The sequence below is a fragment of the Salvia splendens genome, chromosome 10 (assembly GCF_004379255.2).
Source record: "Salvia splendens isolate huo1 chromosome 10, SspV2, whole genome shotgun sequence".
Taxonomy (NCBI): Eukaryota; Viridiplantae; Streptophyta; class Magnoliopsida; order Lamiales; family Lamiaceae; genus Salvia; species Salvia splendens.
The window spans coordinates 23,677,907-23,818,338 of NC_056041.1; the positions used below are offsets into that span (position 1 = coordinate 23,677,907).

General features: G+C 38.3%; 10 protein-coding genes, 1 long non-coding RNA gene and 2 pseudogenes across 14 annotated transcripts; 5 read left to right on the top strand and 8 right to left on the bottom strand.

The window, feature by feature from the left end:
• Positions 1 to 8,619: 8,619 nt before the first annotated feature.
• On the top strand, positions 8,620 to 9,542 carry LOC121750720 (FCS-Like Zinc finger 13-like). Its single transcript, XM_042145314.1, has 2 exons — positions 8,620 to 9,200; positions 9,282 to 9,542. The coding sequence occupies exons 1-2, from the start codon at positions 8,737 to 8,739 to the stop codon at positions 9,427 to 9,429; spliced, it is 612 nt and encodes a 203-aa protein (XP_042001248.1). The 5' UTR covers positions 8,620 to 8,736; the 3' UTR covers positions 9,430 to 9,542.
• Positions 9,543 to 15,493: 5,951 nt separating this feature from the next.
• On the bottom strand, positions 15,494 to 22,798 carry LOC121753148 (oligouridylate-binding protein 1-like). Its single transcript, XM_042148342.1, has 12 exons — positions 22,583 to 22,798; positions 21,441 to 21,502; positions 20,400 to 20,502; positions 19,354 to 19,430; positions 19,224 to 19,285; positions 19,025 to 19,112; positions 18,838 to 18,913; positions 18,721 to 18,751; positions 17,821 to 17,940; positions 17,489 to 17,574; positions 16,962 to 17,135; positions 15,494 to 16,027 (listed from the first exon to the last, which is right to left on the bottom strand). The coding sequence occupies exons 1-12, from the start codon at positions 22,658 to 22,660 to the stop codon at positions 15,770 to 15,772; spliced, it is 1,215 nt and encodes a 404-aa protein (XP_042004276.1). The 5' UTR covers positions 22,661 to 22,798; the 3' UTR covers positions 15,494 to 15,769.
• Positions 22,799 to 28,754: 5,956 nt separating this feature from the next.
• LOC121752795 lies at positions 28,755 to 36,100 on the bottom strand (annotated as a pseudogene).
• Positions 36,101 to 45,077: 8,977 nt separating this feature from the next.
• LOC121753240 lies at positions 45,078 to 48,156 on the bottom strand. Its single transcript, XR_006040364.1, has 3 exons — positions 48,053 to 48,156; positions 46,930 to 47,023; positions 45,078 to 45,551 (listed from the first exon to the last, which is right to left on the bottom strand). It is a non-coding gene; the product is annotated as an uncharacterized LOC121753240 (long non-coding RNA).
• Positions 48,157 to 51,022: 2,866 nt separating this feature from the next.
• On the top strand, positions 51,023 to 53,036 carry LOC121753238 (photosystem I chlorophyll a/b-binding protein 6, chloroplastic-like). Its single transcript, XM_042148450.1, has 4 exons — positions 51,023 to 51,121; positions 51,197 to 51,355; positions 51,995 to 52,547; positions 52,769 to 53,036. Exons 1-4 carry the CDS (start codon positions 51,075 to 51,077, stop codon positions 52,787 to 52,789), a joined length of 780 nt encoding a protein of 259 aa, XP_042004384.1. The 5' UTR covers positions 51,023 to 51,074; the 3' UTR covers positions 52,790 to 53,036.
• Positions 53,037 to 55,228: 2,192 nt separating this feature from the next.
• LOC121753239 lies at positions 55,229 to 58,318 on the top strand (annotated as a pseudogene).
• A 608-nt stretch (positions 58,319 to 58,926) lies between these two features.
• Positions 58,927 to 65,719, bottom strand: LOC121750142 (inter alpha-trypsin inhibitor, heavy chain 4-like). Of its 2 annotated transcripts, none has more exons than XM_042144615.1 (13): positions 65,022 to 65,719; positions 64,465 to 64,617; positions 64,162 to 64,374; positions 63,968 to 64,057; positions 63,430 to 63,546; positions 62,821 to 62,916; positions 62,333 to 62,489; positions 61,263 to 61,340; positions 60,795 to 60,895; positions 60,228 to 60,398; positions 59,745 to 59,819; positions 59,564 to 59,662; positions 58,927 to 59,400 (listed from the first exon to the last, which is right to left on the bottom strand). In XM_042144615.1, the coding sequence occupies exons 1-13, from the start codon at positions 65,412 to 65,414 to the stop codon at positions 59,059 to 59,061; spliced, it is 2,085 nt and encodes a 694-aa protein (XP_042000549.1). In that variant the 5' UTR covers positions 65,415 to 65,719; the 3' UTR covers positions 58,927 to 59,058. The 2 variants fall into 2 exon arrangements, with proteins under 2 accessions (XP_042000549.1, XP_042000548.1); XM_042144614.1 differs by having other exon boundaries at positions 62,821 to 63,090; positions 65,022 to 65,718.
• A 5,786-nt stretch (positions 65,720 to 71,505) lies between these two features.
• Positions 71,506 to 76,967, bottom strand: LOC121751505 (ubiquinone biosynthesis protein COQ9, mitochondrial-like). Its single transcript, XM_042146252.1, has 6 exons — positions 76,643 to 76,967; positions 76,244 to 76,351; positions 75,550 to 75,711; positions 75,307 to 75,478; positions 74,321 to 74,394; positions 71,506 to 71,800 (listed from the first exon to the last, which is right to left on the bottom strand). The coding sequence occupies exons 1-6, from the start codon at positions 76,919 to 76,921 to the stop codon at positions 71,720 to 71,722; spliced, it is 876 nt and encodes a 291-aa protein (XP_042002186.1). The 5' UTR covers positions 76,922 to 76,967; the 3' UTR covers positions 71,506 to 71,719.
• A 1,436-nt stretch (positions 76,968 to 78,403) lies between these two features.
• Positions 78,404 to 80,232, bottom strand: LOC121750403 (RING-box protein 1a-like). The gene is made up of 5 exons (XM_042144934.1): positions 80,049 to 80,232; positions 79,921 to 79,971; positions 79,782 to 79,841; positions 78,825 to 78,896; positions 78,404 to 78,746 (listed from the first exon to the last, which is right to left on the bottom strand). Exons 1-5 carry the CDS (start codon positions 80,194 to 80,196, stop codon positions 78,709 to 78,711), a joined length of 369 nt encoding a protein of 122 aa, XP_042000868.1. The 5' UTR covers positions 80,197 to 80,232; the 3' UTR covers positions 78,404 to 78,708.
• A 24,754-nt stretch (positions 80,233 to 104,986) lies between these two features.
• LOC121752040 lies at positions 104,987 to 111,960 on the top strand. 3 transcript variants are annotated; one of them, XM_042146918.1, is made up of 4 exons: positions 104,987 to 105,392; positions 106,773 to 108,007; positions 110,815 to 111,017; positions 111,216 to 111,960. In XM_042146918.1, the coding sequence occupies exons 3-4, from the start codon at positions 110,846 to 110,848 to the stop codon at positions 111,731 to 111,733; spliced, it is 690 nt and encodes a 229-aa protein (XP_042002852.1). In that variant the 5' UTR covers positions 104,987 to 105,392; positions 106,773 to 108,007; positions 110,815 to 110,845; the 3' UTR covers positions 111,734 to 111,960. The 3 variants fall into 3 exon arrangements, with proteins under 3 accessions (XP_042002852.1, XP_042002851.1, XP_042002853.1); XM_042146917.1 differs by having other exon boundaries at positions 110,815 to 111,960; XM_042146919.1 differs by lacking the exons at positions 104,987 to 105,392; positions 106,773 to 108,007 and having other exon boundaries at positions 110,851 to 111,013.
• A 557-nt stretch (positions 111,961 to 112,517) lies between these two features.
• LOC121752796 lies at positions 112,518 to 113,090 on the top strand. The gene has a single exon (XM_042147887.1). The coding sequence runs from the start codon at positions 112,518 to 112,520 to the stop codon at positions 113,088 to 113,090; it is 573 nt and encodes a 190-aa protein (XP_042003821.1).
• A 3,466-nt stretch (positions 113,091 to 116,556) lies between these two features.
• On the bottom strand, positions 116,557 to 117,539 carry LOC121753343 (auxin-binding protein ABP19a-like). The gene has a single exon (XM_042148608.1). It carries the CDS (start codon positions 117,254 to 117,256, stop codon positions 116,624 to 116,626), a length of 633 nt encoding a protein of 210 aa, XP_042004542.1. The 5' UTR covers positions 117,257 to 117,539; the 3' UTR covers positions 116,557 to 116,623.
• A 10,787-nt stretch (positions 117,540 to 128,326) lies between these two features.
• On the bottom strand, positions 128,327 to 129,441 carry LOC121752797. The gene is made up of 2 exons (XM_042147888.1): positions 129,342 to 129,441; positions 128,327 to 129,276 (listed from the first exon to the last, which is right to left on the bottom strand). Exons 1-2 carry the CDS (start codon positions 129,439 to 129,441, stop codon positions 128,327 to 128,329), a joined length of 1,050 nt encoding a protein of 349 aa, XP_042003822.1.
• Between the last annotated feature and the right edge of the window lie 10,991 nt (positions 129,442 to 140,432).

Sequence of the window (140,432 nt, forward strand, 5' to 3'; positions counted from 1 at the left end):
TTTTTACCGTTTTTCTGGATTTTTTTTTATTTTTATTATCCCCAAAATCATCTATAAATACACGCATTCATCATTCATTTTTCACATCAAATCATCTCTCATTCATATTTTTTCATACAACTTATATCTACACCTTCCTCTCTCACTCAAACTCTCAAATGGATTTCACTCATCTCATTGCGGAAGCGGAGCGCGAAGAACAAGAATACTATGAACAACATCGTGCCACCTATGAAGCCTATGTCGTGAGGTCTCCCCCACGCCGAGGTGTGCATACGACGATGGGTGAGAGGATCGAAACAAGGCACACAATGCGCGATACCCGAACCCACGTTGAGCTACAAGAAGACCTAATCAAACACATTTGGGCGAAATTCGGCCACAAGTAGTGAGTTTTTTAAATTTTATGAATTTAATTATTTATTTTTAATTTTTAGGATTTAAATTATGTAATTTTAATTTTTAAGACTTTTATTATGAAAATTTTAATTTTTAGGATTTTTAATTATGTAATTTTTAATTTTTTTGTAATTTGTAATATTATTCCGGTTATTTTTAATGCATTTTAATTTTGTGAAAATGTTTTTATTTAAATTGAATAATAGGATGGTGAGACCCTTGAGCTTTTACTTACGGAAGAGCACGGATGTGAGTGTTGTACTTTTGCCTAAGAGCAGAGAGCACGTCCATGCTCGTTGGTAAGAGTGCGGATGTGGAGGCTCTGAAGAGCTAAAAAAAAAAGCGAAAGTGGCGTAACGCGTGGGATTCTGAAGCTGGCGTGTGGTGGGGCCCAAGATCGAGACAAGCAGCGGAGGACCGTTGATTCTAATTGCTGGTAAAGGAGAGAACAACGGGCGATAGCCTCTACTATATTCTCGTGGGGACCACCTCATTCTATCAAATCAAATAATGCCACTTATACCCACAAATAAATAAATTACCAATACACTTGTATGGAATCTTTTGGATTAAAAAAAATGAGAATATTAACCTCATTGTCTGTCCAGGGCAAATAGAAAAAACTTCCAGAGAGTTCAATTCTTTGCAACGTGGTTTTTACTCCATAATTCTCTGGCGCTTTAATTGCTGTGAATACTAGTAGTCTATATTGATGCTATCAGTAGATAGTCAACGTCAGCCATTTTGCAAAGCAACCACTTAGGCATGCACAAATTGAATCGAACCGTCGGTTCGTATCAGTAGATAGTCAATGTCGGCCATTTTGCAAAGCAACTACTTAGGCATGCACAAACCGAACCGTACCGCCGGTTAACAGGTGGTTCGGAACCGGCGCGGCGATTCCGAACCGGCAGACGGTTCGGCTGTTCATGCGGGCCGGTTCAGGTTCAAGAATTTCAAAAACCGGAATCGGCGGTTCGCCGGTTCAAATAACATTAAAAAAAAATATTTATTATTTATAAAAATCAATTTTTATATATAAAAATCAATTTTCACAAATAAATAAATACAATAATTTCATAATATCTCATATTTATTTGTTGGGCCTATGATTCTAAGAACCATTCTTTGTTGTTTCTTTTTTATAGAGACATCCTTGAATATTTTGTGTTTCACTTTCAATGTGGGACAAAATATGTTGAAGTATTTTCTCTTATAACTACATGTTTAGATCATTCATTCATCTTTTTCTAATGTGGGATACAAAACTTTCTTTTGTTTTCTACTTTTCTTTATTTTTTACTACATTTTATTATTCACTAACTTTATCTTTATTTTTGTTATGATTCTTTTTCTAAGACAAATTTATAGATAATAATAGCATCAACTAGAATAGTTTAATTAAATTTGAATGTTGCATGTTGCTAATAATTTGTATATTTATAGAATCTGGACGTGTTCAAATAATTGGATTTAAATGTAAGTATGTTGCTAATTTTTCTCAATATATTGATTAAAATGTGAAAAAAACAACAATTAATATAATTGGTATAATAATGATAAAAATAGATAACTAAAGAATGATTTGTTTAGTGGTATAATATAGTTTATATATTTATATTTTAGTAGTAGACTAATAGTATGATTTTGTATAATAGTTGTTATTCTAATAGATGTAGTATAATTTATATAAATAAAATTATTATTTGTGAATATATTCTTGATAGATAAGAATAAACAATTATTGAGTAATATGATTTGTATATAGATAAATAATTATTCATATTATAGTTATCGCTAGATTAATACAATTTGTATAATAATTATTCTCTTAATGTGTATAATGATATTTTTTATTAGTTAACATACACATAAACTTATACACAAACAAATCGATAATGATAAAGAATTATAGAATAATACTTTATGTAATTATATTTGTTGTTAAGTTATAATAATAGAAGATAGTCAAGATATAAACTAATATAAACAAAGATGATGGAGATGTATCATATAGTTATAAATAAGGAGTTTTATCCCACATTGAAAGAAAGAGCAACACATCCAAGAACATGTAGCTATAAAAGAGAATCATCCAATACACTCTCTTTCAACCCAAAGGCTCAAGTCCAACATTAAATGTAAATTGTAACTTATAAGTTGTGACTTGTGACTTGTAGTCTCGTTGAAATAAACACTAAAACGAGAAGAAGAAAAAAAAACTGAACCCCGAACCGGCCCGGAACTGGCGGTTTCGGCCAAAAACCGGCGGTTTTGAACCGCCCCATGAACCGCTGGTTTTTTGAACCGGAACCGCCGGAACCCTTGGCGGACCGGTTCAGGTTCATAAAATGTTGAACCGGAACTGGCGGTTTTTGAACCGTGTGCATGCCTACAACTACTTAGTCCATTTATAGGAAGATGACTCATTTTTTGGACGATATGAAAATTTATGCAACTTTGTTTTATGTGTAAAATAGAAAAGAATAAAGTAAAAGAGAGAATAATGTAGATTTTTTTATTTTTAATAATAAATCATTTTGATTGTGACAAACTAAAAAAGAAAATGAGTCAGTCGTAAGATAGATGAAGTACAATATTGCTCTAAATTAAGACTTTTAAGATAGATGAAGCACAATATTGCTCTAAATTAAGACTTTTAAGTGAACTTTTTTATACCATCACAGTTTTTTGCCTAACCCACTAGTTTTTATTTAATGCGGCCATACTGAATGTGCTTTATTGACATAAACTGAATGCAACTTAAACATAGAATTCAAAGATTAAGTTGTTTGGATCCTATTTTCTATTTTACTGCAAGACTATATCTTTAAAGTATTTCAAAAATATTTTAATGTGTCGTGAATCTAGTGTTTTACCTTTTAAAATATTGTAATATTTCCAAAAAAAACATAAAGATGAAATAAAAAAAAACATAGAGATTGAGATGTTCGTTGTTCACCCATTTCAAAAATAAAAATGATTGAGAGATTTTGAATCATAGAGTAGTACTTATTTTCTTGAGTTATCATCCTTTACTGTAAATTTCATTATCAAACACTGGACTATAACAAAATTGAGGTAGGAGTTGGTGCAATGAAGTTCAAGATTCCCAATGTTTTGAGTTGCAACTTCGTATGATCAACAATGAAATTATCATAAAGGGAGAACAATCAAGATAACTAAGGTTTAAATTTCCTTTATCACTTTTCAATTATTCCCTCCAACCACGATTTATAGTTCCACTTTAACTAGACACGAGTTTTATAAAATGTGAAGAAAAATAGTGAAAAATGTTAATGGAACGTGAGTCTCATTTTTATATCTTTATTATAATAGTGAGTGTAAACATTTAATAGAGTATGTAATCCACTACCTTAAACGAAAAAAAAGTAAATGGAATTTTAAATTTCAGACATTATGTAACAAATTGAAAAGTGTGAACAGAGGAAGTATGTAGTTACATAATTGTATGAATGTCACCATGTAAAATAAATTAAAGAGACTAAATTTGCAACAAAACAAAAGTTGAAACATTACTGTAACGTTTTAAGTGTAACTCATTTGCTGAAGGTCCGAAATTGGAATGTAATTTTAGAAACCTGAGCACAGCATTATACTAATAAAGTTTAAAAAGATCAATAAATGAATCAAATCCCTATGAAGAATAGCATAGTAAATATGCTAAAAGCTGAACGAAGAAATTAAACAATTATTTTTCAATTGTGTGATAAAAAAAACACACAATAGAAAAGATATATTTTCTGTGTGGAGAAATCATTGCGATTCTCGCAATAATTTTTTCGATACAATAAATAAATAAAGATCTCTCCCAACACCAATATTTTTTTAGGCAAAAGAATAATATCTTTAAAGAGTAGTTGGATTTGTTTGGTAAAAAGAAAAACCGGAGGGTAGAACCGTCATTCCATACGAAACAGCTCGAGACTCTGAGTATAATTTCAGCGGCACCAATACAAAATACATCACTCCGGCCCCACAGATGCAACCCAGGCCCCACCACAAACGGGCTTTATCAAAAAGCCCAACGGAAAAAATAAATAAATATGGAGATCGGGCCCCACTATGTAATAATAGCAACGCCTCTCAGAGAATGACGCGTGTTCTCCGGCGGCGATGACACATTGCCGGAATCTTAAGCTGTGTCAGATGAGCACGACGTGGGCCAGTCTCGTCGATTGGGACAGAGACGTCTCTCAAAATATTGTCCACTGACAAGTGACATGTTGGAAAAAAATACTCCCTTCCGTCTAAGCGTTTCTATTTAAGCACAAAAACTTCAAAAAATACTCCCTTCCGTCTAAGAGTTTCTATTTAAGCACAAAAACTAACGAAGGTCTTTTACTGAATTAAATTGTTAATAGTAAAATAAATGAGATATTAAAGTAAGAAATAGAAAGAGAAAGAGAAAGAGAAAGAGAAAGAGAAAGAAGGTAAGAGCATCTGTAACGGTGGACGAACGGCGTCCGTCCGTCCGTGCAGCTGGCAAGGATGAGCTCCACCGTCGCTGCTCGATGCATCGAGCACGTCCGTGCCAGCGAGCAGCTGACGTGGCGGCACGCGATTTGGCAACGGCATAGCCGTTGCCTTTGAATTATTATTTTTTAATTAAAAATCAGTTTTTAATTTAAAAACCGATTAAAAAAAATTCCACTTCCCTAAAAAAACTATATCCATTTTTTACCGTTTTCCATCATTATTTAATTTTTTTAATTTTTTCCCCCCAAAAAGACACATTTTCATCTATAAATACCTCACTTTCACACCCAAAAATTCACCCCACACTACACAATTCTCATCTATACTCTCTAATTTTCATTCTCATTCTCATCTTCATTCTCCCATATCCATTCTCAATCTTTCTTCCAATCCTACAACATAACAATGTCCGGCCAAGGCGATGACCCCCCGCCCTCCCACGGTTGGAACCCCGAATGGTTCGGTTCACAACCGTTTCCTAGTCCGGAAACGGAATATTCGGCCCCTCCTCAAACCCAAAGTTCGGGCGTTCCGAGTGGCTACCGGCCATACCCAATCGACGACCAAGGTGCCCCTGAAGGACGATACGGGTGGACACCGGAGCCTAGGCCGACCGTCCCCTCCCAAACTCCGACTCCTCCTACTCGCGGTGTCCGCACACCGTACACTCCGGCGGAGATGGATAAATTATTCACTGCGTACTTGGAAATCTCCGAAGATCCGGTGGTTGGTATGAACCAATCCGGCGATCACTTTTGGTGGCGCATCGCTCGCCGGTACAATGAAAATCGGCCGCCGGGAACAATCGAGCGCAACGAGAGTATGGTGCGCAACGCCATCTACCGAGCCAACGATGAAATTGTCAAGTTCAGTGGCTATTTCCTCCAGGAAGAGCGGAATGCGGGGAGTGGCCAGAGCGAGGTCGACATCATCACTGCCGCGTTGAGCACCTACCAATCCATGAACTACAAGTCGTTCAAGTACCTCAACGTTTGGCAGGAGACGCGGACGCACCCGAAGTATATGAGAGGCGTAACATCATCCTCTAGCGGCTCCTCCAAACGGTCAAGGTCGGTATCCCTATCCGACGCCGGCTCCGAAGAAGTGGCTAGCCAACTCGCCGGAGCTAACTTGGGTAGCCCCGACGCCGGCCATGCGGTTTCCAACGCCGACCGCAAGTAAGGAAGAAGGCTGCGACCAACCGCCGTCGAGCCGCGGCTGCAACCGCCGATGCTCCAGTTCCCGCTACCGTTCCCGTTCCATATGCGCTACCTCCACCCCCACCAACTCATTGTGGCAGCTTTTGGCCCAACTCAATATGGCCGATAGGTCCACTATGACCCCCTCGCAACTTCGATCGCACGAGACCATGATATTGGGCCTCCAAAGACAATTGGGGGTAATGCCGCCGGATGAGTAGTCGTCCAAGGGGGTATTTTTAGCTTTTAATTATGTAATTTTTAATTTTTAGGAGTTTAATTATGTAATTTTTTATTTTAGGTGTTTTAAGTATTTTAATTATGTAATTTTTAATTTTTAGGATTTTAATTATGTCTTTTTTATTTTATTTGTAATTTGTAATATTTATTGTGGTTTTTTAATGAATTTTAATTTTATGGAAATGTTTTTGTTTAATTGAATTTAAATTGAACTGTGCTCGTCCTTGCGGAAATAGCACAACTGTGGGTATTGTGCTCTTACCAGAGAGCAGGCAGAAAAAGTGGGGTCGGACCCACAACCGTGCTCGCTGGCAAGAGCACGGTTGTGGGTGCTCTAAGAGAGAGGATAAAGTAAGAAATAAAAAGAGAGAATAAAATAAAAAAAAATGATTAAGAAGGAGAGGCGAGTGACTTGATTGCTATCAAAAAAGGAAACTTATCACTTATGTTGGGACATACCAAAAAGGAAAACATCTAACTTAGGATGGGACGGAGGGAATACTAATTACATCCTAGTTAGTTGAGTTGTTCTCCTTCCATTTATTGAATTACTAGCCCCGTTTCACAATAATTGTCACTCTTTTCACAATAATTGTCACACTTCATTTTTACCATAAATGGTAAGTATAGGACTGGGTAAAAATACCGAAATACCGCCCTTATCGTATTGAAAAAATACCAAAAATATCGGATTTTCGGTATACCGCAATTTTCAGTAAGGTATCATACCTTACCGATTTATTTCGGTACGGTAACGGTATGAATTTTCATTTATCAAGGTATATCGGGGTATACCGAAAATATGGTATATACCGTAATTTTCAGTATATACCGATATCAATATATGCCAAATTATATCAAGTAAATTCATAGTTTTACCAAACAAAAAAAATATTTACATGTAGAAATCAAATCTTGCCTCATTATAGTTGTCGGCTAATCATGTAAATATAAAATCAAATAAACTCAATTAGGAAAACATGATATCGTTGAATCAATTAGTTTCAAACAAATAATATAAGATTTTAGTTAAATTATTTTCAAACAAATATCGTTGAACATTGTATGATTGCGTGAAGTTTAATTGTTGCAGTGTTTTTTTTAACATTGTTTGAATATGTCTGGGTTTGATTAAATTTCATGTTTTCTAAGTATTTTGAATTATTATTTTCATTGTTTTTGTATTTAGAGTTATTTACAAAATAATGAGATTTTGGTATCTCGTACCGTAGTCTGATATATCGTAAAACTCTGGTATACCGCAAAAGTATGGTATACCGAATTTAGGTATGACATACTGAAAACAAGGTATGGTATCGGTATTGAAATTTTTCATAACGAAAATAAGGTATACCGAAGTTCGGTATATCAAAAAAATTGGTAAGGTAAATGTATGATTTTTTCTCATATCGAATTTTGGGTAAGGTATACCGTACCTACACACCCTAGGTAAATAGGTCACACATTCCACTAACTCACTTCGCTCACATTTTATTATAAAACCAATATAAAAAGTGGGTTCCACATTCCACTAATTTTTCCAATAAACTTTTATTTACATTTCTTAAAACTCGTGCCCACAATAAAAGTGACAATTATTATGGGATATAGAGAGTATTTTTTTATTTTAAAAAGTTAATTAATAATTGAGTCATTTTAGTAAGTAATTATTAATTATTTTTTCATTTTTACGTTAACTATTTTACTTAATTTTTTCTATTATATTAATTTTCTGCTCTATTCTCTTTATTTTTTTTTCTCTTTCGTACTTTTTTATCTATCCACTAAAAACACTAAACATCTATTTCTTAAATTCCGTACGGAAAAGCTCTGGCACGACTATGGAGGAATAGAAAAGGTATTTCTTTTTGGGATGTTTCAAATTAATTGAGTCTTTCATTTTTTGATAAATTTTTTTTTCTCATATTTTACTCTTTTATCTCTCTTACTTTGTCTTTTCATTTTAACTTTTAATAAATCAATTTTTTTCAAATTTTGTGTTTAAAAGAAATGCTATAACTATATGCGGACGGATGGAGGAAGTACTACTTTAGAATCGAATTAAATATTAAATATAATAATAATAATAATAATAATAATAATAATAATAATAATAATAATAATAATAATAATAATAATAATAATAATAATAATAGAATAAAGCGGTTCAATAATTGAGGCTAAGTGATTATGTTCTAAAAAATTAAAAGAAAAAGAAAAAGAAAATGAAAATGAAAAAGAAAAAACAATCATGCAACTAGTATATAACTCCACATTCAAATCAAACCATGGGCATAGCTTAACAACTCCATCAATCAAACAAGAGAGCTCAAGAACAAGGGCTACAAAACTTTCACGCCATCAAATTAATCAGAAAAATTAGAAACTAATTCTAGTGATGTTAGGCAAAACCTCGAAGCCGGTGATCGAGATTCTCACCGGATCTCTGTGTTCCGGCAGCGGAAGCCCTAGGAGTCAGATTCAGTCGCCGAGGGGGCTGAAAAGCCTGGATCTCGGCACCGTGGGTTTAGGCATAGTGGCCGCTCTCGAGAATTCCAGCGGCGGAGGTAGGGACGGTATTCTCGGCCGCAATTCGACCCGATCGAGTCCGATTCCGGTGAATTTTCCCCAAAATTGCTGTAGAAGCAGGACAGAGGAGGTGGAGGTGGAGATGGAGATGGAGGAATACACGATAGTGACATGTCATAGCCCGAGCAATCGCAATCGCAACAGCAACAGCGTGTTCCACATATCTCCGGCTAGAGGCGTGGAGGATGGAGGCGCAGCTCCGGCGGCGGAATTTTTGAGCAGGTGCGATTTGTGTCGGAAGAAGCTCGACGGCAGAGACATATACATGTACAGGTAACGGAAACATTTGGGATCAATTCGACAGATTTTTGAGCGTTGTGAATTAGGAATACTAATTTAAGTGTAAAATTGCAGAGGAGAAAAAGCATTCTGTAGCGCGGATTGCCGGTATACGCAGATGGTGATGGACAAGTGCAGTGCGGAAGCGTCGAAGCCGGCGGAGGTTGCAGGGTCGCCGTGCGATTACGGGCAAATGTTTACCGCCGGGATTCTGGCTTCATAGATTTATTGTGATTCCGTCAATAACACTTTTTGTTTGAGTACTAATACTAGTCTATAAACACTGCGGAAATGTAACACAGCTCAGAAATTAAACGGAGCATCCTTTTCGACATCTTTCGTTCGTGCATTTACAACTTTCCAATTAACTCTCTCAAATTCACAAAATTATAGTGATAAGATAAATATATTGATGTAATTATAAAATGCCTGAGAAACAATATTTATGTATCACCAGCAGCTTCAGATCTTCAGGCTTTTATGCAGCACCAGCTATCAAATTGGCACCACTCCTGAAGGAGAAAAAATTCTCTAGGTAAGGAATACTAAGGTGGCAATAAATTTTTAACAAATAGAAATGCTATATAATCTTCAATTCCAACTAGATACATAGAGGAAACAATTTAAATATAACCACACACTATTAAATAATATGGAAGGTTATGCACATTCCATATACCATATGCACTATATATAAACATTTAATACTATATAATTGGGGATCACAATAATTTTATTTATACTAGTAGTTTTAGTTTTTAAAATTTGTTAATTTAATGCTTTATCATTAAACAATCATCTGTCGTATTTTAGTTTATAAAGTTTTTCATGCTTTATTGAAAATAATTAATACGTATAATAAAATTAATTTTTGATCGTCTTATTATGATTATTATTAATTCTTTTTATAATTTAATATGATGTATAATATTCATAAAATTACTATGCAATGATAAAATAAAACAAGAGCTACACTATATAAATATTAATATACATAGTTTAATTTATACATATATAATCCTTCATGTTATTTTAATTTATAGTTTCCGCTAACAAAACTGAAGTTATACTTACACTTTTATTTGTCTAGATTATTTTTGTATATATATTTATATATATTTGACAAAAATAATAATTTCCTAAAATCTTAAAATAACTAATCAATTTTTATATTTACGTGTGAGATGATCGAAAATAATTGCAAAAGATGATTAAAATTTAAAATATACAAGTATTAAATATTTTTCTACCACTATACATGGAATGTTCATAAACTTTTCATATAATTTAATTGCATGTGGTTATATAGAATGTTTCCATAGTTTATATATATAGTTGGAATTAGGGATATATATTTCTATTTGTCATAATTTTATTGATATGACATACCAAGTAGGATTGCGAAGTTGGTATTCCTTGACCATGGAATTATTTCTCCACCTGAAGGGAAATAGATGGGAAAAAAGGAAATGTATATAAATAAGCAAAGAACTCAAAATAGAATATATGAGGTTCCAATATTTGTATACTACATTTGATTATCTCCTCCGTTCCGGAGTAGTGAAGATGTTTTTTTCGGCATGCTATTTAGGAAATATTTTGTTAAGCGAGTTAAGTAAATGAAAAATACAATAAGAAATTAAAAGGTACATAGATGAATAGAGAATAAAATAAGATAGAAGAAATGTGTTGACTTTTTCTAGAAAATGAAATGACTTCACTATTATGGAACATACCAAAATGATAAAAAACTACTCCATTATTGCGGAACAGAGAGGGAGTACAAAGTACCACTACTAAGAGTGTCCACAATAGTTTGGCCAAGCCCAAGACACAACCACAAATTCTTGTCCATAGTCACAAAAACTTGTCCACAGCCACAAAAAAAACTTGTCCAGCCTAATAGTAGACACGCCACACGCCACAGCCACAATCACCAATGCCTATTCTCTTTTTTAGTTACTGATAATCTATATCATAATTTTTCCATTAATATACTCCCTCAGTCTCATGTTACATGAGGCAATTCTTTTTCACAATTATTTTGAAAAAATGATACTCCAACAAATAGTTAAAGTGGAGAAAAAGTAAGGTAAGGGAGAAAATAATGAGTGCAAAAAAAGAAGTGACTATTTATTACTATTATTTTTCTAAAATGAGTGCAAAAAAGAAGTGACTCAAGTAATATAGAAGGAGTGAATAACATTTTACTAGTTTTTTAATAATAAAAGATTTTAATTGGTTTGTAATTCATTTACATAGTTGGGGTGTGTTATATTGCTAACTCACCATAAAATTGCTAACTAAAATAACAGACATTATATCTTTAAATCAAGGCCCAAGATCATTCGGCCCTTAGTATTCATATAGTGAACAGAAATATCAATAAGGGTGTTAATGTCATTTAACAACAAATTACTTTTAACTAACTTTTAAAAAACATTGTACAAAATTTTAAAATCATATAACTATCTCAATTGAAATTATTTTTCACACAACATATATCAATTAAAGGTTTTTCCATAAGAATTCTAACAAGATGCCAATTGCATATGGTTCAATGTTAAAATTTGAAAAATAATTATGAATTTTGGAATTTTTTGACAAAAAGTTAAATATTAACATTACTTTCATAATATGTCAACATAATGTGTGTAAAATGTCAATATTAAATTGTGTTGACATACTCAAGGTATTATGTTGATATGTTTAGTATACTATAGTGACATCTGATTTACAACCCTAACTTTGGTAGTTATTCATCTTTTTAATATTAAAAAATAAAAAATAAAATTATACTTGAAAATTTATAAATAGTTACATCTCTAAAATCCTAAAATTTAAAATTAGTTATAATCACTCCCTCCGTCCCCCAAATTTTGTCACAATTTGACAAAATGTAATAGAAAGTGAGTTAAAAAAGTTGATAAGATATGTGTCCTACTTTTAAAGTATTTGTTTTATAATAAAATGTGAGTGAGAATACGTTAGTGGAATGTGAGGTCCACTACAAAAAATGGTAAAAGATGAAATGTGACAAATTTTACGGGATAGACGGAAATGGAAAAATATGGCAAAATTGAGAGAGTAACAATTGAGAAGTGAGCATTGATCACATCCCTTATCTCAACTTGTATTTAATTCAAGGCCAGTTAAAAGTAAAATTGAGAAGCTTTAAAACCATGAACTGCTGAATGCAAATCAATTCGAACAGGACCAAGTCGGTCAACACCTCTACGTGGGTCTTAATAAAGAAAAATACGCAAAAGGAGTTGGTTTTCTACTGATTTGGTTTATATGTTCCGTAGTATCATGATTGATCTCTATCGATAATTTCCTATCTAAAGAAATAGCCGTATTTTAATAGTCGGTCAACATCAATGAAAAGTAATTCTATGTGATTACACCTTGGATTGTAAACACACTTTTTTTTAAATTTAAATCTCGATCCTATCTTAAAATTTCAATTCATGTTAATAAAGATATACTTAAAATTCTAGTTATGGGATAAACTAGAAAAATTGAAATTTTATGATTTAATTAGCGGATTTCTACTTTGTGGGATAGACTAGATTTTGACCAAACTTGGTTATTTAAATGGCTATTTAACTTAAAATTAATATACAAAATGAGTCACACATCTCACTTTCTTTCTCCCTTTATTTTTCGTCACAAAGCAAACAATTTTTTAAAACCCAAGCTGAATCAAAATGACTCTTTAAATGATGGACGAAGGGAGTAGTATGTAGTACTACTACCTCCATCCCTGAATACGTGATTCAATTTTTCAGCATGAGATCCATGAAAGTGGTATTTTTTCTGTTAAATGGAGAAAGAATAAAATATTCCCTCCGTTCCACGGTAGTGATGACGTTCCTTTTTGTCACGTGATTTAAGAAAAATTGTGTTAAGTGAGTTAAGTAAATTAAGAATAAATTAGGAAATGAAAAAGGTAGAGAGATGAAGAGAGAATAAACCAAGAGAGAGTAAAGTAAGTGAGAAGAATTGTGTTGCATTTTACTAAAAAGGGAAATGACTCCACTATTATGGAACGTAACAAAATGGCAAAATGACTCCACTACTATGGAACGTAGGGAGTAGAAGTCAAATCTATTACTCCATCTGTCCCACACGAATAAGCATTCTTTCCTTTTTTTAGTCCGTTCGACAAGAATAGGCACTTTCTAAATTTAGAAACTCTTTTATCTCTAATTAGATAAGACTCATTCATCACTGACAATACTTTAATTTTTTTTTCATTATACTTCATTATTACTTTATCAATTGTGTATAAAACTCGTGTCTAACAGTGCATATTCTTATGGGACGGGGGGAGTTTTATGTTTCTTTATTTCATACTATGGTTTAAGACGCTAGTAAGGCCATCGGCAATAAGGCCGAAAATTCTGGCCGCCACATGCAGCTCTATTGTATGGATTTCTCTCGCTGAATCGGCCGGAAATCGCTACTTCAATTTTTTAATTTGTTAGTTTCTAAGTATTTTCTCTTACACTATTTTCTAATAAATACTCGCTTCGTCCGTCATTAAGAGTCCCATTCCTCAACGACACGGGTTAAGAAATGTTAAGAAAAGTGGGTGGAAAAGAGTTAGTGGAATACGGGTCTCACTTGTATATATATTAGTTTTAAATGAAATGTGAGTGTAATGTTGGACCCTATTACCATTTGTGGTAAAAGTGAACATGGACTCCTATTCACTAACGGACTAAAATGAAAAAATTGGACTCCTATTTATAGACGGAGAGAGTATTTCTTTATAAATATTCACATTTCCTTCTCATATTTCACACCTATCATTCTCTCTATCCACACTTCTATTTTTTGTCCATCTTCAAATTTGTCAGAAATGAATCTAAGAGCTCAAGTAGGTTCATGCAATATGCACATACAATAGAGTGGGATCTGTACAGTCCGGAAACTTGGATTATGTCGAGGAAAGATTCGACGACACCGGTTGCTACGGACACTTCCCAGTGGTCCATGGTTGAGCTCCTTCGCCTACTCACCAATATGATCGAAAAATTCGAGAAAAAAATCGAAGTTAAAATGTACTCCTTCCTTCCGTCCACAAAAAAATAGAAAAATTTGTAAATGACACATTCTAATGTGCAATTAGTAAAGTAAGAGAGATTAAAAAAGTAAGAAAGGGAAGAAAAAGTAGTGAAAGTAGTGTTAGTGGATTATGATGTCCACATTATTAGTGGTATATGATTGGTTATAAACTTTCCATATTTAGATTTGGTCTAATTTTAGAGAATGACAAAAAATGGTAAAATTAATCTATTTTTTGGGGATGGAGGGAATAATTGTTAGATTTAAATTAATATAATTTTCTATTTTGAAGTAATATGAAGTAGTTTTCCTTTTTTTTAAAAATGGCGATTGTGAAAAGAGTTATGGATGATTTTGGGTGTCTTATTGTAGGTGTTGAGGCTAAATTGAAAATGATGATATGACATAGAAAAATAAATTGGAGCAACTTTTTCCCCTTTAAACAATAAATTACAAATATTTAATATATTCCCTTTCCTCATAATAACTAAACAAAAATAATTAATCCCAACGATTATGACTTGAAGCCTTTTTCTCCCTTCAAATTTTTCATAAGTTTACTGTTAAGAGTTAAACACTTTTTTTCTTGTACCCTTTGCATAATCTCGTATTAATATTTTTATGGGAGAGTGTCAAAATAATACGTATTGATTATAATATTATTACACTTTTGGTTTCAGTAGCTAGGATTAATCGGCTCAAGACTCTTCTGTAATCATTGAAATTAAAGACATTCATTTTCAAAAGTGGTTGCTTTATAGTGTTCCACGCGACAGATAACAAAAATTAAAAATTTTCTGATTTATCATGACGTATTCGGCATTCAGCATTCTAATTCACAAAAAATATGGAGGCACAATTTTTTTTTTAAATGTTAGTATTCGTATGAAAAATTAACATATAATTAATCTCAGCTTAACAAATACAAAAAGTAGGAGGATACGAATTTCTCGTCTTCATTGGAACAAAACTGAAGTATTTCCTCCGTCCCAAGGAAAATTACGCCTTACTTGAACGGCACGATATTTTATGCAATTTTATTATGTTTTAAGTGGAAAAAATAAAGTAAGAGGGAGTAAATAAAGTAGAAGTAAATGGATTGGTCACCTTAGATGGAACAAACTAAAGAGAAAAGTGAGTCATCTTCGGTGGGATATGGAGAGTATAAAAATATCTGGCCTACAGTAACAAGGGCTGCACAAAAAAAGACCAAATAAAGAATAAAAATACAAATATTTTCTATAAGTGGGAAAAGAAAAACATGAAAACATAATAATGGGCAAAAAGTGTGATGGGGAAAAATATGTTTCCAAGAGTCTCTATAAGGGTGTCGGAAACAGAGGCTTAACCTAATTCGAAAACTAGCATACAACCTGCATTGCAGTTACGTGTAGAATTACAGAGACATAGACCGAGACCGAGACCGAGACCGAGACCGAGGCGAAAGAGAAAAAGGGTAAAAACATACAAAATCTTGAAGCTGCGCCTGTTTATTGCTGGTAATAGAGGGGTTGCCGGTTTGTAGCCACGTTCGAATACCCACCATCGTACATATGTTGGGAGGCAGCACCAAGACGGTGGGCCTGCGAATTCATCAGGGCTTGAGCAGCTCCTAGTTTATTCAGTGCAATCTGTCGTTCGTAGGCCACCAGGTCAGCAGCGTTGAAACCGGGCATGTGTGGTAATGCTGGTGGAGGCAGAGGGTTTGAGCTCGTCCCGGGAGGGGTGGGCTTGCTACCCCACGAGCACTAGAGATGATAACCATGTATCCATTATAAAACAACACAAGCAGCAGATATGCAGTGGCATAACAATCTTTAACACACACACACACAGCAAGTATGGAGAAGTGAAAAAAATATTTGTGAGATGTCTGGAAGTGAAAGTACCAAAATGATTTCCTCGTTCGATGTTAATACTGTTTTGACAGACTGAAAACAGCAATAGTCCTCGACCCGCAAATCCATTTGCTTTGTTAATCAGTGTCTGAGTGTCACTTATATCCGTGCAAAATTTGTCACATCCAAGGGCTATTTCGTCACTTCACTTAAATAAAGGTATTTACTGCTCCCTCCATCCCGAAATAGATGTCACACTTGGGTGATGTCACGTGATTTAGGAGATGATGTTAAGTGCAGAGAGAAATATTTTTTTAATGTGAGAATGTTTTTCTGAAAAGGGAAAAATGACATCTTTTGCGGGAAAAACTAAAAAGGAAAATGTGACATCTTCCTTGGGACGGAGAGAGTGCTAGTCTACTACATGTTTTTATCAAAGCAGGTAATTTCTACATATTGTTTTCTCAAAATAGAAACTCTTTCCATTTTGCTCCGTTCCATAAAAATAGAAATTTTCCATTTTAGGGAACTTCTTTCTCTCTATATGAGGTGGGACCCATTTTCCACTAACACACTTTTTCTATATATCTCTTTCTTACTTTACCAATTTTGTATTAAAATCACGCCGTTTCAAAAGTTTCTATGTTTAGGAAACGGAGGGATTATGTCGTATCAAAAGTGGGCACCCATATCAAAATATGCAAGCACCAAGCCTTAGTTGCAAAAATAAACACCATAAAGAAATCTAAGGGAGAGAATAGTGGACATCATGCAACAATCACAATAATCATCTTTTCTAAAAACAATCTTACGAGTATACAAACTGAAATAGAAGTGTGTATACCTTAACTGGCTTGCCGAAAAGAAGGCGAGCATTTCCCACCTGGATGGCACGAGCAGCTTCAGCGTGGCTGTGGTACCTTATGAACCCAAAACCTTTGTCTCTCTGAATGCGGACATCTTCAATCACTCCAACTCCAAGTGCATGGAAATGGCGGTGGAGATCGACTGATGTGACCTGCATATGTCAGGTGTCAGCATTCAGCAATATGAAGAAAAATCAACCCCATCACCAAACAGACAAGAGCAACTATGAAAGGTGAGAATGCAATTGAAAGATAACAGTGAATGATACGTCGACAAAATCATAGAATCTTTTATGAATTGGTTTTGGTCGACTCAGTCACAGTTTTGAAGGTTAGAAGGAGAGTACAATGAAAATCTAAACTATAGATGATCCGAACTACGAAAACAACACTGGCAAGAATGAGCTTAATAATTCCAAGTTTATGGTTTATCCGTAGTTGAGTTTGCCCACATAGGGGCATCATGGGACAAGATGGAGTGCAAATTTGCTGAACATTAACTTACTTCAGGAGCAAGATTTCCAACATAAACAGTTGTATACTGTGGATTATTTTCTGGAGCATCTTCATTCCGTTTTTCTAGGCTGTCATCTGCCCAAGTTATGACTTATGAGCAACTTAGAACAAACAAATATAAAGCAAAAACATGTCCCAAATCTGAAAATGCAATTAGTGTAGAAGAAATTATTGTCTTCCTAGCATGTCATCCATTCAATGTTCTTAGCACTTCAAAAATGAGATACCAGACTCTACATTAACATCAGTTTCATATTTATGATGCTTAAAACCTGCATCTGTGCGGCAGCAGTTAATTGGCCATATGTTTAAGGAGCTAACCAGATGCTCCATTGGTTAGTTCCACAACAATTTTTGAATCGGGATTCTGCTGCTCATCGCCTTGACCAGCACCTTTTGCCGCCCAATTGCAGCGAATTTGTCTGCTTCCAAGCCACTTCCCTGGAAATTTAATATGACAAAGACACATCAAAAACAGTTCCACATTTAAATCAGCATCAAGTTGCAGTTCTTAATGATGTGAACTCGTCCACAGTATGGGTTTTAGGTATTGCAATCTTGAGCATCACAAAAAAAACAACGGAGAGACTTCTATGTTACATGTACAAATTGTAAAAATTATGATAATACATATAAGCTTCTATGTAATTTCTTGAGAACCAACCAAAAACAGAAAATGATGTAGTGAAACAGTATTTTAACTCTACAAATGAAAATCAAAGAGGTTATAAAGTTCACTGCATTACCGCCCTAGCAACTAAACCTAGTCATTTAGTTCAAAAGTAGTTCAAAACTTAAAATATAGGAAGCTTTTACTTTGGGTAATATGATAGATTGATAAAATATAGGATTGCCTATTTGAACAATAAGATCGTCAAACAAGCTCAAAATTAATCAATCCAGAAAAGTAAACAAAAAATTAGCTTAGATGATTGTTATCAATCTATCCTATGACATATCACACAAAGTAAACACCTTGCATAATGTATAAAATATAAATGTATGGATGATATTAATATTCCATGAATTATTTATAGAGTGCAAACCGTAACTTTGTAGACCATTTGTTTATACAAAATGCTGAAAAAAGAGAACAAAAGTTGACATTGGCAATATAGTAGGAATAGAGGTCAGCCTTATTACTGGTTCACAGCCATACACACAACGAAGAGATATAAAAAATGCACACGGAATAAAATGGCATGAGAATGAAATTCTAACCATTCAAGTCATTTATTGAACTTTGAGCATCCTGGAAACCACACAGGTGCAAGATCAACTAACATATTAATGAATTAAATGGAGAAAAAGGAGGGAGAGATGAAAACATTTGTGGACCTGCTGACTGCGAAAAGAAACAAATCCAAAACCCCTTGAGCGGCCACTCTTCTGGTCCCACATTACCCTAGCATCTCTGCATCAACATAAAGGTCAGTGACATTCAATTCTTCACGATGTAAGTTATAATACCAGACAAAAAGCAATGGAAATAGCTCCGACCAAAAAGCAGTAGAATTGGACTTACGAGCAAGTAGGATATACAAAGAAGCATGCAAATAAGGTAGCATCAGTAACCTCCGGGCTAAGATCGCCAACAAATATGTTGAAGTGATCTGCAAAGCAAGTTCATAAACAGCGTAAAACATCTTTAGCTAAATCCACAAACTGTGAAGATGAGACTGAGAGGGACCAGAAGTGAACAATAGAGAAGAACTTGTACATACTTGATGTGTCCTCGCGCTGAGCACTAGCATATGCCCAGTTGACTTTAATTGGCTGACCAAACCTGTGTAAAACATATTAGACAAACCAGAAACTAATCAAATATAAATAATTAATCAGAGTTCTACTTACAAATGTCTGCCATTAAGAGTCACTATGGCTAGTGCAGCTGATCGACGATCAAAGTAATCCACAAAACCATAGGATGACTGCATCAAAGTGCATAAATAAAAAGGAAGGAAGATCAAAAACTTCAGCATGCTGCGGGAAAACATAGATTTTCCTAGAGATAAAAATAATCTATTCATATTAATTTCAAATTCAAAGGTAAATTTTAGCATTAGCAAAGAGTTCATTTATCAATTTAACATTACATAGGCACCTAAGGAAGGTTTAAAATGCAAGTATGTCATAGATAAAGCATAAATTAGTATTCATATCTAATTATAGTAAGCCTAAATGGGCTTAATCATTGATGTGAATTAGTAACAATATTATTATTCAAAAAATGGTAATTTAGCTAGATGAGAAAAAGTTCATAAGAAAATATAAGAAGATAAAAATTGAAGGTTAACATTTAATACTACTTCTTCCAAATTATATTAGATACAAAGTATTCTCTCTAGCAATCAGTGTTATCAATCTCATATGGCAGCTTATGGCGGTTCGCCCAAAAACCGCCACAGGGATATGTCGTATTAGTATGGCGGATATGGCAGTCAATAATTAAATAAATAAAATAATACTTATTATTTATACATAATTCAAAAATTGGAAAATAACAAAAATATAACATCTAAAACTCTTAAAACAATTAATAAAGCATAAAATACAGCTCTAACATCCATGTTTCTTGCATAATGCCCCATTCCTAAATGCAGTACACACACAATGTTGTCAAATGGCGGATATGACGGTGCTATGGCAGCGCCATGTTGCTATGGCATTTCCACCATAGAACGCCATGTCATAGCGCCGCCATATCCGCTATTTGATAGCATTGCTAGCAATACAGCCTAAGATTTTCAAAGGGTTACTTAAAAATCCATACCTAACAAAACTACCAAGCAAGCATATAAACAACATAAATATTAGTTATATAATTTAAGAATTTTAGGAGGGACTTAATGCCACGAGAAAAGTCAAAGAGATGTTAGCAAGTTATAACTGACGCCAACCTTTTCTTTCCGAATGAGCTTGCAACCTTCAAGAGGACCTGTGCCTGAGAAAACCTCCTGAAGAAGAGGTTCAGTAACTTGCGGGTGGATATTTCCAACATACCTACAACACATCAGGTCATATATATATATATATATATATAGACATTAGAAATGAAAATCTGATATTAACCATGAAACATGAAGGTAAAATGCAGATAACCACCCTAGAGAAGGACTTGAGCTTTCATATGTGGTTGAGCACCTTGTCTGCCAAGTGACCCACTGAGTAATAACTATAGTCTAGTATCATGTTTTGTGGTACATAACTTCTTAGCACCACCTTTTCAGTTGAAGTGAATATACGATGCACTTTCAGAAAAGATAGCGCTTCTTTAGTAATCTGTGGAGACCAAGTTATATTATAAGCTCATGTGAGCATGAGTTTGTCCAGTTAACACAGTTTTTATTTTCATAATATATAAATATGTTTTTAGTTGCTACTGCATAAAATATGATTAAAAGAAATATTGATACACAAAAAAAGAAGATACGGGAAATGTAACTAGATGTCTCTTGAGTCTCTATTTTGTAAGGCAATTGTGTAAGGCAATTATTAGATGTATTGTATATGTGCATAGACACAGAACATACAAATTAGGGTGTGTTTTATGGATTTCTAATAAGAAGCTGGAGACGTCTCCAGTCATTCTGATCAGGTTGATATGGGAATACAGTTAAGATGTGGACCATTGGTCACTGTCAGTCAACAAAATATTTGAGACTTAAGTAACGATTTTAATTTTATAAACTAGTTTCAGTAAATTATGGTGCTTTTTTGTACTGATGGCATGGAATGTGATAGTGCTGCTAGTAAAGTTATAACTTGAATTAAATAATAAATGAACCGCCTCAAACATAGCACCCACATATGATCTTTTATTTCTCTCCAGTAATCACAAAATTACGCCACTCTATAAATTACAATGTCCAGAACATTAAATGGAAATTTAAATCACGAATCGAGTTAATGGTAATAAGTAAATTGTCATAAAGACTCACACACTGCGGCATGTGCTTGAGTCGAATCCAGGAGGCAAATTCCCACTCAGGACAGGTTCTATCTGCATATTAATTGAAACTTTAGTAATAAATCAAATTAAACATAAGTGAATTCGCCTTTGTAAGGAAGTTAATTGAATCCAAAGGTTCTGTTTAGTTGAGGCATAGCTCCTTTCCTCATTAAATTATGTGCCCATCCCACTAACAAACTATTGCATCCATGCCCTGATGGGGACCAGAAGCAAGACAACAATGCAATGGTTTCCACAACAAGTAACATGCAAAGCGTTCTGTATTTGCCAAACATAAGAAATGCAGGTCCAGACTTAAGTGGTACCCCCACCACAGACAAGAGAGGGAGAGAGAGAGAGAAAGAGAGAATTTTTTTACATGAATTATTATGTATGTAGAAGACTTGAAGTTTGTGTATTTTTTCATTTAAGTTGTGATTTATAATCATAGTAAAGATTTGAGTATCCTTCCTCCTTACATACACATACAAACTTGATTTGTCAATTGTCATCATATTTTTTTCACATTCCAACCCTTCCACCCCAACCTAGATACTGAAAACCTTGCATCATGATTTGTTAAAACCCATTTCAAATTCTAAATCTTTTTAGTAGTATCGTGCCAAAAGGCATATGTCAATCCACACGAAGACAACACTTTCCTCAGGTTTTACACTAAGTTGTCCATAGCAGTCGGGCGAAGATAGCAAGAACACCTATATCATCACTGACACCCCAACTAACAAACGAGAAGAAAGTAGAAAGTAGAAGCTACTTCATCAGATATCAAAATTTAGAATGCAATATCAGCATAATAAGATAAATTTACTATCCATTGCATTTTCTGATTAGCAGCCAGTCAAACTATAGACATAAAACATTTCATCAAAGCATTCGATACCAAAATCAAAGCTCCCACAATAGATTAAGATATGAGAATTAGTCAAAAACATGTTATCTGAAGTCCGACACAGTCAGAGAAAAAACAATAAAAATCCCTGAACTTGATTATCAAAAAAACATAAATCAAAGTAAAAAGAAACTCTTTTCTAAACCGGAAACGAGAGAATCAGCAAAAAGTGTTCAAAATTCAGAGCCATGGAGGAGAAAAGGGTGAGAAGAAAAAAAAACCTGAGTAGGAGCGAGGAGACCGGGATGGTAAAGGGGCTGCTGCTGCTGCTTCAACCTTTGCTGCTGCAGCTGCTGCATCCTTTCTAGTTTTTCGCCGTACAAGCAGCAGAAATCGAGGTGTTCAGAAACGGAGGAAGAAAAAAAAAAGAATTAAAAAATGGAAGAAAAAAGTTAAGAAAAAAAAAAGGAACCCTCGCAGAGAGGGGGAAGAAGAAGAATGAGATGACGATGTGCGTGCAACTACCCTTTTCACTGCTGCTACTAGAGGTCAACATGGTTCGGGAACCGGCGGTTCACGGTCCGTGAACCAGGAACCGCCGGTTCCGGTTCAAAAAATAAGTGAACTTGAACCGGCCCGGCAGGTTCGGCGGTTCCGGTTCCTGAACCGTGAACCGCCGGAACCGCCGTTGCATGTCCGGTTCCGGGCCGGTTCGTCCTGTTCGGCGGTTCAATTTTTTTTTTATACATTGTGAATTTGTAATTCAAGTAAAAAATGTAAATATATTTGTGTAAATAAAATTAGAATAAAGCGATGTACAAATGCAATTTTATCGATACAAATTACAACTTTAAAATTGCAAATTACAACTTTAAAATTACAAATTACAACTAAAAATTTACAAATTTACAAATTACAACTTTAAAACTACAAATTACAACTTAAAATTTACAAATTACAACTTAAAAATTATAAATTACAAAAGACTTAAAGTCTTGATTACAATTTACAAATTATATATTCGAAACAAATTGGGGGAAAAATAAAGGAAAAGGACTTGAGCTCAACTTAAATTTAAAATTTAAGTTGAGATGCCTACGTATCCTCAATGCTCAATTGCATTTTGGAATCAAAGTCCACGTAGTTCTCTTACCTTGCTTACCTATTTGGCTTGATCGTAGGAATTGGCGGCGCGCCTACTCTTCTTCGTCGGGGAAGTAGTCTTGGTCGGGTTGTACTACTTGATTGTTCCAATCCGGTTCTTGGTCTCTAATTTCGGCGGAGCACCAATCATCAAGTAACATGGTGGCTTCCATGTTTTGCCCTGTGAGTCTACTTCTTCTGTCGTCCAAGACGTTGCCTCAAACACTAAAGGCGGACTCGACAGCGACAGTGGAAGCCGCAACCGAAAAGATCTCCTTGGCCATTGATGCAAGGATGGGAAAATCTTTCTCGTGTGATCCCCACCAATCTAGGACGTCGATTTGTTGGGGAACGAGACCTCCTTCTTCCTCATTGAATGAAAAGTGTGAGTCAAAATATAAGTCTAACTCACTTGTCGAATTTGCCGTCCTTCCTCCGCTGCTGAAGCCGTATAGGTCCGCCAATTGGGATTGGGCGTCGGGGTCATCAACTTGGAAGAAGTCAAAGTTATGTGTTTGACGGGGGGTCTAGGTCTCACTTGGTGGGTACGGTTGTACTTGGCTTCGTAATCGTGAAAGAGAGCCCGCAAGTCGAACTCAAAACTTCTTTGGAGGCTTGGGAGGTGGGGAGGTTTATTTGGAATGTTTGGGCTAGATTTATGTAGTTGTCGTCCTCGTCAGTTTGCAAAGCTCGGAGTGGTTCAAGATCAATAGAAGCCAAATTGTTGTAATAAAATTCTAAAATTTTGAAAGTACCAACTAGTTTCCACTTTGGATCCAAAACTTTGGCAAGCAAAAAAACCGTGAGGATCTCGTTGAAATACTTGAGCCATTTTTCAACCATGTAATATAAAACACACATTAACTCAAGATTGTTTGTGGAATTTTTCATTGCAGTTTTAAAACCAAGTGATATGATCATGCAATGTTCTAAAACACGAACGGATGTGCAATAATACACACCCGATAACTCAATAGTGACATTTCGAAAACCTTTGAATAACTTAAACAAGCCCATGCATTGATCCCAACAAGATGAGCCGGCGGGGAAGTTTATTTGGCTTTGGGACTTAGAATGCCCATATTCCACGGGGTGTTTTGCCTTCAAATGGCGATGGAGAGTACTATATCCCCCACCGATAACAAATGGATAGACTTTATCGCAATAGTTGCAATATGCTTTGAACTCACTTGTCTCAACGGTAGTGGTCGGATCATTAGGATTTGAAATTACCACCGGGACCTTCTTGAAATGTTTGGTGAAAATCTCGGATTTCAACTTGGGAGGCATCTTTTTCTTTTGTCGTCCTGCGGGAGGAGGAGCATCGGCCTCCTCCTCATCATTGTCGCCAACTTGGCCGGTGCTAGAAGGGGGAATTGATGCGATCCATCATCGCCTTCGTCCGATGATAGATTCACATCGTACTCGAAACGCGAAGCCGAATGTGAATGCCCCCCTTGTTGGTCATCGTCGGCGAGGGCAAGTAACAAGGCCGCATTTCGATCTTCTTCCTCCTACGAAAATTATACAACTAAGTAAAAATACTAACACAAAAATAAAACACATAGACACATAGATGTTGAAAAATGAAATTATGAATTTAATAAAAATGAATTAACAAAAAAATTAAAACATATTATAACTTACTTGAGCTCGAAGAGCGGCTAGCCTTCCCACCTCCTCCGCAACTTGCGCTCTAGAAGGGGCACGTCGACGACGAGTATCACTTTGATCTTGGGCAATTCCCTTGCCCCGATCACCACCACGATAAGATGAAGACATGATATAAATATTTATGGAAATTGAAAGTGGAGAATAGAGAGTAGTGTGATTGTGTGAAGATGATAACGTGAACAACGTGAGTAAATTATGAGCGCAAATAACGTAAACAACTTGAGAGAATGAGGATGGAGAATAGAGAAATTGAGATTGAGAGAGAAATTCTTATTAACACAAGAATGAGGTGAGTAGAAATGAAGAGGAGGGGGGTATTTATAGGGGAAAATTGTGATTAAAACAAATTTAATTTTTTAAAATAACGGCCGAACTGCCGGTTTACCGCCAGAACCGCCGGTTTTCGGTCGAAACCGGCGGTTTCCGTCAACGGTTTCTGCCCAAACCGGCGGCCGCGAGAGCGGTTTCTGAAAAGGCTAGGAAGTAGGCCTGAAAAGGTGTCGGGAGTTGTCGGGAACCGCCGAACCGGCGGTTCTGGCGAGACCGGCGGTTCCGAACCGCCGGTTACGGTTCTTCAAAATTCGCAAACCTGAACCGGCCCGTCGGAACCGGCGGTTCCGGTTCCGGTCCCGATTCGAACCGCCGCCGCCGGTTCCGGTTCCGGTTCCGGTTCCGGGCTGGTTCGTCCGGTTCGGTTCGGTTTGGAGACCTCTAGCTGCTACCCACCTTCTCCTAACATTTTTCATTCACTTTTTTATTAAAAAAAATTAGCTCCTGGGCTCAAACTCGGCACCTCATACAATAATGTCTAAACTCATTGCCGCTAGGACAAAGACTCTAGACTTTTTATATGACTTAGCTTACTCTTATTTTCATTGAATATTACTCCCTCCGTCCACGAAAAATAGACCATATTGTGAATGACACATGTTTTAATGTAGAATTGGAAAAAAGTAAGAATGAAGGGAATGTGGAGTTCATATTATTACTAGTGTTTAATTGTGTTAGGTAGCAAATGTGGAGTACTTTTTCAAACTTTGTCTATTTTTCATTGACAACAAAAAATGGCATATGTGATCTATTTTTCGAGGACACAGAGAGTACATTATTCAAACTTAATAATTAAAACTTTGTGACAGTTTTAGCTGAGTGAGTAATTTTCAAAAAAGAAAACACTAGTACCAAGATGGTATCACGACATAGTATGTTCAACTATTTTTTCTGTCCACGAAAAATAGTCTCATTTGATCATTTTGGGATGTCTACAAGTCCCATTTCTAGAAATGGAAAGTTTCTTTCTCATATTTTTTCTACTTTTTCGTCTTTCTCTTATACTTTACATACATTTTCTCTATATTTCTCTTACTTTACTTATTTTTTCTTTTTATTTTTCTTACTTTACCAATTTCACATTAAAGTCATTTTATTATTTTGGTCTAATAATGTACTCCTCCCTCCGTTTTATTTTATTAAAGTCATTTTATTATTTTTGGAATTTTCAAGTTAATTGAGTCATTTTTATTTTTGGCAAAAAGTAAATATCTCTCTTACTTTATTCATTATTACTTAACACACTATTTTTAAACACTTTACCGAAAAGAAGCGCATCCATTAATAAGAAACGGATGGAGTAGTTTTTTAGTCTGATTAGTCTAATAAAAGTAGAACTCATGTACCACTAACTTTTTCAATCTATTTTTTTTTATATATTTTAAATTTTCGTGTCAAGTCAAAGTGAGAAAATTCATGGCACTTTATATATTTTAAATTTCCGTGTCAAGTCAAAGTGAGAAAATTCATGGCAGATCAAAGTGAGACACGTATTAGGAAATAGGAGTATCATATATATTTCCATCTACCCTTTCATTATTTTTATCTCTATACGTATTAGAGCATCCACTACGCTGTCCCCCCACCGTCCCTTAACCGTCCCTTAAACTACTATTTGAGGATCCCACTGTACTTTATTCCTCCATCCCTTAACTAAGGGACGGAACCTGCAACGCTCCGTCCCTTAACCGTCCCTTATTCCGTCCCTTAAATTACTATTCATTCAATTTCATTTTTTATTTTTTTCCAACACAATTCAATTAAAACAAACACACTTCATTAAAATTAAAATAACATTACAGTATAAAATAAAAATACAAATTAAAATTAAAAAAAAACATAATTAAAATCTTAAAAAAATAAAAATGACATTATTTAAAATACAATTTTATATGGATATCCTTGAATGTTTTATGTTTTACTTTCGATGTGGGACAAAATCATTCTTGGATGTCTCTATAAAAGAGAAACAACCAAGAATAATTTTGTCCCACATCGAAAGTGAAACATAAAACATTCAAGGATGTCTCTATAAAAGAAGAACAACCAAGAATGATTTTATCCCACATCGAAAGTGAAACATAAAACATTCAAGGTTGTCTCTATAAAAGAGAAGCAACCAAGAATGACTTTGTCCCACATCGAAAGTGGAACATAAAACATTCAAGGTTGTCTCTATAAAAGAGAAGCAACCAAGAATGACTTTTTCCCACATCGAAAGTGAAACATAAAACATTCAAGGTTGTCTCTATAAAAGAGAAGCAACCAAGAATGACTTTGTCCCACAACGAAAGTGAAACGTAAAACATTCAAGGTTGTCTCTATAAAAGAGAAGAAACCAAGAATGACATTGTCCCACATCGAAAGTGGAACATAAAACATTCAAGGTTGTCTCTATAAAAGAGAAGCAACCATGAATGACTTTGTCCCACATCGAAAGTGGAACATAAAACATTCAAGGTTGTCTCTATAAAAGAGAAACAACCAAGAATGACTTTGTCCCACATCGAAAGTGGAACATAAAACATTCAAGGTTGTCTCTATAAAAGAGAAGCAACAAAGAATAAGTTTCATAAATTCGCAAGCCCATCAAATATATGTGGGCTATTACGAATTTCTTGTATTTATTTATTTGTAAAAATTGTTTTTAAATATAAAAAAAAATTTTATAAATAAAATGTATTTTTTTTAAATTCGATTTTTTTATAAAAAAATTGATTTATTGCGTCAGCGTGACGACGCCCACTCGCGGGCCGGCGAGTGGGCGTCACGCATGGCGCAGAGGCGCGCCACATCGCCACGGCGCGTGGCGTGACAGTCCGTCCCGTGTCTCGCAGGCACGGGCCGCGGGACGGGACGGCGTGTCGCAACGCGTCGCGCGAGCGTTCTGTCCCTCCGCGACGGAACGCGGGACGGTGGCGCGCCGCGTAGTGGATGACCTTAGGCTTACGGAACGCGGGACGGTGGCGCGCCGCGTAGTGGATGCCCTTAGGCTTTTGTAACTGCGGACACCTTTTTATGCACACAAAAATAAATCGTGCTAACCACTCCATTCAATTAATTAAATAGAGGGTTTAAATAAGGAAAAAATAATTGTCGGTGTGTAAATTGCAATCAGTTCTATTATAATGATATTAAGAAAGTTTACCACTACACTTCTAAATAACTCCAAAGTGCAATAAATTAAATAAAGATATAGTATAAGAAAAATGATCCAGTAGCATGTAAATAAACACAAAAAATTGGTAAAGCGATAAGAAAGAAAAAATTGATCCATGTGCCTCAAAATTCATGAATTGTAGTGTGCTAGTTGCGCGGCGCCAATCCAAGCCAGGCCTCCGGCTTGGGCGTTGCCTTCCTTGGTGGGTAAATCAAAGGCGCCTTTCCGGTGATCCTGTCTCGCCTCTTCTCCAAGAAGGTGGCCAAAGAGTTTTTTTCTAGCAATCGGTAAATCTGCAAACCAAAATTAATAGAAATCCATGGGTTCCATCTTAAAACCAATTGGTGATAAGAGGAGAGGCCCATGAGACTTATATAAGGGATTAAGCTCTTTGTGTACACCGATGTGGGATATTATTATATTCATTTTTATGTTTCAATTGCCAACACCCTCCCTCAAACCCTTCAAGGTGAATCTTGGAGGGGTTGGACTTTTTTATGATCGATTGGACAATCGACCCAATTTTTTTTCGATCAGTTGGACCACTGGCCCAAATTTTCAGCCCAGTTATATTGCTGGGTCAGTCATTTTTTTCGCTTTTAGCCAGATATACTGCTGGGTCGGTTAAATATGACCCACAGTCGGCGACCCGCTCTGATACCATGATAAAATAGGTTTTGAAGAAGTCTTTGGGGGATTGAATCATTCGATCTTATTCACTGTGGAGCAAATGTACATGCCTTTTTATAGGCTTTCAAGAATGATACAATTAAGGTAAGATTCATTTCCCTAAACCTAATTCATATACATGGTAAAAATCAATTGCTAATCTTCCCTATTAATTGTGATTGTAGGAAAATCCGCTTCTTGATTCTTCACGATCTTTTTTTTCCAACAAAAACATATAATTTTTATTAGACATATATTCCACCAGAAATATAATTGAGAGGATTTGGATATATAATTAATTATATGGCTTACCAGACTCAAGAGACGGCTGAGCAGTGGCGGTGCTAGCTACGACTAAGATCTCCTAAGCTTTCTCCGCCGGAAAGTCATTGTAGACCATGACCTTGCCGCCGTAGAATATTGTCATCGGTGCAGTCTCCACCTCCGCCGCTTTATTCTCAATCACCGACTGAAAATTCATCGTCTCTGTAGATCAAATCAGCTGTGATTAGCATCTCCGATCAATAAACAAGAAATCTAATCGACTCTCAACTATTATTTCACTTTTACTATAAATGATAAATAAACTCTTACATTTCATCAATTTTAGATAATATTACTATTCAACCTTTTTTTAAATCCGCGAAATCAAATAGGACTTTTATCATAGGACGAGTTAGTACCTTTTATTTCGGGGGTAGAGGTAGGGGTTATGTTACAAGTGAGAATGATCAAGCCGCTTCTAACAAAGTTGATCAAGCCGCTACAGGTCGAGTTGATCAAGCTACTGCTGACAAAGTTGATCAAGCCGTTGGATGCCATGTTGATCAAGCTGTTGATCAAGTCGCAGCATGCCGAGTTGGTCAGGCTGCTGCGCACAATGCTGAGGTTGCTGGGCATGGTTATCGGTGTATGGCGACAAAGCTAGAAGCACGTGATAAACAAACTAAGGCCGTTGCGCCAAAAGAACCAATCCGAGATCTCGCATGAGTTACAACTGTGATTGAGCATAGCACGCCAACTAAGGTGGAGGACCACCGTTGTACTTGGAGAGACTTGTTGCTCAATGAAATAAAGAAGACAAAGACTTTGCAGAGTTTGTTAAAGTAGTTGAGTTCAATGTTCTGGATGATTCGAATCAAGAATATATGTATTGTATCTGGTTACATTCAATCCAATTAAAAATATATATGAAGTGTTCTTGTTGAAAATACATCATGTTGTTATCATCTTTCTTCTTTATGCTCTGTTTGATTTCCTTTCATGGTATCAGAGCAGGATTCGTATGATCCTGACTCTTCACCTCAAATAGCTTAGCGTTAAATTTCAGATCTGAAATGTCCGAAACTAATGAGGCCATACCAGTGGCAACATTGCCACCTATTTTCTCCCAACTTCCTCCAATTTTAGTCAAGCTCACTGATGGAAATTTCCTCATGTGGCAGCAACAGGTCGATGTTGTAGTGTATGGCTATGGCCTAGAATCATTCATCACTGGAGAAGAGGATCCACCACCATAGCTGATAGCAGGTCATGATGAAGAGACCATGGTGCCTAATCCAGCATACATAAGCTGGCAGAGACAAGATAGAAGAGTGGTTGGATGGCTCCTTTCTTCCTTATCAGAGAGTGCTATTACTTTGGTGGTAGGACTGAGGTCGGCGAGAGACATATGGAGTGCTCTGGAAACTAACTATGCAAGCCGCTCCACAGCCAAAGTGATGCAATATAGACAACAAATGCAAAACTTGAAGAAAGAGGGAATGTTAATGACTGATTTTCTCAGTAAAATGAGAACTTATTTTGATCTTCTGGGTTCCGTTGGTTGCAGGATTTCTAAGGCAGAGCAGGTTCTTCACATTCTAGGTGGCCTTGGACAAGATTATGACACAGCTGATAGCAGGTCGTGATGAAGAGACCATGGTGCCTAATCCAGCATACATAAGCTGGCAGAGACAAGATACGAGAGTGGCTGGATGGCTTCTTTCTTCCTTATCAGAGAGTGATATTACCTTGGTGGTAGGACTGAGGTCAGCAAGAGACATATGGAGTGCTCTGGAAACTAACTATGCAAGCCGCTCCACAGCCAAAGTGATGCAATATAGACAACAAATGCAAAACTTGAAGAAAGAGGGAATGTCAATGACTGATTTTCTCAGTAAAATGAGAACTTATTTTGATCTGCTGGGTTCCGTTGGTTGCAGGATTTCTGAGGCAGAGCAGGTTCTTCACATTCTAGGTGGCCTTGGACAAGATTATGATCCAGCGGTTTGTGCAATCACCTCCAGAACAGATCCATGGAGTCTAGGTGACGTGAGTGCCTTCTTGCTCAGCTTTGAGTCAAGGATGGAGTCAACTAGAAGCAACTCCACCAACACAGATGGATCTCAGCCTGCCTTAAATCTGGTGCAACAACATTCTATCCAAAAGAGAGAGCCTCAGAACTTCAATAACAACAGATCTGAGCAAGGAAGTGGAAGGGGATTTGGAGGAAGATTTCATAGGGGAGGCAGAGGTGGAAGAGGCCTTGGCAGAGGAAGCAACAAGATCATTTGTCAATTGTGTGAAAAGCCTGAACATTCTGCAGCAAAATGTTGGCATCGATTTGAGCAGAATTTTACTCCACCGCAAGTGCAATTCAGAGGAAGCTCTACACACCAACAGAATCAAGGATTTTTCAATCCCTCAGCACATCTGGTTCAGTCAGTGCCCAGATCTCCATCAGGTTCATTCTCTGTTGGAATTCCCTCTGAATTTAGCTATGCCTCAATGCTTCTTCAAGCTGGTATCCAGACTCAGGAGCAACACATCAAGTTTCTAATGATTTGAGCAACCTCAACTTGAGCAATGAGTATACTGAAGGTAAGAATCTATTGCTTGGAAATGGATCTGTTGTTGATATTAAAAATATTGGTGAAAGTGTTATTAAATCTCACTTAGCTGAATCTTCCAGAAAACTACATCTTAAGAGCCTTTTACATGTGCCTAGCATTATTAGAAATCTTTTGAGTGTTTCTAAATTTGCTCAAGACAATTCTGTCTTTTTTGAGTTTCATCCAAATTTCTGTCTTGTTAAGGACCTGAGCACCAAGGAAGTTGTCCTTAGAGGAACACTTGAAAGATGCCTATATCATTTCCTAGTAGATCACTCTCCAATCAAGCGAGGAAAAGTCCCCAGTTCCTATTCTAGTCCAGACATTCCAGTTGTTCACTCCTTGAGCCTGTGCAACTCTTCTTCCAACAGCAGTTCTGATCATATTTCTAGCTTAGATTTGTCTCTATGGCATAATAGACTAGGACATCCTACTTTAGATATTGTCAAACTTGCTCTCAACAGCTGTAATATTCATTTTAATGCAATGCAAGCTTATGCACTTTGTTATCCTTGCTGTGTCTCTAAATCACATAAACTGCCATATCATCAATCACTTTCTCAACACAATGCACCTCTTGATCTTGTGCATAGTGACCTTTGGGGACCCTCTCCTGTCAGGTCTAGAAATGGTTTTTTCTACTATGTTTCATTCATTGATCACTACTCTAGGTTCACTTGGATTTATCTTCTTAGGAACAAGAGTGATCTTGCTGTAGTCTTCAGAGAGTTTAAAGCAATGAGTGAGAATCTTTTGGGATCAAAGATCAAAATTATTCAGTCTGATTGGGGAGGTGAGTTTCAAGGGCTTGTTCCTTACCTGAGAGAGAGTGGGATAATCCATCGAGTGTCTTGTCCATACACCCTGCAACAAAATGGCCTTGCAGAGAGGAAGCATATGCACATTGTAGAAACTGGCTTGGCCTTGTTAGCTCACTCTTTCCTTTCTCAACAATACTGGGATGACTCATTTGTAACTGCAGTACACTTGATCAATCTTATGCCATCCAGAGTGATCAACAATGTCTCACCATATGAAGCCCTTTTTCACACCAAGCCATACTACACATCCCTGAAAGTCTTTGGTTGTTTGTGCTTTCTCCATACTAGGCCTTATAACAACCATTAACTTCATTTTAGGTCTGTTAAGGGAACTTTTCTTGGATATAGTCTATCTCACAAAGGATATAAAGTACTGCTTCCAGATGGAAAAGTCATTGTGACTAGGGATGCCATATTCGATGAGTCTGTGTTTCCATATCAATCTTCTTCTTCCTCTTCTTCCCAGATCAATGCGGCTCCTTCTTCTTCATGTGATCATTGTCATTCATTTCCTGTTATCACTCCTGCCATTTCCACTCGCACTGAGAATGTTTCATCAGTTTCTCCACACTCTGTGTCACACTCGGACAATGATTCATCTCCACCAGGTCAGCTTAGTCTCATTTTTCAGCTGGATGACTCATCTGACTCTCACATATCTGAACCTCCTTCTGATCTAGCCCCATCATCCACTCAGCCTATCCACTCTATGACTACAAGGTCAAAATCTGGAATTTTTAGGCCTAAGATCTTCACTGTTTCTGCTTCACATTCTCTTCCAAAATCTGCTCTTGAAGCTCTTCTAATTCCTAACTGGAGGATTGCTATGCTGAGTGAATTTAATGCACTTCTTAACAATAAAACATGGATTTTGACAACACTTCCTCCGGGCAAGAACCTTATAGGCTGTACTTGGGTGTTCAAAATTAAATTGCATATTTCTGGAGCCATTGCCAGATATAAGGCTAGATTAGTTGCTCAGGGATTTTCTCAGCAACCTGGGTTTGATTTCAATGAAACATTCAGTCATGTTGTGAAGCCTACCACTATTAGAATCATACTCAGTCTGGCAGTGTCTCTTGGATGGGCTGTGACTCATCTTGATGTCAACAATGCATTTTTGAATGGTGAGTTGAAAGAAGATATTTACATGAAACAACCACTTGGTTTTGAACAAGGTGACCCTCATTTGGTGTGCAAGCTTAACAAGGCAATCTATGGCTTGAAGCAGACCTCAAGAGCCTGGTTTTTCACAGTACATGCTACTCTGCTCAAGCTGGGATTTTCTCAATCCAAATCTGATGCTTCTATGTTTATCAGATAGAGAGGGGATGACATAATCTATATGCTCATCTATGTAGATGACATGCTTATTACTGGATCCTCTCAGTCTTCAATCACTGCTGTCATTTCTCAGCTAAATTCCTCATTTTCTTTAAAAGATCTTGGGGAGGTAAGCTTGTTCCTTGGAGTTGAGGTTGTAAAGACTACTGATGGAGGTCTTCACTTGTGCCAATCTAACTACATCAAAGATCTTCTAAAGAAAGCTAACATGGTGGGTGCAAAAGGGTGTCCAACTCCAATGGTGTCTAGCTCAGAACTCAGCAAACATTCTGGAATTCCAGTCTCAGATCCTAAATTCTATAGAAGCATTGTAGGAGCCTTGCAATATGCTGCCATTACCAGACCAGACATCAGCTTTGCTGTGAACAAGGCCAGCCAATACATGGCAGAACCATTGGACACACACTGGAAGGCTGTGAAGAGGATTCTGAGGTATCTCTCAGCGACTCTGGACTATGGAATTCAAATAATGAGAAACACTGGAGATATTTCAGCTTTTTTCTGATTCAGATTAGGCTGCTGATTTGGATGATCGAAGATCCATAACAGGAGTATGTGCATATCATGGAAGAAATCTTGTTTCTTGGTGTGTTAAAAAGCAAACTGTTGTGGCTAGGTCCAGCACAGAGGCAGAATATAGGAGTTTGGCTCAAGCAGCTTCGGAGGTGACTTGGTTGTCTTCTATGCTGGGAGAATTGAAGATTAAGAAAAAAAAAGCAACCCAGTAATTTGGGTGGACAACATGAGTGCCATAGCACTAGCTTCAAATCCAGTCATGCATGCTAGAACCAAGCATATTGAGATTGATATGCATTTTGTTCGAGATAAGGTTTTGAGCAAGGAACTAGAACTCAGACATGTGCCAACCATTGATCATTTGTTCGAGATAAGGTTTTGAGCAAGGAACTGGAACTCAGACATGTGCCAACCATTGATCAGATTGCTGATATCTTTACCAAGCCTTTAAGCCATCAACCCTTCGTGAAGCTAAGGCAGAGATTAGGTGTTGTGTCCTTAGCCTCACTCAGTTTGAGGGGGCGTGTTAGAAGTGAGAATAATCAAGCCGCTGCTAACAAAGTTGATCAAGCCGCTACACGTCGAGTTGATCAAGCTACTGCTGACAAAGTTGATCAAGCTGTTGGATGCCATGTTGATCAAGCTGTTGATCAAGTCGCAGCATGCCGAGTTGGTCAGGCTGCTGCGCACAATGCTGAGGTTGCTGGGCATGGTTATCGGTGTATGGCGACAAAGCCAGAAGCACGTGATAAACAAACCAAGGTCGTTGCGCCAAAAGAACCAATCCGAGATCTCGCACGAGTTACAACTGTGATTGAGCAGAGCACGCCAGCTAAGGTGGAGGACCACCGTTGTACTTGGAGAGACGTGTTGCTCAATGGAATAAAGAAGACAGAGACTTTGCAGAGTTTGTTAAAGTAGTTGAGTGCAATGTTCTGGATGATTCGAATCAAGAATATATGTATTGTATCTGGTTACATTCAATCCAATGAAAAATATATATGAAGTGTTCTTGTTGAAAATACATCATGTTGTTATCATCTTTATTCTTTATGCTCCGTTTGATTTCCTTTCAAGTTAAGCCAAGCGTTAGCTCGCCAAATCTTCCCTTCTTCTCCTTCAAATACAGCCTCAAAAGGCTGCAGGTCTGCGAGAAATTCGACCTGCCGCCGGAAAATCTGCCGGAATCGACGGAAGCCATTTTTCTCTGTAGAAGGATGGGATTGAAATGAGGAAAAGAATCTTAAGATTTGATGAGATTGAAATGGGGAAAAGAATCTACAAATGTGATGAGATAGAAATGGGGTGCAAGGGAGGTGATTTATAGGACTCCAAATAATTAAATAATTTTTCAAGGGGAAAAGAGCACGAGGAATATGCATAAAATATGGTTAAGGGAGGCGTGAATTGAAAGGATTGACACACGTGTTATTTGCAATTCTCTCAAAAAGCCGTGAATGTTGCTTTGCAACTTGTACGTTAATTAACACGGCGTTTGCTTTTTGCTTTTGGCCTACCTGGGCTTTGCTTGCAAGTTGCAACTAAAGTAGCCTTGCTTTGCTATTAGAAATCACTGATGGAGTGAAGGTCCTAACTATTGAGAGCATTAGAGCATCCATATTCGTGCTCTTGTTTGCGAGTACAGATGTGAGTCCGGCCCCACTCTTTCTGCCTGATCTTAGGTAAGAGCACAACACCGACATCCGTGCTCTTCCGCAAAGACGAGCACAAAGGTCTCACCATTCTATTATTCAATTTAAATAAAAACATTTCCACAAAATTAAAATTCATTAAAAATACCCGGAACAATATTACAAATTACAATAAAATTAAAATTTACATAATTAAATTCCTAAAAAATAAAAATTACATAATTAAAATCCTAAAAAATAAAAATTACATAATTAAACTACTAAAAAATAAAAATTACACAATTTAAGTGTAAAAATGCCCCGGTGAAGACTAATCATCATCCGACAATACCTCCAACGTTTTTTGGAGACCCTGTATCATCGCCACATGCGATCGAAGTTGCTCGAGGGTCATATTTGACCTATCGGCCAAATTGAGTTGGGCCAAAACCCCCCACAATGAGTTGGTGGGGGGTTGAAGTGGCACATGGGGAGCGGGAGCGGGTTCGGGATTGGGGGCGGATGGAGTCGCGGCGCGACGGCGGTTGGCCGCCCCCTTCTTCCTTCCTTGCGGTCGGCGTTGGGAACTGCTCGGGCCGGCGTCGGGGCTACCCAAGTTAGCTCCGAAAAGTTGGCTAGCCACGTCTTCAGAGCCGTCGTCGGATAGGGATACCGATCTTGACCGTTTGGAGGAGCCGCTAGAGGAGGATGTTACGCCTCCCCTATACTTCGGATGTGACCGCGTCTCCTGCCAAATGTGGAGGTACTTGAACGGCTTGTATTTCATGGATTGGTAGGTCGACAAGGCGAAACTGATGATGTCGACCTCGCTCCGGCCGCTCCCCGCCGACCGCTCTTCCTGGAGGTAATATCCCTGGAACTTTTGGATTTCTTCGTTGGCTCTGTATATGATGTTGCGCACCATACTCTTGTTGCGCTCGATTGTTCCAGCTGGCCGCTTTTCATTGTACCGGCGACAGATGCGCCACCAATAATGATCGCCGGATTGGTTCGTGCCAATCTCCGGATCTTCGGAGATTGACAAGAATGCTTTGAACAACTGCTCCATCTCCGCCGGAGTGTACGGTGTGCGGACACCGCGAGTAGGAGGAGTCTGAGTTTGGGAGGGGCTGCTCGACCTCACTCTAGGCTCGGGTGTCCACCCGTATTTCCCTTCGGGGGCATCTTGGTCGTCGATCGGGTAAGGCTGCCGGAACTTCCGAACCTTGGGTTTGAGGAGGGGTCAAATATTCCTGTAATACCTCTACCCAACGTCTGCAGGCCGAATAGGCGATGTCACAATTCTGGTACCATAAAGTATGGCAATTTAAAATTTTCATTTTCTGAACCAGTCAAAACCAAATATTTAAATTATTTTTTTAGTATTTAAAATTACAACGGAAATAACTTAATATAAAATTTAGTGCTAACATGCCACAACTAACAATATAAAAGACCTATCTCTAATAGAGCTCAGTGACCCACCAAGGATGCAGCGCTGAGACAGACATGAACAACTTCGACGGGTACTCTCCAATGCCAACTAACCTGTAGCCCACTCAGCACTTTAGCCAAAATTCTCTTCAAGTAATAATCATACAACTTAAAATTCTAACAATTCCTATCATTGTTTTATTCCTATCATTGTTTTATTTACCAATTATTACCACCTTCATCATGTTATTATCATTTTATTAATTTCTAACATAATTTAGGTAGTATCTTCCCTATAACCATCACATGCCCAGAAATCAACAATGAGTCATATCAAAGTAAAATGCACATCACCAATTATTATTCACACATTAACACGTATATAAATCACCAACATTTTCTCATAATCAAACACATACATATAGACAAATATTTTGAATTATCTTTAACTCATTAGCATTTTACTTATCCATTACCTGATTGAACTGTCTGTTGTGTGCGTAAGAACTGTGTGCACTTTTGTGTTAGGTCAAGCTTCTCAAATCCAGAGAATCCGCTAGATCACAAGGTCTATAAACTCAGAGGATCCTGGAAGTCTCGGTCGTCGGACACACAAATTCCGCGTTCAAAACCCTCAACCCGCTATACTATAAATTAGTATAGGGAAGTAGGGATCGATCCCACGAAGATGGATGCGTATGAAGGCATTTAGGTGATTCTGGAAAAGTGATTGGCTGCTGCCACGCAAATTTTGGGTTGAGGAGAACTATTACTAGACTTAGGAATAAAATCTAACACTAGACCTAGGAAATAGAGAATAGCATGAAAACGTTGAACACATTCTTAAATTCAATACCTCGAACAAACTTCCTTGACCTACTAAACGACTACCTAATTTGGCTAAACAGAAAGTAAACATGCAGTGTGGACCATTTCCCAGAAACAGTAAAGTACGGATCAAAAGCTGCAGATAACAAACTATGAATTTAACTAACAACAACTTGCATCTCGTTACCTGATTCAAATACGAACATGGAGAAAACAGAGCAAATAACTAGATTCAAACAGAATATAATAATTCGGATGTCGGAAATTGGCGATTAACCGGAAACAGAAAAGATCTACGTATACTAGACGAAGGGAAACAAAAACACAGAAACGAGTCATCAAATTCATGCACAATCAAACAACTCTGCTTCAGACCCACACGTCGGACGCTCAATCCACTCCGGATCCAAGCAATCCGGACTCAACTACAACAAAAAACAACTCCATAAACACCAATTCAACAAATCTGCCCCGATCAATGACAAACCAACCACGATTCTACTCCAATTCAACAGATCAAGTGCGAAAAATAGAAATTGCATAGAAGGATCAATAGTACATCAACAGTCAGCAAAAGTCGAGCTTCGAACAGCGAAGACTCGGTGAAATTCACAGCAGAAACTTAAATGAAAATAGTAAATTGTTTCTTCGCCCTACGTGAGGACGGTGGTACGCAACATCAAACCGAAAGTGAAACCCGAACCCCTCTCAAATTCCAAAACCCAAGTGTGTAGAAGTGTGTGCGAATGAGCTGAGAGCCAAAAGAAAAATTTCTCCTTCTCCTCTTTTTCGTAAATTGCATGCTCTCTCTTATATAGATGCGGAGGTGATCTTCTAGAAGCCTTCACTTGAAATCTCTGTTCTATCCTTCAGCTTAGCGATCTCCTATGTCTGGCTATTTTTCCTTCATAATGCTCACTTTATTGCCAAATGTCCTTCGCCAGGCAATTGTCTTCCTTTCTTCCTTGGTCTGGCGATATCTTCCACACACCTGGCTTAAAAAATGCATTAGACCCCGTAAATGCATGAGTTTATCCTCCTAACCAATGCATGAAATTAGCCTTATCAAACTGCTCACACTTAAACAATACTTGTCCTCAAGTATAAAAACAAGAAATAGAAATAAGGCGAATTTCAATGCATGGTTATCCTATGATCGATCTTACAGACATAAACTCCTAGACCTAGACACACTAACAGACTCACAAAGAGAAAATAAACACTGAAAGAAAAACACAAAGGCATGAACTAGTTTCAACTTTTAGGCAGCTGTCCCCACAAGCTTAAGGTCTATCCGATCATCTACAGTCTCGAAATCCTCCCCTTTCCTTTTTCTACCTAATCGGCCTGTCAGTTCGTCAAGATAGCCTATTGACTTCCCAATTGTTGGATTCACTTGATCACTCATTCCTCACCAGGGATGTTATGATCGACTCACTCTTAAGTTATTGCCACACCATTGATGCTTCGGGTTATGAGAGTTTCTCCTACCTAAAGTCCCCCTCCTTTTTTTTATTCATGGGTCAGGTTACTAATGCTTCCTGCCCTTGGATTTTTTCTCCTTCTCTTCCCCTTTTTATATATTTTTTTCATATCCCTTGGACTTCGTCCAGCTTATACCTCCGAATATTTATTTTATTTCTCCCCTGGACTTCGTCCAGCTTATACCTCATTTTCTGGACTTCGTCCAACTTATACCTCCAGAACCCTCTTCCCAATTTTTTTCTTCAGACTCTTCTCCCTAAACATCCAGTGGCGGCCCCCTTTTTATTATACATGTTAGCTCAAAGTGGATAGGTTTATAACTTACTTTTATAGTGGGGCTTCACAACTAGGTTATCTAAGGCATCCTCGTTCTTACTTCATCCAAACCGAATTCAGCTTATTAAGGAAAAATGCATCAAAGTTGACATGCATCCTATCTTCAATCGCTCTTACTAAGAGAATATGGCCTTATTGTATTCACTAGCTCATGCGATAAACATAAAACCTAGACCTAAAGACTCCTATTCACATTAGACACAGACTGCCCTAACTCCCTCCCTTTCCCACTTCACTCAAGCTTGTCCCCAAGCTATCCTAGTGAAGGGGGGAAAAGGCAATTAATGCAAACAAAACATAAACATAAAAGAGAAATTAGAACAAAACAAACATAAACATGCCAGAAAAACACAAACTTCTCACACTTAGACCAAAGATTGGGCTAAGTGGGAGAAAACATATGCATATATACAAAATGAAGCATGCTGGAACAACAAACACAAAAGCACAAACTCAGGACGACAAACATATAAACATAAAAAAAGAAAGAAAACAAAAATAAAAACTGAAAAAGTAAAAGTTACTTGGTCATTGGGGGAGGTCTCAATTCGGGGTCTGGCCCCCGCGGGAGTTAAACTGGGGTGGAACGTAGGGGCGGGTCACCTTCACTTTCTTTCTAGCCGGCTCCTCTCCTTCCTTCTCACTTTGCTTTGACGTAAATTTCTTCACAGACAAGGGCTTCGATGCAGATGGGGCTAACATGGGCTTAAACGCTGGTGGGGGTTGCTGAAGTGAAGAGCTTCCCTGCCCTGGCTGCTGGGACACGCTGCTGGGTCCAGAGGGCAGCTTCTTCTGGGGCTGGGGAAACATCTTCTCCAGCCAACTGGTCATCATCATCATTAGCTTAACAGCTTCCGCCATGCTATCACTGTGCGCGGATGACCTCCCCACCAAGTCAGTGATGCTCCCTCTGAGGGCCTGCATCTCCTCTCGGACCCCGCCGAGCTCCTTCCGCATCGCGCCCATCTCCTTCTTCATTTCTTCATAATCTACGCTGGTCACTGTTTCGACACCATCCTGCTTCGACTTCACCTGGGGTTCCATCCTTCCCACCTCATAGAAACAGACGTCCTTCCCGTGCATGTAGAGTAACCCCTTGATGAAAAAGTAATCAACGCTGAATGACTCCGGGGGCTCGCACATGATTAACTCAGGTGCGAACTTGGCTATCTTCATGATTATGTTATGCTGGAGGTATGCACCGAGAAGATGACAAGTATACATGTGGCGAGAAGGATTGGCGGCCATCTGATGACAAGCTTGAGCCAACCAGTAGCCCAGGTGTACCTTAACACCTTTCTCCATGCACCAAGTAAAGTAGAGGTCTGTCGTGGTCAAGGCAGAGTTGGATGTCCCCATCAGGTTGTAACTTATAAACGTCTGGGCGAAGCAGATGATGCGGTTCTTAATATGGAAGCCCTTGGAATAGCTTGTTTTAAACGTTCCCACCTTGGGGTGGGTAACGAATTCTCATGCCGACTGTGCCTTGAAACCAGGGGTGCATTGCCTCACACCAACCAGCTACTTCTCTGTCAATGGAGTGACTTAACTCTGAATTATCAATCTGCTCCTGCATCAACTCGGTCAAGGTATTCCTGGACCAGGGGGTTAATAACATCGATAACATGCAAATTCTCTGCATATAATGGTTTCTCCATTGCTTCATCTATGCTAAATGTATATTTCTCCCCATTATAGTCTAGGCATATTGTTCCATCGAAGACATCGATAATAGTCTTAGCGGTACGCAGAAAAGGTCGTCCTAAAAGCACGCCGCTAGACTCAGCAGATTCATTATCACTCATTTTAATAACATGGAAATCTGCTGGATACAGAAAATCATGCACTTTGACTATAACATTTTCCAAAACTCCCTCTGGACAGATGCATGACCTATCCGCCAATTGGATCACCACTTTTGTATCTGCCATTCCTACTCCTACCAACTTTTTGTATATGGAAACCGGTAAAACATTTATCGATGCCCCTAAATCACACATAGCATGCTCAATTCTGACATCACCAATGGAAATGGGTAAGGTGAACATACCTGGGTTAGTGCATTTCGAAGGCCTCCTGCGTTTCTGAATCACTGCTGACACGTTCTCGCTAATCAAGATCATCCCACTGGGTCTTGTCTTTCCAGCTATGTACTCCTTGATGAATTTGCTGAAGACCGGCAATTTCAAAGCCTGTAAGAACGGTAAGTTGATCTCCAACTTTCCAAAAATATCCATAAAATCCACCGGTTCATCCTTCTTTTTCTTAGCCTCTCCCCGGTGAGGAAATGGTTTCAATTGTTTCCCAGCACTTGTAGATCCTCCAGCTAATTCATTCTCTGCTTCTGGCTCTGGGTCTAGGAAAAATGGTTCAGCTTCTCTAGGTAGCGGTTTCTCCCAATCACCTTCCCCGAAGGTCATCTCCTCTTACGGCGCTGCCCTCCTTCGAGTTTCCAAGTTCGTAAGCTGAATTCTTCCCTTCCTTGCCTTCCGTGGGGGTTGTCTCTTCATTCATCCTCATCACTGGACCGTCATAACCTCGCCCAGATCTTAAAGTAATCTGACTAATGTTAGCTCTATCTGGTGGCCTTACTGAGGCATGAATCGTTCCTTCATTTCCTCGCATCTCGCTCAAGGAGGTAGTGATCTGGGACTGTTGGTTTCTTGGATTACAAGAGATACAACCGGGCGTAATACAACCCAAAAGAAGGAATACAAAAGGGGAAACTGAAATGAAATTACAATTGAGAAATTCGAAACAGTAACCGTGAACAGTGGTTTAGCCGAGTCGAGGAGGCCTCTTTCCGCAAGACGAGATACGCCCTGGTAGTGCTCTCGGTTTGGCGTGTCGTCCCCAAAGATAAAATGACTACGTCTCTGGTGAAGCAGCACCGCAATCAACAGAGCTCCGGTGAACTGGATGGAGGAGAGGACAGAGCTTTCGACAGAAAAACAATGCAGAGAGAGGGAGAGAGCTTATGCTATTAAGCTTGTGAATGATGTGTAAAATGCAGTGGAATGGCTAGCCTATTTATAGGCCAAGCCACCATGCAGGGTCAACCAAGCCATAAAGTCTCATCATGGCTCATTCGTAACCGTCGGCGGTTACAAGCCTTCCGTGTGTGGAGCGTGTGGATTTCTCACGTGGCTGCCGTGTAGGCTTTGACTATGCCACGCTTGATGATGTGTCAAGCCACTTGGACTAACTCAGCGGTGGTCTAAAAAGATTACTACGGGTCCAGACCCGAGCCCAAAGACCACCCAAAGACCAATTGCCAAGATCCAAGTCTAAGATCGAGATCGAGATCGAGACCAAGCCCGAAGCCCGTTACCACGAGCACGAGCACGAGCACGAGCACGGGCACGGGCTCAGGCGGGCGGCGGCGGCGGCGCGCCCACGTGTGCGCGCGTGTGGGCTTTTTCACCCATCTTGGTCCACTATAATTATTAAGTAACATAAAGTCACTTAATTTAAGCACATTAAAAGATGTGTCACTTCTCCTATATGGGATAATTAACACTAGTTAATTATTCCCTAAGCTCAAACTTCAAGCTTTAATTAAAGCTAATCATGCCCAACTTTAATCCACTATTTCTCACTCACTGGAAATCGGATTTGAGAAAGTGAATATACTACATTTATCTGTGTAAAATGTAGATCGACGCTATATAATTTAATTTCACAAAATTAGATGTCTTGTCACATTTATTATTTGTTCAAAATCCATTGACCGGGCATATTTTATTCCATGATTTCTACAATCCCCCACATGAGTGGAAATAGCCAAATGCATATACATGCAGACACAAGCTCAACCCTCGAGAGGTATATAAGCATAAGGATAGGTAGTTGTTGGCTTTGAACCCTCCATAGTCGACACCATCGGATACATAGGCGGCTTAGTAGCGCGATTCTTTGAACTAATCCCCCACGGCGTGCACCGAGACAATGGTGTTAACGCTTAAACACCTCAACCTCATCCGTTCTCACGTTTTGTGTCCTTTGCGGCCTCGGATACCACTTTGGGTTCATAAGTGTGTTATTTGAAGCGGCCTCACTTCACACTTATATAGTTGATTCCTAATCGAGTATCTTGCCCTACTCGGTCTCCTTGAGAACTTAATCTCCTCGAGATCCTTTAGGAGTCATTAAAGTCATAGACTTAGCCTCACCACTAGGCAAGCTTTCCAACACTCTATTGCTCTCTAGGGAATAGATATAGTTGAGTGTTTCTCATGAACTCTCATAGCTTAGTTGTCCCTTTGAACCGAGTTCTTGGGATCTCCAATCATCATGGTTGGGTTACCACTATGATAATTCTTTAGTTTGTGGATTTCAAACCCATTCCCTCTAGCAACTTATTCATTTGATCACGGTTTAACCCTTTGGTTAGCGGATCCACTAGATTATCTATTGACTTCACATAGTCAATTGTAATCACCCCTGTTGTGATCAAATGTCTCACGGTGTCCATTCAAGTAAACAACTAAAAACTCAGAAACAAACATCATCCATACTCGAAATCAACATCATCATAACAGAAAATAGAAATTGCATAGAATGATCAATAGTACTTCAACAGTCAGCAAAAGCCGAGCTTCGAACAGCTAAGACTCGGTGAAATTCACAGCAGAAACTGAAATGAAAACAGTAAATTGTTTCTTCGCCCTACGTGAGGACGGTGGTACGCAACATCAAATCGAAAGTAAAACCCGAACCCCTCTCAAATTCCGAAACCCAAGTGTGTAGAAGTGTGTGCGAATGAGCTGAGAGCCAAAAGAAAATTTTCTCCTCCTCCTCTTTTTCGTAAATTGCATGCTCTCTCTTATATAGATGCGGAGGGGATCTTCTAGAAGCCTTCACTTGAAATCTCTGTTCTACCCTTCAGCTTAGCGATCTCTTCCGTCTGGCTATTTTTCCTTCATAATGCTCACTTTATTGCCAAATTTCCTTCGCTAGGCAATTGTTTTCCTTTCTTCCTTAGCCTGGCGATATCTTCCACACACCTGGCTTAAAAAATGCGTTAGACCCCGTAAATGCATGAGTTTATCCTCCTAACCAATGCATGAAGTTACCCTTATCACTGATCATATCAATATACTTGTACTAACAATCAAATCAATCATCCACGACGTCAAATTTCCAAACTATGTCCACAAAAGTGTATAGTAATACGATTCTTCGCATACGCCATAAACATTGTCTGCAAGTTCTTAGGTTTTCAATATTTATATCATATATCATCATAATCATGTAACAGAATCCATTTAATGTATAAAATATTAGCTTATCAAATTATAACATAAGTTTCATATAAATTCATATATTATCACACACGTATTGTCACATATATCATCACTTATATTTGATCAATCTAGTCGTTAAATCACAATAACAAAATCTTAAACTCTTAACACAAGTATATGAACTGAATAGAATCACATAACAAAATCCAATTACTTAGTCCAGATATCAACACATCATATCAAAGTTACTATATATATATATATATTCCAGATATTCACGCATTATTACACGTTTTGATCACATATGCTAGTTCGCACAATATCATGCATAGAACCACACATACCAATCATTGATATTCTCACATATCAAAACACATACTGCATTTTTTATCCACATGCCAACACACCTACACATCACATACATCATTGCATGCCATAACAAGCATAGCCCCTTTCATGTGCTTAGTGACAAACTAGGGTACGCGGATCAGATCAGAAACAAAATCAGATTCAGAGGTGGATTTTTGTTCTCAAGAGGACTCCGCACAGACCACCCATTTAGGGTGCAGACAGATAATCAGATCACCCGAGGGTGCATATAGAGACAGATCAGATTTCAAACAGATATCAGAAGATCTTCGCTTTGGTTATCCAGAAGACGAGAGATCACAGATAATGCAGCGCTGCTGTCCTATGGCATGCCAATTGTACCCACAGAACACACTCAAGCACGGGGCGCAAGCACAGTCAAGTACAATTTTCAAAATAACACATCAACACAGACAATCATATATCATCACAGATAGATCAGACATCGTCACAAGTAATCATATTTGTATACCTCTCATCAACATATATCACTTATCACATTCACCTTAACGCCCATCTCCACATTTATCTAACCATCTTTACAATCACCATCATACTCTTCCCTTTCCATATTTCATTATCAACCCATTCAACAACTCATTATCCCCTCATAGTTAACTTCATAAGTCTCTTATTCCATAATTAATCATAATTCATCGAGTTCGCAAGTTACATATTCGCATATAAAAACTTAAAACACATAAGAACATTTAATTATCACGTAAAAGTACACAAGGGAATTAGGCCTTTAAAGTGCTGAGTATGCTACCTGGATGGTGTTTACTTCCAAACCTTTCTTTTCGATGATTCTTTTTCTTCCAACCCCTTACTCTTTGACATGGCTAATAATTGGGCGTACCTACCTTGATAGCATTGTAATATACATTAATCCATATAGAATATAATTTTACATATAAGCCAAACTCTCTCATTTATTCTTAATTAATATTCTATATGTACAATGTAAAGTATTTCTATAATTCTTCATTTATCTTCAACATGACCACTGCACTGGACTGATTTATCATTAATGTTCGACCTTCATTCAGAAGAATTTAGAGACTATCTTTGACATTTAAAAATACCCAAAGAAGTCTAGTTTATAATCCAACAAGATTTATTCAAAACTTCCTAATGATTTAAGAGATATCACCATTTTCTCACAAACTACCAAAATCAGACAATTTCTAGCAGCATTTTCAAATCAATTGTTATAAATACTAAAAGTACTTGTAAATTCTTTATAAATTTCAAACACTATCTAGATACCTTATAGTCAATTTAGTAATTTCTTCATCAAATTTACCTCTACCTCAAGCACTCTGAATAATTCAGATAAAACACAAAAAAACTGACTGTGTTACGAAAATTATGACAGTTATAGATGTATTTTTATAACAATTGATTGATGTACTAAACGAACTCCAAAATTCTCCAAAATATTCATGGCATTACTAGACTCATCACAGGGTTTTAAAAATTGTTAAACCATAATTTTCATTGTTCTACACATGCCGAACAATTCGGAACAGATCATTGAAAAACAAGGGATTAAATATGATTCAAACATTTATATCAAATTCTATTTCCATTTATGTTTAATCATCTCACTAACCATATATTTTATCTAGCTAGATATTTAGTCATAAAAACCATAAAATTAAATGAGTATTTTCAATCCTCATGAAATCTTTATGCTAGAGTTCAATAGGTTCTAAATAATTTATCAAAACATGCTTAAACCTACACAACAACCACTTATTCATGAACTATTCAAGAATTAAAATCATTCCCCCCTACAACCCCCCAATTATTCCAAACCTGTCAGCCCTCCATCCTCTACTTTTCATTTATTTAAATGCTATAAATATAAGGTAGGCAGAGAGAGATACCTCGAGAAAGTCCCGATTACGCGATTACACGTTCGATTCGCCGATAAACTTAAGAAAAATGTGAGAGAAATAGCTATGGTGATTTGAGAGAGGTTGCTGCCGATTTTTGTAGAGAAGAAAAATGAGGAAGAAAGATGACATCTCATATTTTTAAGTTAGTCTCCCAACATTAGCATTTTTCATGGCTAAAATTGAGACACTTGGCAACATTCAAATAAACCATTTGTAAAGCCTTATTTCTATACTTCTCTAATAATAATTAAGATAAAAATTTGCAGCCATTTCATTCCTAGTTGATGAGTAAAAATCGGCATTTTCCAAATAAAGAGAAAGAATTGATTTAATTAGTGTAAAAAGACCGAAATGCCCTTCTATCGAATTTTCTACACGAACATCGTATAAATCATAATTTCTTTCTTAATCTTATTCAAATTATACTCATAATACTTAATTATAAAGCTACAATACCCCTCATTAATTATTTTAATTAATTTGGCCATTTTCGTCGTCGAAACAATCACCGAAAACCTGATATACAAGTTTTACACTTCTTAATATATATATATATATATATATATATATATATTCAAATCTCTCCATTTCCAACCTTATATTATTTTCTAACACTTAATTTTCATTTAATCACTTTCTAATCATACACTTTAATATTTCAATTTATTTCCTTCTCAATTATGAATTAACGTTTCCATAGCATCAAGAATTCCACATGGCATCTACCAAGCAATATCACATACCAACATACTTAGCACATATACAGACCAACCACATTTTCACATTTCCAACCACTATTTTCAATATCGAATTATTCGACAAGAGTCTCGATTCTCCGGTTTCCTAATCGGAAAATCAATTTCCGACTAAGGTCATTTATTTGGGGTGTTACAATTCCGTTTCCGGACTAGGAAACGGTTGTGAACCGAACCAATTGGGGTTCCAACCGGTGGAGCCCGGGGGGTGATCGTCGTGGCCGGACATTGTTTTGTTGTAAGAGTAAGAGTGAATGAAAGATTGGATGAGAATTGAGAATGAAAATGAGAGAATTTGGATGATAATTGTGTAGTGTGGCGTGAATTTTTGGTGTGAAAGTGGGGGTATTTATAGATGAAAATGTGTAGTTTTGGGGAAAAAAATTGAAAAAATTAAAAGTGGGTAGAAAATGGATATAATTTTTTGGGAAGTGGAAAAATAATTTTTTTTTATTTTTAATTCGATTTTTTAATTAAAATCTGATTTAAAAAAAAATTAAATTGCCAACGTCTATGCCGTTGGCCAATCACACGCTGCCACGTCACCTGCTCGCTTGCATGGACATGCTCGATGCATCGAGCAGCGCCGTGCCAGCGACGGACAGTGTATTCGTGCCGCTAGCACGGACGGACGTCGTCCTGCTCGCCGTTGTGGATGCTCTTACCAACACTTGCCTTGCGCAAGAACATGCTCGTGGCGGCAGCACAATATGATGGCTGGCTTATAACCGCCAGGGGCTACAAGTCGTTACGGGCGTCTAGGTTTGTTCATGACGTGGACTTCGCTACGTGCCAGCAACATTGGTTTCGTCGCGTCATGTTGACGACGTCGCTTGCTACTTGGCTCGCTGACTTGGAGTGCGTACATTGACGGGTGCATGATTTTGACTCTAGGGGATCCTAATTATTGCTAACAGTTGTAGTGTATTTTTTTTCGATATTTGATTCACATCAAGTAGTTGTGGCATGTGTTGTAGAAAGATATGAGATAGTAAATTTACAGCCCAACACAAAAGGAATGGTTCAAGTGTAACAGAACAAACAATGCCGAGCCAAGAACACCTCATTTCTCGAGAAGAGATGAGTCGTGGTGGTCCCCCCGGATCCCATGAGTGATCAAAAGTTGGATCTCACCCTAATTGTCGGATCTTCCGCTGCACAAATTTCTTGAGAAACGAAGTCATAGGCACTTAGGTTTAGGGCCAAACCGACTACTCCGAGAGCACTCGTCCATAAACCGGTTAGTGCTCTAAAGTTGAAAATATCATAAAAAAAGTTCCTTAATTATAAAATCGAAATCGGAAATTGAATTCATTATTATTCATTATAGGATTTAGTACATATATGGATAATGATTGAAAAATAATAAAAGGATGGTGATAATAACTCCCTATATTCCATTAAATGTGAAAAATATAGAGATGATGATGTTTTTATTTTAATGAGAGTAATAAATAAGGAGAATTTTTTATTGCAAAGTTTATGCGAAAAAAAAATAAAGTGTGTGTAATAACTTAGTCCAAAGATCAATTGTCAAGATCCAAGTCTAAGGCCAGCCTATCTTAGTCCACTGTGGGGGTGTTTGGTTTGCAAGATAGTATCCGTGATTAAATTTATAGTATGTTTGATTTATAAGATTCAATCCCAAAACTCAATCCTAGATGAATAATCATGACCCATGAGATAATTAGTCATAACTAACCTCCTATGAATAAAATAATCTCACAGCTCAATCTTAGATTATATCTTGATATTATTTTATCTTGAAAATCAAACAACACCTATAATTATTACATCTATAATTATTACATGTAATAACTCTTCTTATTAAATACTCATTAATGTTAAAAGATAAAGATCGAAATGGTTAGTTATATTCCGCGATTCATTGAATTTTTTTTATGCATATAAATAAAATAAATTTAAAAAGTTACATCACACTAAACTCGAATACGAGACTTTAAGTTTCGTGCATTGCCATATTTATCATTAAACCAACTCAAGAAACAAGTGGATAATATATTTTAGTTATGGGCTTATGGCACCCCTACTCGGATCTCTAATTGGATTATTTCATTTCATTGAAATACCAAACTAAGTAATCCATCAACCAATAGACAACCAAGCCCAGCCCAGTTAGGCCCAATTAATCCAAACATAAAAATACAGTATTATGAATATTATGGTATCCTATCGCCTATCACCCACACCTTTGTGTGGATAATAAGCCTAACCCATCTTCATCATCACCAACCATGGCTCTCTCCACCTCCGCCGCTGTATTTTCCGGCTTCTCCACCAGGTCACCTTTTTCATTATATTCTTCTTCTTATTATTGCACTTCACCCGAACATCAAATAATCCTATGATATCACAGACCAAAAGCCTCCCCATCTCTCCCCGGAAAGACAACTTCTACATTGCCGCCACAACGCCTCAATGCCACTAAAGGCCCGTCCAGCGTCTGCCAGCCGCTTCCCCCCGACCGCCCGCTCTGGTTCCCCGGCAGCTCTCCCCCTGAATGGCTCGACGGAAGGTATATATATATATATATGGTTTTGATCTATGCAAAACTATATTTAAATACAGAAACGCAGAACAATATCATACGTATGACACTTTTAGGTCATAGTTAGTTAATTTTTAGGTCATGCTAACAAAGCATGACCTAAAATGATCTTAGCATGACATTAAACCAAATATTATAATATAACCTAAAATTGCTTAATTATGACCTTCCGTGTTTTTGGTTAATTATTGACCATTAGATCATCTAATCCTAAGGCCCAGATTTGGGCTGCATTTCTGGATTTAAATGCATTTTTATTTTGATCATCTCCCTATATATATATATATATATATACACGTGGCATAAATCTAACTGTCAGATCACCAAATCCAATGGACTGACAAGTGTTTTGTGTTTTGCATATAAACTACGGTCTCCGTCCCAAAAGAATATGCACTTTGGGTTTAACACGAATTTTAATGCACAATTGATAAAACAAAAGAGTGATAAAATTAGAAAGTGCATATTCTTGTGGGACAGAGTTTCTAAAATTAGAAAGTGCATATTCGTGTGGAACATATTAAAGGAGGAAAGAGTGTATATTATCGTGGGATAGAGGGGAGTAGTTGTTATGGTTAAATCTGATCAAATTTTGCGCTTTTACAGTCTTCCTGGGGATTTCGGGTTCGACCCGCTCGGGTTAGGGTCCGACCCGGAGCTACTGAAGTGGTTCGCGCAGGCGGAGCTAATGCACGCGCGGTGGGCGATGCTGGCCGTGGCCGGGATCCTGATCCCGGAGTGGCTGGAAGGGCTGGGATTCATCGAAAACTTCTCGTGGTACGACGCCGGCGAGAGGGAGTACTTCGCCGACCCAACCACATTGCTGGTGATGCAGCTGGCGCTAATGGGTTGGGCAGAGGGCCGCCGCTGGGCCGACATGCTCAACCCGGGCTGCGTTGATATTGAGCCCACCTTCCTCCACAAGACTAAGCCCAAGCCTGATGTTGGGTACCCGGGCGGGCTGTGGTTCGACCCGATGATGTGGGGCCGGGGCTCGCCCGAGCCGGTGATGGTGCTCCGGACTAAGGAGATCAAGAATGGGAGGCTTGCGATGCTTGCTTTTGTTGGCTTCTGCTTCCAAGCGGTTTACACCGGCCAAGGCCCCATTGACAATTTGATGGCCCACCTCGCCGATCCCGGCCACTGCAACATTTTCTCGGTAACATTTACTCCATTTGTTTCATTAAAAATGAAACGTTTCCTAAAATAGAAACAACATTATCTGTAATTTTTTTTCCTCTCACTTCATTAATTTACAAAATAACATTGTATAAAATTCTATGCCGGAAACCAAATATTTCATATTTAATGGGACTCAGGGACTATTTTTTACTACGTGAACTTTTCAGTGATTTTTTTTGTTTTCTGTGTTTTTGGCAGGCTTTCACCACACACTCGTGAAAAGGGAAGATGATTTTGGATTCGGATGATTAAATGTACAAGTGGAATCATTTAGGCAATATTGAATTGATATAGCTTGAAATACATTATAGTGCATTTGGGTTTTCAAGTGTAGCTTGTCTCATTTTGTGGAGTTTGATCATAGAGGGTATTGATGAATTTTACCTGACATGAGAAAGAATCTCATCTCCAAATGTTAGGATCAATTGCCATGTTTCAAAGTTTATTTTAAGTTTGTTACACAAAAGGGAAATAGTGCTACTATATGTGTGTTGGTTCGTATCCTTTTAAATCAGCTGAAGAATTGGTATAACAAAAGTTACCACTGTTATTCTAGATTCTGTTTTGCACAACTCGCCGTTGAGCGGTTAACTGATTGCGTAGGCCAGCTCCTTCAAGATTGTTAACTCTTCTTGGTCCATATAAATAGATGTAGCTTCTTTTCTCACACTTTATGTTTGCTACCAGGGGCGAAGCCAGGAATTGATGTGAGAAGGGGCAAAAATATATTATCAACAAATTTTGAAATATTGAGAAGGGGCATTTAGAGAAAATCATAAGTAAATTGGTAGATTTTAAAAAATTAGCATTAATATATAATTTTTTAGGAGGGGAAATTGCCCCACTAATACACTACATAGATCCGCCCCTCTTTGCTACTAGCTTTAGCTTTTTCTCATTCAAGTATATTCAACAAAATCGCAAGTTTCATTTGGGGAATTCCGAGCATCCTTTCAATTCGGTTTCTTGCTAGGTTTATCTCGATTGCATCGACATATGAAGCGGAGAAGTTAGTGGTAAGAATGATTATGGGCATTAAAATTTATGTCATATCCAAAGTCTTTTTTTATGGGACGAGAGGGAATATAAAAGTAAGAGACACCTCTATTAACTTTTTCTTCTTACTTTTCTTAACAAAGTCTAATAATTTTTATAAAAATTTACACCGAATAAAATGGAACAATTAATGGGGACCGTACAATACTATATTCCTCCTCTTTCAACGCACGCCTTCTCTATTTTTTTATAGGTAAATGAAATTAAATTTAAAGACAGCTCCACGACTTTTAGCCTCAGACATTAGGTCATCCACGTCCTTGTCTAAATATAGTCTTATCCATTAACTATTCATGGGCCCCACTGCAATTTTTACCCCATCTCTTAACTAAGAGACATCACCTGCAACCCTCCATCTCTTAACCATCTCATCCCTTAACTATTCATCCCATTTGATTTTTATTTTTATTTTTCAACAAATTCAATTAATATTTCACTGAAATATTAAATTAATACTAATAACATAAATTCATTAAAAACCATGGAAATTGGGTTATTTATAGATGAATGTGGGAAAAAAGAAAATAAAAAAATCTGCAACAAAAGGGGCAAAGCAAATGGTAATTTTTTTTCCAGATTATTTTTTAAAAAAATTATTAAAAATCACCGAAAATTGACGCCCACTCGCAGAGCTTGTGAGTGGGCGTCATGACCCAACCGCCGGCCACGGCGGAGGGATACGGGACGAGACGGAGTGGCCGCATCCAGGGGCATAGCCAGAAAATCATGCCACAGGAGGCAAAATTATATCCAATGTAATTTTATGAATTTTAATAAGGGGCATTTAGTGAAGAAGTTGATATATATTTGGGAATTTGTACCAAAATATAGAAGGATGAGTGGGGGTGAGGAGGGACAATTGCCCCATCTAGACATAGGCTAGCTACGCCCCTGACCGCGTCGCTGGCTCGATGCTATCTCGTATCGCCGAGACGAGACCAAGACAACATCGAGCTGCCGCTGCGAATGCTCTTAATCTCTCTCCCGCTTGGCCAACTCTTACATACTCAATGCACGCTTTCTCATCTTTTTGTTTAGCATTCACTTCCTCTCTTTACGTGGAATGAGGGCGGAAGCACGGGCATCGTGGGGCCAGATGCCACTCAGGAGCGGTATCCCTCTTGACCCGACTCCGCCCTTGTTCAGTTGTTCTGCACAGTGGCCGTGTAATATGTGGCTAGGAATGCGATATACTCCCTCCGTCCCGCACTACTTGCACTTATTTCCTTTCTGGGCGTCCCAAGTTATCTGCACTCTTTCCATTTTTAGTAACAATTTATACCTACAGCCGTAATTGTTGACTTTGTTTATCACTCATTCCTTAATCTTCGTGCCCAAAAGGAAATGTGCGAGTAGTGCAGGACGGAGGGAGTATATGATAAGATAATCCTCAATCAACCTAAATAAGTGAGATTAACAAAAAATTTATTTAACATTTATTACTCTTTCCTTTTTGGCATATATATCAACAAACTTGATCTTATTTCACCTAGAAAGGACTGAATCAATAAATTGTAGTAAACTTAAGTAGCTACCTCGAAATAGATGAATTACTCGAATTAAAGCTACAGTGAAAAAGTCATATAAATACAAAGTAAAACGAATAGATTGTTAGATATGGCATTATCAAGAATTCTAGTAGTTTGTGCGGTGGCAATTGCTATCCAAGCAGTACTAATATTTTCTTCATCCTCATCTTATCCTGGCTTTCTTGAAAAACCAGCCTTCTTCATCCCGTTTACCAGCTCCATCAAACGCCAAATTACAGGTTCCTAAATAAGATTTTTACAATAGCAAAATTGTTGTTTGGCTTAATTACACGCACGTTGGTGTGTGAACACTAAACAGGATGTTGAGAAGCTAGGAGAAGGGGTGGTGGTGCAGCCGGAAGACGTGGCGGTGGACAAAAACGGAGTTTTATATACGGTGACGAGGGATGGGAGCGTGATGAAGATGCACAGAAACGGAACGTGGGAGAATTGATGGCATATCGATAGCACTGGTTTGTTAGGGATTACTACTACAACACAAACTGGCCATCTTATAGTTTGTGATTCTTTTCAGGTAATCTAATCCTTTTCTGGTTATAATACTCGCTTCGTCCACAAAAAATAGTCCTATTTGTGGATGGGACGAAATTTGATAAGAAATTAACAAGTAAGGGAGAAGATAAGAATTAGGTAAAATAAAAGAATTAGTGAGAAAGTAGGTTAAATATATCAGAACATTTAATAAATTAATTTTTTAAATCTTGTGTTCAAAAGAAATGCCTCAACTACCTTGGGACAAAGAGAGTACATCTTTTAAATGTTTTAATTTTTAATATATTTTTCAAAAATAATGAAAGTTGGAAATATGAATCACTTAATTTGAAACTGAGGGAACTATATTATTCTTTTTATTTTTACTTAAATGACATTGGGACCTTTCATATGTTGAGGTGAACTTTATTAAAACAATTTATATGATAAGCTACAAATTTGGGACATCGCCATAGTAATATTTATTTTATCTTATAAATGTTTTGGTTAATTGATGATAAATAGGGATTGCTTAAGGTTGGTGAAGAAGGTGTTAAGGTTCTTAGAGCATCCGCAATGGCGGACTTCCGCGCGGAATTCCCACGGACGTCCCAAATTCTGTCGGCGACGTCCGCCATTAGGCGTGCCCGCCACGGATACGGAATTGGGCTGAGGACGTCGCAGGTCCGCGGCGTTAAGCGGAATTCCGTGGGGACGTCCGCCATTGCGTCGACTCCCACAGAATTCCGCTTTATTTTGTTTTTTTTTTTAATTTGTGATTTTTGTGATTTTTTTTAATGTGGGAAATTGTTTACTTACGGAAATTGTTTACGTAAATTGTTTACTTCCGGAAATTGTTTAATTTGTGAATTTGTGATTTTTGTTTAATGTGGGAATTAAAGGGAATTCCGCCACTGTGCAGTGGGAAGTCCGTATGACGTGGCAGTGCAGTGGGAAGTCCGTATGACGTGGCAGGAGGTATTTTTGGGAATTCCGCGGGGAATTCCGTCGGGACATCCGCACCACTGCGAATGCCCTTACAACCCACATTCACATTGATGGTGCCAAAATAAGGTGAGACTATATATCATGGTAACCAATATTAGATATATAGTATGATTAAAAAAAAAAAAAACTAATGAAATCCTTGAGTTTCCACAAGATTTGCAGATGATGTGATCGGATCGTCGGACGATACGTTCTACTTCAGCGACGCGAGCACAAAATTTGACTTTAGTAATTGGCAACTCGATCTGTTGGAGACGGAGCCTCACGGCCGCGTACTCAAATACAACTCTTCATCAAACACGACGTCGCTTGTTCTTGATGGCCTTGCGTTTGCTTATGGCGTCGCGCTATCTTCCGACCAAGATTACTTGGTCGTGTGCGAAACGTGGAAGTAAGTCATCGAAACAAATTACTACTAGCTAGCTTATTTAGAGGGGTGCAAGTTGGCTTTTGTTCTTACAAATGTTTTACAAAATGTTTCAATGATGTGATTTCTATGTAACTAGAGCAGATATAGATGTCTGAAACATTGGCTTGAAGGAGACAAAAAGGGGCAAACAGAGATTTTCATTGATAAACTTCCAGGAAGGCCAGATAACATAAATCTTGCTCCAGATGGATCCTTTTGGATTGCTTTGCTAGAGGTTTAATTCTAACTACAATTGACTTATTTTTTCTTTCTTTTGACCTTATTATTTAGGTTTGTTAGGTTGATGACTTTCTTAAATTGATAACTGACAACTATGTCAACAATCTACATTATAGATGTCAACACGAAGACATTTATATGTCAACTACATTTAGTTGACATATGTATGACTTCTGTTGACATCTATATTTACATGTCAACATAAGTCATACTTATGTAAACTATATACATTTAGTTGACATACAAATGTCTTTGTGTTGACATAGTTATCAGTTATCAATTTAACAAGGTTATCACCAGATCATATCTTGTTATTTACTACTAATATCTTAGTATGAGATATGATCAGTTGATAACTATCTTAAATTGATAACTATGTCAACCTACGTTATGGATGTCAACACGAAGATATTTATATGTAAACTAAATACGTTTGACATGTAAATATAGATGTCAACACAAAGACATTTATACGTCAATTAGTTGACATAATATGTTGTTGACATAGTTGTCAATTATTAATTTAAGATAGTTTTTAACCTAACAATGACTCATTTTAGTATTACATTTGTGAATATCCTATTTTTGTATTGTAGAGTGATCCTATGTGGCCAAAATTGGTGTACAATTTACCCGGGTTGAAGTATATAACGGGGGCATTTCCCAAATTTTATAGCAAATACGTGACGAATGTAGTAGAGCAAGCAATGGTGGTGAATGTAGGAAGTGATGGGAAGATGCTGAGAGGTTTCAATGATCCGACAGGAAATGTGATGAAGTTTGTAACTTCTGCGGTGGAGTTTGAGGGGCATTTGTACATCTTATTGAAAATTATCCCTCGACTAGTTAGATTCTCTATTGAAAATTTACACTCTTATTTTACATTGTTCATAAATAAAAAGGATGTTGTTTGAAAGTATATATATTGATGATGTATTTGTATATTTATATGGTCGTTTTATGTTGTCAGAAATTAATAAATAAATTCATAATAGAATGTTGTTTGGAATTGTAGATTTTCCTACTTCCGCACTTCCAATTTAAGTGTTGATACTTGATAGAATGTTAGTTGTCATTGGATGGTAAAAAAAAACACTCCATCCGAGTCACTTTCTTTTTTTATTTGTTTCCATCAAAGCGACTCATTACTAAAAATTAAAACACATTTATCTCTACTTTATTCTCCTTCTTACTTTTACTCTATTCACTTAACGTACAAAAAAGTTGCATAAAATCCCGTGTCATCCAAGAAATGAGTCATCTTTCTTGAAGCAGAGGAATAGTTCAACATTCATACCTAATTATGAATGATATTGTATCAATATTTTGTTATAAATATGTGTGCTCGTATATGAATAAAATTATGTTAATAAAATTTGAGAAAGGACTCGCACTCTATTCATACCGGTCAGAGTCAGACTCATTGTTGTTAAACCTTGAATGAATAGCTTTGCTGTTTCACTTTGACATTTTCTTAGTTGATCAGAATTCGACTAAACTTCATATTTTTTAAATAATTTGCCCTAAAAAATTGCCTCCATTTAAATTTGAATACAGAATGGCTTCACTATGCTTTTTTTTACTTACAGACATTAAGTGTAAATCATACGTAGAGCCCAGAATAATCATCACCCAATATTTAACTTATAAAATTATAATATAATGTTTTGTAACAGCAGCTGAAACATCTATATAGAAGAGATATTAATAAATATACAAGTTTGTGGGTTATGTACTTCTGTTTCGAACTCTCATCATTCTTCCCCACCGCAGCACGCACTGCAGCAGCTGTAGCAGCCTAAGCATGCTACGGCACTGATGAGCTGAGTTAAGACGATGCCGCACTGATCGTTCATCCGCGAGCATACTTGGATGCAGCACATGCAGCAGCAGTGCCTCCAGCACCTCCCGCAACACCCACAACCAGACTTTGCTAATACTTCAGCAGCCTCGAGCTCGTCAGGGTCACCGTACCCTGACGGGATGTTCTCCCCTGTTGCGCTCAGACTGCCATACCCGAGCCCGATGTTGTGCATTGTGGAGATCACTTTTGGCTTTGGCTCTTCCTTGTGATGAGAGTCGCCTTTTCTGGATGACTGCAACCCATATTTGTATTGCGAGCAAGTAATTATCTTAGAAATGCGTAAGACTAGATAATTTACGATGAATTCGACAAAGGGCAAAGGTGAACAAGATTCAGTGAATGGTTTTTTTAACATGGACTGCTTTCCTGTCAAAATGAAGACTGAATGTATATACCTTTTTCGTATCTGCATTTGCTTTCCCTCTTTGTGTCTCAAGCAAAACCATGTTCGTGTACTCAGAGACGACACTATTCAGCTCACTCATTTTTGCTATCTGTCAAAGACGAAAAACAGCCATCAGTCTTTAGGCAACATATGTAGTGAATTGAGGTGAATGGAAGTTTAATTTAGACAACCTTCTTCTCAAGCTCCTGATTTTTTGAAAACCATGCCTGAGCTGTGAGTAATTCAATTTGATGCTTGGCTACCATCTGCCAGAAAAGTGCAGGTAAATATGCAATTAGAAAAATTTGGATCTGTCAGAGGGTCAATGGAGAAAACTAATAACACAAAACACTATATAAGAAAATTAACCAATTCATAAGATGTTGTCAATGACATGAGTTGAAACTAATTCCGTTTTAAGTAGTCTGAAGGTATACAGAATCACATTTAATTATCTCTAGAATGCACTGAAAGTAATAACATTACTCCCTTCGTCCCACTTTAGCAGTCCCAGTTAAGTTACGCGCGAGTTTTAAGAAATGTAAAGGAAAGTTGGTGCAAAAAAGATGGTGGTTAACAAGGATAAAGAATGTTAGATTAAAATTCTTTATATTATGGAACTGATGCACATTTTAGAAAACTATATGCATCGTAAATGCAGTAGTAACTATCACCTTTGATATAGGTATCTCCTTTGCCTCTTCCACATTCAGGTCTAGAGTAAAACCGGACATATCTCCAAGGCGACCATTGAGTTTTAGGGTATTAGGAAATGTTCCCCGGTATCGGCCTGACACAACAAAGGGGCTTTCAGAGGAAAGGTCCGGAATTTGGCAAGGAAACACCTAACATGAAAGTAGCGCTTCGTTAAAAATGTCTTTACTTGAAACTGCATAAGCAATACAAATAGGCCATAGTAGTCAAAAGTATAATGTAGTAGTTCAAAATATAATTGAATGCAAATAATAAACTAAAAGAAGAATAATAACACATTGTAATAAAAGAACATATAAGTAGGTTCGCATAAGCAGTACTGCAGATTTGGGTTCTACTAAAACGATCAGAAGTGAGATGTCGAAGACTGACATGAATCAATCATTCAAGAAGTAATAGTCGAATTCAAATCCATATGATGTGCTAACAGATCCATTACATTTCAATAGAAAATTGGAATAGGGAAGACAGTGTAGTAAAAGGAAATGCATAATAATGCATCTGGAAGTCAAAACAATAAACAATACCTCAAGATCATCAAGTCCATCTAAATTCTGGAAAGCAATATTTGCCAGAAAAATGGATAATGCTCTAGCAAAAAGACCTTCCAGTCGAGACTCAATAGATTCTGCCAAATCATAGAAATAATATGAAAAGTAATAACATGTGTTGCAAGTTAATAGAAACGATAAAAGAAGTAAGATCGGTTGCTTGTAAGATGTACTATCTTTACCAGCTATCACTTAGGTATTAATTATCATAAATCAAACATTTCACATAAAAAGGTTAAAATATCAAAAGGACGTTCATGCATTATCAACTAAGAATGACATAGGCTTAGTGAAACTTTAACTTAACAACATTACAAGAAAATTTTCTTACTAAATGGAAAATCAACTAAAGTAACTACTTGAAGAGCAAAGACAACTTGGGTGTTTCAAGCATAATATTTCCTTATAGCTGTTTATTATAAGAGGGAAACGAGGGAAACTTACCCACGTCAGTAGCAGCATCATGATGTCCATGACTAGTCATTGCAAGCTGCCGAAGAAAATAATGATTGCAAAATTTCCCTAGAAATCCAAAACAGTTGTCTAGGTATCAGCTAAAGAAGTTTGAGCAAAAACGAAAGGATTGCAAGCTGCCGAAGAAAATAATGATTGCAAAATTTCCCTAGAAATCCAAAACAGTTGTCTAGGTATCAGCTAAAGAAGTTTGAGCAAAAACGAAAGGTTATATGAGACCACTAGAAGCAAAGCAATTTCCAAATTATTCGATCTAGTATCTGAATACTAAAAAGGCTAGAACGAAACCATATTAAGGACCAAGTACAGAATAAACAAATTAGGTAATACTCCCTTCATCCCTTAAAAATATGAACTTTTGAAGGGGCACCGGTTTTAGTGCAAAATTGGTAAAGGAAAAAAGTGGTGTTAGTGGGGAATGGGTCCCACCTCATTAAAGAGAAAAAAAAGTGTCCTAAAATAGAAAGTTCATAATTTTAAGGGATGGAGGGAGTAGTTTATACATTCCCAAGAGCTAAGGTTTCGCGCCAAAGTACTTTCAATTGTCATGTTAAATTTTACTTATTGAAATTTATTAGTTTTATAGAACTAACGCCTTCTTTTTGAATCATAGGCAAACTGACAGGTTTCTTACATTGTGGAATAAAAAATAATGAAGCAACTACAGCATCTAATGTCCTCCAGAGAAGCTGGTCATATAGCTAACGAAGTAAGCCAAGGTGTGGAAAGCTCTTATATGTAAAACAAAAGTGTGGAACTACTGGCATGTAAAAGATCTGTAAATTCTTAGCAAACAACTGGCAAGTAACCTATTGCTTCCTTTTGAAGATCATATACATCAATAAATTGGTCCGAACAGAACTTTAGATTGTCCAACCATGGACTCGCATTCTACCTCCCTACAGACTGACTCCTTGTATCAGTACAAAATTTTAATAGGTTTTACTTTTAATAAGTCAGGTTGATTTTCCTCGATCACCATTCCCATTAAGATTTTAAAGATATATCTAATTTTAAATGTTAGTACATAAAATGCATACCTATGGCCAGTGTGTATATCCTTGGAGAAATATTTTTGTAGTTTGTTAGCTGATTTCTCACAGTGCCGCAAATATTTATCTCATCTTCAACAGCCCCATCAGTAATAAGAAAAATTATGGGAATTGAGTTGGAATTATCTAATAATATCTTGATGGCCTGAAAGTAAAAGGAGTTACCACATTAGAGGTGTCACATAACAACATAAAGAGAGCATTATAGAATGAAAGAAGGTAAAATAACATAAAAGTGTTTAGTAGTGAAGAATACTTCAATTTCACAGCATCAAGTTCTGTAAAACAGCCATTATCCACATGTAAATTATACCACAATTTAGCACTTATTCTTACTGAAGATTAACTTCCATATTGTAAATTTTGACCCCATAGTCCAACCAATAATAATGGCTCCATATCTGATTAGCAAGGCACATAGATACCATACAAATATTCACATTTCACATCAAGGTCTTAGAAGATTAAAAAAATACCTGATTTAGGGGAAGCAGAATGTTTGTGCCACCACTTGCTACAAAATTCGAATTAACCCATTTATTGGCATTTTCGATATTTTCAACAGTTGCTGGCTGCAAAGTCGAGGAGAACATGCAAGTTTCATCATTGAATGCTATCACATTAAACAAATCTTTGGGACCAAGTCTCGCAAGTCCAGAAAATAGTGCACTTTTTGTATCTTCAAGGGGTTGACCTCTCATGCTTCCACTGATGTCAACAATAAACACTACTTCCTTCCTAAAAACCTATAAAACTCAAATGGAGGTTGTCTAGAGTTATTCACAAAGCAGAAGATGAACTTTGAATGTTTACGTAATAGCATTAACAAAGAAGGTGATTACAAGTTACACTAGCCCCATAGCAAATTAAAAAAAAATGCTAAAAACTGGAAGTTGGCTAGTGTTAATCCCAAAGCAGAAGACGAACTTTGAATGTTATGCAGTGGAAATAAACTATGAGAATCTGAATAGTAAAATCATTCAATACAGAAAATTTAAAATGCTTTCTTTCTCAATAAAATTTACACAAGCAATATCTATAAAAAGGTATCTTTAGTAGGATATCAGGACTGGATAATAAATTACCTTTCCACTCTCCTTCTTTCCTGGGTAAAGGTAGCAATAAAACATATCTCTACGATCCACATCACCTACCAATGGTGGATTCAAGAGTACAGAACCAATAGTATGACTTGTAGATACCTGAAAAACATTAGTTAGAACACTATATGAATTTATTCGGGCGCATATCAAAGTGTCTTATCTTATAAAAACAGCTTGTGACAAGAAATTTGAGCTTTTTCTTTCATATTTTCCTTCAAGGATAATATAATACTCCCTCCGTCCCGCAAGAATATGCACCATTTCCTTTTTAGTCCATCCCACAAGAATATGCACTATCTAATTTTGAAAACTTTTTTCTCTCTAATGAGGTGGGACTCATTCTCCACTAACAATACTTTAATTACTTTTTCTCTCTACATCCTCTTACTTTACCAATTTTGCATTAAAACCCGTGCCGAATCCAAAGTGCATTTTTTTGAGGGACGAAGGGAGTAATTGCTAAATCACTGAGTAGTAGAGTTTCATACTTAATAGAAAAATCATGAGCTAGAATTCTTACTGTGTATGAAAATATAAAATCATTGCTTGACCATGAAAGAACTTCGGAGTCATAGAGGAAACTCAACTTTCCGTCTTGTCTTCGTCGCTCCTAAAATGTTACAATCGAAACGGTAAAAATAAAAGCCTGGTAAAATCAAATCTTAATGAACGATTTTTCCACGATCACCAAGAGAACCTGAAAAACCATGGTACCTTTAAAGGATGACTAGTTGTTTTGCACAGAATCTCTGTTTCAGGACCAGCATTAACATTCAATTCTATCTTCTCCCGTTTCGATATCTTCTTGGCAGCAGGAGTTACATAATCAGGGAAACTAAAAGGAATCCTCAAGGTGAATTGTCCATTGTGATACAGTAATTTCTGAGACCATCTCATTTTAACTGATATATTGGTTCCACCATCAACCTGAATAGATAAATGACATATATCTCACATAAATGACATATACGCACACATAAATAGCATACGAATCAAAGAAAGGAAGTGGACACTTGCCTGGGGGACTGTGAGAGTGAATATATGGGCTTTCAAGAAGCCCCCGCCTTCGGTTTTTCCAACATTTTCCGAAGCTTTGTCACTGTCCGCGGAAATGAATTCGGTGCCAAACGATTTCCTTGGTACCTCAACTTCCACACCTAGAATTGAACCCTGTTAGCCAAAAATAATATCCATCTTAAGAATCAACAAAAGATGAAACTCATCCAGACGTACGAATGAAGATGCATAAATACAATTCAATTCCATTTCCACAAGTCAAACATTAAACCGAAGCAAAATTATGAACGGCGACGCCAAATCATTGCTTCCACAACAAGGCAAAACAATCAAAAAATTAGTGAAGCGTTTTACACGCATCAACAAAGGGCAAATTGCATCAACATAGCATATTGAAAATGTGTAAAATCAACAAAGGGCAAATTGCATCAACATAGCGTATTGAAAATGTGTAAAATCAACAAAGGGAAAATTGCATCAACATAGCATATAGAAGATGAGTAACAAAGGGAAAATTGAAATTGAAATTGAAATTGAAAATGGAGAGTTGTAATGACCTGTTCGCCCATTGGAACCGCGATGCGGCAATCGCAGCTGCGGCTGCCCATGACGCAGTGGACGCGCCAGGTGGCGGAGAGCGTGACGAAGGCCGTGTGGAGGTAGCAATCGGCCTCGAGCAAAACCCCGTTGAGCTGGAGCGGTATGAGAGCGGGGGGATCGCACCGGCCGTGGACGTGCGGCTGGTAGCTGGGCATGTCGGGGTTGTCGACGACGGCAGGGTCGGAGATGACGGCGTAGAGCATTGGGGAGTTAGGGAGGTAGGAGCAGCCGGCGGCTCGCTCCATGGCCGTGTGGGGCTTGGGCGGCGCGACCGCCCTGTCCTTGCCGAAGTAGATCCTCTTGGAGAGGCGCAGCCCGTCCTCCACCGCGGCCTCGAAATCCGCCGCCATAAAAGCGGGAGTTTTGTCTGAGAGGGAAATTCCGACGATTGAAAGTTGCGATTCGACCGTTGAGCAGAATTATCCTTTCCTAGGAAGACTGTAGCCGGCTATCTAGGTCTCCACGTTTTTACTATACCAATACCAATGGCCGTGGGCCCCACCCCGCGATCTCATGCATCCATCCATCCCACACTACGCGTTTTCATACACCTGGACGCTTGGGGTCATTTTCGTCCGCTATGTACAACAGGCAATCCGTTGGGAAGCTAAAACCAGTCGAATTTGTTTATCCAATACGTACGGACGAACGCACAAAATGTTGTAGAATTCAAGGCATGCCGGCTTTTCCCCTATTTCAAGACAATTGTCCGAAATTTCCTACTACTATAAATTTTTTTTTTTATTAAACTACATAAATTCATTCGATAATATTCTTAAATGAACTCAACCAGTTTTATTTGAATTATATTTGAAAAAAATGAGTAGGATGTGATTGGTTTTCAAAGGCCATTAGTGTTGAGAGTGTCCACGGTGGGGGAGCTGCGGCCCGTGGCTCGGGTGCGCGGCCCCCACTGCAGAGAGCCGAGAATGGTGGCTGAGGGCCGAGAGCCACGAGGGAGCCGCGACCGCGGCCGCGGTCCACCACTGCAGCGGCCACGTTTCGCGGCTGGGCCGCGATTTAAAATTTTTTTTTGTTCCTTTTTGTAATTAAATACACCTCATTTTTCCTCCATTTTCTACCCCAATTCAAACACCACTCTCTCCAATCTTTCCAATCTATTTTACTTCAACTTCTGAAATATGGACTTCGACGATGAACGGTTTCAAGAAGCAGTAGATCTGGAGTTCCAAAACCTGGTTGCAGCGGTGCAATAGGAAGCTGACGAGCAGAGGCGGCGGCGGAGGCTAACTTTCGTTGTATAATTTTCCTATTTTATTAATATAATACAACGATGTTCTTGTTACTATTTTTTTTGGTTAGGTTGTGAAATTTTTTAGTTACAATCCAAATTATTTTATTTAAATTAAATTTATAAATATAATAAATTATAGGCTAATAAAATTTATTGTACTTAAATTAAAAAATATCATTAAAAAAAGTAAACAAAATTAATTTTAAATTTGGAGAGGGCCACATTTCGTGGCCCTTGTTATTTTTGTGTTTTACCATTGTAGATAGCCACATTTGGTGGCCGGGCCAACTTTGGTGGCCTTCAAGGGCCACCATTGTGGACACCCTGATAGTCATATCACTTGGTTTGTTTGATGTGACATGATAATCTTGAATCATTAATTGCTAAATTTTGTCTTACATACGAGGATTTTTTTTGTTGTGTATCCCTAGTCCTACTAAGAGTCAATTCTTTTATGAAGGCAATGTTAGGTATGGGATTGGTAGAGTAGATGGATTTGAGACCAAGACGTTTAAAGTGTTTGATGCATATGTCTTGGCGTTATAAGTTCTTTTATTGCATGAAAATCAAATCCTTCGATGGACTTGGTATGTTTTATGGATCCTTTATCAAAGGTCTTACCACAAATGAGTTTGTTTTGGATTACCTTATAAGAGGATTTTTACAGTTGTATGTCTCCACATCACGTGCCTATATTTTAGGCCCGTTAGAGTATGATCATGGAAAATATCTTGATGAGATGCACAAATGTGTTAGGAGAAAACTTGTTGATAGTACCATTCCTTGTGATATTGAGTTTACATGTGTAATTCTTATACTCCTTACTTGATATAAGCTTTATTGTTTAATCATAAGCTCATCATCTCTAGTGGAGAATTTTTCCAACATTGTTATTACTTTATGATCACGATGATGGTATAATTGATGAGGCCATATATGCATTAGATATACTCCACATGGTGATGTGCAATCTTAACTATATAGCCCTCTACACCCTTGGTAAGCCTATTTCATCTTCTAGAACTATGATATTTGATTTGGACTTGCTTGGTTTTGTAGGTATACTTGATCGGGATTTGAAGATGATAAGTCGTATTCTAAGCCTTGGTTACTGGTCAGTATGATGTGCATAATTGATTATATCTGCAAAACAGTTGCTCAAAGTGTGCAGGTTGAGTGTTCTAGCCAGTAGGCAAAGCTTCAGATACTTCAGGTGAAAAGGGCGTCAGAGCGATTACATACTGACCAGTATGCATGCAAAAATGGCTCGAGATGGAGAAGAAAGATAGCTGTGACTGATCAACCACAATTAAGGGCAAAGAAGTCATCTCGCCACGAGGTTTTACTCTAAAATCAAGGGTAAGCCTCCCTATAAAAGGAAGCCACTTGGAGAGAGAAAAAAAAGCAGAGGGGGGCACTCATTCATCATCATCACTCTTAGGTAGAATTCTCTCGGTAGTTCAGTCCTTCAGCCCAGTCCAGAGTCTTATTCCTCGCCGCAACCAATGATCACCTGAGTTCTAGAAGTTCCTGGAGTTCCAGACGTTCTCATCTCAGTCAGCAAGATCGTAGTTAGAAGTTCCATCGCCCGGAGTGGCAGAAACAATCTTTATTTCGCTTTCGTAGTTTAAATTGCTTGTTCTTTTCTTTACACTGGATGCTTTGTTGCTTTTGAATTCTGCCGCTTATAAGTACTTTCGTTTGAAGATCCGAACATGTTTGATGCTATGAAGCTATTTTCTGTTCAGTTTACTTCGCCGATTTCTTTTCCCTGCCTAGTTAGTGTAGATCTAGCGTTTTCGGTTATCACTAGTGTTGAATCGCAATTTTCAGTCTAGTAGTTAAATTCTCTGAGTTAGCGAGTTTGTTTTCTGTTTGATTGCGTTGAAGATAGTTTCATGCAAGGTTCAGTTGATTGTTTCATATCATCGTTCATGTTGACCAGTAGGCAGAGTTTCGATTTCGGTGTTTGATTTTTGAGTTGGAATCTTTGATTGTGGATCTGAGTTCATGAGTTATTAATCTGTGTTTTAATGGTGCTGAATCTGGTTTGTTTTTTATTTTAGTTTGTGTTCGTTGAAGAAGATGATGTCCATATCAAATGTTGGGGACCACTTGCTTTTTAAATGCTTTTTGCTTTTCGTCCTTCACTTTTAATTATACCCTGCAGACCTGTCAGCCTAGTCACCACAACTACCACTACCTTATGATATTCTGTTTAGCCCAAAATAGACACCCAGTACTTTTCGAATATTTCCGTTTCACCATGTCCACGTACACCGTTGCATATTAGAATCTTTTCACACCCCTAGCCAGTAGGATACCACTTTCAATTTCTTGTCTAGGTAGAGACTCAACCCAAGCGTGGTAGCTAACCAAACCCTACAGAATATCACCACAATCACTCCAACCGTCACCATCTCTGTGGGATTCGAGCCCTACCTTCAATGTACTACCCAGTAGAAGAGGGTTGAGGAATTATTGATACCAGGTTTTAGGCTTAGCAGGGGATTGTTTCATCCTGATCAGTAGGATACACCCTTGTTTAAACGACACCTACGCAAACCTGCTCTTTCAGAAGACAAATCCTTCAAAAGAAGGTGGGGATTATGTGAATCCGGGTGTCCTAAAGAAAAACTGAAGAACCGGATTTGAGGACAAATCCTTTAAAAAGAAGGAGAGGATGATGTGAATCCGGGAAACGCCAAACCAATAAAAGGAGTGAAGACATATAATGAGTCAAACCGAAGTTTGGGTCTGATTCAAATCGTTCTTTTCCTATCAAGAAGACATCCAAATTTCCTTATCTTACCCACATTATTTTCATCTTCGAAAGAGTTTCGCGTGCATACCGTGTACGACTCAATCGGAATCCGGATGAAGAAGTTATGGCTATTTGACGAAGGCTGCGCGAAGTTATAGCATTTGGGTTTCTTTCTTGAGCATAAATCTAAATCCTAACACTTATCATCTTCTTCCTTTTCCATCTCTTTCTTTGTTTCATTTTTTTAGTTTTTTGCAAGAACAAGTCTAGGGCAAATATGTGTGTCTTGAATCCCTAAGATTCACATTATGAAGAATTGGTGCACACACATTACATATATTGCCCACACACACAGTACATATTATACACAACACACACACACACTACACATTATACACACTGCACACACACATACTCAAATCAAACACACTACATATACTATACACAAAATACACACTATACATACTGCACACTACACAAAATATACACACTGCATACAATATGCCCAAAGTATACACACTATACATAATACACACACTACAACATATTACACACATAATATACACACTACACACATTATACACAAAATATACATTTCACACACACTATACACAAAATACACACTACGCATACTGCACATACATATACACACGCTGAACACACACTATACAAAAAACACAAATGTTATATGCACACTATACACAAAATATACACTCTTAACACCATAAACACACCACACAAAATATACACATCATACACCACACACATTGATCAGTGTGTGAAGTACAACGTTTGTATTTTGTGTGTACTATGTGTAGTGTGTGCAATGTGTGCAGCAGTGAATCCAGGTGGGGTCGGGGGGTCGGCCGACCCCACCGCTGTCCCCGGAGAATCACCGGATAATGCCCTCCCTCCGCTGCCGACCCCACGCCGCCAAACTCCTGCCCCAGCTTATACCTAGTCGCCGATTTCTGCAGAGAAGAAGGATGACATATTCTAATTTGGACTGCTTTTTACAATTTGGGTTGCCTTTTACTCATTAATTCTAGAATTGACCCAACTTTTAAATTCACCCAACTTCTAATAGGAACCCAACTTCTATTAGGAGTACTTTTTAACCTATTAAAGTACGGAGAATACAAAAGGTTGCTATACCGTACGAATTGTATAACAGCAATAAAAAACCATTTATTCCATACCAATCAAGTAAAGGTCTAAATCAAGAAACTTCTTTGCATAGACCGGGTGACACTCGATGGGGATCTCATTATATCACTATAGTTTGTCTTACATCTATGTGGCCCTCAATAGTCAAAGTACTTGAAACAACATTTGAAAATGAGGTTGATCCAAAAATAAGTGGCAAATCTAAAGGGTTGCTTCAAAAGATGGAAAATTTTGATTTTGTGTTTCTCATGATGTTGATGAAACGCTTGTTGGGTATGACTGATGCACTATCTTATGCGCTGCAATATAAAGATCAAAATATTTTGAATGCAATAAATTTGATAGTGAATGTGAAAGAGGACTTGCAAGCATTTCGCAAATCTGGATGGGATGATTTCTTGCAAGAAGTGGAAGCATTTTTCCGGGCAAATGAAATTGATGTTCCTATCATGGACGGCATTGTTCCAAGATGTATTCGCATGAAGAATGATGGGAAAAGTATTATAAACTATCATTATTATCGTGTTGAAATTTTTTGTCAAGTATCTTTGATAACTAATATTCTTATTTATTTAAACTTTGACATTAACTCCTTAATTTTTTTTTCACAATCAGGTTGTTGACTTAATTAGTCAAGAAATGAGAAATCGTTTTTTCTGAATCCAACACAGACTTACTCGAATGTATGACATGCCTTGATCCAAGAAATCATTTCTCCAATTTCAATGTCGATAAACTTGTTCATCTTGCCACTCATTATCCGGAAGACTTTTCATCCATGGAGCTTAACTTGTTAAGCCAACAACTTCGAAGTTTCATGAGTGATGCAAGAACAAATTCACGTTTCTCAGATGTTGATTTGGGAACTCTTTCAAAGAAGATGGTTGAAACGATGAAAGATAAGATTTTCAAATTGGTTTATCGATTGATAAAATTGGTCTTACTTTTACCAGTAGCGACATTATCTGTTGAAAGAGTGGTTTCTGCAATAAAATTTGTGAAGTCAGAGCTGCGAAATAAGATGGGAGAGAACCCTCAAAGGCCAATTTCCCCTCTACTTTTCTTATTTTACTCAGTAATGCATTTTGATATTTTTTGCAGATATTGTGTTAGAGATTTAAGGATGCCTACCAAATCATATTGAGCTCATCCAGGGACTGAAGGATGTCTACGATCACAATAATTCTGAACACAAGTGGAGTTGGAGCATGTTTTCGTTGCGATTACAGATTGTTTGTAGATCGAAGACCACATATACGATATATATGAGTTTTACTTTCACCCGTTGTCTTTCTGCTATGTTACATCCACAAGCTACACAATCAAACTACACTAAATGCTAGCATTCTTATTGAAGATACATACCATATATTTCCTTCAATTGAAGAGAAAGTTGGTAGTATATAAAATACTAGAAGAGGAAGCAAAATTAAAAGCAGTCAAATTATTCCTACCACCCTTCTAAACAGTCAACCCTGAAGGATTTTCTTCACAAAACCTTGCGCAGGACCTCCCATCCCAGCCCCCACTGCTTCTGCCAAATATTTTACCTGCAGATTCAAAGTTACAAAGCTTCGGATGATGATATTTGGATTGCTTTCTACACGTACTTGCAGAAATATAAACAAAGAAGATAGGAAATAACAACCCAACAATAGCTTCTATGATTTCTGTAAAATCTTCGGTTTTATATTTTGATTGTATAGCGCCAAATATAATCACCAATTTATTGGAAGTATTGAAACATTATAAATTAGATCACAAACTTGGTTTTACTCTTAGTTGTATAAATTAGATCACAAACTTGGTTTCACAAAATGTGACTTCTATAACAGGAAAGTTCTCGTGCTAGAGCACATTTAAATTTAATTCAAGTACTGTGAGCAGAACTCATGGGGCTACTGGATTATTGGAAAGTTGGTGATTAGACAAATTAAATTCAAGAATTTCTAGCCTAACTGTGGATGTAGCCAGTATTCCAAACTAGTTTCATTATAATTGTTGCATGTATTGATACCTGAATTCTAATTTATGATTATAATGGTTCTATTGCGGATTGTCTTATCTTGTCTAGCTAATAGCTATGTGTCTAATGTTTTGCAAAGAGTCCAAACACAATGAGAAATAAAGCCTATCTATAATGATTAATAGATGGATCCCAGAAACAATAAACATAGCTTCTACTTTTCAATTATTTGAATCTGCTCCAATAATAACTTTCAAATGACTTGCTAGAAACCAAAGTAGGTTGCTTAGGCTGTCAAGTCACACAGAAAAATAATTAAAAGTGACAGCATCAGCTTAATTCTAACAAGGAACCTGTCCTCAATCAATGCATGTAATTATTCGAGTTAATCTAGAAGAACGTTGGGATGCTCTAACTCAGCGAGCTTTGGCTCATTTCTATTTGTCGTATTTCTTAAGCCAAACCCATGGAATAAGTACTTTCATCTTTGAGTTAATACAGTATAGTCCTACTCTCTATATTGCAGTTTGTCTATGTATGTAAATAAATAATGAAGATACTGAATACCGTGACATGGTTTAAAGCGAAAAATGGAAAAACACTATGGGGACTAGGTCTATGCCTAGTATAGACAGGGTGTATAGGTTGGGTCATCCAATTGAAGAAACATATCCAAACACACTTCTGCCCGTGGTTCGAACTAAATTATTTAATTCCAGCAGAAGACAGCCAAATTTGCAATTTTAGTTCTTACAAGTATGCACTTAAAATTATGACCTCATAATTCTTGTAATTTCACTACATTGACAGGTGAAGAGATTTCTTCTTTCTTATCTTTTTATTTTTATTTTCTGTCTACAGTTTTTGCTTCCAAAATTTACAGAAGTGGAAAACTTAATGCTACTTCTAAGTTGAGATTGAGATTCTGTTTGAGTTTGGCCTAGACCCAATACATACGTTATTCATCTGTGTATGTTTGGAAAAACTCAATTCAATTTATAATTCTTGCTGGAAACTAAGGGGTCTATCGAGAAGAGTGAGCTATCAAATATCCCTAAACGAAAAGGCAAGTCGCCTCAGTATTTGGTCTACTTATGAAGATAGTTGAATCAAATCAAATAATTTAATGTACTACATGCTTAGCTAAATCAAATATTAACTAAAGAAATAAATTAGAGCTAGCTTCTTTGCCAAAAGAGCATTTTCTGTCCTCCCAGCCTAGTTTAAGGGTGTTTATGCATGTATGCTGTTCATAGCAATTCCTTTCTCTAGTATCTGTAACAAGATTATGCATTTCTAAGGTAAAGTCTATAAATGTTCAGAAACAGAAATTACAGTATGAATTTCATGTAGAATAACATGTTCTTAACTTTGCTTGAGCTCTTGGGAGTAATATTCCTCACACTTCTAATTAGGTATGTATGCAAATGTAATACGCTATGCATTGGCATATACATGTTTAACTGAAGCTTGATTCAGGGCGCATAATTCAAAACCACAGGAATCTTCTACGAAGATTTAAAGCTCCAATTAGTAGTTTTGACACTGTTAGAGAAAAGAGGCCACAATGTGTATCATACACACACACACAGTGACACACAGCAATGGAAAGTTGATAACTAAAAGGTTAGGAGACACCTCTTCCAAGAAGTTTTCTATACATTCATATACATCTCTTCCACGGTCCAAAAGAAGCAGCAGCGGAGAGGATATACTACACTAAATAGGAATGCTCGTACAACATTCTGAGTATTGAGTAATGAGTAATAAGGGCATTTAGTCTTTACAGATAGAGACTGTCAATTGGTTTATTATTGGAGAACATATATTCAATGGTTGGCATTTAATGCCCTGTTTTTATTAGAATTTTGTGGAGAATGCAAGATAGGACACTGTTGTGATAAGCAATACAAAAGGCAGAAGATGACTTGTACTCTGGCATTTGGTTGATGAATTCATGTTCTTTACAACCATATTTCCCAAATATATATTCAGATCATGTCCATAAAAGCACAATAATGAGGGAAAATAGAAGGCACCCAAAGAAATATGCAAAAGACATCTTCAAATAATCGAATGACTGTTTTAAGGGCAGTATGATTACCTCTTGAAGTGTCTTTTTCAGATCAAATGCATCTCTAACTCGTTCATCCAAGAAATCCCATGTGTCCTGAAAATCTGTCAACAGAACGCATGGCAAGTATATAAGCCCTTTGCCATTGATCAATTAATGTAACAGTACTCCCTACATCCACAAAGAGGTGGTCTTATTACCATTTTAGTCTGTCCACAAAGAATGTGGTGTTTCTATTTTAGAACACAACCCCTTGTACTTTTTACATCATTTCACACACAATGACAAAATATTTACAAAAAAAACACCACTAACTTTTATTTTTTGTGGGCCAAAAAACCAATAACCAATACTTATTCAACACACAATACTCCTTGTGGGACTCATCCCCAAATATTTTTCTTAAAACTCATGCCCTCCCCTCCACACCACACTCTTTGTGGACGGAGAGAGCACTATTAAATACTCTCTCCACCAATCCAGCGGGACTAAACTACAATTAAGGGGATAAAGTATTTGCACCACCACCACCATGTAACTGCAGTTTCTCACATGAAATCCTAAATGGCAAACATGCAGGCAGCTTACGATAAAATATTAAATGATGTAGGAAAAAATGAATAACAGTCATTATTATAAAGAAAATTAGACAATCAACTTCATGAAGGTTCATTATCTACAAGAAATGTGTCAATTAGAGTAGGACATCAAAAAAAGGAATTGTATCACTTAGAGTGGGACGGAGGGAGTATATATATACACACATAAACTACAAGAGAATATTTATTTGGGAGAGAAAGAGGTCAAGGGGTATTTGATGGGGCAGCAGTAGCCTAAAACTGATACTGTTTATTTATTATGCTAAAATACGGATTCTATCAAGAGCTAAGACTACAAAGTCCTCATGCCCTGACTCTAGTTAGGGGGTTTGAGACTGATGTGCCCATAATTACCAAGGTCATCCTGAGATGGGATTGGAATGCGTGAGTAAAAACAAACACAATATAGACTCTAACCTGGGGAATTATCTGTCAGCATGTATAGTTCAGTTGTCGAATATATTCCACCAAGGACTGTGCGCTTCACATACCAATCAGTATCAGTGGCCTCATCACCAGCAGCATGCCAAATTTCATCAACAAGCATTGCTCTTTGCTTAAAACTTGTTGAAATATTCGAAGGTTGTGCCTGCAATCGGGAAAAATTTAGGGAAAGTATGTAGTGAAAAACCAATGAATAAGTGACTCAAAATAATTTACCTGTATGCTAAGTGCCTGAGGCCACTTTGAGATATAAGGTGCCTGCATCTCTAAGCGAATTCTGACAAGCTTGGATACACGGTGGCTCGGGATCAAGTTCTTCAAATCCTCTTTTGTGTCAATAATATCAATTAACTTTTGCAGAGAATCATCCATGAAAAACTGAACCAAACAAAGCAGGACATGGGGTAATAAGCATTATATGAAGCTGCTTAAAAGTGGCACACGAGGCTGCTTAAAACTGGCGTATAATGTAAATATTATATAACTCGGACTGAAATTGGTATCCGATCGCCAAAACATGTTAAGAATAAGAATCTTTGACCATGAATATATTTAGTAGCCCACCTTAGCAAAAGTTTCACATAATGTGGGTAGAACTTTACCATGACTGTTTAGAACACATATTTTGAAGAATTATAAACTAGTAAAAGCACATACACACTCTTTGCATTCCAGAAGTAAGGTTCGGTAGAAAGTCATCAAAAAATGAGAAACAATTCAATTCTCCAAGTTCAACCTGCCACTCTTTTTTTACAACCACCTCTAAGTTAATTTGACTCGTGGAGGAAGGAAACCATACTTGCTGGAATTTTAAAAGCAAAGGAACATTATAATCAACTATTCTGGTGGCAGATTGCAGTTCAGTTATAATAAAGGAAAAGCAAACGTGCGTAAAGATCAAAAGTTATACCTCGACGAGAGCAGCTTCCTTTCGAGGAAATGATCCTACAATAGAAGGAGAGAGACCAACCTCCTTCGCTCCAGCAACCATTGCAGCATCAGTCCATCCTAATCTAATCTGCTCCATAAAATTGCACAACCATCCCAACCAAACTCATTTAACTAGTAACGCTTGGGAACAATTAATCATAAAAACGAAAGGGAAAAAACAGTACAAGCAAAATTGCAGTGGAACAGTGTAGGAATAGGTTGGCAATAGTAAATTAGTAATCTAACACCTGGTCCAGGATAACGTACACATTGATACGATTAGACACTCAAGACTTCATAAACACAGCCAAAAACAAAATTACATATGCAATTAAGCGATATTTGAAGAGAGATTAGAAATTTGAAGGGGAGAGCGTACAACGTGGCCGAGCGAGGCATGAAGAACTCGCGCCTGCTCTTCTTGCCAGTGAGCTCTGGGGATGGCGGTGGCTCTAGGGTTCCGCCCTTCATCTGACGACGACGGCGAATTGAAAGCAGCGGCATATTCAGTCTTGTGATTTTGAGCGTTCTCGGCGGTGCCCGCTGAAAATGCCGCCCGGTGTGCGATTGGGGCAGAGAAAGGAGTAGGAGAGCCTAATCGAGGAGTGCGCCGGCAGATCGCCGCTGGCAACAGCCGCCTCGCCGCCGATAGATACATGGGGTTAATTAAGATGATTTAGTTAGGCAACAGCCGCTACTACTCTCTGATGACAACCACTTTTTTTATACTCCCTCCGTCCCGGGTTACTCGCACATTTGTTTTTTGGCACGGAGATTAAGGAATGAGTGTATAGCAAAGTCAACAATTGCGACTATAGGTGTTAATTTTTACTAAAAATAGAAAGAGTGCAAATAACTTGGGACGCCCGGAAAGGAAAATAGTACAAGTAACACGGGACAAATGGAGTATATAAATAAGTACTCCTTTAACTTTCTTTTTACTTTCCATTTCATACTTACCCAACTCTTTCTTTTTCTAATTAACTACATTAATCAACTAACTCCGAAAACATGAGGATAATAACTTATATTAATAGTGAGTCCACTTACTTAGATTGGAAATAAGTAAATGAAATTTATGCAACATTTTTTACCGATGAAAGGAGTACTAATTTTATAGGAGATTATACTCCCCTCGTCTCACTCTAAATAATTCACTTTTCATTTTAAGTTGTCTCATTACAAGTGATTGATTTTATATTTTGCAAAAAAATATAGCATATTTATCTCTCTTACTTTATTCACTCTCTCTTATTTTTATTTTTTCTTCTTTCATATTTTATTCTTTCCATTTAACTCAATGAAGAAGTACTATCATTTTCTTAAATTTTATGAGCAAAAGAAATTCATTACTTAACAGATGGAGTATATATAATAACCTCAATATTATAAATAGGTAAAAAAGAGTAGTAGTAGTAATAGTTGTCTTCACCTCACTTGTTTTATCACATATGTACTTTCGTACAATATTTGCACGCTACATTTCATATTGCCTAGTATTTTAACTTGTCCAATTTATGTAGTTGTCAAATTCTTTCTGTAGCTTTTCTAAGTTCCCACGTAGTTAATTTTATCTCATGTTTGTAGTTAGTTATATGAATACGAAGAAAAATGGATACATATTATTCTACTTTAGCTGGAATTCATATTATTCTGAATAATTATTCAAGACTCTCCTCTATTAAAAAGGTTGACAGGAACGTCGCTTTGGCCGAGTGGTTAAGGCGTGTGCCTGCTAAGTACATGGGGTTTCCCCGAATCTCTCAGGCGACGTTAGATTTTACTACTTTCTTACAAATAAAAATGAATCAACTCATTTAATAAATTTTCCGATCAATTCCATTCAATCGCAGCGATACACATTCGTCCGTGTATTTTATTTGCATCCCCCCCCCCTTTTTTTAACCAAAATGTTACTAGTACTTTAGAAAAATCAAAACACTGGACACATAGATATATAGAATAGTGGTAGCAAATTTTCCTAGTAACAAAATTAGCATCATGATTCTTATAAATCTTGAGATAATAGTACTGGCATTTTCTCAACTTATATATCAAACTTTCTAGGAGATCTTAAGACACTAAAGTGTAAAAAAATGCAAGAAACTGGAAAGAAACAAATGACTAGCAAAAAAAAACATTAGCAGGGAATAGCTTTTCCATATCAGCAACAAATGAGACATCCACAAATCATTAGCATAGTATAATGATGCTGATAATTACTGGCCAGAGTAAATTCTTAACAAAAAACTAATTAGCCAGAGCAAAAGATGCCTAATAATATTCAATTTAAAAAACGAAGGAATTATGCAGAAGGATTCTGTACTCGAATATAAATATGATAATTCAAGGCTTCTGATCGCCCCAAGAAGAAGCAATAAGAACAATTCTATCCTCTTGACCAAACGAGAAGGAAGAAGCCGATATCCGCTCCAGTAACAAACTCTAGTGGCCATACTTCTGAAACTCCCACTCACTGTTATCTGTAAATATATTGTTGACTACATCACACATGGCATGACAATGACATGATTTAGTATGCAACATGGAAAATGACATACCAAGAGGGCAAACTTGGCGAGTCTTAAGCCACCTGCTGATGCAATGGAAGTGGAAGGCATGGTTGCAAACCCCTATGGAAATTATACGAGGAAAAATATCAAAGAAATGTAAAATTGTAAGAAACTATAATACAAAGAGAGATAGATATAGTAGATAATATGATCCAGGATGAAGACTTTCGCAGGTTGGAATATAGTGAAGGAACTGTTAATCTCATTTTAAAGACCAAAACTGAACTCTCATCTCAAGTTGACTATAAGTTTCCGGCAAAAATAGAATCAACAATATATGCAATTTCAGGTTAATTTCTCAAAAGGTTACAAACTTAAGTGTTTGTACGAAAAAGGGTACTAAACAAAGTTTTGTATCAAAATGGATTCTAAACTTTCATTTTCTTATGAATAAGGTACTTATCTCTTTTTTTACACTCTTCAAAATTGTCTTTCTTCTACAATTTAATGATATTATTGATCTCAAACAATAAAAGTTACTTCTACTACCCTATAGCTATGAAGACTATGAAAAACAGACACTAGCATATGTAGTACTATGGAAATTTGCTCTTATGTTCTTAGCAGCAAACAATCATCCAAACTCTTAATTTAATCTCATATAGTCTCCTTTCTCGATGACTCATCTAAGCATCCAATAGCTAGCCTCTTCCATTCACAGAACAGAATAATGACTTGAAACCCATACAAACATACAATCAATCCAACAACATAGGAGTATTGCTTATACTTTGGTGGATAGAGTAGTTTAATGAAAAAAAAATCAATCTTTACATATTTTCAGGCGGGTAGATGACCTAAAGAGGTGGGATATGATTTATTCATTCCTTTCTTCGTAATGCATCACAAAATAAAGAGATATTTTAATAATTCTAATAGAAAGTATGAAACTAAAAGAATGCAGAAGAGTGAAAGATTGTAATGATCGAAGTATAGCAGCATTACCCCAAGCAACGGTGCATTCCTCGCTCGTCGCACTGGCTTGATTAGCCTGGCACTCAATGCCTGATAAGAAAAATCACGAAAATTAAACAAAACGGAGTAAACGAATTAGAGAGTGTAAATAGGAGGAAAAGAGGCATACATAGATCCATGATATGGTTCCTGCAAATAGCACAATTATCGACCACGATATCTGCAAAAGAACGAATTAGGGTTTATACTACAAAAATTTAGGAACGAATTCGTAGCCGCGTAGAAAGAGAATAATACCCCAAGCCCAGAGCGAGACGGCGTTCCACTTTTTGATCTCAAATTTCTTGGATTTCTTGGAGGGCTGTGGCGCGGTGTTGGAAGGGCCGGCGCCGGATGAGCCCTCTCCAGCCGGAACCATGTTGACGTCGGTGTCGAGTGACGCCATTTGTAGTTGGGTTAATGGCAGCGAAACTACTGTTATTTATTAGGGCCTACCCAACTAAATTACACACTTTTCCACTTCAAAAATTAAATTAAATTAAATTAGCGTGTTTCCATATATACGTGAATAAATTATTAGTACTGGAGTACTTTTTTTTACAAAAATAACTACTCTGTTCATTTTGGTGTAGCATAGAAAAATAATTTATTTTTTTTTAATATTTTTTTATTAATAAGTTAAGAATATCATACATCTGTACCAAAAAAAAATACGAACATTTGGGATGATAAGAAAATCAATGTATAATTGTTAAAGTAGGAGAGACAAGTAGAATAATAGTTAAATAGTGTTAGTGTATATTGAGACTCACATTGTTATTAGTATTTGTTGGTGAACCCTAGTTAGGGCTGACAATTTTTGGCACAACACCAATCCGCACGAAATTAATGGGTTTGGTCAAAGTTTATTTGGTTCATGTCCTTATTGGTCGGCCCGTTAAGAAAAAGAAAATTTTGTGTTGTGTTCGTGCCAGGTTCGTGTTACCCGTTAAGCAATAATATTATAATATTATTAATTTTTGGTATTTTAAAAATGATATTTTTTTGTTGGATTTTGTTTCTATGAATCTATTGATCTCACTGTTCATCAGATCAGATTGTGTAATCAGATTTTAGGTTTTTAATTAGACTCTTGATTACCAGATTCAAGGTTTTGTAACTTTTGTTAATCAAGAGCAGTTGTTATTAGGTTCTAACCGTGTTATCAAGTCATGTTGTTATAGTGTCGTGTCATGTACGTGTTGACCCAAGGTGGTTCGTGTCGTTAATGGGTGCGTGTCAGGTTTGTGCCGTATTCAACTTCCTTGTGCTTATAGCACTCTTAAGGGCACAAGTCAAATTCCAGACATTTGACAATTTTGATAAAAAAACATATACTCTGATTTAGATGCTTACCTAAGAACCGAAGGTCTCTATAAGCTTCTAATCATGTGTTTCTGGCCATTTATTACATACCCATTAGGATGTTCTATGTAGATGATCTCCTCAAGAATTCTATTTATAGAAGGCTGTCTTGACAATCATAATAGATACATTATAATTTATGTAAGTTCTAATAGACAATAGGATCGAATAAATCCTGGCACAACGACAGTGAGAAAATCGTTCTCTTTGGGTATAACCCATTGTCATTGTCTAGCCATTTTGAGATCCATATTTACACTTGCAAATTTACTAGCTCCCACTGACTGACACAACATATAGGTAGTATTTGCAAGTCTTGTAAAATATGTTGTCTATATTAGATTGTAGTTTGGAATTTATCACCTTTTCAAGGATGAATTTCCAAATAAACCAATGATATGTTGTAGTTAAAGGAATTATGCTCAAGTTAATCTAAGACTGAGTCTTACGACACTCTTAGACCCATGAACTTGTTATGTTCCTTAGGAACACTCCCACTACTATATGGTTCTTACAATCTCAGGTACTGAAGTTGATCTAATTACTGCACAAGTTTCTAATGGTATGACTTTTTGGTATTGTGGAAAATCTGATATCTCTCTATTTCTTGAGAGTTATCACGCTGTTAGGCTTTTAGTTCATTTATTGATCTTCATGCAAAAATTCTATCTTTGAAGATTACAGAACTTATATCCTTATATCATTAGGGACAACCTTAAAACATACCTTAGTACTCAACTCCAATTACTTGGAAACCTTTCCAACACGTGTTGGAACAACATTAGACCTTGAGATGTTCTAGACTAGAGTCGCTCTAGTCCACAACTCGTGTTTTGTAGAAGGTACTGATGTTTTTAGTTTCTTTAAGGTGTTGCTCGTTATTTCTAACGCTTATCCCATCAATTATAAGATTTTAATGAGTACAACTCATCACTTAATCAAACTTGTCTTAGAAAGACTTCGTTTCCTTCTTATCCCATTCTTAAGAAGAATGCTTGGATTCGTCAATGGATAATAGACTCCCACTACTGATCATAACCCTTCGCTCGTCTCCTTATGGTGTAAACCATTGAGGCTCGTTAGTCTTTCTATGTTGCATTTCTGCAAGTCTGAATCTCTTGAAAAATCAAATGATTCTAACTTACAATGCATCAAATAGACATTCTCAACTTTCAAGCTATTTAACAAAATGTTAAAATCTTGATTGTTTAGATCAGTTTGAATAATTACTAAGTATTTTCTTGGCCTTAAGATTGAGACAGTGGCGTATGCACATGGGAACAAGGGGGTACAACTGTACCCCCAAAACTTTGTGCTTTAATATTATATGTAGTACCATTTTAACAAAATCGATTTCTGTCACAATGGAAAATGCCCTCGTCTTCCATACTGGAGATCCAAGATCAACCCTTCTCAACCGCATTCCCTTGTTGCTTTTGTTTTATCTTCTCGAAATTGACTTTGTTTTAATCCATATGACCTTTTTATCAATTTAATTTTATTTTTAATCCATATCTCCTTCACAATTCATTAACTTTATCTTCTCAAAATTAATTCTGTTTTAATCCGTATGACCTTTTTATCAATTTAATTTTGTTTTTAATTCATATCTCCTTCACAATTCATTAACTTTGTTTTAATCCATATGACCTTTTTATCAATTTAATTTTGTTTTTAATCCATATCTCCTTCACAATTCATGTTTAAGTTTCATTATTTGTTTCGTTTTTAACAAAACATTTATTAGTTTAACCACTAACTTATTCTTTTTTAATTTAATTTTATATTCTTTCATATTTAATTTTCATTAATTATTTTTAATAGATACTTATGACTAATATAGAGTAAAATATTTTACAAACAACTCAGGTTTAATTACTAATTTGAAATAAGTATCATAAAGTAATATTTATAAAATTAACCTCCTCAGTATATTATATATATTAATATAATTAATATTGCTAAGTAACAAAACATGGATACTTGTATTTCATATGCATAATGACTCTCTACGTGACACTATAAAATAATTTTTTATTTATTTAAAATGAAGTTTTTTGGTAAAAAATAAAGACATATTTCATTTTAAATATTAGAACAATTAAGAAAACATAACAAAGAAAACAAAATTGATTAGTCACATTGTGAAATTTTAAATCAGTAATTTTTTTGCACCCCCATATCGAAAATCCTGGATACGCCACTGGATTGAGAGCCATAAATACTTTATTATTCATTGTTTTAAGAAGTTGATGTGTTGTTTAATACTCAATCTTGTTGCACTTATATTGTTTTAATATTATGATGTCTTAAGCATCAACCATAAAACAATAATTAAGCATTAATAGCTCCCACTGCAACAAATGCCTAACAGGATTAAGATCTCTTACTTAGAAGTTGCATTGTCAAGTAAGTCATTGTCCTTCTTAAAAGAGGTCAATCCAACTTACAAAGCATCTTCACTTTGTTTTTAAACAAACATTGATGACAATTCAGGCTCCCTGATTTCTATACCTAGTCTTTTGTTCAAGTGAACTAGGACTTAGGAAAAGTGCCGCCTTTATGAATTGGTCATCTATCATGTTACGTTCCTCTAATAGTAATATAACGACTATTATTCTGAAGGTTTTCTACTTTTCAGTTAAACCTTCTTGTAGTCATTTCTTATTACTTAAGGCGATGACTTGAGTCAGAAAACTATTTGAGTGATCAAAAGATTCCTCAAAACATTCTGTTACTACGGGATATTCCAATCGAATCATCTCGACAGAATCTATTGATATCCATCTTTCATCGTCATTAACAAGACTTGTCTCACTACTTGAAGGAAAATAGCTTGACCTTATTTCTTAAAGAACTTGTCAAGTACATGCATAATGCATTCTCGAACATTCTTCGCGGAATTATGTCGAGGAAATGGAGGACATGAATCATTGAGTATAAACTCTAAGTTTTCAGCGATGAGAATCTTATCCATTTACGTTTCCAGTCTACATAATTTTGGCTTTCGAGTTTATCTTCTTTAAGGATCGCAGACAAAATATTGTATCACATACTGAAGATTTAGCAAATAAACTTATTATCACATACTTATGCTCAATACATAATTGCAAATAACCACAAAACAATTATGTATCTTGCAACTGTAAAATTAAAATTTTGTACCCTCAAGCAAAGGTCAATACGCATTAAAATTTTAGCATTTTTACTGGTCACAACACCGACGAATAGTCCAGAGACTGCAGCACGACATAGCCGCCAAATGTTGCCTAAGCACGACCATCAAATTTAGCATTACAAAATCTTGTTTCTACAACACACTCTCATAACAATGCTCATGTGTTGATAACAAAACCAACCTATGAACCCAAGATCCAGGGGCGGACACACATAGGAGAAGGGTGGGGCTTAAGCCTTACCCAAAATGTAATTTTTTTTTATTTTTTCTACTTCTAAGTTCTTTATATTTTTGAAAAATCATTTATAGCCCTTACTATATGAGTGTTTTTGAAGAATAAATCATCAAAAATAATATGACAAAAGGGCTGAAATAAATCTGAAATAAAAATTGCAGAGAAAACTCCCAACAATGGCCGACGGGTGTTTGTGAAGAAGATGGTTCAATTTATAATATAATCTCTCCGTCCCACTCAAGTGACCACATTCTTAAGTGACACGAGATTTTAGGAAGTGTTGTTATGTGGAATAAAGTAGAGAGAAAAAAAGTAGTTAAATATTTTAATGATGAGAGAAGAGGTTATTTCTAAAATTGAAAAGTGGTCATCTTGATTGGGACAAACAAAAAAGGAAAGATGGTCATCTTGAATGAGACGGAGGGCTTAATAATATTATTAGTGTCTCAAAAACTATGTCAATTTATTTATTGAATTAAAATATAAGTAAAAGAGTTTTCTTGATTGTTAATTAATTGTTTTAAATTACTAGTGCTACTATTCTTTTACAATAATCGAGACAACAGATAAAAATCATGAAATACGTGATGGTTTTAGTTTTCTTTTTCTCAATAGATCAAATATACTATGATGGTATCACAAATTGCATAGTACAGAGTATTAATTTTCCTTCCAAATTCATAAATTATTTTCAATAATATGACTCTTCATTTCCCAATAAAAATGAAATGTTTTCTTTTTTGAGTTATTAAATTAAAAATGAAACATTTTCTAAAATGAAAATATAATTATTTCTACTTTTCTCTCTCTTTATTTACTCAGAAAATAACACTACATCAAATCTCATGACAAAAAACAAACATTTCATATTTAATGAGACAGAGAGAGTACTATTTTTAACAAATTATAAATCTATCAACAGATTTAATATTTTGGGTTTAATGCATTTTTATAGTTGTTGTGTTTGTGATTTTTAATAACATAATATTTTTTATGTACTATTTTTATTGTGTAAAAGTAGACAATTTTGAAACGGTACAACTTTTAATGTGCTATTTTTTAAATAAAAGAGGGATCAAAAGAAAATGATTTAAATATTATTAGTCGAGGACTAACAAAAATAAAAAGGGTATTTACTATCTGGAACGAATAAAAATTACTAAAATAGTGTTTATTGTTATGTAACGAAAGAAACATAGTATACACCGGCGGAGCCACGGTGGGGGCAAGGGGGCCCATGCGCCCCAACCATTTCAATTAGAGGGAACATCATTTTTGGTACACGAACTTTGCCAAAGTATCATTTTAGGTCTGTGAACTTTGAAAATATCATTTTAGGTCCGTGAACTTTGAGTTAGTATCATTTGAGGTACTTTTTACTATTTCAAGTTTTTTTGGACGAAAATACCCTCAATACCTTACAGCGTATATATTTTTAATAAATTTATCATATACTCATATTTTTTTATAAATATCTTTACAATATATTTTTGACAAATTTTCTAAATATAATTTGACCTTAAATATTATCACTTAATTTTGTGACATGCAAGTAAAATTACTTCTTCAATTTTTTATATTAATTTTTTTAAAAATTGAATAAAGAATTTTTCTTTAATAATAAAAATTGAATAAATATATTTTCTTGCATGTCACAAAATTAAATGATAATATTGAAGGTCAAATTAGATTTAGAAAAATTGTCAAAATATATTGTAAAGATATTTATAAAAAGATCTTTATTCAATTTTTTATTATTAAAGAAAGTTCTTTATTTAATTTTTTTTAAAAATTAATATAAAAAATTGAAGAAGCAATTTTACTTGCATGTCACAAAATTAAGTGATAATATTTAAGGTCAAATTATATTTAGAAAATTTGTCAAAAATATATCGTAAAGATATTTATAAAAAATATGAGTATATGATAAATTTATTAAAAATATATACACTTTAAGGTATTGAGGGTATTTTCTTCCAAAAAAACTTGGAAATAGTAAAAAGTACCTCAAATGATACTAACTCAAAGTTCACGGATCTAAAATGATATTTTCAAAGTTCACGGACCTAAAATGATATTTTCAAAGTTCACGGACCTAAAATGATACTTTGGCAAAGTTCGTGAACAAAAAATGATGTTCCCTCTTTGAATTATTCCTATATATATTGTATGTACGCAAGACTTAGACCATCCACAATAGCGCCCAGCCGACCGCCCAGCCAAGCGCCGGCGCTGGGCGGTTCGCTGGGCGGTCTATTGCAGTCGCCCAGCGGACGAATGGAGAGAGAAACCGCGCAGCGCTGGGCGGTTTCGTGGCGCTGGGCGGTGCGCTGGGCGATCCGCTCGGCGCTATTGCAGCGCCCGGATCGCCCAGCGCACCGCCTAGCGCGAAATTAATTTTTTTTTTTTCGAAACACTATATATACGCGCTTTGCTCGTCATTTTCATTCGCACCACTTGTTTTAACGAATACTCTCTCTATCTTATTATTGTATTTTTTTTATTATTGTATTTTTTTTAAATTAATGTATTTTTTTAAATTATTGTACTTTTTTAAATTTTAATAGTATTATTAAATTTTTCCCGTATATGTCTCGTAAATTAAATTTCGTATATTGTGTGATTGTTAAGTATTTCATTTTGTATATATTTGTTAATAGTGATGTGGATATTATGTGGCTATGCTATGGCTGAGCTATTGCTGGGTTATTTGCTTGTTTTGATGATATGACAGGAGGATTTTTAGTGCTGATGATGTGGCAGTGGCTAGGCTATGGCTGGGCTATTGCTGGGCTATTCCTATTGTGGATGGCCTTAGAAGTGAAGTACTGATACAGTCTCCACGGTGGGGCCAGGGGGCCCCTTCTGGCATTATTATTTTTGAGTGGCTTCCTCTACCTCTTTTGGACTTTAATTTCTCTAGCAATTTTATACGTATAATCTAATAATTTTATTTTATGCTGTAAACCTTTTTATCATGATAATTTTCTCTAGTATAAACTTATAGCTATTAATTTTGTATAAATAATTTTATTTATAATTATAAAAAATCTAGAATAGAAGAAAGTAATTCTTTATTTTCATAAGTATATAAGTACTATATGTTGTTGGTAAAATCAGTTTCAATAGTACTATGATCTTTATTATAAAAACATTACTTTAAATTTTTTCGATGTTGACATTGTTACTGTATCGTTAAATTTTCCATTACTCATCCTCTAATTATTTATCTCATTTTCTATCTCTAGCGCGCAACACACTACTTATGTCAGAGCTATTTCTGCGTCGTTGACACGGAAACCCTCAACAAATATTAATATAGTAATTTGGGCCCCCCGGGATTAAAATCCTGGCTCCGCCACTGATAGTATATATAGTATTTATAAGACATATATTGTCAGCCCTTACTATGATACTCCCTCCGTTCCCTCATAGTTGATGCAAAACTTTTTGACACGAAGTTTAAGAAAAATATGTTGAGTGTGTTAAATAAATAGATAAAAAAAAGTAAGAGAGAGAAAAAAGTGGAGAGAATAAAGTAGAAAGTGAATAATGTAGAGATGATAAAGTAAGAGATAGTCAAATAAGAAAGAGAAAAAAGTTATTATATATGGAAATGACTCAATACGAAGAAACTTCCTGAAATGAAAAAATGACTCAACTATGAGGGAACGGATGAAGTATTTTTCTGCGTCTGCCCCTGCCTAGATCGGTCATCCAACAAAAACATGCGACGGTTCCGATTCTAAATATGAACGACGGTTAACCTCCTCGATCGATCACCCCCTAAATAGAAGAGACCAATATTTTTTCCAATTAAGTGTAAAAATGGATATCGATTCAGGGTGACACAATGTTAGTTAAGTTCAACTTCTGATTTGTGAATATTTTTAAATAAAATCTGTGAATGCATAAAAGATAAAAGAATTAGGGCCATGTTTGGTTGCCAGGAGGATTCTATCGAGGAAAGTAATATGATTCCTTAAATTTTAAAATAATGTGTTTGTTTCAGTTTTTAATTAAACTGGGAAAGTAATCAGAATTCCGAAACAGGGAAAGTTAGTACAACTTTCTAAGATTATGAATCCTAACTTTTCTTAGGTATTCTTTTTCCAAGTTTTAGGATTCCTATCTATTTAATGCAATATAAGTATAAATTCATTATTATTATTATTATTATTATTATTATTATTATTATTATTATCATCATCATCATCATCATCATTATTATTATTATTATTAATTACAAAATATAAAATTATAAACCATATTTAATTACGGTATAATAAATAACTATAATTAAAAATATCATAATTATAACTATATTATTATAATAATTATATATATTTGTTATTATCAATAATAAATAATAATTTATTAAATAATTAAAATATAATTATATAATATAAATTATATAATAATAAATTATTATTATTTTATAAATTAATAATTAATCAATAAAGTAAATTTTAAATTATAAAATTTATTCAATTATAATATTTGTAAATATTATAATTATAAATATAATAATCATATTTATTATTATAATCATTTATGAATATAATACTCCATATAACTATAGTTACAATTATATATAACTATAGTTACAATTATAGTATTATATATTATGACGGATAATTCATATTTAAACTAATAATAAATATAATAATATAATTATTATCATTTATAATTAATAATTTATTAAGAAATTTATATTATTATAAAAAAATAATAAGTAGGATTATAATTTTAGTTTGGTGTTTAAATTAAATATGAAATTTAAAATCTTAATATTTTCCAAACACATGAAAAGAAAGTTATTATGAATCAAATTCCTTAGATTCATTTTCTGAGGAATTATTTTCCTTGTCAACTTTACTTTCCCGTCAACCAAACATGGCCTAGGAGTTTTGTACGTTTGGGTAAACATTATTATGCATATATGTCAGTTATTTCGTGCAAGAGAGATTAAAAAATGTATGTCTCGTAATAGAAGTTCTGTTTCCATATAATTTTATGTTTGCGTCTATGAAATCACTTTACGTAAGTATGCACTATGCAAGTTTATTAGCAATGCATGAATTCAGTTTCAGCAAAAGCGAATACCGTTAATATGGCCTCAACATCGCTGAATCCCCAATTATATACGGCACCCGTGGGCCCATCCGCAACTATAAAAGTATTCCCTTCGTACTATTCAATATGTACACATTTCCCTTTTAGCTTATCCTATGTTCATTTTCAATATTTAGAAATAAATCAATCTTTCTCTTCAATAAAATATTCTAACTAAACTTTTTTCTTTACTTACTGCACCTAACAACTCCTAAAATCTCGTGCCAGTCAAGAATGTAGACATGAGACAGAAGGACTACCTAAAACGTAGTTGGTCTCTCGCTAGTCTACTATTACTATATGCTTCTTCTCATTACACACTCACACTTATTTGCTCTCCTCTTTCCATCTCCGCTGAAGAAAATCGTGATGACTCGGCTTCTGCTGCTCACCGTCGGTGTTCTGATCGTCTGCGCACGATCCAGATCGGTTATCCTCGCCGATGATAATCCGATCAGTGAAGTCGTTGACGGTCTTCACGAACTCCAGTCGTCCAATATTCTTAAAGCAGTCGGCAACTCGCCTCGTGCCATCTCCTTCGCCCGCTATGCTCGTAAGTACGGGAACACGTACGAGAGCTCGCAGGTGATACAGAGGAGGTTCCACGTGTTCTCGGATAATCTGAGGATTATCCGAGCGCATAACGCAATGGGACTCTCCTGCTCTATGGGACTTAACGGTAACTCCATCTTTTACTCTTCATTTCTATTGGAATCTTGAATTTAAGATGCCCGGTCAATGAAGTTTGACCAATAATAAATGTGATGAGACCTTTAATTTTTGGAAATTAAATGATACAGCATCGATCTACGTTCCGTGTAGATGACCGTAATATATTTACTTTCTCAAATCCGATTTCCGGTGAGTGAGAAAAAATGGATTAAAGTTGGTCACATTGTAGCTTTTAATAAAGCTATGAGATTAAAGCTTAGGGAGTAATTAACTAGTGTTAATTGATAAGTCGTATTCTAGGCCTTGGTTACTGGTCAGTATGATGTGCATAATTGATTATATCTGCAAAATAGTTGCTCAAAGTGTGCAGGTTGAGTGTTCTAGCCAGTAGGCAAAGCTTCAGATACTTCAGGTGAAAAGGGCGTCAGAACGATTACGCACTGACCAGTATACATGCAAAAATGGTTCGAGATGGAGAAGAAGGATAGCTGGGACTGATCAACCACAATTAAGGGTAAAGAAGTCATCTCGCCACAAGGTTTTACCCTAAAATCAAGGGTAAGCCTCCCTATAAAAGGAAGCCACTTGGAGAGAGAGGGATACGGATAATTTTCATCATCATCACTCTTAGGTAGAATTCTCTCGGTAGTTCAGTCCTTCAGCCCAGTCCAGAGTCTCGTTCCTCGCCACAGCCATGGTCACTTGAAGATCATCAGTTCGCCTGAGTTCCATTCTCTCGTTCCAGCCAGTTTATTCCGTAGTCGTAGCAGTTCCATCGCCCGGAGTGGCAAAACAATCTTTATTCGCTTTCTTAGTTAACCTTTACTTGTTTTCTATCGTTGGTTCTGCTGCATTTTCAGTACTTATCATCCTTTGAAGTGTTTTGTTGAGATCCAAACGTTTTATGCAATGAAGTTGTTTTTATGTATCTCTTTCTGTTCAATTATGTTTCATTCTGCCTAGGTAGCTTAGATCTAGTTGTTTCAGTAATTTCTAAGTGTTGGAAGCATTATTTCATTTGGAGTTGTTCGATCTGTGATTTGTTAGTTCAGTGGCTGTTTAGATTTATTTTCCAGAAGTGTCTTAGTGTGAAATCCGAGTTTACGTTATTCTGCCACCTTGCAAGTTGACCAGTAAGCATAATTGTAGTTTCAGTGTTCAATCTTTTGATTCGAAGTTTTAATTGTAGATCTGAGCTGTGAAGTTTGTTAATCTGTGTTTCTCGTCCATGAAATCTGAGATTGTTGATCTGAGTTTATTCATGTCGAATAAGAAAACATCCACATCCAAGTTTGGGACCACTTTTACTTTTTAGTTACTTTTGCTTTTGTCCTTTACTTTTTTTCTACCTTTTCAGCTGGTACCCTACAGATCTGTCAGCCTAGTCACCTAACTACTTTTTTCCTCTGATATTTTGTTTAACCTTTTATAGTAAACTAGCACTTTCCATATACTTCCTGAAAACCATGTTCCCCACTTTCCACGTACACAGCCGCCTGTCCACACCTTTCCCACCTCCTAGTCAGTAGAGTACCACCTTAAATTCCAGTCTAGATAAGTCTCAACCCCAAGCGTGGTAGCTAACCAAACATTTCCAGAATATCACCGCAATCACTCCAACCGTCACCATCTCTGTGGGATTCGACCCCTACCTTCACTATACTACCCAGTAGAAGAGGGTTGAGGAATTATTGATACCAGGTTTTAGGCTTAGCAGGGGATTGTTTCATCCTGATCAGTAGGATACATCCTTGTTTGAACGACACCTACGCAAACCTGCTCTTTCAAATGGCACCGTTGCCGGGGATGGATGGCGTTACTAGTAGCTATTGTGCGTGATACTTTGGCGTATATATTGTGGATAACTTTTTCTCTTTCTTTTCATTTCAGTTTATGAGAAGCAGCTCGGCTCCTGACCAGTGGAGGCCGAAGATACTTCAGCGAGGATCTATACTCATAACCACTCGATCCGGCTTGTCGACGGCTTTGTCTGACTTAGGTTCGAGTAGTGACGAGGAGCAATACACCATAGAAGGACCAATACCGGAAGAGGTACCGAGGATAAAGGGAAACCCGAGAAGGATGGCCGCTCAAGGAGAAGAAGATCCTGAGATCGGGACGCTAAACGCACATACCGAGGGAGAACCACCTCAAGCCATAGTTGTGACCCCAGGGCAAACTGCCTGTGATGTGAAGCCTCATGTGATCGCAATTCTGCCTACATACTGCGGGAAGAGTTATGAAGGGCCTTACGAGTTCCTTCATGAGTTTTGTAAGATTTGTAGGGCGCAGAGGAGGCCAACAGGGGCGACCGAGGATGATTACAGATTGAAGGCTTTGCCGTTCGTTTTGAAAGGGGAGGCAAACACCTGGTTCATGCGCCTGCCCCCCGACTCCATTGAGAGTTGGGCAGATTTCAAGTCAGTATTCCTAGGTGAGTTTTTCCCATCATCCAAGACAAGCGCGCTGAAGAGGGAAATAACTAGTGTGAAGCAAGGGTACGATGAACCCTTGAGCGATTATTGGGCGAGGTATATGGGCCTTTTAGATGCATGCCCCAATCATCGCATGACGGACATTGAGATACATCATACCTTCTATGAGGGGATGAACATAACAACCAAGGACCTGGCCAATTCGTTGTCGGGAGGAAGCTTCACGCAGCTACGGGTCAGCGAAGCAAAGAGGGTCCTAAGAAAGCTACTGAGTGCGAAGAAGGAGTATGACCATTCAAGGGATGGATACAACCGAGAAAGGGTTGCAAGTGCCTCGTCTATTGACTAGGAGCAGAAGCTTGAACAGAAGATGGATTTGAAGATGGATGACCTGAAGAAGTCACTCCTGAGCGCAATCGAGAAGAATACACCGCCGACTTCCCCAGTTGGGAACTACAAGGGTGTAGAACAGGGAAACCAAGGACCTAGTTATGATCAGCCAAACGACTTGGTCAGTATGGAGCAAGTCAATGCTGCCGGGTACTACAATTCTAGTGGGCACTGGATCCAAGGGAGACAACGGGATGCACCATGGAGGGATCACCCCAAATTTTCGTTGGGGAGATGGGAACCAAAATCAAAACCAAGGTCAAGGTCAGAACCGATATAACCCCCACCCGAACCAAAACCCCAACCGTGGACCAGCAAACCCGGACCACCAATTCAACTGGTCAGGAAGGAACCAACAATCCCAAAACCAACACCCACAAAACCAGAACCAAAACCCTGTTTATGTACTACCCCACCAGAGAAACTTCCAAAATCACCAAAATCAGCCGAATCAAGCACCCCAACACCATCAGAACCAAAATCAGTTCCAAAACCAAAATCAGAATCAATATCACCAAGACTAGTATAACCAATACCCACCTAACCAGAACCAGCAAAACTTCTAAAATTTCCAGCCCAACCAAAGTTCCCAGTATAACCAGCACCAAGGCCCAAATCAGTCACAATACCCTAACAGGTCAAGGAGGTCCATGGAGGACATGATAGGAGAATTGCTCGCGTCGCAACAAGGTATCAAGGGTGAGTTGCAATCCCACAACGAAGTAGTGCAGGGGATGAAAATGCCCAGAAGGAACATAAAGCGAACATGGATATGATGAATAGGCAGTTGGCCCAACTGGCCAGTTCGATGGGTGAAATAAGAGGAAATGCAGGGAAACTCCCGTCTACAGTCCAAATACCCGAAAAGGCGAATGTGAGTAAGGTTACATTGAGGTCAGGAACTACTTATGATGGACCTCGACCGAAACGACCAAGTGGAGAGCCGAGTGGAACGAAGATAGGGGCGACACCATCTCAGTGGAAGGGCTTAAGAGATCCATGCCTCGGATGCAGGACCCATTTTTCGTGGGGGGACGCCATGTGGAGGAAGTGAACCCGAGAACGTACTGGTCAGGAAGGAACCCCATCAAGAGGTAGAATCCAGAACGGAGGCTCAGACCCAGAATTTGCCCAAGGAAGATTCCAAGAAGGTTGCTGAGGGACCGGTAGAGGAGAAAAAGGGGAAGAAACCATTCCCTTTCCGCTTTGTTACAAAAAGAAAGAAGGAGAACCCGGTGGACTACTTGTCGATTTTTGGAAAATTGGATGTCACCATACCATTCCTCCAAGCCGTGAAGCTACCCCCACTTGGGAAATTCATTAAGGAATTCATAGTCGGGAAAGTCCAGGAGGATGGGAAGATTATGGTAGAAGGGATCGCGTCTGCAATTGTGCAGGAGAAGCTACCGCCCAAGAGGGCCGATCCAGGTAAGTTCACTTTGCCTATAACTATAGGAGATGTGAAGGTCGAGCATGCAATGTGTGATCTTGGAGCTTCTATTAATGTCATGCCTTTGTCAATCTATAACCGATTGAACGGAGTTAGATTGTTGAGTACTAGGGTGTTGATCCAACTGGCTGATAGGTCATGCATAAGTCTTGAGGGTGTTTTAGAAAATGTGTTGGTCAGAGTGCATGATTTTACCTACCCTGCTGACTTTTATGTGATCAAAATGAGTGAGTCCGAGGCTAGGGAATCTAGTGGCATATTGTTAGGAGGGCCATTTTTTAGGACGGCCAAGACAATAGTAGACATGGCTGAGGGAACAATTTGCATTGATTTTCATGGGGAGAAGTTTACTTTTGCTATCAATGAGGCCATGAAGAAGCCTATTGATTCTGAAAATGTATGCTATGTTGATGTGATTGACCCCTTAGTCCAAGATTTTCTTGAGACCGAACTATTGCAGGAGAAACTCCAAGCTTTGGATGTGTATGAACAAGCTGACGTAGAAGCCGCTGCATGGTGTGATCTGATCAATAGCCAAGGGTTGACCGATGAAGAGATAGAGGGAGCAATTAAAGACTTCTGCCAGAAATCGGAATTTATTGGAGCCGCAGGGGCCAAGCTATCAGTCAGTATAGAGGAACCCCCAGGGGAGAATTAGGAAAAGAAGGAGAAGCTGAAAAAAACCCTCTACCCGAAGACACACTTCCACCCCAAGTTGAGCTGAAGAAATTGCCATCGAATTTGAAGTATGCCTTCCTCGGAGAGGAGAACTCATATCCAGTGATCATCAGCAGCAGCCTTACAAAGGAACAAGAGGCGAGGCTACTGACTGTGCTGAGCAAGAACAAGAAGGCAATTGGATGGAGCCTTACAGATTTAGTGGGAATAAGCCCCGACGTCTGCATGCACCACATTAGGCTGGAAGAGGGAGCAAAGGCACATCGAGATGCCTAAAGAAAGGTAAACCCCAACATGCGAGAAGAAATATTGAAGGAGATCCTGAAATTGTTGTCGCTAGGGATTATCTATTCAGTGCCGGACAGCGAGTGGGTCAGCCCGATCCACATGGTCCCAAAGAAGTCGGGAATCCAAGTCGTTCAAAATGAGAGGAATGAGCTGATCCCAACGAGGCTAGTCACGGGTTGGTGAATGTGCATCGATTACCGAAAGCTGAACAATGCAATGAGGAAGGACCATTTCCCTTTGCCTTTCATCGACCAAATGTTGGAGAGATTGGCTGGGAAGAAGTACTTTTGCTTTCTAGATGGGTACAGCGGATACTTCTAAATTTACGTGGATCCTGAAGACCAGGATAAGACCACTTTCACTTGCCCATTAGGAACCTATGCATACAGGCGCATGCCTTTCGGCCTATGTAACGCTCCAGGTACGTTTCAACGATGTATAATGAGCATATTCTCCGATTTGATTGAGGACTGCATAGAGATATTCATGGATGACTTCACGGTCTACGGAGACTCTTTCGACTCTTGCCTTCATCATTTGGACATAGTTCTAGAAAGGTGTCAAACAAAAAATCTGGTTTTGAATTTTGAGAAGTGTCATTTTATGGTCACTGAGGGGATTGTTCTAGGACACGTGGTTTCAGAGAGAGGAATCCAGGTGGATCAAGCCAAGGTGGATTTTATATCCAGATTACCGTTCCCTACTGATCAGAAGGGGATAAGGGGTTTTCTAGGGCATGCCGGGTTTTATTGAAGATTCATCAAGGATTTCTCCAAGATTGCCCAACCCCTTACCCGACTTCTTCAGCATGAAGTGAAGTTCGTCTTTGATGAGCAATGCAAGGCCGCTTTCAACCTTCTCAAGGAAAAGCTGATATCCGCACCTATCATACGGGCTCCTGACTGGGACTACCCTTTTGAAGTGATGTGCGATGCCAGCGACTATGCAGTGGGAGCCGTACTGGGTCAGAAGATCGATGGGAAGAGGTACGTAATTTTTTATGCATCTAAGACACTGAATCAAGTCCAGCGGAATTACGATACCACTGAAAAAGAGATGCTGGCACTGGTGTATTCTTTCGAAAAGTTCCGGCCATATTTGTTGGGATCCAAGGTCATCGTTTATACTGACCATGCAGCGATTAAGTATCTGATTGCCAAGAAGGAATCCAAACCCCGCTTGATCCGATGGGTCCTCTTGTTACAAGAATTTGATTGGGTAGTGGAAGATAAGAGAGGAGTCGAGAACAAGGTGGCGGATCATTTAAGTAGAGTAGTGCAAGATGGAAACAGTGAAGAGGTGCACGACAAGTTTCCAGAAGGGCATTTATGTGAGGTAATTTTTGAGGTCAGGAAGATTGATTGGGAAGAAGTGATGAAGCTTACTGGCCAGTACGATGCATGAAAAGGAAAAGAAAAAGTAGGGCAATAACCATGGTATGCAGACCTAGCCAACTACCTAGTGACTGGAGAGCTTCCAGAAGTACCGAGTATTACCAAGGCCCAAAGAATGAAGATCAAGAGTGAAGCAAAATACTACTTTTGGGACGACCCATATCTGTGGAGAGTGGGATCCGATCAAGTGATAAGGAGGTGCGTTCCTGACTGGGAGCAAAGGGACGTTCTGATCCATTGCCACTCGTTAGCATGTGGAGGACATTTCGGATCCAAGAAGACGACAAGGAAGATTCTGGATAGCGGCTTTTATTGGCCAACCCTCAACAAGGATGCGTACGAGTTCTGCAGAAGTTGTGAGCGCTGTCAACTGACCGATGGGATATCTGCGAAAGACGAGATGCCCCAAGTTCCGGTAATTGTATGTGAATTGTTCGACATTTGGGGAATGGACTTCATGGGTCCGTTTCCTTCATCCTATGGCAATTTGTATATCCTGGTTGCAGTGGATTACGTCTCCAAATGGGTAGAAGCCAAGGCCACAAGCACGTGTGAAGCAAGGGAGGTGGCTAAGTTCCTCAAAAGTAACATTTTCAGTCGATTCGGAGTTCCGAGGGCGATCATATCGGATCAAGGTACACACTTCTGTAATCGCACAATTGAAGCCTTAATGAAAAAATACGGTGTACACCACAGACTATCAAGCCCCTACCATCCACAAGCAAACGATCAAGCGGAGATTTCTAACCGCGAGATAAAGAAGATTTTGGAGAAGACTGTCAATCCTTCTAGGAAGGATTGGAGTGTGAGGTTAGAAGATGCTCTCTGGGCATACCGAATAGCCTACAAGACCCCATAGGGATGTCCCCGTACCAGATTGTTTTTGGAAAGATGTGCCACTTATCGGTGGAAATTGAACACCGGGCATACTGGGCAGTACAACAAGTGAATATGGATGCTACAGCCTGTGAAGAGGAAAGGAAGCTGCAGTTCCAGGAGCTTGAGGAACTTAGATTGGAGTCTTTTGACTCAGCCATGTGGTACAAGGAGCGAACCAAACTATGGCACGACAGGAATCTGAGGACCAAGGATCTCCATGTTGGGCAGAGAGTACTACTCTTCCAGTCGAGACTGAAGCTCATGCCTGGGAAACTCAAATCGAAATGGACAGGGCCTTATGTCATCACCTCACTCCGTTCCAATGGAGCAGTAGAAATTTCAGGAAGTCTTCCTAACTCTGAACCTTTTATTGTAAATGGGCATAGGCTAAAAGTGTTTAGGGACAACAGTGACGTGGCTGTGGTGGATGAGATTCCACTGCGACCACACACTCAGGGTTCATACTGACCGGTAGAATAGGGAATGGAATTCCACTGGGCTAGCTCTTTTCAGCGTAACTTGCATATGCTGGCTAAGTAGAATTCCAATTCTCCTAAAGAAGATGTAAATATGATACATATTTGGTAGTTAATTAATTTGAACCTTTGCATGCTAGTTAGTTTTAAGAAAAACCAAAAATATTTTTCGGACCTCAAATATTAATTGGGAGTACGTACTGACCATCATAATACCATTTTGGTGAAACTCCTATTTTATTTAAGTGTCCTTTTTACTTTATTTCTAATCTAGGAAATATAGGGGGAAATCATTAAGGGACGAATTTGAATTTGTGGACTTTCTGCAGCTTTTGCAGGGTGGCAGCGGCTGGAAGGGGCGCGTGAGCAGAGAGAGTGGACACACCGACCAATCAGGAGTCAGTATTCTCAACCGCCTCTCCCTCGAAACGACGCGGTTTGGAACCGCCTATAACCGGTTGCAAACCCACAACTGCCCTATTCCAACCCATAACCAGCCGTCTTCCCCATTTTCACTTCACAATTTAACTCTGCAACTTTTCTCTCTACAAAATTTCCACCATCAACCCACAAACACCAACCCCCACTTCATACCCAGAATTTCACAGATCTAAGCCATGGGAAGGAAAGCATTCGCAACAAAAATCAAACCCACTTCCACTCGCAGGGAAGAAAAACCAGAATCACCACCGCCGCGGGAAGAACGGCCGCCGAGCCCACAACCACAACCGCAACCGCAACCATTGGAGCCGACTCCTCAAGCGCCAACAATGGTCTCCTTGGAAGCAATGGCGGTGTTTCTGTTGGGGTACAAACCCATCCCACATCGGATGAGTGAGGGAAGTTGGAAGGTGTATATAATTCCTGTCCAACCCCAATTAGTTTGAGGCCTTTTGGGAGTGACCCAAAAACAAATCCGTGCGGGCTTGACCCAAAGCGGACAATATCAAACTAATGTTGCAGTCGACGATCCTAACAAGTGGTATCAGAGCCCAGGTGGCTATGGGTTGTGCCTGGATGAGCCCCGGTTAGGGTCGGGCCCTGAAGGACTCGGGTTAGAGTCGGGCCCAGGATGACCCAGGGGCCAGGGCTGCAACGACCTATGTTCGTGTCAACTGCGTTCCCGATGTGGTCTCGGTTTGAGGGAAGGTTTGTTGGGGTACAAACCCATCCCACATCGGATGAGTGAGGGAAGTTGGAAGGTGTATATAATTCCTGTCCAACCCCAATTAGTTTGAGGCCTTTTGGGAGTGACCCAAAAACAAATCCGTGCGGGCTTGACCCAAAGCGGACAATATCAAACTAATGTTGCAGTCGACGATCCTAACAGTTTCTTCGACAGCAGGACCTCAATAGGGATTGGTCGGCGGCGCTGGCCGGTTTGGGTCAAATCGGGGGACAAGAGAGAGTACTCGGAGAAAATCCTTCGGAACCGATTGTGCCATCTACAGCAACACTCCCCACCCCCATTGTGACTTCCTCTGGAATTCCACCAGAAAGAGAAGCTCCATCGACTACCCCACCACCTAAGTCCTCGGGACCCTCAGAAACTCCACAACACAGTGATTCAATGGAGATTGACCCCATTTCAGCTCATTACGATTCCGACTTGGAAGAACGTGAAGTGAGGAAAGGTCAGGAACAGGGGAGCCTACAGGGAGCAGTTGAGTCAGAGAAAACGCTGGCGGCGGGAGTCGTTCCCCGAAAAGTGGCGAGGGAGGAGATAGATCTGAACGAATCAGCCAAGAAGCAGGGCCTAATGACCGATGAGGAATTTTAGGCTATTTTAGATGATGTCAATCGGATGGAAGATGACACTGCCGTGGTGGCTGAGGGCCTAGACCTCGCATCACGAGCAGTAGGAGAAAGTGAAGAAGCCGAAGAAGGAAACCGCTCGGAAAGCCAAGCTAGGGAAGAAGAGATTATGCCGGAATCACTCCAGCCAGAAGCAGAGAGGGGTGATACATCTATTGAAGCACAGGAAACGAAAGCAAAAGAAACAGAAGCAAGACCAGAAGTACCCAACCCAGTGGCACCTCCGGTGACAAAACCGAAGGCCGTCAAGAGGAAGTTGGTGTTGAAGGGCGAACCTAAGGCTAGACAGCCAAAGCCGCAAAGGGTATCTCAACGATGCTTAGGGAAGTGGGCAGCTAGTAAGGCGAAGCCGAACACAGAGGCAGATCCCGTGGAGATCTTGAGTGAAGAAGAGAGGACCACTCCCACAAAACCTGGGGAGAAGTCTGTACCTGTTACTGACCTAGAGGATACTGCAATGGAAACCGAAGCGGTCTCTCCAACACTGAGTGGCCAAGGTGAAGAGGCTGACGGGATGGCTGAGGGTCTGGACCTCGTATCCAGGTCAGTAGGCCACAAGGAGACCAGCCCTACTGCCCAGGATCCACTTTCGACACAAGCTGAGAAGGAACCCGAAGAAGAGAAAGACAAGGATGACGGAGAGGAAGTTAGATACCGTGAAGAGAGAAAACGAAAGGGGAAGGCCCCTATGAAGAATAAGCCCAGCAACAAGAAGCCACGTACAGTGAACACTGGCATAGTCATTACTGAGTCAGTTCAGCGAGTCCAGGAACACCGGAGGGAACAAAGTGATAGCGAATACGCTGCCAGCGAGGAATCAGCCTCCGACAGCGATATCTCTTTGGAGGATGAGGAGTACGCCGAACAACAGCTTCTGGATGATCATCAGGAGTTAGTCCACCCACCGGTAGAGAGATTAAGGTACCGGAGGTGGACAGTGGACTTCACTAACGAGATAGCGGAGGAGATGAAGCTTTTCGATTCGAAGGAGTTACAAAAAGTTTTCGATAGCAAGGATGAAGGGAGTAAGTAAGTGAAGAGCGGAAAGGTACTTCATATTCATTCTTTAGATGAGTTGGGTGCCCGCGAGCAGTTTCTCTCTTATTTGCAAGTGTTAGGATTCGAATGGTTGTTGGAGAATGGAGATCCAAGTGTCCCAGTTAGATTAACGAAGGAGTTTTTCACGACCTTTAGGTTTAAGGTCACCACATGGGGTTCTACTTGGCCGATGGCATATACCCAAAGTGGCGTGTTTTTCTGAAGACGATCAGATGCCCAATGGGTGAGAAGAGAGTTTTATTTGCGCAAAGGCAGGAGGCGGCGCGGAAGGACGTGGAGCGGGCATTTGGTGTGCTCCAAGCACGGTGGACAATAGTGAAAGGGCCGGTGCGTCTCTTGTTCAAGGAAGTCCTTGCCGATGTCATGTATGCATGCATAATCTTACACAACATGATAGTCGAACATGAAGGTATGAGCATCACCGATTGGACTGATGACGAAGGTGCATCTAGCTCCTCCGGCACGGTGACCCCGCCCCTCGCTCAAGGATTACCGACGGGCTTCAATGAGGTTCTATCTAGACAGGCCTCAATGCGCAACCAACACGACCATGCGCAGCTCATGAACGACATGATTGAAGAAGTGTGGGCCCGTAACCGCCATCACTGAGTTTGCGTATTTTTTTTTAAATCCGTATTGTAATGTATTAATTTTATAAATGAAATGAAGGTTTTCCCCAATTTTTTTAGTTATTTAAATATTCAAATAGAAGAAAATGCTTAGAGCATCTCCAATGGCGGACGTCCGGTTGGACATCCACGACGGGCGACCGGGACGTCCGCCATTGTAACGAAGCAACTCGGATACGGACGTCCCGTAAGGACGTCGGATGTCCTCGGACGTCCGGGCGACGGGCGGGCGGACGTCCGCCATTGTGGCGTGGGTCGGACGTCCGGTATTAATTTTTTTTAAAAACTCTATATATACGGCTCGTTGAACTTCATTTTATATCCGGTATTAATTTTTTTTCGAATCATGTATGTTTTTTAAATGAAGTTGTTAATTTTTCCCGTTCGTATTCGTGTTGAAATTTTATTTCCGTAAACGTAAATTGCTTTATTTGTGAATTTGTGATTTTTTTTATTGCGGGAAGTCCTAGTGGGAAGGGCGATGGGAAGGGCAGATTGTGCAGGGGAAGTCCTAGTGACGTGGCAGTGGGATGGGAAGTCCAAGTGACGTGGCAGTGGGATGGGAAGTCCTAGTGACGTGACAGGAGGTGTTTTTGGGAAGTCCTAGTGGATGTCCGAGTGGGACATCCGTGCATTGGAGATGCTCTTAGGGCGCCCCTTAGGGCGCCCCACTGCAGGTGGAAGGGCAGGATGATAAAATGCTGACGTGACGGTGCATAGAGCGGACTTTAGGGCGCACCTTAGGCCGCCCCATTGCTATGCTCTTACATGTCATTCTTCACTACACTTTAGTTGCGCGTTGTCCTCTACCATCTCGAATTAAATAAATAGACTACACGGTTGTTCTATAATCTCAAAATAGTAATTTTTCAACCAACATCAATATAGCTCGAATTTCACATCATAAAAACTTTATTTTTCTCCTGCAAGTAAACAACGGTTATTCTTCCCTTTTTTAAGATTATGTAGACAATAGTGCGTTCACTTTCCTGGTTATAGCAAGTTAAGGCCTCAATTCTTGAAATTAACAAGTGTTCACTTTTTGAGAAATAATTCTTGCGGGCCCTAGAAATAACGTCGGCCTTCACTGTTCCTTACTGAGATAACCAGTTTTGAATTCTTGCAAAATTGGTGTTAATTGAAACTGCATCGGTAATTGAATCAAGAATTGCAGGCAAAATACCTTCTATAACCCCCTATTTTCAATGTCTACTAGGAATCTTTAAGATGAAGAGTGAGGGATTTTTAGTCAATGTCTACTAGGAATCTTTAAAAATATTATTTACATTACCAAATCTGGTGTTATTTCATGCAAACTATACATCAAATAGTAGAAACGTTTCTGTGGGCCATCCCCATTCAATTATGACCTTGATATAAATCTGCTGAATATATAAAATGGAAAGTGAACACACCCTTAATAGATACCCAATCTAACTTACTATTTGTTAAAGACAAAATCTTTTGCGAATTAAGTTATACCAACTTCACAACAACCACTCAAAATAATTGTAACCGTTCGAACTAATTATGTTAATGTTTTGATAACAAATTATTCATGGACAATTATTGGGGGACGGAGTAGATAATTCCTCATTGTTTACAAATAAACTGTACTTTTTACTGAAAAATAAATGGAGTACAAAATATACAAAGACCGAGCTACACTCGGCTTGAACTTGAGACCTATAATCCCAACATTAACCACTAAACTGCTTGACTAATACATGCACCTGTACTTAATTCGGCTTGAACTTGAGACCTTTAATCCCGACATTAACCACTAAACTGCTTGACTAATACATGCGCCTGTACTTAATTGTGTGAAGGTAAGCGACTTATGATCAATTGAAATGAACTCCATTAAAATGAATAGTTTGAAATTTGACTACTTAGTCCCGTTGGTAATACGTTCCTCCTCAACCATTATATTATTGGTTCAAGTCATTATGGGTAAATGATGAATCATTATAAATACTCTTTTTTCTTAAAAAAATCAATTAAAATATATTACAATGAATAGTGTAATTATCTTACTAATTTATTATCGAAATATATTAAAATATATGGATCAATTTGTAACAATTATCCCCTAACTTTAATGAATCATCATTCATAAATCATAAATATGATTTGTTAAACTTGTTATGTGTGTGCACAATAAACATCGAAAACTAATTTCATAAATTTTCATTTTATTTGTGAAAGACCATGCAATACCGGAATTAGAGATGCCCACCGGTTCCGGTTCCGGCGGTTAACCGCCGGCGGTTCCGGTTCCGAACCGGAACCTTGTCAATTTTTCCGAACCGGAACCGTCGCATTTGGAATCGCCGTCCGGTTCCGGTTCAAGATTTTTCGAACCGGAACCGTCGCCGAACCGCCGGTTAACCGGCGGGTTCACGGTTCCGGTAAGAAAACCGAGGCGGCAGCGGGGCAGCTTTTTCAGCCAGTTTTGTCGGTCAAAACCGGCGGTTTTTGGACCGGAAACCGGCGGTTAACCATGAAACCGGCTGTTTTCGGTTCCGGTGCGGAGCACGAAGCAGACGGTTTGTTTACCGAACCGGCGGTTTTGGCGGTGAAACCGATGGTTCCGACGGTTTTCCGCCAAAACCGCCGATTTTCTAAAATTCAATTTTTTTAAATTTTGATTTTGAATTCAAATTCATGCATTATCCCCCCATTTCATGTTTTTTTTATTTACGTTCCGACGACACTTGTAAATTATATTACATTGTTGTATATTGTATACTTGTATATGTATTGTAAATTGTAATGTATAGTTGTCCGCTACCACTCAAATTCAATAAAATTGACATCATTTTCACCTTAGTCGTCTTATTTCAATTTAAATTATCCGTTGTCTTGTTCCAATTTATTATATAAGTCCAAATCTCAAATTACATAGAAAAAAATAGCGAACCGTGAAACCGCCGGTTTTCGAACCGGAACCGTCGGTTTTCGAACCGGAACCGTGAAATAGCCTCATTGTCCGATTTCGGTTCCGAATTCCTATAAATCGGAACCGGCGGTTCCAAACCGGAACCACCGGTTTTGGAACCGTGTGGAATGAATCCCGCCGAATATGTAGTTACGACTAAAAAATGAAAAAAGATAATGCTACTACAATTGTTAGATTATTCAATTTGGAAATTGAATCAGCATCTTTTCTCTCGTTTAGTTTACTACTCTTCCAATTTCTCTCTCCACCAATACACACGCCGTACACTGTAGCGTAGATGTCGATCGCCTTGCAGAGGTGCAACTCAGGCGGCGCCCACCTGATCGAAGAGCCAGGTTTCGTTCACCGCGATATGCCTTTGGTTTCGTCGCCGTACGATCCACCGGCGCTTTCGCCGCCCGATCAACGGTCATCGGATGAGGATCGCGGTTCGTTCTCTTCATCGGCCAGTTCTTCAATCGGAAAGAACAGTGACGAGCATCCCAGCGGAGGCAGCGGCAGTGATGAAGACGAGGTGCAAAGTCACTTCAAAGGAGGACCATTGGAGAACTTGGATTCTCTGGAGGAAGTTCTTCCTGTAAAGTACGTGATCTTGTTTATTCCGTGGTATTTTTTAAGAATTAGTGAATTGGTATGATTATCTTAGCTTGCTCTGATGTTCTGTGGGTTTTAGGGCTTTTAGTTTTGTACGATTAGGCGAAAGGGGGAATATTTTCTGTACGTTAATACTAACTTAGTTCTAATCAAGCTATGTGCGGATTTGTATTGGAAAGAAAAAAATTCAAGTTATTAGGAGAGAAATGCGTACATTTTATACTGAGCTCTTTTACTCGGTTGTGAATAGAAACATATATTTCCAGTTTATTTGTTCTGCTAGTACGGGATCTGTAGTGGAAGTGAATTGGAGTATACAGTGTTAAGTTAATTGTTTCGTAACCAACTGCAACTATTGATTTGATGACTTCCATTTAATACTCCTGGACTTTTCTTCTGCTAAGAAGCCAGTGTCCTCCAAAATTCTGTTTTGGATTGTGCATCTAACTATTTCTGGTTAATAGAGATTCTTAAAGGTCTTTTTTTCCTTTTCTAATGATGCATGGAGCAAAAGATTTATGATTATATGATTTATATCCCTCCATAAAGCAGCCTTCTAACTTGACTTGTGATTGGAGATGGTTCTAATTTAATTGGTGAGTGAACTCATTAGTTAAAACAACAATGTTACTGTATGTGATAGTTGTTTGTCTAGTTCCACATCTCACAAAATCTTCATTGAGGGTTAATTTTGGATCAATATGCATCTGTAATGAGTTTATGATGTCATCTTTAATTTCTCATTGTCGTGCACTCGTGCTCATTATAAAATGAAAGGTGACCATCATAAAAATGGCTTGCCAAGATACTGATACTGATTAGACATGGCCAATATAGCACATGCATATCTTGTGCTGCTGTGTCTTTACTTCCATCAACATCACAAATTTCTGTGTCAGCAGAAGTATTTAATGTGAAGATGATATTCATTGTGTGAATTCATATGAATGTTCACAATTTTTAAAAAGGCAATGAATTGTCTTTCTCCTCTGTTTTATATTCTGTTGGATATAGTCATGTGCTTAGTAAAGTCAGTCTTTAAGAATCTGTACAAGAATGTTGGTAGCTGGAATCAACCACAAAACAGAAGTTAGGAAAAAAGATCCCTCCAATATCTAGTTTTATTTCTCCAATTAAGGGATGCATGAAAATAGTATTTTTTGCTGTTTCTTGTTTGCTTGTTGCATTCATCCACTGTTTATGAAGTTGTCATCTAAATGCGGTCTGTTTAATCTGTCTTGAGTTAATATCATTGGATTATATTCTTTTTAGCTTTTGCTGCTAGATCTCACTGAATGCTAAGACCGTGCTCTTTAATTTTCTCCATGTTTGTGTGGTGATTGTTTCATGATTTCTGGAATTTTATAGGAAGAGCATATCAAAGTTCTACTCTGGTAAATCCAAATCATTTACCAGCCTATCTGATGCTGCATCAATCCCCTCAATTGAAGAAATCACGAAACCAGAAAATGCTTATACAAGGAAACGTAAGAATCTGTTGGTCTTCAATAATATATGGGACAAGAATCAGAATAGCATTGTAAGGAATCGGATTGGCGGAATATCAAAAAGAACAACCAATTCTAGAAGTATGCTGTCTCTTGCCGCCAACACGAACTGCTCTGAAAGCAATAGTGGTGACACCTGTAATTCAAATTCATCACCACCTGGTTGCAGTCTTCCTCCTTTACCACCACATGCCAGGAGAAGTATGAAAAGTGAACTGTCATCATCACCTCCTGTTGATAAGTTTCCTTCATGGAGGTCTTTCTCCTTATCTGACCTGCAAGGTGTTGCTGATACTGAAGTTGCTACTCCCAGCACTGGTGGCTTATGGAGCAATAACACAGAAAATTATAGCCTTATTTAACTGTGTTTTCATTTCATATCACCCTATGAATCTATATCATGATAGATGTTCACGCAGCGGAGATGTTTGTACCATCTTCTTGCTTATGCTCATGCTTCTGCTTCTGCTTCTTGTAGCTGTTGTTTAGGCATCACCCATTCCCCTACATCCTTAGAGTGTGAACACTTAAAAATATAATTAGATTTTGCATCTGACTTTGTTTTGTTATATTTAAATAAAATTCCCAAAGTCTTAGCTACAAACTACTCCATATGTTCTTCTGGCTATTGTGTCTGTGCCTTTGAAGTATTCCTGGGAAGGCATATCAAAAGTCAAGAGTTATTCTAATGCAGGATTTCATGAAAATCTTCTCAAGCTGTATATGTTTGGAGTTGGCGTTGGAATCAATCCTTGAGATGAAGGGTGCGGGGTCAGTTTTTGTTTGTTCTGTTCTCGGAGTTGGTGTCAATGAGCTTGCGAAGTCTGCTTGCTCGGAGAGGATTTCTGCTGCTTAACACAATTTCTAAATTTTCTCACATATTGGCTTATTGAGAATCTTTCCTTTTTTGTTCCCCCCGTCTTCCATTTGGTTTCAATATCTAGAGGAGCTTAAGATTTAAGCTGGTTGCTACCATGATGGCTGGCTTGTAGGAATGCCAATCCGTGCAAGAGGTTAGAAAGGAAATCGACTATTGAAGTTGCTGGATGGAGTGGTTAAGTTGCAACCACAAAGTGGCAGATGAAATCCTCAAAGGTACACTCTCGCATAGCTAGATCTTGACAAACTGTTCAACATAGTATAAATTAGTTTATCTAACCTTTTTTAATTCTTAAATACATGACCATTTTGATATACCATCAACTTGATAGTTCTACTTATGACTCATGCTGTACATAAATGTCTTTTCACGAGTCATGACTAAGTTGGTAAACTGCAAAATTTCTATTTGTGAATGCATGTAATTTTTTTCATAACTTATGGAACTATAATGGGATGGTATATATAAGAACCTGCAAGTTATAACCATTTATAGTCTATATGCTACACGAAACATTATATCGATATTTGGTCTTCAATGTTATGGAAATGTTGAGTCATATATATCATTGGTATCTAATATGTATGCATAAACAAAAACAAAGTAAAGAGCTTTTAATGCCTTTCTATAAATAGTAAGTATTCAGTTATTTATATAGATAATTTCCACAATATCAAATAATATAAGGAGAATGATAGTATGTGAAAAATTATGTACTGTATGCATATATGAACAAGTAGTATTTATCTGTAATGTAATCCTTAAAAATAAATTTCAAGGTATATGAATAATAGTTTAATGACTTTATGCACATTAAAAAAATAAACAAGTTCATACTTCTGTTCAGCACTGATACTATATTTTATTTTCTAGTCTATAAACATCATATATATATCCAATGAGTATGTATGCATTATATGTGTTTAATACAGTAAATAAATCTATAAATGAAAGTAACTTGTTTCCCTAGATGAATAGAACATTAAATAAAAATTGCCGTTGGTTAAGTATGCAAAGGGATAAAACAGGCAAAGCCAAATTTTTTTATTGTATATCAGGCTCTTCTTAATAGTAGTAGATATGCAATACAATTAGTTATTGCCCTCTTGAAAGAAAAAGAAACAAAACTACCATTCTACATTATTAAATTATTCACATAATTTTGTTTAATAATTTAAATTATATTTTTAGTAAAAAAATGTCCGTGCACACACGGCGGAGCAAACTTGTTGCATCACATTGAAGCAGTTGTCCCACTTTCCGCTATGCATTAACTGTACGGAAGTTCCGCTAATCTATAGTTGTCGTTTTTCTTAATCTATATTGAACCATGAACGAAAAACATAATAATGGCTGATTGAATCTAGTAATTACATATATAAGAACTTCATTGAGTTTAAAGCAACAAAAATGTAGATACATGGCTGCGTTGAATAAGCAGACACTCTTTCTTGCGGCAACGAAAATGTAGAAACACGGTTGCGTTCAACAAGCAGACACTCTTTCCTGCGTAATCAACCAATAGTTTGAGTACTTAGCAATAATTGCTAATATATGTAATTAACAAAATAGTTTTGAGTACTTAGCAATAATTGCTATTATGCAATCAACCAATTTGAGTGCTTAGCAATAATTGCTAATATATGAGACTTTGCTGCCCAATTTAAATCTACATGGGAAATTTTTCACCGGCCGCTGTGAATCAATGACCTTCATTTTAAACCGTAATCATCAGGCTACCACTTGTAGTAACCATTATGTACTGCATCTTTAAACTTATTCTTGAATTAAGGTGTTTGCTTGTTGGGTTTTATGACCACTAAGCTATAAGACTAAGTGAGATCTCTTACCCGAGTGGTTTCGCTAAACTATAATAGTATTCCTTTGTTTAAATGGTGACATATATTATGCTCTTAGGGATAATAGTACTTGACAATAATAATAAAAATGCAAAAATAAAAGGTGTCAACTTTATGAGAAATGTCATTGATTGTTTTTAGCCTTTATTTTCCCTGTTGTCATATGTGGAAAATCTGATTACCCTCAAGGGGGTGTATTGTGTGAAACTGGAGAATATGATTTAAAAATTATTTAGCAATGCCTTAGATTGATGGAACTTATAAACGAACCACATTCTAGACGTATTTTCCTTTTGTAATATCATTAGGAAAGCTTTATAAATTTAACTTATTATTAGAGCCTTGTTTCTATAATCCCTTGAATCATGGTCATTTAGGAAAGTAGTATTAGGTCGATGATATCAATGCAATTCTTTGCGTATGAAATGTGTACTGATTCCTAGGCGGGCTGACCGAAAAAATCATGCATATTTTCAGGATGCTATGCCGTAATCCCAGTTGTGATATTCATTACTATTAACCAAATATGATTTCTCTTTTGAGGTTATTCACCTAATAATAGTTATTACCTTTAATTTTATGTAACTATGATAAGAACAACTTCATGGCCTCATCATGCTTTTTGGGTGCATAGCCTGCCTCAACAACTGGTGTAAACTGGGATTGCTTTGTAGACTTTGCTTGAGCATCTGCCTTCCACTCCTGTTTAGTCTCCTTGAGATTTTCCTTTTTTTTTCACTCGGTAGGTTGAACTTCTAGGCATCTCACTTTTAGGCACATACCTATTACTGCTGGATTTCTTTCTTTCCTGTTTTTCTAATCAGTATTATGTACAAAGTCGTGGGTGCTAGTTGGATCTGATTTCATGACAGGATATGATGGCAATCAGCAATTGAGTTTTCGTGTGATGAATTGATGATGCTTGCCTTCTGATCCTTTTTTTCTTTATTTCTTGTTTATTTGGTTTTATTTTCTGGTATGATGACTTTAGAGCACCTTCTTCTGGTGATTCCTCTTTTCTTGCTGCCATTGAGTATGAATTTTGAGCTTTACCAGATACCACTTCTGTTTTGTTGCTGGTTTATGTACATAAACTGTATAGCACATTTTCTCCATTAACTCCCTCTTCGATTATACTTTGTAAATATTTTTTGTGTTGTCAGGATTTAACATCTGCCAGCTGTGCATAGCCTCATGGATGGTGCACGATATACAGTGACACTGGATGAGTTCAAGATTTTTCATAGGATTGACAGATCATTGTATGTTATTCTCGTCAGGGATCTAGTGCGTAACCCCTTGGAGTGCTTGTACATATTGGGCTTGTGGCTATGGTTGGAACGAGCAGGATTTTATCATTTCGTAAGTAAGACCCTATCTCTTCCCCCATTTCTGATCAACGAGCTTGCTGATGAAGCAGTAACATGCATCAAGTCCACAAACACACAGTTCCCTTTCTCATCTGAATCGATAGAAATCCCATTAACCCAGAGTCTTGTGAAAAAAGATATATCTCTGCAGTTTTTCCATGAAAACCATCTTACCGCCTTCCATGGGATTGAAGGTTTGGTAAGAGGAGTCTGCATACCGTCTCTATCTGATATGCTGGAGAAAGATGGTTATGGTGGTTATGTCTATACTCCGATGAAAGGTCAGATAATGGCACCTAGTCATCCTGCATCGGCTCCATCTGTGAGCTCTGTGCGGGAACCATCTTCTGTTGAGAACCTGCCGATGCAAAGCGTTGCTAGCGTGGGCTGTGGTGATTCCCCCCCTTCTTGTGGCAAGGGTGAGGTGTCGCGGAATGAGAGGACGATGTTTGTGACGTTCTCCAAAGGCTACCCGGTGAGTGAAATGGAGGTGAGGCAATTCTTCAGCAGGCTTCTGGGGAACTGCATTGAGTCGTTCCACATGCAGGAGGTGAAGCGAGAAGAGCAATCTCTGTATGCTAAAATCGTGTTCTTGAGGCCATCGTTCATCGGTGCCATTCTCAAAGGAGTGAGCAAGGCTAAATTCACCATCAACGGTAAGCATATCTGGATGAGGAAGTTTGTACCCAGGGGCAACAAACAGGCGCCTTGAGGATATGCTTGGAGCTTGTACCTACTGTTTCTTATGAAATGCAAGTATTTAAGATGCCTCCTTTTAGTGCTTGTGTGTGTGTCTAGTGTTGAAATTGTGAGGTCGTTGGAGTCTTATTAATAGTGTCATGAACATTGTATAAAAGCCTAGTTAGTTTATGGCATCGCATCTACTTATTTGATTGATTTACTCTCGTTTGATGAATGTAAATTGTTTACTTTTTTCTCTCTCTTCATCTCCTGTTTTTTTTTTGGCCTTTTTGACATTGTTTTCTCTTTCTCCCTATCAAACCATGTTCTATCCCTCGTATTTTGCCATTAGTTGCGGTGTTTCTAACGTTCTGAGCTCCAATAATTGTCACTATTTCGTTTGCCACATCATTTATTCGAATTAATCCAATGCATCAGTGAGAGTGAGACTTCTTTGTATAGAGTCGTTCCATGTGACCAACGCTTCCTCTGTTTCAACAAGTTAGATATAAATTTCAATTTTTCCACCACATTTTCTTGAAATATGAAAAGAGTTTATTAGCAAACAGGAATAATTATAAATTTTGTGAACAAAAAAGAAAACATTTGGTGGGCCATTAAGAGTGCAATAGGCATAAATGATATACATGTAGCCGTTGCAATAGCAAAATCATGAAGTACTACTATTTCAAACGGCCTAAATTGAAGCCACCCTCTCTACAAATACTCCATCAGGATTTTTCCCCGAAATCATATCAAATCAACTCTTTCTCTCTCTCAATTCAAACAGAGCATTCATTACCTTACGCATCGCAATGGCTTCTTCTTCTTCTTCTTCATCGAGACGCTCGTGCTCATTCCTCCTTCTCCTCCTCTCATTCTTCAATTTCATCCTTTTTATCCTCTCAGCGGCTTCCATAGCGCCTACGATCGCCCTTCGAATGCCGCCGACCTCCCTCGGGTGGGCGTTCCTGATGATCTCCTCCATGTCGCTGCTGTCGTCGTTAGTCGGATTCTACTCGCACCTCACGCATTTCTGCTTCATCACGCACGCGTCGCTCCTCCTGGCGTCGTCGGCGGGGCAGCTGCTGGGGATGCTAGCCCTGTTCACCAAGGAGAAGTCGAGCCTCGAGATGCTGAGATCGCCCAGGGATCCGAGGGAGGCCAAGCTGCTGGTGAGGCTGGAGTGCGGGATTCTCATGGCGATGATTGTGATGCAATTGGGGATTCTGTTGCTCAGCTGCGTCGTGCACAGCTGCAGTGTGAACGCGAAGGGGAAGATCGCGGAGGAGACGGTGGCAACGGCGACGGCGAGTGAGATGAAAATTAGGGATTTTGATGAGAAGATGATAAATAAGTATGGCAAATGGAAGGAGTCTGATGCCTGATTGTTTCTTTCTTCCTAGGTTTATTTCTTTATTTATATCATTGTTTAATTATTTATTTTAATGTTTAATTATGCTCATAAATAATTAGGTTGCTATTGATGTTCATTGATTAATGGAGATTTGTGTATTTTTATTTGTTTAATTTAGGTGTTAGTACACTAAATTTATGGTATGGATCAACGTAATATTTATTCTGTAATCGATTATAAATGATTATCTCAATCCTATTGGAACGGCTTTACTATGATTATGGAATTAAATAATTTTATGCCCTTACTCCTATTGAACAACTTATATTGACGGAATTCAATAATGAATCAAAAGATTATAGTCTACGGTTAAGAAAAATAGAAATGCTAATTATAGACTTATATACTACTACTACTATATATAAAAATCTTTTTAAAAATATGAACCCAGGACTAGTTTTAATGCATAATTGATACTTTCTCCGTCCCATTATATGCAATGGCAAAGTCATGTTTGTAGATGTAAACTATAATTTACATGTGATTACAATGGCACAGTTGATTGCAGATGCCATCTTATGAACTGGAAGTCCTGAGTTTGATTCCTTTGGAGTCATTTTCTTCTTTCTCTTTATGCAGCTCTAATGCCTATATTATGTTTCTCTTTGCTTTCTATTTTTTTAAACATAAGTATTTATTTTCTTTTGCAAAATTTAAAATATTTGGCACTTCATAATCCATCATTATACTTATAATAAAATTTTTTAAAAATTATTCTATTTTATTTATTAAAACGTGTTTTTATTTATATTTTCTATGATGGACATTTAAACATCATATTCTATTTGTTAAAATTTATATACTAGTATTTGTTTATACTCTATCCGTCCATAAAATATTGTCCATATTTGACTTGGTGTGGGTTTTAAGAAATGTAAAGATAAGTGAATGGAAAAATTAGTGGAACACGGATTCTAGATTTATATATTAGTTTTATAATAGAATAAGTGTAATGAGTTAGTGGAAAGTGAGCTTCATTTACCAAGATGGAAAAAAACAAAGTAGACAACATTTCGCGGGCGGAACAAAATGACAAATGTGGACAATATTTCACAGACGGAGAGAGTATTTTCTATGGTGGACATTTAAACATCATCAAAAATTCATTTTCATCCATTATACTTACGTAAAAATTTAAAATATTGATTTTTTCGAGCTTCTGACGTCACCTACATCGAATAAACCCTATAACTATTAATCGTGACTTGGGCTCACCATCGTAATAATTCTGGCTTCGCCACTGATTACATGTGAGACATTTTTTTTGGTCACAAGTTTTTTGGAGTGAAAAAAAGTAGAGACACAAAGTAGGAGAAATAATAAAATAAGAGAGAAATAAATTGTTGCTTTTCGCCATAAAAGGAAATATCTCAGTTGTAGTGTGACGACCTAAAAAAAATATGTCTCACAAAATAAATAAAATGAAAAGTAACTGGAGTACTCATAATAGAGGATAAGTCTTACCTAAGAGACAAAAAAGTTTTCTATCTAAAATATATACTACCTCCATCCCATTAAATATGAAATATTTGGTTTTCGGCACGAGATTTTATATAGTGTTGTTTTGTGAGTTAATGAAGAGAAAGAAAAAGTAAAGAGTGTTGTTTTCATTTTTAGAAACATTTTATTTTTAATGGGACAATCCAAAAAAGGAAAACATTTAATTTCTAATAGGATATAGAGATTACATAATTTTAAGAGACATGCAAAAGAGAAAATATTTCACATTTTCAAAGAATGGAAAGAGTATTTAATAGACTATATATGCCCAACGCAAATTATTATTATTAATACTACCAAAAGTGTACAATTCAGCCACAAGTTATGTCAATTCAGCCACAAGTTTCTGTTAATAGTATACTTATAAAAAAATGTCGATGCAGTAAGTTAGAATTATTAGTCTATCAAATTTTTATTCAATTAATTTGAACTTGATGTGCTAGACCAATGAGTTAACTTTTAATTGCACTATTTTGTTTATTGTTTGCCTTATTTGGCAACTGATTCAGTACTTCAATGATACTTTTAATAAAATGGATAACCAAACAAGAATAAAATAAAACAAAATTTACATTTTAACAAAAAATAAGAAAACTGACATGCTTAAAAAAGAGATAATAGGATTTTGTAACACCTCTATTTTTTAGTTTTTTTATTATACTCCATACAGTAAAAGAATTGAAAATTTCAAAATTGTAAGAAATATTTTGAATTTGAAATGTTATTCAAAATTGAGATATTGATATGAAAAACTATAAACTTCAGTCAAATTTTGGTATTTTCCACAATTTTGAAATTAGTCTTAAATTCGCAAACTTTAATATTAGTGTCAATTTTCCAAGACAGATCATTCTTCAAACACGACAAATCTACGAGACATTTTTATCATATTAGACAAGTTAAAAGTCGAAATAAGGAATTATGGCATCGAAACGATATCGTTTCGTGTATAATTCAGACTAAACGGCATGGATGTTGCACTAGCCACATAGGATCACAATCCGCCGAAAATTTTCTATTTAAGTAGGGATGGAAAATTTGCATGCTTTAAAAAGTTTGTGATTTTTAAGATAAAGTTCAAAGCTATTGGAAAATATATGAATTCTTCCAAAGGTTATGAATTTGAAACCAATATCCCTTTAAAATTTACTGAAATGTGTGTATGTTTCATTTTAATTTTACAAATGTGAAATTAGATTTTTTGACACGTTAAGATTAGCTATAACATATTTATATATGTTAAATTCTTCAATAACTCAAGATATATCAATCACTACAAAAAATTTACTAGTATTTTTTAAGGATACAAAAATCGAGACGCGATCAGGGGCGTAGCCAGAAAATCACGCCAAAGGGGGCAAAATTATGTCCAGAGTAATTTTATGAATTTTAATAAGGGGGCATTTAGTGAAGAAGTTGATATATATTTGAAAATTTATACCAAAATATAGAAGGATGAGTGGGGATGAGGAGGGGCAATTGCCCCATCTAGACATAGGCTAGCTACGCCCCTGGACGCGATTACTTGCGCTAGAAAATTTTTAAAATAACAACAATTTAGTACGCAAAAGAAAGAATTCCTAAATTAAGGACAAATTAACTTAATCTTTTACTTTTTTTAGGACGCTTCCATTTGCGTTCTCTAGTTTTAATTGAAACACCAACAATAACAACACTTTTTGAAATATTGGTGATATATTTAGAAACACAAATTACCGTCATTAACCGATTAAAAATGTCCTTAATGGATTTTTTTGTTGTAGTGAATGCTCTCTACATTCATAAATCGTAGTAGTATAAACTAATGTTACTAACTTAAAAGTCTCTTTTTATTTGAGTTACACTTTTTTGGTTTGGATTTAATGTGGTGTATTAAAATTGAACATTCTGCAGGTTAGGGTAATACTTTGATGAAAAGATAATGGAAAAGAGAGCGATTCATGAGAAGCAAATCTAACATATGACGAAAAGGAAAGAAACAGCAGAAAATTGCAAACAATTTAATTAATTAGTGCCGCCGAGTACGCCCTTGAGCTTCTTGATCTGCGCGACATCAAGGAAGGTCGTCTTAGCAACGAGCTCCGTGGGCAAATCGTTCTTGAAGAGTGCATAATCCGTGATCTGCAGCCCCGGATTCTGCGTGCTGAAGCTCACGAACGCGAGCGCGGCGCCCTTCCCGGCGTTGAACTGGAAGTGCAGAAGCCCCTGCGGGAACACCATTATGTCTCCCTTGTTGAGCGTCTTGAGGTACACGGTGTTCGCGAAGGAGGAGATGAAGCCCGCGAATATCGTGCCCTCGATGACCACGATGATCTCCGAGCCCCCCGGGTGGGTGTGGAGCGGGATCACGCCCCCGGGCGCCAGGTCGAGGCGGGCTATCGAGATCCCGAGCCCGTTCACGCCGGGGAACTGGCCGTCGAAGGCGGGGGTGACGGCGGCGCTGATGATGTTGGTGGTGTTGCCGGCGGCGGCCAGGCCGCTGAAGGCGAAGTCCTTCTCGGTTACGGTTTTCTTGCAGGGGTAGCCGGAGGGGGTTGGCGGGAGGCTGAGGTCCGCGACGCAGAAGTCCTGCACGAGGGCCTCTGCCGCCGCCAGGAGGAGGGAGAGCGCCACCAGGTATTGGAGTTGGACCTTCATTGTTTTCTTTTTCTTTTTTTTGGTGTTAGCAAGGAGGATAAGTGTAGTTTGGTGGAGTGGAGGGGGATGGGGTGTTTTGTAGGGGATTGGGAAATTTAGATAGAATGTGTGAGGATGGAATGCTATTAGATGAGAGAAGATATTTCGGTGTGTGTGAGTTGATTAAGCGGTAGAGAGGTTAATGACTAGGGAAGGTTTAGATTCAGAGTCCAGTTATTGGATTTGGACCTTCATTCTTTTTTTTTGTGCTAGGAGGATAAGTGTAATTTGGTGGAGTGGAGTGGAATGATGTTGTGTTTAGAGGGCTTTAAAAGATTTAGATAGAATGTGTGAGGATGGAATGCTATTATATGAGAGAAGATATATATTTTGTTGTGGGTGTGAATTTGCTAAGCGGTAGAGAGGTCACCATAATAAAAAAAAATCTGTTTAGGACGTTTTTAATGCAATTAAGGATGCTAATTTGTGTTTTTAAATATATCACCAATGTTTCAAAAAGCGTTATTATTGTTGGAAGCATCCTAAAGAAGCAAAAGATCAAGCTAATATGTCCTTAATTTAGGAACAATTTCTTTTGCGCCCTAAATTGTTGTTGTTTATAAAATTTCTCAACGTAAGTAAGTGCGTCTCGATTTTTGTGTCCTTAAAAGCTAAGTTTTTGGTAGTGGATTAATGAATGAGGAATGTCTCAGCTACGAATCCTCTGTAGTGAGACCTTTAAATTTAAATTCATTACCTATAAAAAAAATAAAAAAAGAGAAGATATTTTGCCATGCAGTGAGATAGAACAAGACAGAGGGTGTGGAATGGGGCTGTGATGCATGTGATACTTGATCGACCTTTTTCTTCACAACAAACAAAAACCCTCTTTTCATGAACACCTACTATTTCTTTTTTCCATCATTAATTCAAAATTTCTATATCTATTTCTTCCCCTTATCACTACCATACCACTCCACCTCCTATTTTGGTCTTTAAATTATAAATAATAAAATGGTTGCTATATAAGTCCTCAATACAATTATATAAGTACTTACATTAGTATTTATGAGCATGAATTAAGGGTACGTACGTACATGGATGGCATTGGTGTGAATTGCCACTAAATTATCGACATATATTTCAATTTTCAACTATAAACATCTCCAGTCAACTCATGTCTGGTGAAGGTATGAAAGAAAGCAACTGATTTTAACAGATTAATTTGCTCGTATTAGGCATGTTCCATCTACAGCCTAATGTTTATATCACAATCAAAATTTCCAAATTTTCCAGTCACAATTTTAGATACAATTAAGTTTATAATTGTAAGTTGTAACTATATATACATTCCTCGGATACCTTCTTTTGTACTTGTAAATTCCATGCTTCTCCTCAACGGATAAAAAACAACTCATATATACAATTTTGTTTTGATCAATTAAGGTCTCGTTCGGTTGTCATGACTAATTATCATGTGTAATATTCCTTCTAGAATTGAGTTATGAGATTATTTTATTTGGGGTATCACATTATTATCCATCTAGGATTAAGTCATGAGATTCAATCTCATGAACCAAACACAATACATATTTTATCCCGAGATATAATCTTGCAACCCGAACAACCAGTACAATTTAATCTCGACTTCGTCTTCATGACCGTTTATTTCCTATTTAAAAATTTTGCAGCGTCCATAAGCATCACCAACATATAATTTTATTTAATCTAACTGCTATTTTTACTTCGAATATATTTTTCTAGCTTTACAAATATATGAAAGGGTTAAATAAAGGAATATTTTCTCCCATGTGAGGTGGTCCATGAGAAATGAAAAAGTAAGCGTTTGTATAATAGGGACATTTGATCTATGCAACTGCAAGTCAGATTTTGTTTTGGTAAGGTAAATCATAAAGGGCATTGTGTGGAGCTTATTGCTTCCCTATCTTGTAGGAAATTTCAGATAAATAGTATACAACAATTTAAAAAGTTTATGTTGTTAAAGTATATTTGCATACTGTCCTAGTTAGTTCTAAATTATCTTAATTACATTGTTCGTATAATTCTCTAGGAGTGTGTTGTGATGTATTTTAGGTACAAAGAGTAAAGAGTCCAGTGCCAATTAACTTAATTACATTGTTCGTATAACCCATTTAAAAATTGCGTATATTTAAAGATTAAGAATATAGAAATGTTCTTATTAGTGAAAGACTAATTAAATCAATATTGTGGAGTGTTTTGGACCTATCCTATTTGGGCCCTGATTAATTCGGCTATATCTTCAGCCCAAGTATTGTGTGAGCGGCCCAATGACTTACCTCAGCCTGTTGCCCTCCTTGCTCCCGATGGCCGCTACCTGGCACCTCCACGCGGATACTGTCGCTCAGCCGTTGAATGCTAAGTGTGTTTTTTGTGGGATAGTTTAACTACGCCAGACTGTTTTATCTCTCTTTCATTCACTCATTTCTCTCACTCTCTCTCTAAGTCGGCGATGACGGTGTTATCTCCCTTCTCTCTAGAACTCCTTCGCTCGCCATCTGCGTCCGTTCTTCTCTTCTTTTGTGAGTTGTGAATGGTGAGTCTCTTGCTGAGGTAACATGTTCGGTTTCCTTGCGAAGTCTGTGTGAGGATTGATGGATCAAGCTGAGGTGAATGGATTGATCAAGCTGAAGTGCATGAATTGATCATGCTGCGGCCAAAGAGCTCAATCGAGCTCAATCTTGTGCGAGGATGTTCAGGAGCCGTAGGATAAGAATTAGTTAAGGATGATAAAATCCTGACCGTTGATTAGGAGCTAGCCGTTGTATTCAAGTTGTATAAAGAGTTAGTTTGATAGCTCATTTTGTATTCCCAATTCTGCAGATCAATAAGAGTTTTTCTGTTTTTTCAAACCTTCTTCTACATCGAGTCACCTAGATTCTAACAATTGGCGCGTCCGGTGGGAAGCAATCAACTGAGAATTTCTCCGATAATATTCCGGTTGGAATCGCCGCGACACAGAGATGGCATCAAGATTTGAAGCTGAAAAATTCACAGGCAAGAACGATTTTGCCTTGTGGAGGATGAAGGTTCCTGCTATGCTTACGCAAAAAGGTTTATCTTCGGCCCCGACGAAAGAGGCGAAGGAAGGAAAGGAGGCAGAGGCCTTGGATGCGAAATCTCCCCCTAAAGGTGAGGAGATTGAAGCGAAAGCGTTCAACACGATTGTTCTATGCCTCAGAGATAAAGTTCTGAGGGAAATATCCAGAGAAACTACAGCGGCAGGTATCATGGCAAAACTTGAAGATTTATATCTTACAAAATCTTTGGCAAATAGGATGCTAATGAAACAACGCCTATATTCATATAAGTTTGTGGAAGGAAAGGGGATTTTGGAGCAGTTAGAGGATTTCAATAAAACTGTAGACGATCTTGAAAACATTGATGTCTCTATTGGTGATGAAGACAATGCCATATTGTTATTGAATGCGCTTCCTCATAGTTATGATCAATTGCGCGATGCAATTCTGTATGGCTGTGAGAAAACCATTACACTTCTTGAAGTACAATCAGCTTTGAGAACAAAGGAGTTACAAAAGGGAGAAGTAAGATTTTCTGACTCGGTCTCAGAGAGTTTGAATATCAATAAGTTCAAGGTGAAGAAGTCACTCAAGAAATTCAATGAAACCTTCAAGAATCCTCAGAATGATCAGAAAGAAACTCATTCTTGTCATTGGTGTAAAAAGCCTGGCCATTTGAAAAAGGATTGTTACGGTTGGAAGAAAAAGCAGCAAGAATTGGGTGGAAAGGTTGTGAATTCCACTCAAGCAGTGGAAAAAGATGACATTCCAGTGGCTTTGAATGTCATGGAACATATAGAGGCTGGCTCTTGGATCATGGATTCAGGGTGCAGCTTCCACATGAGCCCTAATCTCCACTGGTTTGATGATTTGAAAGAAGTTATAGAATTCTGTTTGATGGAGGAAATGTGATTGAGGGTAATGCATTAGTATGTTGGAGTGACTCTGATTTTGCAGGCAATCTGGACACTAGAAGGTCTCAATCAGGTTATTCGTTCACCTTACATAGCTCTGTAATAAGCTGGAAGAGTAGCCTTCAAGGAGTGGTTGCTTTGTCAACTACTGAAGTAGAATTCATGTCCTTGACAGCTGCTGTGAAAGAGGGTTGTTGGCTTAAGGAATTTGATCAATTCTGTAAAGCTAAAGGCATCAAAAGGCACAGAACAGTCCCCATGAATCCACATCAAAATGGAGTGGCAGAGAGGGCCAACCGCACTATTCTTGAAAGGGTGAGATGTATGTTGCTGACTGTCGGTTTAGAGAAAAAATTCTGGGCTGAGGCAGCTTCCACCGCAGTAAAGCTAATGAATATGCGTCCCTCATCAAGCATAGATGGTGACATTCTTGATGCTAGATGGTTTGGTAGACATGGAAATTATGAAAGCTTAAGAACCTTTGGTTGTAGAGCTTTTGCACATGTCAAGCAAGGGAAGTTGGAGGCTCGAGCTCTCAGATGCATCATGATAGGATATCAACCATGTGTAAAGGGGTACAGGTTATGGTGTGTAGAACCTGGAAATGGCAAGATCATCATAAATAGAGATGTCATTTTCTGGGAGCATGAGTTGTCTTTTAAGAAGAAAACTGTTGCCTGTGAGATTGAGCATGAAAGAGTCCCTGAGATTGAAGTGGAGAAAGGGGAAACTCAACAGAATAAAGAAGTTGAGATTACTGATATTGTGCAACCTCCACAGCAAACACAGCAAACACAAGCTTCTAGTCCAGTTGTACAGAGCAGCTGGAAGCTGGCCAGAGATAGAGTTAAAAGAAATATAAAGCCTTCAACCAAATACTCTGATGCTGAGTTCTTATTCTTTTGTCTGATAGTAGCAGAGGATATAGAGTATTCAGAGCCTAGCACCTATGAGCAATGCAGAGTAAAGACTGGGAAAGTTGGATGCAAACCATGGTGGATGAAATTGATTCATGAAGCGCGTGAAAGCTGATAGACATGTGTTCGTGTTCTATTGTTCTAGGTCGAGCCACTAAATCCAATGAATCCACTAGATCACTTGGTCTAGGAACTCAAGAGAATATAGAAGGCTCAGTCGTTGGACACACACTTCTCGCGTTCAAAGATCCATCAACCCATTATACTATAGACTAGTATAGAGAAGTAGGGGTCGATCCCACGAAGATGGATACGTAGGAGAGCATCTAAGGAACTTTGGATTAGAAAACGGCTGCTGCCACGCAAATTTGGGTTGAGGTTTAACTACCACTTGACTTAGGCACGAAATTAACCTCTAGACATAGGAAACTGTAAACATCATGCTGACATCGAACAACCTTGTGGTAACAAAATAACTAACTAGCTTACTAGACCGAGCAAACGACTTCCTAATATCTCTAAACAGAAAGTAGGTAAACAGTGGGGACCATATTCCAGAAACAGAACGTACGAAATTAAAGCTGCAACTAACTAACAAAGCATTTAACTAACAACGACAAGTATCTTAGGAGCTGAATCAAACTCGAACATGAAGAAAACAAAGCACATATCTAGATTCAAACATAATATAGAAATTCGGACGTTGGAAACTTGCAAACAACCGGAAATAAAACAGATCTACAAATACTAGACGGAATGAAATGAAAGCACGAATGCTAGGCATATATCTCGATCATTCTATTTCAGATCCAACGTCGGATGCTCAATCCACTCCGGATCCAAGCAGTCCAAACCCAACAACAACCAAAATCAGCTCCATAGTTCCCGATTCAACAAGATCTACTCCGATCAACACCAGATTCCAATGATTTCACCCTAACTCAGCAATCACAACAAACTCAGAATAATAAACATCCATAATCGAAATCAACATAAGCAGAGAAATTACGGAAAACAGAAATTTAATAACCAAAAGCAATTCAACCGCAAACAGGGCCGAACTTCAAAAACGAAGCTCGGCGAAATCCATGACAGGAAACTAAAAATGAAAGCGTTTAAATTGTATTTTCACCCTCCTTGAGGACGGTGTTACCCAACTACTGTCTAGCAAACTATAACCCAGAACTACCCTACGATTCCCTCATGAATACCCAAGTGTGTAGAAGTGAGTGAGCTATGAGCTACGATCTGTTAATGAGGTCTCCACCTAGCCGATCCTCCAGATTGCATGCTTTCTCCCTTATATAGGTGCGGACATAATCTTCTAGAAGCCTTCGTAGAAATCTCCATTCTACCCTTCAGCATCTTGATTTCCCCCGTCTTGCAATTTTTCTTCAAATTGCTCACTTATCCGCCAGTTCCTTGGACCATGCAAATGTCCTTCTCTTTTCCTGGATCTGGCGAAAACCTTCTACATACCTGGCTTAAAACATGTGTTAGACCCCACAAACGTGTGAATTTAACCCCTTAATCAATGCATGAAATTAGTCTTATCAAACTGCTCACACTTAATCCATATTTGTCCTCAAGTATGAAAACAAAAAAATAGAAATAAGGCGAATTTCAATGCATGGTCATCCTTGACTGACTCTATTAGACGTCAACACGGTTCCGGAACCGGCGGTTCACGGTTCAGAACCGCCGGTTCCGGTTCAATAAATTGATGAACCTGAACCGGCCCAGCCAAGGTGCGGCGGTTCCGGTTCGTGAACCGTGGAACCGTCGGTTCAAGTGAACCGTGGAACCGCCTGTGATTGGCCGGTTCCGGGCCGGTTCGGCCGGTTCGGCGATTCGTTTTGATTTTTTTTCATTATAAATATGTAATTCAAGTAAAAAATGTAAATATATTTGCATAAATAAAATTAGAATAAAGCAATTTTAGAGATACAAATTACAAATACAATTTTATTGATACAAATTACAACTTCAAAATTACAAATTACAACGGTAAAATTGCAAATTACAACTTTAAAATTACAAATTACAACTTAAAATTTACAGATTACAACTTAAAATTACAAATTACAACTTCAAAATTACAAATTACAACTTATTACTTAACATTACAAATTACAACTTTAAAATTACAAATTACAACAATTACAAATCGAAAAATTTAAATACAAGTTACTTACAACAATTACAAGTTACTTACAACAATTACAAGTTACAACAATTACAAATTTACAACTTACAAGTGTTGACAAAAAAGACTTAGAAGATCATTAAAAGATATTCCTCATTTGATAAGTATCTTTTTTTTTTAAATTAACTTCATATATTTATATCATATATATGAAGGAGGAAATTACAAATCAATTCCTATAACAAGGAGGAAAGACAAATTACGCCACCCAGGGTTCGAACTCGAGACGTCCAGGATGGACGCGGTATCCAACACCCTTTACCGCTAGGCCAATGGGCTTGGATTCATTTGATAAGTATCTTATTGGTGAAAAAGTGGGTAATGGGTATCTTTGGGGCAGATGGTACTGGAACACAAATTTATATATGGAATCTGGATGAATGAGGATCAGATTATAGTTTAAAATGGGAAGCTGGGTTCATTGGCGGGAGTTCGTTTCATCGTCAGACTCGGATGAATATACCACCCTGATGGCCTGATGAAACGAACTCCCGTCAGTGAACCCAGCTTCCCATTTTAAACTATAATCTGATCCTCATTCATCCAGATTCCATATATAAATTTGTGTTCCAGTACCCTCTTTCCCACTAAGATACCCATTACCCACTTTTTCACCAATAAGATACTTATCAAATGAGGAATATCTTTTAATGATCTTCTAAGTCTTTTTTATTAACACTTGTAAGTTGTAAATTTGTAATTGTTGTAACTTGTAATTGTTGTAACTTATATTAAAAATTTTCGATTTATAATTGTTGTAACTTGTAATTGTTGTAAGTTACTTGTATTTAAATTTTTCGATTTGTAATTGTTGTAATTTGTAATTTTAAAGTTGTAATTTGTAATGTTAAGTAATAAGTTGTAATTTGCAATTTTGAAGTTGTACTTTGTAATTTTAAGTTGTAATTTATAAATTTTAAGTTGTAATTTGTAATTTTAAAGTTGTAATTTACAATTTTACCGTTGTAATTTGCAATTTTACCGTTGCCCCGATAACCACGACGACGAGATGAAGACATGATATTATGGAAATTGGAAGTAGAGAATAGAGAGTAGTGTTTATGTGAATATGATAACGTGAACAAGAACAACGTGAGTAAATTATGAGCGCAAATAACGTAAACAACTTGAGAGAATGAGGATGGATAATAGAGAAATTGAGATTGAGAGAGAAATTCTTATCAACACAAGAATGGGATAAGTAGAAAATGAAGAGGAGGGGGTATTTATAGGGGAAAAATGTTATTAAAAAAAAGAAAAAAAAAAGAAAAAATTTTAAATTTCAAATTTCAAATTTCAAAATTTTGAAATCCGGCGGAACCGCCGGTTTACTCCTTGAACCGCCGGTTTTTGGTCAGACGCCGGTTCCGAACCGCCGGTTACGGTTCGCAAATTTCTTGAACCTGAACCGGCCCGTCGGAACCGCCGGTTCCGGTCACGGTTTGAACCGCCACCGACGGTTCCGGTTCCGGTTCGGAACCGCCGGTGACGGTTCCTGGCCGGTTCGGTTTGGTGATGTCTAGACTCTATAGACACAAACAAAACAAAACTCCTAGACCTAGAAACACTAACAGACTCAAAAAGAGAAAACAAACTCTTAAAGAAAACACACAGAAAACACAAAGGCATGAACTAGCTTCAACTTTTAAGCAGCCGTCCCCACAAGCTTAAGGCCTATCCGATTTATCTACAATCTCCAAATCCTCCATTTTCCTTCTTCTACCTAATCGGTCTGTCAGTTCGTCAAGATAGCCTATTGATTTCACATTTGTTAGATTAACTCGATCACTCATTCCTCACCAGGGATGTTAGGATCGAATCACTCTTAAGTCAATGTTACACCACTGATGCGTCGGGTTATGAGAGTTTCTCCTTCTTATAACTCTTCTTTCTTTTTAACTTCCTGGGTCAGGTTATTATTGCTTCATGCCCTTAGGTAATTTTTCTCCTTTTTCTATTCCCCCTTTTTATATTTTCCCCTGGACTTTGTCCAGCTTATACCTCCGAATTCTGTTTATTTTATTCTTCCTCTGGACTTCGTCCAGCTTATACCTCCAGAACTTTTTTTTATCACTCTTCTCCCTAAGCATCAAGTGGTGGCCCCTTTTATACAAGTTAGCTCACAATGTATAGGCTTATAACTCACATTTATGGTGGGGCTTCATAACTAGGTCATCTAAGGCATCCTCTATCGTCCATACTTCATTCAAACCGAATTCAGCTTATTAAGGAAAAATGCCTCAAAGTTGATATGCATCCTATCTTCAATTGCTCTCACTAAGGGGATCTTGCCTTATTATATTCACTAGCTCATGCGACACACATAAAGAAACTAAACCTAAATCTAAAGACACCTAATCACATAAGAACACAACTGTACGACTCCCTCCCCTCCCACTTCACTCAAGCTTGTCCCCAAGCAATCCCAGTGAAGGGGAGAAACAGGGAAGTACAAACAAAACTCAACAAAACATAAAAAAAAAAACTTCAGGAACAACAATCCTGAAAAAGCAAACAAACTTCTCACACTTAGACCGAGCAACGGGCTAAGTGGTAGAAGGCACAACCGAAGAACAACCAAAACATGTCAGAAAAAAACACAAACTTCTCACACTTAGACCAAAAATTGGGCTAAGTGGGAGAAGACATAATCACAGGCAAATATATACAGAATACGGCATGCTGGGAAAAAGAAAACACATACACAAACATCAAATATATAAACATAAAACGAAAGAAAGAGAAAAACTAAAAGTAAAGTTACTTGGTCAAGGGGGCTTCATTTCGGGGTTTGGCTCCCTAGGGAGCCAACCTGCGGTGGAACGTATGGGCGGGTTACTTTTGATTTCTTTCTTGCTGGCGAATTCGGCTTCTCCTTCACTTCCTCACTCGGTTGCTTGGTCAATGTCTTCTTCACAGTCAGGGTCTTTGAAGCCGACGAGCTAGCAGAGGTTTAGACGCGGGTGGGGGATGCAGTGGAGATAAACTTCCTGGCCCTGGCTGGGTGGACACCTTGCTGGGTCCAGTAGTCAGTTTCGCCTGGGGCTCGGAGAAGTTCTCCTTCAGCCATTTGGTCATCATCATCATCATTAACTGGACAGCCTCCACCATCCGACCGTTTTGCGTAGATGACTTCCCCACCATGACTGTGACGCGCCCCTGGAGGGCCTGCATCTCTTCTATAACTCCCCCGAGTTCTGTCCGTATCCCGACCATTTCTTTCCTTGCGTCACCGAGTTCCTTGCTCATCACACCCATCACCTTTCCGAATTCACCCAATTCTTTGTGCATCACACTCACTTCTGCTTTCATCTCCTCCACTTCCATGCTTGCCTTCGACTTACCAACATCATGCTCTATCTTGACTTGGGGCTCCAACCTGCTGACTTCGTAGAAACAAACCTCCTTCCCATGCATGTACAACAACCCCTTGTTGAAAAAGTAGTCAACATTAAAGATTTCTGGAGGCTCACACATAACCACCACAGGGGCAGATTTGGCGATCTTCATTATCGTGTTTCACTGAAGATAAGCCCCTAAGAGGTGACACGTGTACATGTGTCGGGAAGGGTTGACGGTCATTTGATGGCACGCCTGGGCTAACCAGTAGCCTATATGCACCCTTACTCCCGTGGCCATGCACCAAGTGAAGTATAAATCTGCCGTTGTCAAGGCCGAGTTGGCAGTTCCCATGAGATTGTAGCTGATGAAAGTCTGAGCAAATCGAAGGATGCGATTCTCTATATGAAACCCCTTGGAAATACTTGTCTTAAACTGTCCCACCTTCGGGTGGGCGATGAACTCCCAGGCTGATTGTGGTTTGAATCCAGGCGTAAACTTCGGCGCTCCAACCACCCGATCATTCCATAGCCCCTCATCATCCTCCGTACGCGTAAACAGTCCCATTCGGAGGGACCATTCTCGGATTCTCATTTCATGTTCCATGGTGAATAGGCGGAAAGTGATGGAATCGGCATCCAAATCAGTGGTTGGTTTCAAACGGAATGTAGAAAGAATTCACGTGCCAGTGCCTTTGGGACCTCCGCAGAGATATGCTTTAGTAACCAATCGAAACCGATGGCATCGATGTACTGCCGGAATTCTTCATCAGAATCTATCTCCTTCAATTCTGCGGGATCATATCGTTTTCCAGACGTTGCAAGCTTACCTGGACCACTCCGTTCCTTGTAGGTCGCCGCTCGTTTGGGGTCTTCAAACTTCCTCATTGCATCAAGCAATCCCTTGGTAATCCAGACTTCTGCAGGTTCGAAATTTAGTTCCTCTTCTGGCTCCTCTTCAGATTCACTGGACCTAGCAGGGCTAACTGGCTCTCTAGCATATGGTACCTTCACTGGGGGAGGGAGTGAGACTTCAATAGATTTACCCCCAGAAGGCTTTCTTGTCTTCTTGACCAAGGAAGGAGCTGCCTTTTTGCCCTTCATTTTTCTTTTTGCTGTCAAGCGGCGCTCCTCCTCGTCTTCTTCTTCCTCCCCTCCAGACCTAGGGGTATCTTTCTCTAACTCACCCTCTGTTCCTAGGTCTTGTACTTCCTCTTTTGTGGACAAAGTGAGGTCCTCGATCTCATCTTTCAAATTCCGTCGGGCCCGTCGTCGGGCCTCCCGTTTATCCATTGGCAAGTCTGCACCCACCGGCTGATCGTCCAGTTCTATCACCACTTCCAGCCCGCTCTTCTTGGGCTCCGAAGCTTCAGTAGTAATGAAGGTCTCTCCCTCCTCAGACAAAATAGGGGTTGCCCCCTCAATGTAGACAGGGGTTTCCCCCTCAGCAACCATCGTATCAGAGATTAGGGCTTCACCGCCCGCTAATTTTTCCGGGGTTTCCCCCCCAACAACTTCCTTCGAAATAACAGGGGTCGCCCCCTCCAAATCACCAACAGGGGTTTCCCCCTCAACATTATCCACTGGGGTTGCCCCCTTTTTGACTCCTTCAACCACCACATGGGTTTCCCCCTCTACGATACCAATAGAAAAATCAGGGGTTTCCCCTCACCTACATCAACATCAGCAGAAATAACAGGGGTTTCCCCCTCGACAACACCAACCTCAGAGATAACAGGGGTTTCCCCCTCAACAGACGTCATCTGCTCCATCTCCACAACCAGATCCGCCCCTTATTCCTGCTTGTCGCCTACCGCGGCTTATTTCCCAGGTTCGCCAGTAGACGGTTCGGCTACTGTATGTACGATAGCCGGATGTGAAATCGCATCCTCTGGAATTTGCGATGGTGTTGGTGTGGTGGTTGTGATGGACGTCGATGCGGCAGGTGTGGCCTTCCCCATCATTGACGTGAACAGGGCGAAGGCTTTCATCGCCTCTTCTGGCCCGCCAAACTTCTGCATCAACTCTGCCATGAACGTCGCCGCGTTGGAATCGGCAGATCCGGTGGGGTTTCTTGCATTTGATGTGTTCTCCATGGCCTGAATCTGAAAATTTCTCAAAGACTTTGAAAGAAATTACGGGTTAGGGTTAGTGAGGACAGGGTATCGCGAGAGAGAAGATTTGGGGATTTTTGTGAGAGAGAATTTGTTTGTTTTTAAAAAATAAAGCGTAAGGGACGAAAGAAGTAAAAATGGGTAAGGGCGCGTACGGTTGTGCAGGCGGTTGCAGGCATGATGTAAGCAACCGTTCGCCTTCCCATAAAGTAATATTTGAATTTTGAAACTGTACCACTTCCCTCTCAAACAAAAATCTCTCTTCCCCATCTAAACGATACTCTCTGCGACACCATACTTATGCAAAAACAAAAGAAAATGAAACGCCAGACTTCCAGGTCGAGGATTCAAAAAGTGACAAAACATTTTCCCTGAAAAGTCTGGTGTTTCGAAAATATTTTTGGAAGATTAAAAATTTTTCATTTGTTTGGGATTTTCAATTAGAAAAAAAAACGATTAAACTATTTACACATTCAATTTAGCACTCTCGAGATTCCCTGGTTTAGTGAATAAATATAAAAAAAACATCCCAATTTACCTGACCCAGGAATTCATCGAGAGCACTGCTTGCTAAACTGATTAGGCGATAATGGAGAGTGCGCGTACTGGCATTTCCTCCACTACACACAACTCAGAATTATCCCTAAAAACCTTCACCCGATGACCATTAACAAGAAAGGGAGTAGAGTTTGAGGCACCTCCCTAGATCTCCACTGCTCCATTCGCTCGGAGGCCAACAATAGTGTACGACCTAATCCATTTGGATTTTAGCTTTCCCAGCTTGAGTCTGGATTGGAAAAAGAGAACTTTCTGACCAACGTGAAGTTCCTTGACCCGGAGGTTTTTGTCATGCCATAGCTTCGTCTTCTCTTTGTACCACATCGCGGACTCATAAGACTCAAGCCTTAATTCCTCCAGTTCTTGAAGCTGCAGTTTCCTCTCTTCTTCACACGCCTGAGGGTTCATGTTAATTTCCTTGACCGCCCAATATGCCCTGTGTTCCACACCTACAGGCAAATGACACATCTTGCCAAACACTAGCCTGTAGGGTGACATCCCAATAGGCGTTTTATAGGCTGTCCTGTAGGCCAATAGTGTGTCGTCAAGCCTCTTACTCCAGTCTTTCCTTGACGGATTCACCGTCTTCTCTAGTATTGCCTTGATCTCTCTATTTGATATTTCCGCCTGCCCATTTGACTGAGGATGATAAGGTATAGACAGCCTGTGATGGACTCCATATTTTTTTCATTAGAGCTTCTATCATTCGGTTTCGGAAGTGTGTTCCTTGATCCGAAATAACAGCCCTAGGCACACCATACCTATTAAAAATGTTAGACTTAAGAAATTTTGCCACCTCACCGGCTTCACAAGAGGTGGTAGCCTTGGTCTCTATCCATTTCGACACATAATCTACCGCCACAAGGATATACGTGTTCCCATATGAGGATGGAAACGGTCCCATGAAATTCATTCCCCAGACGTCGAAGATTTTGCAGACGATTACTGGGACCTGTGGCATTTCGTCTCTTTTGGAAATTTCCCCTGTCTGCTGACATCTCTCACAATTCTGGCAGAATTCGAAGGCATCCTTGTGTAATGTAGACCAATAAAAACCACTATCTAACACCTTCCTCGCTGTCTTCCTTGGTCCAAAGTGACCTCCACAAGCTAGGGCATGTCAATGATTAAGCACATCCCTCTGTTCCCATTCTGGAATACACCTCCTAATTACTTGGTCGACTCCCATTCTCCATAAATATGGGTCGTCCCAAAAATAATACTTGGCTTCGCTTTTCAGTTTCATCTTCTGGGCTCGGGTGATTGATTGAGAACTTGGTACCTCTCCCGTGACCAAGTAGTTTGCTAGGTCTGCGAACCACGGCTCAGCGCTCAATTGACACTTCCCTTTTTCAGAATCTCCTGGACCTGTTAACGCCATCACCATTTCCCAACAGATGGGTCTAGGAAATGTTCCTATATAGTACAGATGCTCATCCGGGAATGCATCAGGTATAGCTTCATCCGTCTCTTCTTGGAAGATCCTGCTCAAGTGATCAGCCACTTTGTTTTCTGTCCCCTTTTTGTCTCGAACTTCCCAATCAAATTCCTGCAAAAGTAACACCCAACGGATTAATCTTGGCTTGGATTCTTTCTTCGCCAACAAGTACTTGATAGCCGCGTGGTCAGTGAAGACTATCACCCTCGACCCCAGCATGTACGGGCGAAACTTCTCAAACGAGTATACTACCGCCAACATTTCCTTTTCCGTGGTGTCATAGTTCTTCTGGGCTTGATTGAGTGTTTTCGATGCATAAAAAATCACATAGCTTTTCCCATCGATTCTTTGACCTAGTACTGCCCCCACTACGTAATCACTTGCGTCGCACATTATTTCAAACGGTAAACTCCAGTCTGGCGCTCTGATAATAGGGGCAGAGACTAGTTTATCCTTCAGTAGCTGAAAAGCTTCCTTGCACCCCTCATTGAAAACGAAATCAACTTCATTATGCAACAAATGGGTGAGTGGCTGGGCAATCCTCGCAAAATCCTTAATAAATCTTCTGTAGAAACCTGCATGCCCTAGGAATCCTCCTGATTCGTAGGGTAAGGCAATTTTGAGATCACATCAACCTTCGCTTGGTCTACCTGTATACCCCTCTCTGAAACTACATGCCCTAGGACAATTCCTTCAGGGACCATAAAGTGGCATTTCTCAAAATTTAAGACCAAATGCTTTTCCTAGCACCTCCTCAATACTATATCCAAACTTGCTAGACAGGAGTCAAAAGAATTCCCATACACAGTGAAATCATCCATGAAAATTTTGATACAATCCTCCAATAAATCCAAGAAGATACTCATCATACACCGTTGAAAAGTTCCTGGCGCATTGCATAGACCAAACGGCATTCTTCTATAAACATACGTGCCAAAAGGACACGTAAATGTAGTCTTTTCTTGATCTTCAGGATCTACGTAGATCTGGAAGTATCCACTGCATCCGTCAAGGAAACAAAAATATTGCTTTCCCGCCAGCCTTTCTAACATCTGATCAATGAATGGGAGCGGGAAATGATCTTTCCTAGTTGCTTCGTTCAGCTTTCTATAATCGATGCACATCCTCCACTCTGTAACAAGTCGAGTGGGAACCAATTCATTCTTATCGTTCTTGACTACCTGAATCCCTGATTTTTTTGGTACCATGTGAACTGGGCTGACCCACTCACTATCGGGTATGGAATAGATGATGCCTAAGGATAGCAGCTTCAAAACTTCCTTCAGAACTTCCTCTCTCATGTTCAGATTAAGCTTACGCTGTGGGTCCCTGTAGGCTTTCGCTCCCTCTTCCAACCGGATATGATGCATACAAAGATCAGACTAATTCCTACCAGATCGGAGAGAGTCCATCCTATGGCTTTCTTGTTTCTTCTGATCACATTCAGCAATTCTTCCTCCTGTTCCTTGGTCAAGTTGCTGTTGATGATAACGGGAAAAGTCTCATTCTCTTCTAGATAAGCATACTTGAGGCCTGGTGGGAGCACCTTCAGTTCTTTCTTCAGGGTACTCGCCTCCTGGGGCAAATGATTTTTCTCTGTTCCATCAGATATCATTTCTTTCCTTGACCTAGAAGGAGCCTCCATGCTCGCCACATGGGGTGTCTTCCTTAACTTAGCTAGCTCCTCATCTGATAATTCACTTGTGTTCATCGCTTCACACCATCCAACCACTTCTCTGTCGATAGAGTAACTCATCTCTGAATTTTCAATCTGTTCCTGCATTAATTCTGTCTCAAGATATTCCTGGACCAGGAGGTTAATAACATCGATAGCATGCAAATTTTCTACATCAAGAGGCTTCTTCATTGCTTCATCGATGCTAAAGGTATATTTTTCCCCATTGTAGTCAAGGCATATAGTTCCATCAAAAACATCAATTACGGTCTTGGCTGTACGGAGAAAAGGTCTCCCTAGAAGTACACCACTAGACTCAGCCGACTCATTGTCACTCATTCTGATAACATGGAAATCGGCAGGATACAGAAAATTATGCACCTTGACGATAACATTTTCTAAGACTCCTTCTGGACAGATACACGACCTATCTGCCAATTAAATTACCACTTTTGTATCGACCATCCATACTCCTACCAGCATCTTGTAAATGGAAAGCGGTAAAACATTTATCGATGCCCCTAAATCACACATGGCATGCTCAATTCTGACATCACCGATTGAAATAGGCAAGGTAAACATACCTGGGTCAGTGCACTTGGAGAGCATTCTCCGCTTCTGAATCACTGCTGATACATTTTCTCCAATCAGAATCTTCCCGCTGGGCCTCGTCTTTGCAGCTATAAACTCCTTAATGAATTTGCTGAAGACCGGTAGCTTTAAAGCTTGTAAGAATGGTAAGTTGATCTCCAACTTTCCGAAGATATCCATAAAATTCACCGGTTCATCCTTCTTCCTCTTAACTTCTCCTAGGTGTGGAAACGGTTTCACTTGTTTCGCTGCACTTGTAGATCCTCTAGCTGCAGGTCCGTCTGACTCCTTCTTCACTACTTCATTTTCCATTTCCGGCTCTGGGTCTAGGAAAAATGGTTCTGCCTTACTTGGTAATGGCCTCCCCAAATCTCCTTCCTAAAGGTCATCTTTTCTCCCGGAACTGCTTCTCTTTAAGTGTCCGGGTCTAGAGGCTGTACCCTTTCCTTCCTTGCTTCCTGCGGGGCTTGTCTCCTCATTCGTCCTCATCTCTGGACCTTCATACCCCTTCCCGGATCTTAAAGTAATTAGACTCATGTTAGCTCTATCAGGCATCCTTACTGAGGCGGGAATCTTGCCTTCATTCCCTCGCATCTCGCTCAAGGAAGTTGCTATCTGAGACAGTTGCTTTGCCAACATATCCATTGCCGCCTTTTGCTTCTGCTGAGCATCCTGAAGCTTGTGGACTACGTCATTTTTCGATCGCAAGTTGTTCTGCATATGTTGTTGAGAACTGACGAGGTCATGCACCATTTCATCCAGATTCCTTGGTGTTTTTTAATTTGGCTGACTGGGCCCTGGGCCTGCACTTGGATTCGAACCACTCGCTTGATTCTGGCGAAGGTTTCCTTGACCTCCTAAACTATTGTTGTACTGATTTCCTGGCCCTTGGTAGTTGGTTTGGAAATTCCTTTGGTGCGGTGGTACATAAGAGTTCCCTTGATGGTTTTGGTTCCTGTTCCCCCAATTCGGATGATCTCCCTAGTTCCGATTATTCCAGTTGCCCTGCCCCTCTTGACTCCTTCCAGACCAGTTACCCTGCCTCTCAGGCTGAGGTGCAAACTGGATACTCTGTTGTGGTGCTGGCTGGCTCTGTTCGTTGCCCGACCATCTAAAATTGGGATGGTTCCTCCAGGGTGCGTCTCTTTGTCTCCCTGGATTCCAACTTCCATCGGGATTCCAACTCCCCATCGCATTAGCTTGGGCCTGGCACTCTCCTTCCTGAGGTCCATAATATTGTTGAAGTTGACTATCTCCTAGACCCGGAGGTTTTTCCTTCGCTTGTGAGGTTGGTAGTTTGGTCTTCTCGATTGCGTTCAACAGTGCTTTCTCAAGCTTGTCAATCCTTGCCTCTACCTTCTCATCATCTTGCGCCCTCATCGCATTCACTGATCCTCTCTTCACAAAATTCCTTGGGTTATCGTATGCCTTCTTGGCATCTATCAATTTCCCCAGGATCTCTCTTGCTTCGCTTCCCTTCTTCCTTGTAAAATTTCCCCCGCTCGAGGAGTTCATTAAATCCTTTGACTCAGGGTTTGCTCCTTCATAGAATAGATAATAGGTCTCTGCCTCTATCATCCTGTGATTTGGGCACGCATCCAACAACCCTTTGAACCTCAATCAATATTGACTCAACGACTCGTCGTAGTCCTGCTTGCACTCCACTATTTCTTTCTTCAGAGCATTTGTTTTGTTGGAAGGGAAAAAGTAATCAAGGAACTCCAGTTTGAAATCCATCCATGTGCGGATAGAACCCGGGGGTAACCTTAATAACCACGTGTTGGCTTCCCCCTTCAAGGCAAAAGGAACCGCATGCAGGCGATAGTCCTCCTCTGTTGCATCATTTGGCCTCTTTTGAATGTTACACAATTTGCTGAATTCGTTCAAGAACTCGTGCGGACACTCATTCCTACGTCCAGAGAATGTGGGTAGGATACCGAGCACGTTCGTCTTTATCTCAATGGACCTCTGTCGCGGATTCATCACTATGGCTTGAGTTGGCTCTCCATCTAGATGGGCAGTGAGCGAACCGATTTCCGAATCTGGATCGACTATGTTTGCCATGTCCCCTATTTCTTCCTCTTTTGTACTTGTTTCTGAAGACGATTTAGGATCCTCCCTTCCTGACGAGTTCCAATCCTCTTCACTTTTCGAACCAAACGGAAACAGATCTCCCGTAGATAATCCCGATCTGGTGGTAACCGTAGATGCTGTGTCCTTGACCTGCCAAATAAACTGATCGTTCTTCCACCCAGATGAGTTACTATGTCCAAACAGTGAGCCTCTGCTCATAAACTGAAAATAAAGGAAAAGAAAGAAAAATCAAAACAATGTACGCCAAAATCCTCTAAACACAATCACAAATTACGCCATCCATCCCCGGCAACGGCGGCATTTGAAGCGCACGAAAGCTGATAGACATGTGTTCGTGTTCTATTGTTCTAGGTCGAGCCACTAAATCCAATGAATCCACTAGATCACTTGGTCTAGGAACTCAAGAGAATATAGAAGGCTCAGTCGTTGGACACACATTTCTCGCATTCAAATATCCCTCAACCCGTTATACTATAGACTAGTGTAGAGAAGTAGGGGTCGATCCCACGAAGATGGATACGTAGGAGAGCATCTAAGGAACTTTGGATTAGAAAACGGCTGCTGCCACAAAAATTTAGGTTGAGGTTTAACTACCACTAGACTTAGGCATGAAATTAACCTCTAGACCTAGGAAACTGTAAACATCATGCTGACATCGAACAACCTTGTGGCAACAAAATAACTAACTAGCTTACTAAACCGAGCAAACGACTTCCTAATATCTCTAAACAGAAAGCAGGTAAACAGTGGGGACCATATTTCAGAAACAGAACGTACGAAATTAAAGCTGCAACTAACTAACAAAGCATTTAACTAACAACGACATGTATCTTAGGAGCTGAATCAAACTCGAACATGAAGAAAACAGAGCACATATCTAGATTCAAACAAAATATAGAAATTCGGACGTTGGAAACTTGCAAACAACCGGAAATAAAACAGATCTACAAATACTAGACGGAATGAAATGAAAGCACGAAAGCTAGGCATAAATCTCGATCACTCTGTTTCAGATCCAACGTCAGATGCTCAATCCACTCCGGATCCAAGCAGTCCGAACCCAACAACCAAAATCAGCTCCATAGTTCCCGATTCAACAAGATCTACTCCGATCAACACCAGATTCCAACGATTTCACCCAAACTCAGCAATCACAACAAACTCAGAATAATAAACATCCATAATCGAAATCGGCATAAGCAGAGAAATTACGGAAAACAGAATTTAATAACCAAAAGCAATTCAACCGCAAACAGGGCCGAACTTCGAACGGCGAAGCTCGGCGAAATCCATGACAGGAAACTAAAAATGAAAGCGTTTAAATTGTATTTTCGCCCTCCTTGAGGACGGTGTTACCCAACTACTGTCTAGCAAACTATAACCCAAAACTACCCTACGATTCCCTCATGAATACCCAAGTGTGTAGAAGTGAGTGAGCTATGAGCTACGATCTGTTAATGAGGTCTCCACCCAGCCGATCCTCCAGATTGCATGCTTTCTCACTTATATAGGTGCGGACATAATCTTCTAGAAGCCTTCGTAGAAATCTCCATTCTACCCTTCAGCATCTTGATTTCCTCCGTCTTGCAATTTTTCTTCAAATTGCTCACTTATCCGCCAGTTCCTTGGACCATGCAAATGTCCTTCTCTTTTCCTGGATCTGGCGAAAACCTTCTACATACCTGGCTTAAAACATGTGTTAGACCCCACAAACCTGTGAATTTAACCCCTAAATCAATGCATGAAATTAGCCTTATCAAACTGCTCACACTTAATCCATACTTGTCCTCAATTATGAAAATGGTACATGGGTGTTGGTGGAGAGGCCAGATGGAAGGAGGGTGATAAGCTGTAAGTGGGTCTTCAAGAAGAAGATAGAGGCTGCTGAAGGAGATAAAGTAAGATACAAAGCCAGGATAGTGGTTAGATGTTTCACACAGGAACATGGCATTGATTATGATGAAGTGTTTTCCCCTGTGGTGAAGCATACATCCATAAGGATTTTATTGGAAATTGTAGCAAGAAAGGACTGGGAACTTGAGCAACTAGATGTCAAGACAGCCTTCTTGCATGGTGACTTAAAGAAAAGGTTTGTCTGTTAAAGAGAAGGTTTGTCTGTTAAAGAGAAGCCTCTATGGCTTGAAGCAAGCTAGCCGTTAGTGGCATATGAAGTTCAATGCTCATATGGTCAGTAGTGGTTTTCTGAGGCCAGCTTATGATGAATGTGTTTACATAAAGGAAGCAGGTGGAGCTATGGTTGCTTATCTACTCTTGTATGTAGATGACATGTTATTGGCTGGGGCTGATCTAGAGGAGATTCAGAGAGTAAAAGATGATCTTCAATCTGTTTTTGAAATGAAAGATCTGGGACCAACAAGGAGAATTCTTGGCATGCCTATAATAAGGGACAGATAAAGCAGGCAAATTTGGTTAACTCAGGCAGATTATGTGTCAAAGTTGATCAGCAAATTCAAGATGAATAATGTAAAAGAGGTCTCAGTGCCAATGAGACAACACTACAAATTGACAGTGGAACAAGTGCCAAAGTCTGAGGAAGAGAAGAAAGAGATGCAGAATATCCTTTTTGCAAACATAATTGGGAGTGCCATGTATGCAATTATTAGCACTCGGCCAGACATAGCACAAGCCATTTCTCTTACTAGCAGATACATATCCAATTATGGAAGAAAGAAGCACAAGCCATTTTACACTCATGCATATACAAAAATAATTGAAATTTTGCTTAGTTAGTTTATATTCAATAGAGTCACTTATAATTTATAATAAAATGATTAACAATTAATTAATTTCTATTCAAAAGATTCAATTATATTCGTTTCGCTTTCTTGTAAGAGCATCCAGAGTGGGACGGATGTCCCGACGGACTTCCCAAAAACACCTCCTGCCACGTCATAAGGACATCCCACTGCACAATGGCGGACCTCCCCAAGGACATCCCGACTGACATCCACAATAATAAAAATTCACAAATTCACCAAATTAAACAATTTACTGAATTAAACGATTTACGAAATTAAAATTTCGACACGAATACGGAGAAAATGCAACAACTTTATTTAAAACAAAAATCATACATAATTATTAAAAAAATACATAATTAAAAAAATAACCTCAAGCTTCGATAAATGCGGCCCCCGTCTCACTCCTTATCGTCCCCGCCGCCAGTCCCGTCGTGCCCGTGGCCGGTCCCGGCGTCACTCACGGGCAGGGATGACATCCCCAAATCACGCCGCATACTGTCGATGACATCCTTCAGCATCAACTTGTATAAGGGGTTAGTCGCTGCATACCACTTCTCCATGGCGTGTATCAGGGTCTCATGCTGCTGTATGCGGCCGAGTGATGGGAGCTCGGGATCGATCTGGGAAGGAGCTGCCGATTGGACCTCGGGGGACCCGCTGGCACTTCCCCTAGCCATCCGTATCGCGGTCTTTTGCCCAACCGGGCGATGGCGGTGGGAAGACGATTGAGGGGTCGGAACTCTGCCTCGGCGTCAGGGAGTTCGTGGGAACCGGCACTGCTGCTGTACTCCCTGAAGGCGTTGATCTTCGTCCGCTTCGGCCAGCCAGCTTCAACACCCGAACTAAACTTGGCGGAAGTCTGCACCACAAGATAGACCTCCCAATATTTGAATTCCCCGAAACCCAATTCACTGTCTGGGAACTGCTGGTGAGAGAGAAGCTTCACATCATCGGCGGGCATGCCGCTGGTTGTCGTGCGGAGGTTGTTTTGGTAGATGCCGCCAAATCGGCTGAGCTGCCTCCTCAGCCGCTCCCACTGTTTCCGGCATTGCTCTCCAGCGTGAGGCTTCCCACCTGGCGGTTTGATTTGGAGGTAGCTTTGGCTAATGCGCCACCACATTATGTCGATATGCTTGTTAGCCCAGACGTAGGGATCCTCAACTACACTAATCCAGGGCTTCGCCAGCGCGACGCACTCCCCTATGCTCCAGATGGTCCTCTTTCTCCCGTCGGCTTCCTCCCCCTCCTCCTCAGCCCCCGCCCCACCCTTGTTCCCCGCACGCGCGTGCATTTGGGGCATCATCCCACCCATCCTTGCATACCAATGGGGGGTACATATTGTAGTACCCGAACATCATCCCCGCCATTTGGGGTTGAGGCATCATCGGTGCCATTCCGGGCATCATCCCGGACATCGGTTGACTTCCGCCGGCATTTCCCCTAACTCTAACGGAAAAGTCGGCGTTTGTGACTCGCTTGTGACGGGGGAATAACTATCGTGGTGCTTCATTTATCTTCAAAAGAAATAAAA

What these genes read in the sequence shown, in the direction of transcription:
- LOC121751505 (XM_042146252.1), bottom strand. Translation starts at nt 76,921, where the DNA reads ATGTATCTATCGGCGGCGAGGCGGCTGTTGCCAGCGGCGATCTGCCGG. An exon ending in CTCAGGCACTTAGCATACAG is followed by an intron (nt 75,479 to 75,549) that starts GTAAATTATTTT and finishes TCCCGATTGCAG; the next exon opens with GCACAACCTTCGAATATTTC. An exon ending in TGAAAAAGACACTTCAAGAG is followed by an intron (nt 71,801 to 74,320) that starts GTAATCATACTG and finishes TTGAATCTGCAG; the next exon opens with GTAAAATATTTGGCAGAAGC.
- LOC121752040 (XM_042146917.1), top strand. Translation starts at nt 110,846, where the DNA reads ATGGATGGTGCACGATATACAGTGACACTGGATGAGTTCAAGATTTTT.
- LOC121753343 (XM_042148608.1), bottom strand. Translation starts at nt 117,256, where the DNA reads ATGAAGGTCCAACTCCAATACCTGGTGGCGCTCTCCCTCCTCCTGGCG.
- LOC121750720 (XM_042145314.1), top strand. Translation starts at nt 8,737, where the DNA reads ATGTTAGGCAAAACCTCGAAGCCGGTGATCGAGATTCTCACCGGATCT. An exon ending in AGAGACATATACATGTACAG is followed by an intron (nt 9,201 to 9,281) that starts GTAACGGAAACA and finishes GTAAAATTGCAG; the next exon opens with AGGAGAAAAAGCATTCTGTA.
- LOC121753238 (XM_042148450.1), top strand. Translation starts at nt 51,075, where the DNA reads ATGGCTCTCTCCACCTCCGCCGCTGTATTTTCCGGCTTCTCCACCAG. An exon ending in TTTTCCGGCTTCTCCACCAG is followed by an intron (nt 51,122 to 51,196) that starts GTCACCTTTTTC and finishes ATGATATCACAG; the next exon opens with ACCAAAAGCCTCCCCATCTC. An exon ending in GCCACTGCAACATTTTCTCG is followed by an intron (nt 52,548 to 52,768) that starts GTAACATTTACT and finishes TGTTTTTGGCAG; the next exon opens with GCTTTCACCACACACTCGTG.
- LOC121753148 (XM_042148342.1), bottom strand. Translation starts at nt 22,660, where the DNA reads ATGCAGCAGCTGCAGCAGCAAAGGTTGAAGCAGCAGCAGCAGCCCCTT. An exon ending in TTGGAAATCTTGCTCCTGAA is followed by an intron (nt 17,136 to 17,488) that starts GTAAGTTAATGT and finishes TGACATATGCAG; the next exon opens with GTCACATCAGTCGATCTCCA. An exon ending in TTTTCGGCAAGCCAGTTAAG is followed by an intron (nt 16,028 to 16,961) that starts GTATACACACTT and finishes TATCATCTCTAG; the next exon opens with TGCTCGTGGGGTAGCAAGCC.
- LOC121752796 (XM_042147887.1), top strand. Translation starts at nt 112,518, where the DNA reads ATGGCTTCTTCTTCTTCTTCTTCATCGAGACGCTCGTGCTCATTCCTC.
- LOC121752797 (XM_042147888.1), bottom strand. Translation starts at nt 129,441, where the DNA reads ATGGAGCAGATGACGTCTGTTGAGGGGGAAACCCCTGTTATCTCTGAG. An exon ending in TTCTGCTGATGTTGATGTAG is followed by an intron (nt 129,277 to 129,341) that starts GTGAGGGGAAAC and finishes TGGTGGTTGAAG; the next exon opens with GAGTCAAAAAGGGGGCAACC.
- LOC121750403 (XM_042144934.1), bottom strand. Translation starts at nt 80,196, where the DNA reads ATGGCGTCACTCGACACCGACGTCAACATGGTTCCGGCTGGAGAGGGC. An exon ending in CGTCTCGCTCTGGGCTTGGG is followed by an intron (nt 79,972 to 80,048) that starts GTATTATTCTCT and finishes GTTCTTTTGCAG; the next exon opens with ATATCGTGGTCGATAATTGT. An exon ending in GGAATGCACCGTTGCTTGGG is followed by an intron (nt 78,897 to 79,781) that starts GTAATGCTGCTA and finishes TAATTTCCATAG; the next exon opens with GGGTTTGCAACCATGCCTTC.
- LOC121750142 (XM_042144614.1), bottom strand. Translation starts at nt 65,414, where the DNA reads ATGGCGGCGGATTTCGAGGCCGCGGTGGAGGACGGGCTGCGCCTCTCC. An exon ending in CGGTTCCAATGGGCGAACAG is followed by an intron (nt 64,618 to 65,021) that starts GTCATTACAACT and finishes TTTGGCTAACAG; the next exon opens with GGTTCAATTCTAGGTGTGGA. An exon ending in GAAAGAAGGAGAGTGGAAAG is followed by an intron (nt 63,091 to 63,429) that starts GTAATTTATTAT and finishes TGAGTTTTATAG; the next exon opens with GTTTTTAGGAAGGAAGTAGT.